The following is a 141,699-nucleotide window of genomic DNA, read 5'->3' on the forward strand; positions in this document are numbered from 1 at the left end:
TATTCAAATGTGTCTTTGCCTTCTGTTTGTAAGCAACCCGATGAAGCCTTGAATACCAACACATGTCCCTCCCATGCAGCTGTTGCGGTATGGCAGTAGGGTGGTGGTGTGGGAGCCAGACCTGTGTCAGGTGTTGGAGGCGGTGGAGAAGAGAGGCCTGAACGAGCTGGGAGAGAACACAACACAGGCCCTGAGACAGCTGCTCACACAGGTACAGTACACAAGACACTGACTGGAACACATACAGCAGCAGAGTAAAACACAAACAGAGAGCACACAGGCAGAGCTCTATGAGACTATGTTGAACGTCACTGAGACACACTCTTTTAATTGTCCCATGTCCAAGCAGCCCCCTGTCACAACCTCTACGCCATTGTGTCACACATGACCGTGGCAGGACACAGGCCCTCATTAGGGTTCATCGAGCTCAGTAATGGAATGTCACTGCACTGAAAAGTCATCACTGTCCCCATTTGTCATGTGATACAGCTGGCCCTGCTGCCTCCCATAGTGACAGAGCTTTGACAAGTGTGTGTTGTGTGTGTGTGTGTGTGTGTGTGTGTGTGTGTGTGTGTGTGTGTGTGTGTGTGTGTGTGTGTGTGTGTGTGTGTGTGTGTGTGTGTGACCCAGTGACTCTTATTCAGGGGTTAGCAGAGCTGAATGTACTCCAGCAGTGTGCGCTTCAGTAGCTTGTCAGATCAGAGTGGGTCTTATGGGAGACTGGCCTGTCACGATATCCGCTGCCTCTTATAATAATAATAGATTTATTTTATATAGCGCTTTTCATTACAAAGAGAATCTCAAATATGCTGTAAATACAAACAAAACAAATGTAGAGATCTGGCAGGTCTTGGTGATGGACTTCCACAGATTCAGATGATAAGGTGTGTTCAGCCAGGCAGTTAAGAAAAGCTGGGCAGTAGCCTAAGCGGATGGACCTTCGATGGCACTGAGAGGGAGCGGCGACAGTCAGTCACTTAGACAGGCCCGGAGCGCTTCATCAGGCACCTCGTTTGTTGTCTTCTCCTCCTCTGTAGGTAGGCTGGATTGTCCACTACTGAAGTGCAGCACCCACCTGGGTGATGCTTCAACAGCTATAAGTGCCAGAAAGACCAGCACACCTCAGCAGTAGTTAGGAAACAGTCCCCTACGAGGCGGATCTCTCCCAACCCCTCACACCGCAGTCCACATCATTCATGCAAAGAGGGCAGGTGGAAAAAAGCCGGTGCTGTATTATAGCTGTTTCCACCAGACTCCTGTCTCTCATCTCTCTTGTAGTCTCTGTCTCTCTGTCTCTCCTTCACCCACTGACTCTTTCTCACCTCTCCCCCTCTCTCTTCCCTCTCTTCCTCAGCTCCAGTGCAGTATATTCCACCCCCCTCCTACAGAGGAGAGCAGACTGAGGGCCAATACTCTGATGGAGTCACTGAACTCCCTGCCTCCCACAGCCAACGACAACCTGCCCACCAGCATTCTGTATCCTACACTGTACCCCGGCGACCCCACACACACACACAGTTATAGCATAAAAGATAGTTAGTGCAAGAGATGCTCCTCGTTTTTTTTTTTAAGTCGACAGAGCAGTACTTATCAGTGTTTATTGATTTTTACAGACCATTGATTAAATCTGTCATACGTGATGCATTTCACTTCATCTCTTGTGCTGTCCTTGCTGTTGCCACGTACTGAGTCTCCACTCATGTTTCAGTACATCTCTGCCAGAGGTGTGGACCAACTTGTTTTAGTCATCAGACACAGACACATGCCATTACAGTGCTCTTTCTAGGAGCTCTCTTTCTCTCGCCTTCCTATCTGTCCTTAACCCCCTTTCTCAGGCGTGTTGGAGAGATGTATCTCTGCCTGTCCGACTTCACTGTGAAGACAGACGGACACATTGGCTCTCAGTTATAGACCTGTTTGTTGTGAGAGGCTACATTATTGTTTGATTTATCTATTTATTTATGGCTGTTTTTGCAACCAAACAGCCTTATTCTGAAGAGGTGTCTGGTACGACTCCTGTCATATTATTACTGATTTACTGTGTCAATAAATAACTAGGGGGAGCATTCCATTAATTTGCCTTTAGGTTTGAGGTCTTTCAATAATATAAGTTTATTATAAAGAATTGTTTGGAAAAGAACAGTTGTCATATGTCATTTCAGTAGAAATATAGGCCAATCTGAGGCCACCGATTTGGATGGTCATGGCTAGATGGGATACAGATGTCAAATTGACGTCAAATGTTTTTGTCTTTTTGCATTTTAGCTAACCATAACTCTTTTCCTAAGATGAACCTAATTCTCCTAACTTGCTACGTTAATTCTCCTGACCTGCTTCTAAAAGTACATTCTGGTCAATTCTGACATAAGCTGTATCCCAGGGGTAGGCAACCCTGTTGCTTGAGTACTGCAGGATTTTGTTCCCAACTAGGTACTTAACACCTGACCAACTGAGCTAATTGATCAGTAAAGTGATTTCCTAAATTCAACACAATTGGTCTTCCTGGTTAAAGCAAAAAATATGAAGTGGCTGCGGCACTCCAGGACCAGGGTTGCCTACCCTTGCTGTATCCCTTCTAGTCGATTTACTGCCAACTGCAGTTATGGACTGTTTGCTCACGAGTATAGTTTATTGGCTGATCCCTCCTGGTGACCTGGATGCAGGTACTGTATGGGATCCTTCATAACCCATAGGAAGTCCCACCCAGTTGACTACTTCAAATGGTGAAAGTCCCCAATGGTGCTGCCCATGCTGAAACGGGCTTTAGGCATTAGAGTCCTCTGTCTATGAGTTTACTTGCTTTCGTGATAAGTGGGAGGGGGAGGGATTTACCGCGTACAACGGCCTGTGTGCCGCTCTAAAATTTCCGTCTGGAAACCACCTCCTTCCATGTAATCGCTGGCTATCATTCGTCCAAGCAGAGCCAGCCGGTGCAATCGTGGCAGTGGCGGAGTGGAGCAAGCGACTTCTGTATGTAAATTAACATTTCAAACGCGATATTGTCACCTGAGTATTGTAGAAAATACTCCGCAACTGATGTCTCCATCTTTACGAGGAAACTGATGCGAGCGAGAAAGAATCGTTGGTTTCGCTATCGTTTTATATCGTGCTGTTTCTTACTACGAGGTGAGTGAACGGCGAGTTAGTGATGATGTCGAAGTCTAGTGTTCACAGCTGTCCAGTAGCAAGCGAAATGCATGCATTGGGATACAGATGGGTTTACATTGCCATTCAAATTCTCGATGACCGGTTTATTCACAAATAGTCCCGTCAGTTAATGAAATGCTGCTATTTCATGTGCCTCGATTGTTTTCAAAGATAGCGAACGTTTTCTAAAAGAATGCAACAGAGATCATTGTGGCTCGAGCCTCTTCCTTGAAAATGGTGTCTGACATACTGATGGGAAACATGAAATGAAAGGATATTTCAAGTCCACTGTATGCTAAACAGCTTCCAAGCGGGGTCAGAAAGGGGTCATTTTGATTGGCAGTATGTTAACCTTTTATCTCAACAAGTTTACATTTTGTATGACATTTCCCTCAAAGTATCAATTATTGCCAACAAAATACTTAAGCAATACCCGGTGCTTCTCTGAAAGCATAACGTTACCAATAACAGCTGTATGTATCACGCAGAGAGCGCAGATATTGTAATGTATCCCACCCTGAACCTCAAACCTCCGACAGATTATATGGTGCAACATACTGTACTAGTTTACATTTCATGTATTAAGAAAATATCTTACAACAGCCTCTCTTACAACTCTGCATACAGAGTTTGATGGCCCATTCTGTAATGATTGACAGCCAGGGGCGTCATGCACCCATTATTTTATGGGGGCACGAATTATGTGTGGACGAATACTTTAGCATGGTCTGGAGCCTCCTCCAGTTTGAAAAATCCTAAATTGTCCAACACCAGAAACGGCTTTTTCTTACAATCTAGAGCCATAGGATTATACCTAATTCCATGTACAAGATATGTATTTTTCTGCATAGGTTATGTAAGCATACCTCTTTTCCTGTTCAATTTTCATTAAAATGCCACACTGGTATATAGTATCATAACCTTAAATATGCTTCTCTGCATCTTTGCTAGCCCAACTGGCTGCATATTGCACTATTATTGCTTTCCATCTTTTGTCATCTGCATCCAACTGGACTCTATGCAGCCGGATATACACTCATGGCCCCCGGCGACTGGCTCTACATAAAATATCCTCCATTCAGGGGCGAGGGCGCCAATTTCTTCCTTGACTAGCTTTAAAAATATGCACACTGTCTTAATAAAACACAATTTTCGACCACCATGGCTAGTGCTACTTCCTGATGTTGCACACGGCGTTCAGCCAGGGGTAAACAGACTGCTGCAGCTTGATTGGCTGAACATCAGAGGTAGCATTAGCCACTCTAGCATGCTGGTGGAGCATTTCATTTTATTAAGACAGTACCCATATTTTTTCCCAGAGGCTCTTCGTTACAACTAGTTGAGGAAATTGAAGCCCTGACAGCCTGAATCGAGGATGTATTATGTGTGAGTGTATAGAGGGGTTGGTTGTTTGGCAACAAAACTGACACGTGCGCAACTATGGGGCAAAACCGACTGGGTTGGCTTAGATTGTTGACAACAGGTAAACTACATTTTGTCTCCAAGTGTTTATTGAAAACATAGACTGAACAAAATTATAAATGCATCATCCAACAATTTCAAATATTTTACTGAGTTACAGTTCGTATAAAGAAATAAGTCAATTGAAATAATGTATTGGGACCTAATCTATGGATTTCACATGACTGGGAATACAGATATGCGTCTGTTGGTCACAGATGCCTTATAAAAATAAAAAAGTAGGGGGGTGGATCAGAAAACCAGTCAGTATCTGGTGTGACCACCGTTTGCCTTATGCAACGCGACACATTTCCTTCAAATAGAGTTGATCAGGCTGTTGATTGTGGCCTGTGGAATGTTGTCCCACTCCTTTTCAATGGCTGTGTGAAGTTGCTGGATATTGTTGGGAACTGGAACACGCTGTCGTACACGTCGATCTAGAGCATCCCAAACATGCTCAATGGGTGACATGTCTTGTGAGTTTGCAGGCCATGGAAGAACTGGGACATTTTCAGCTACCAGGAATTGTGTACAGATCCTTGGGACATGGGGGGGCTTGCATTATCATGCTGAAACATGAGGGGATGGCGGTGGATGAATGGCACTAGAATGGGTCTCAGGATCTCATCACGGTATCTCTGCTTTCAAATTGCCATTGATAAAATGCATTTGTGTTCGTTTGCCATAGCTTATGCCTGCCCATACCAAAACCCCACCCCCCCACCATAGGGCACTTTGTTCACAAAGTTGACATCATCAAACCACTTGCCCACACGATGCCATTTGCCCGGTAGAGTTGAAACCAGGATTCATCTGTGAAGAACAGACTTCTCCACCGTGCCAGTGACCGTCAAAGGTGAGCATTTGCACACTGAAGTTGTTTACGATGCCGAACTGCAATCAGGTCAAGACTGGTGAGGACGCCGAGCACGAAGATGAGCTTCCCTGAGACTGTTTCTGACAGTTTGTGCCGAAATTCTTTGTTTGTGCAAACCTATGGTTTCATCAGTTGTCTCAGACAATCCCGCTGGTGAAGAAGCCGGATGTGAAGGTCCTGGGCTGGCATGGTTACACTTGGTGTGCGGTTGTGAGGCCGGTTGGACAAATTCTCTAAAATTACGTTGGAGGCGGCTTATGGTAGAGAAATGAACATTTAGTTCTCTGGCAACAGCTCTGGTGGACATTCCTGCAGTCAGCATGCCAATGTCATGCTCCCTCAACTTGAGACATCTGTGGCATTGTGACAAAATGACACTTTTTAGTGGCTTTAGTAAGAGTGCACCTGTGTAATGATCATGCTTTTTAATCAGCTTTTTTTGATTTTCTTTTTTAACCCCTTTTTCTCCACAATTTCCTGGTATCCAATTGGTAGTTAGTCTTGTCTCATCGCTGCAACTCCCGTACGGACTTAGGAGAGGCGAAGGTCGAGAGCCGTGCGTCCTCCGAAACACATCCCAGCCAAGCCGCACTGCTTCTTGACACAATATCCACTTAACCCGGAAGCCAGCCGTTACCAATGTGTTGGAGGAAACACCGTACACCTGGCAACCATGTCAGCATGCACTGTGCCCGGCCCACCACAGGAGTCGCTAGTGCGCGATGGGACTAGGATGTCCCTGCCAGCCAAACCCTCCCTTAACCCGGACAGCGCTGTGCCAATTGTGCGCCGCCCCATGGGTCTCCCGGTCGCAGCCGGCTGCGACAAAGCCTGGACTCGAACCCAGAATCTCTAGTGGGACAGCTAGCACTGCGATGGCCCTTAATCAACTTCTTGATATGCTACACTTGTCAGGTGGATGTATTATCTTGGCAAAGAAGAAATGCTCACTAACAGGGATGTAAACAAATTTGTGCACAACATTTGAGAAAAATAACCTTTTTTGTGTGTATGTAACATTTCCAGGATCTTTATTTCAGCTCATGAAACATAGGACCAACTCTTAATATGTTGCGTTTATATTTTTGTCCAGTGTAAATACATTTGCACGATGAGCGCTTGTTGTCTCTCAAATACATTGTTATAGTTGTTGGTTAGCTATCTAGTGAATTTTAGCATTGACATGAAATCATTTAAAATCACCTCAAACAAGACATGATATCAAGAATAACATGAATCTAGCTCAAACAGGTCACTTACCATTCCCCACATGGGAGTTTCTTGTCATTGTTTGTAGCTATCTGGCCATCCAGAATCACAACTCACGGACTTCTGCCCCGTTGAAGCGTGCGCATCGTTTTCGTGACGTTGTCAGCTAACCCATCTATAGCCAGCTGCATAGAGCCCAGTTGGATGCAGATGACAAACTACGTAAAAGGAATAATACGGCCGGTTGGCCTACATCTCTGCTAAAATATTTAAAGGAACGTGCGTCTTATTTAGTAATTGCTTGCTTTTCTAAAGTCTACCGACCTTGCCAGCAGGCATGTCCGATAAGATAGTTAGACAAGCTACTCTTACTTGATCGCCTGCAATGGCTTGGAAGCTAGTTTTCCAGTCGCCCAACCTCATAACTATCTGGGCTAGCTAAAGCCAACTTCATAAAATTGCTAGATGGCTATTATTACAGAGAAACAACTATTTTTAGTTTGTTTTATTAATCAAGAAGGAATCAATAGGCTAAAGCTTCATCAAATGCATTTACAAACATACCTCCTGCAAGTCCTGCCCATCACTGGCATCAAATCAAATCAAACACTGTTTGTCTCTCTCTCTCTCTCTCTCCACTGACGATACTGTCTGCATGCACTAAGGATCCTGAGTGGCGCAGCGGTCTAAGGCACTGCATCGCAGTGCTAGAGGCGTCACTACAGACCCAGATTCGATCCCGGGCTGTATCACAACCGGCTGTGTTCGGGAGTCGCAAAGGGCGGCGCACAATTGGCCCAGTGTCGTCCGGGTTAGGGGAGGGTTTGGCCGGGGTAGGCCGTCATTGTAAATAAGAATTTGTTCTTAACTGACTTGCCTAGTTAAAGATATACTTCTCCTTAATGCAACCGCTGTGTCAGATTTCAAAAAAGCTTTACAGCGAAAGCACACCATGGGATAATCTGAGTACAGCGCTCAGCCACCAAAACAAGCCATACAGATACCCGCCATGTTGTGGAGTCAACAGAAGTCAGAAATAGCATTATAAATATTCACTTACCTTCATCGGAATGCCTCCCAGGAATCCCAGTTCCACAATAAATGTTTGTTTTGTTCGATAAAGTCCATCATTTATGTCCAAATACCTCCTTTTTGTTCACACGTTTAGTTCACAAATCCAAATTCACAAGGCGCAGGCACTTAGTCCAGACAAAGTCATAACAGTTCCATTACAGTTCGTAGAAACATGTCAAATGATGTATAGAATCAATCTTTAGGATGTTTTTATCATAAATCTTCAATAATATTCCAACCGGACAATTCCTTTGTCTTTAGAAAGGAAAAGTAACCGAGCTCGTGCTCACGGCCTGACTAAACTAGCGTGACTAAACTAATGGCATTCTGCCAGACCCCTTAGTCAAACAGTTTTTATTCGCTCCCCCTTCACAGTTGAAGCCTGAAACAAGGTTCTAAAGACAGTTGACATCTAGTGGAAGTGCAATCGGACCAAATTTACACTATCTTGGGTAGGCATATACTTGAAAATCTACAAACCGAAGATTTCCCACTTCCTGGTTGGATTCTTTCTCAGGTTTTTGCCTGCCATATGAGTTCTGTTATACTCAGACATCATTCAAACAGTTTTAGAAATTTCAGTGTTTTCTATCCAAATCTACTAATAATATGCATATCGTAACCTCTGGGCCTGAGTAGCAGGCAGTTTACTCTGGGCATGCTTTTCATCCGAACGTGAAAATAGCGCCCCCAGCCATAAGAAGTTAAATAAAATAAAAATCTAACGTCCTGTCTAGAATATCTTTGCTCCTTGGTGCACCTTGTAAGGAACCACTTACTAGGGAGAATAGGGGGGTTACTTTTTGCCTGGTCCAGTCAGTGTGCTCCCTCTGTAAAGTACCACTGACAAATTATTCTAAAACGTAGGCTTAAATATGAAGTTTAGTCATTAATTTAACATCTGAAAATGTTTAAAACAGGACAAATCTGAGGGGTCACGTGTCCTTGTCTCCCCCTATGGGCATGACACAGCTGATGGGGAGCTTACAGTAAATGGGTGCATTTTGGAGTGTAATTTCTCAAATTCTGTGCTATGCATGATGCCTGTGGGATATGATTGATCTGTCCTAGTCGCTTGCCCCCTCTGCTCCACCTTAATATCCCAGCACTTTGTCTAGTCCGATGGAAACATCAATGCTGGATGCCCATTTGTCCATGGTGTTGACACTAATAAAATCTATGTCCTTATTGGCTATGCTTGTAACATGGATATGGGGCTTCCTACCACTAAGCCTCTTCCCTGGTTGTCCGTCTTAGAAATATTTGACTTGTTGACTTGCATGTTTAGTACAAAAAGCTGGGAGGCAGCCCAAAGATGTTTTCAGAATGCACAAATTGTTCCTAATCGAACACTGTCTGTATTCTGCTGCTCCAACTGTATCATCAGCACCCATTTTTGCACACAGAGCAGATGTTGCAAAGTTTCTCAAAGTATGTCATTGGTGATTCAGGCAAATGCCCTGTCATAGCCTATGTCAAATCACATGGCTTGCATAACCCAATATCTGAATCTTCAGGCAGTATTTTAATGAAATAGTCTAACCATAGGAGGTTAAGTGTCAGAGTAGGGGAATGCAACTGAAGAGTTCAGAATAGAGAACATCTTTTCAGCTGTTTCTCAAAATGTAGTATCAGGTGTCAGTCCTCATTTCTCTTTCACTCACAACCCTGACTCTTTCTCTCTATCAGATCCCTGTCTTTAGGCCTAACCTTGTTGCGATTTGAAAAAGATTAATGAAATATTCAGCAGAAAAGCAGTTGGCTCCCCCAGGGTCTCTCTCATCCCACAGTACTCCTTCCTCATCTTTCTTCTGTCTCTCACAATCCCCCCCTGCCACTTCCCCTTCTCGCTCTCTCTGATAATATTATCGATGGAGACATTGCTGAATTATACATTTGGTGTTCTATCGATGCTGTCTTCTCCTCCCTCTACACTTTTGTTTTCTGCTGATGTTGTTTTAAAAGCCATCAAATATGCATCAGTCCAAGACTCATTTTTATCCTGTTCAAATGTATTAAAATGCTCCAAGGGAGAGGAGGCTGGACCTGAGGGAATGTTGAGGCAGCCCACAGCTTAGAGGATGGAGTGTGTATGACAGGAAGAAAGAGGATGCAAGACAGGGGCTGGCAAGAAGTCAGTGAAAGTTATTTTGGGGTTTAGACAAGTGACATGTCAAGTGACTTTTAGAAGTTGTTTAAATGGGACAGATATAACCTCATTAGAACCTGTGTAATTTATAGTACAGGACCAAAATGGATTTTAAAAAGTAAAAATATGATCATAAATATACACATTGTTTTTGTATTTATAGGTAACCCTCAAAACACCTAGGAAAATACAAGAATATGCTCTCATGTCAACCAGACAGACCTACTGTAAATGTTGGTTTTACAAGTTCAGTAAAAACATTGTAATAAATATTTCCTAATACTGTTTAACTGCATTTTCTCGTCCTCTGTTCTGTGTGCGTTAGAGTGCCTCATCATCGCCGCCTCTTGACCATGCTGAGTGTGTGTACAGTCCTCCTGGTGGTTGCTGCTGCAGCCCTCTCCTCTGCAGACTCCGATACGCACAGACACGACTCCAACCTGGAGATCTGTATCCTACTGTTGGTGTCTGTTTCCTCCTTCAGAATATTAAGAGGTGTCCTCTTGGATGACCCTTGATTAGTGTGTATGTATTGAAATGTCTGTCAGCATTTCTTCCTGAACACCCCCCCCCCCCCCCCCCCCCTCTCAGACAAGCGTCTGTTTGAGACCAAGAGGAAGGACCAGCTAAATGCTCTGAAGAACCTGGTGGAGCTCAATGACATCAACCAGCAGTATAAGATCATAGACATCATGCTGAAGGGCCTGTTTAAGGTACAATGGCTCCACTCCTGTTTAACTTCCCTTCATGCTGCCCATTAGCTAGAAACAGGACGTTGTGGCCTTGGCGGGAAGTAATTGCGGTATTAGTTTCTTAGCATGTTTAGATTATTATGATCTCATGAGTAGGCAAATAAGGCCACTTGCTAAGTAGTATCTAAGTAGCCGGTCACTAATAAGACAAGAGTAACCCGGATTTAGCTTCCAAGTCTTCCTTTTGTGCTTGAAGCCTCACTGTATATACTGTATTCTTCCCAGATATATATATATATATATATACTGTTTGATTCCCAGAGGACATATCTGCTCTCTGGCCAAGGACAACTATGGTAGTCAACCCACAGTAGGCAATCTACATTGTGTGTGTGTGTTCTGTGAAGGTGTTGGAGGACTCGAAGGCCGTCCTTATTGCAGCCAACATGCAGGCTGATGATCCCTTCCCCATGGATGACAAAATCAAAGAAGGTCAGATCATGGACCGTTATACCGTTACTACACTTTGCTCTCTCTCCTCCCTCTTTCTCACTCGATGCTAATCTGATTTGTCTGTCACCATCTTGCTTTTTTCTCCTCCTTTCTCCTTCCCCTTTTCCCTCTCTCTCCGCCTCTTACGTTTTCTTACGCTCTTTTAGTATGTCAGTCTGCAGTGATTTACTCTATAGTTTATTTCCTAAGTATGAAATGTAGACTACTCTCTTTCTCTATCTCGCTCCATAGCCTACTCCCATGTGGTGGAGAACACAGCGTTCTTTGGGGATGTAGCGTTGCGTTTCCCACGTATTGTCCACCACTACTACGACCGTAACCCTGACTGGGGCGGCCTTCTGCGATGGGGGCTCCGCTTCTGCAACCTCACTGGGGTGTTCACCGGGGGCGCACACCAGCATGTTCTCTCACTGGTGAGACGGGGATGGAACTGGGGCATAGAGGAAATGTTTATGCTTTATTGAAAGCCAACAGGTGTAATGTATTATAACCGTATTACTACATTTTATAAGCATATTGTAAGCATACCATTAAGTAACTAATGTTTTCTATGTGCCTTTTTTTCTATGGATTCAAAATGGCGGATAACTCTCACTCTTTGTCTCTCAGATGTCGCAGGAGTTGGGAATAATAGAGAAATCCCCAGACTTCACCAACCCATACCGCACTGAGAGAGACGACGTGAGTAACACACGGTGGCTCTCAGCCTCTGTAACCACATTGTATACTATCACAGTGAAGTCTACCAGACAAACTTGAAAAGCGTGTTCTTTTAAGGCTTGTTTAACAAACAAGTTTGACTATGTTTGAAAGCTTGACTGTTTGAGACCAGCATAACATCAGTAAAACTCATACTGACTGCACCTTTCCCATCCTCTGCTGTTTGATTCTCAACACTCGTACACCTATTATTAAAAATGCCTCTCAAACACGTTCACGCGCTCTGCTTTTCTCTGGTGCAGGTGCTTCACACTGCAGAGGCTTTTCAGAAGATCCTGAGGGAGGAGGAGAAGAGGAGAAGGAAAGAGGACAAGAGGAAAGAGATTAGGAAGGGGCCCCGCATCTCCCGCTCCCGTACTGAGCTATAGTACTTTACCTAAACTCTTGGAAAGAAATGAAGAGGAGAAGGAAAATGTAGGGGGATGTCCTGAGTCCTAGATTCAGTGATGAAGAGGTTGGGTGTTGGAACCGGTGAGTTCTGTCAAAGGGAAAAAGTGGCAGCAGAGAATTTGAGAGGGAACTAGAAGTGTTTGTGGCACAGGAACAAACTGGAGAGAAGGAAAGGAGGTTGAGCTCTATCTGTGGAATCAGACTTACTGTATACAGTTCTGTGCCCAACCTGCAGTTATTATGAAACAAAGAAAATACAGCTAGCACTATGTTGAAGATTTAATAAGGAAAGCTCATTTTCATAACTAGATTACATAACTGTACTTTGGAAGAAACAGCAAATACCCAATATGTTATGTTTTTTGTGAATAGATTGAATACAATTTACTACCGTATAATTGTTTTGATGATGGCATTTGTACGTATGAGTTTACATTCCCATTCAACAAGCTTTAAAATATAAAGCTTGAATATGTTAAATTCTGTTTTGTGTTTAAGTTTCCCTGTCGCCTTCTCCAGAGTTATCAGATTTATATAATGAGATTTTATGAGTTTGTTGTTGAATGGTCCTACTGTAGGTGTATCCTCTTAATTTGCGGTACAAGTGTTGATCGTGAGCGCAGAACCATTTTTCATGATGTCTGCCACTTGCTCTCCTAGAGCCGAATGCTTTCTTAGCTCTGTCTGTGTGTGACTGTCCGCATGAGTGTTAAATGGGGTTTGGTCACTTTTATGATTTTAATTAAACTGTTTTACATATTATTTTGTCTACAATTAGGGAGGGATAATGTCTTAGAGCTGTGTCTTTTGGCAACCACTCATCAGCTTAAACTTCTATATCATGTCACATTTGTTTCTGTCCATCTGATGGCCATAATGAAATGTCAGAACAGCAGTCACCTAGAACAATGCCTTTAAAAAACATCTTTATTTTGGCATATCTAGGGAAGATCTTAATTCCATATTCCTCCTGTCCTGTCTCTTCAAAATCCATTCAACCAGAAATCCCTCCTCTCTGACCACCTCCTATGGGTTTTGAGAAAGAGAGAGGATGTGAGGAGTATACAATTCCCCTAGTGCACAGGTGTCAAACTCATTCCACGGGGGGCCGAGTGTCTGCGGGTTTTCGCTCCTCCCTTGTACTTGATTGATGAATTAACATCACTAATTAGTTAGGAACTCCCCACACCTGGTTGTCTAGGGCTTTATTGAAAGGAAAAACCAAAAACCTGCAGACACTAGGCCCTCCGTGGAATGAGTTTGACACCCCTGCCCTAGTGTTTTGTTGCCTCTTGACATTTTGAGGGAAATTAGCTCATTTTAATGTAAATAAGTTATATTCAATATACAGGGGTGATGACTGATTGATTATGATTTGCTAGAGTTTTGTAAATGGACTGTTATTTATGTATGTTCAGAGCAGTGCAGGCTGGTGGGAGGAGCTAAAGGAGGATGTGCTCATTTTAATGGGTGGAATGGAGTTCACAGGTTTGCTTTATTCCATTCCAGCCATTACAATGAGCATGTCCTCCTATAGCTCATCCCACCAGCCTCCTCTGGTTCAGATTTAGCGTCTCATTACTGAGAATTTACTATCGTGAGTAGATTTATCATACATTTGTTAAGTTTAATAAAAAATTACTATGAATCATACTTGTTAATTTGAAATAATTACAAATAAATCAATCGCCGAAGATTTTAATAAAAGTCAGTGTAATGAAATCAGAATGCATAACATCTGCCACTAGACGGCGCGCAATCGACAGTCATGAAGTCATTTCCCCCCACTGTTTTTGGTTAAAGTCATTGGACTGTTGCCGAACAGAAAGAGTAATCTCCGCCATAAACACTTCACCAACACAACAAGCCCGAATGTAGACTTGAAGCTTAATCAGACAGAGATCATGTCTAATTTCGTGGAATCGGGTAGGCCAAGTTTTGTTTTTTTTCTCCCATATTTGACAGTTTGGAACATAGCATTTAGCTAAGTTAAAACTCATGCAAATCTAGCTAACATTAGCTAGCAGCAAGCTGTCAACAACAGAGATAGCTAGCTAGCTGACGTTAGCTAACCGTAGTCTTATTTATACTTCAAAGAATAGGAAATAGTTAACCAACGTGCTATTTGAAGATTGATCTTTTGGCAATGTTTAGTTAATGATTGTGTGGTCTCTAGTCAACGTTAATAAACAGTGCTGTTTTTCACAAGGGAAAACAAAGCTGAACAATCTGCGGCGTAAATTAGTTGAACATTCCTGACTGTTCTTCACCAGCCTGTCAAAGAATGGTGTGAGGTCAGGCCTACACCAAGTTATGTAATGCACAGTGGATAGATTAGGCTAATTGCTTAACTGTATAAATAGTAGGCATAGTCTCTCAGAACGAGTGTAATTTGCAGACTGTTCAGCTGAATACTTAGGCTAGGTTCATATGTGCAGTTATGTCACAATCAGCTGCTTGTCTGTCAACCAATTATTTATATATAAAATAGATTACTGACGAGTGGTGTTTTGAAGCCATCTTGGCACTTCACCAGCTACAGAAATACGTATATTGTCTACATTTGTTTTTTCCACGATTATTCTATTAGACACATTAATGCATACTTTGAAATTATATTATGTAAGCTAAATATAAAAAATGAACATTAAATATATTAACATTTTCCCTAAAGTCCAGGTAGCAGATAATGGACCCTGTCATGTATTTATTTAGTTGGTGCTGTATATTTAAGCAATAAGGCCCGAGGGCATGTGGTGTATGGCCAATATACCACGGCTGTGGGCTGTTAAGGACGATGCAACGATGAGTGCCTGGATACAGCCCTTTTGCCATGTACCACAAACCCCACAGGTTCTTTACTGGTACAACATAATTAGAACAGTGAACAAGTAATTTTGTGTCATACGTGGTGTACGGTCTGATATACCACGGCTTTCAGCCAATCAACATTCAGTGCTCAAACGACCCTGACTATTATAACCTGGGGGGGGTTCAAGCCCTGAATGCTGATTGGCTAAAAGCTGTGTTACATCAGATCGTATACCACCGGTATGACAAGACATGTATTTTTACTCTCCTAATTACGTTGGTAACCAGTTTATAATAAAAATAAGGCACCTCGGGGGTTTGTGGTATTAGTTGCATGTTTCGTAAAAAAAAGATGACGCATGTTTTGGACTGATGCCCGACTGAGCATTCAACTCAGTGCATCGTCAATGAGCGCTGATGAAGATTTCATCAAAAGTGCGTTACAGTGGCTTGGAAATACAATGCCATTCAAAAGGAGGCAAATAATTAGAAGGAAAACCTTTCGTCATCATTTTGATGTCACCAGATGGACTTCAGATGCAGTATAACTTTTGCTAGCTAAAATTGGGGGAACACACCGGATTTTAACTTTTTTGAACAACTTTCCTAGCTAATGACATCTGTCTAAAGTAAATTTGACGACATGATAATGCTGGCAAAATTGTTTCCTACTAAATATTTTACTACTTTAGCAATTTCATTGTATTTCGAGGCAGTAGAGTGTAGTTTAGAAACAGTAGTTAGTCTTTGTCCAGAATGACTGGGCTTATCACCACTTTAGGGCACCACTATGGTGCCGCCGATGGAGGGGGCTTGAGAATGTTCATAGCAATGACGCGACCGAGTGACGGAGGTGCAACCTATGAATATGGACAATATACCATGCACTCTGCGTTGCATCATGTTTAAGTACAGCCCTTAGCCGTGGTATATTGGCCATATACCACACCCCCTCGAGCCTTATTGCTTACATATAAATGGGTTCTAACTTGAAAAATTCTTTGTTAGTTTATAATTGTACAATTTATGCTCCCTGTATATTAAAACATGAATACTGCCGGGAAGGGCCGAACGCAAGATAGTCATTTTGATGACTCGCAGCCTACTGTACATGGTAAGCTGGTGCGCACCAGGTTGTACCTCATGTTTTAGTAATGGAAAACGGTTGTGAGGATTTTTCTACAATATTCACAACATATTGACATAAATATAATCTTTATTGAGTAAAAAATAATTTGGGCAATTACATGTGGAAAAGTGAACATAGTGTTGAGTGAACATTATCAAGCCAGCAGCAGATTAAACAGAAAGTGAATTTTCTCCTCCCTTTCTCCCTGGTTTTAGCTTGCAGATATCACTGTCTAGCTGGATAGCTTTAGAATATTTTATTAGCCTGTACCAGTGACAAACTTGGCTATCTTATCGACATATGGCAGTACACAAAATCTTATTTTGCCAGCTAGAAAGAAACAGACACAAATTAATTCAGGAATGGAGGAAGAGGATAGTTAGCTATAGCAAGCTAATGTTAGCTGATGCCTCTTTAACAAGAAGTAACTGTGACAACATTGAAGTGTGGTATACTGCAGGGCTGCCGGCTAGGGCCATTATTGTTTTCTGTTTTTACTAATGACCTTCGACTGACCTTGAATAAAGCGTGTGTGTCTTGTCTATGTACGCTGACGACTCAATAGTATACACGTCGGCTGCAACAGTAAAATAAATAAATGACACCCTTAACATAGAGCATTTTTGGGACAAATCACTCGCTCAACACTAAACCTATTTAGATATATTATTGAATAATGTGTCGATTGAGCAAGTTCAGGAGACTAAACTGCTGGTTGTAACCCTAGGTAGAAAGCTATCATGGTCAAAACATATAGACCACAGAAGGTTGGTGGCACCTTAATTGGGGAGGATGGGGTCGTGGTAATGGCTGTAGCGGAATCAGTGGAATGTTATCAAACACATGGTTTGATGCCATTCCATTCGCCGCCATTCCACCCATTATTATGAGCCGTCCTCCCCTCAGCAGCCTCCACTGATATAGACTCAATGGTTGCTAAAATGGGAAGAGGTATATCCATGATAGGACGTTGCTCTGCCTTCTTGACATTTCAGTCCACCAGACAAGTCCTACAGGCCCTAGTTTTGTCGCACCTGGACAACTGCCAAGCTGTGTGGTCATGTACAGCAAAGAGGGACATAGGTAAATTGTAGTTGGTCCAGAACAAAGCAGCACATATCGCACTTAGATGTACACAGAGGGCAAGTGTCAGTAACATGCATGTCAGTCTCTACTGGTTCAAAGTTGAGGAGAGATTGACTGCATCACTGTTGGTCTTTGTGCGAGGTATTGATGTGTTGAAGGTCCTGAACTGTCTGTTCAAGCAGTTGGCACAAAGTTCAGACACTCATCGGTACAACACAAGACATGCAACCAGAAGTCTCTTCACATTCCCTAGGTCCAGAACAGAGGCTGGGAAACACACAGTATTAAATAGAGCCATGACTACATGGCTAGAAATAAAACCAGATAAAATAACACCTTACTGCACACAGGGGACTGTGAAGAGACAGTCATTTGATATACAGTGCCTTCGGAAAGTATTCAGATCCCTTGACTTTTCCACATTTTGTAATGTTACAGCCTTATTTAAAAAAATATATTAAATTGATGAGGGAAAAAAACTATCTACACACAATACCCCATAATGACAAAGCAAAAAATTGTATGTAGACATTTAAGCTCATTTATAATAAATGTTTTTAAAAACATCTAATTTAAGTATTCAGACCCTTTACTCAGTACTTTGTTGAAGCACCTTTAGCAGCGATTACAGCCTTGAGTCTTCTTGGGTATGACGCTACTAGCTTGGCACACCTGTATTTGGGGAGTTTCTTCTATTTCTTCTCTGCAGATAGGTTGGATGGGGAGCGTTGCTTCATAGCTATTTTCAGGTCTCCAGAGATGTTTAATCGGGTTCAAGTCAAGGTTCTGGCTGGGCCACTCAAGGACATTGAGACTTTTCCAGAAGCCACTCCTGTATTGTCTTGGCTGTGTGCATAGGGTCGTTGGCATTCAGGCCAAATAGTTAAATCTTGGTTTCATAAGACCAGAGAATCTTGTTTCTCATGGTCTGAGATTTATTTTGGCCAACTCCAAGCGGTCTGTCATGTGCCTTTTACTGAGGAGTGTCATCCATCTGGCCACTCTACCATAAAGGCCTGATTGGTGGAGTGCTGCAGAGATGGTTGTCCTTCTGGAACGTTCTCCCATCTCCGCAGAGGAACTCTGGACCTCTGTCAGAGTGACCATCGGGTTCTATGGTCACCTGGTCAGGGACCAAGGCCCTTCTCCCCCGATAGCTCAGTTTGGTCGGGCGGCTAACTCTAGGAAGAGTCTTGGTGGTTCCAAACTTCTTCCATTTAAGAATGATGGAGGCCACTGTGTTCTTGTGGTCCTTCAATACTGCAGACCTTTTTTGGTACCCTTCTCCAGATTTGTGCCTCGACACAGTCCTGTCTCGCAGCTCTACGGACAATGTCTTCGACCTCGTGGCTTGGTTTTTGCTCTGACATGCACTGTCAACTGTGGGACCTTATATAGACAGGTGTGTTCATTTCCAAATCATGTCAAATCAATTGAATTTACCACAGGTGGACTCCAATCAAGTTGTAGAAACATCTCAAGGACGATCAATGGAAACAGGATGCACCTGAGCTTAATTTCGAGTCTCATAGCAAAGGGTCTGAGTACTTATTTAGATAAGGTATTTCTGATGTCTAAAAATCTGTTTTCGCTTTCATTATGGGGTATTGTGTGTAGATTGATTAAATTATTTCACTCAATTTTAGAATAAGCCTGTAATGTTACAAAATGTGGAAAAGTGAAGGGGTCTGAATACTTTCCGAATGCACTGAATGTAGGCTATGTGTGATGTTTTAAATGAATGTAGTTCAGTCCTTGACTAATAATGTGCTATATTATGTAATGTTTCCGTTGGACCCCAGGAAGAGCAGTTGCTGATTTTGCAGCGGCTAATGGGGATCCTAATAAATACCAAATCCTAAGATCTAAAACTAAACTTTTCCAATGAGTAAAATTCACAATACACCCCTCCAAAGAAAACCTGGCTCCTTTTTCTGAAATGCCACCATATCCATGATGGAATACATGGCTGAAGTGTTGCGTTTAGCCCGCCATCCACACAGACAGTTTCGGTCCCAGCCACAGGGCTCTATACAGAAACAAACAAATCTTTTCCCATAGTACAAGCCTATCTATAGTATGACAGCAGTTAGCTACCAACAGCTGGCAGACATGTTCATTTGGTTACTTTAGCATTAATCATTTGACTTGAAGCCCTCCTTTCATTGTTGATAGCCATGTAATGTGCCCCGCAGATTAACGAGTAGATGCCAGATTTGCTCCTCTCATTCTCACAAATGTATCCCACTTTTTACGAAGTGTTTAATTTGTTTCGCCATAGAGGCATACTCACATTTGCATAGTAAGTGTTGCTACACCCTGCTACCACACACAGCTTGGCCACCTTGATGAATAGAAATGCAATTGCTAGCTAGCTCCATACCACTAACACACAAGTTATGTTTTTTATTATTTTTACCCACGAGTATATGAAGGCTGAGCATGCATTTTGATTTCCTCACTGTGACGCTGACCGCGGGGAGTTGTGGGATTGTTTCTGAAGTTAGAGCTGATTTTGAGAGAACCTCTTTAACCCAACTTTTAAAACAATATTACAGTATTATAAAAATTGATTTAAGAGTTTGTAATTTGGCAAGGTTTTCTTGGTGGCCTCTAAGTTATTGAGACTATTTCTCAATGACAGAAACACATATAATAGTAACTTAGAGAAATAGCTGCTACATGCCTTTAAAGTTTACTTTATATATATTTTTTAATCTTACTTTCCCCACTAGAACAACAAAAAATGCTTAAATACATGTAATTTTGTCCTAGAAACATTTAATTGAAATACTGTAGAAGTCCATTCATTCCTATGAAGGATTGCCTCTTCTGGGGAGTGCCAATATGGCTGACCGGTGGCTTCAAGGCTTCTCATTGGCCAATACATATCTATATCCCTGGATTGCTAATGATATGTATCTATCATTGATGTCAACATATTGTTTTTATATGATACATGTATTTTCTATTTGTTTGCTAAATCTGCAGCTAATAATACTGTATAGCTGTTTTGTGTCATTAGAAATTAAACTGTTTTTCCATGTCCATCCAGGAAGGAGAATAGGGGAGGGAAAAGACCCAGGTGACTTTTCGGAGAGCAAGGAGGAGGATGTGTCCTTAGCCACAGAGCTCCGTCTTGTCCTGATCGGAAAGACAGGATCAGGGAAGAGTGCCTCTGGGAACACCATCCTGGGCCGCAGGCACTTCCTGTCAGAACTCAGCGCCAGCTCAGTCACCCAAGTCTGTGAACAAGGCAGCGCAGACCTGACTGAGGAGGAGGAGGAAGGACAAGGAGTCAGGAGGAAGAGGACGAGAGTGGTGGTGGTAGACATGCCAGGTTTTGGAGACACACGCTTCGATGCTGAGCAGACTCATTCTGAAATAGCCAAGTGTGTGGCACTGTGTGCCCCAGGCACCCATGCATTCCTCCTGGTGATCCCACTGGGTCGCTACACTGAGGATGAAGACCGAGCCGTGAGGGACATGGTCCATATATTTGGGGAGAGGGCGGTCCATGACCACACACTAGTCCTGTTCACTCGTGGTGATGATCTAGAAGGGCGGGGGATGGAGGGGTACCTTGGAGCCAGCGCACCGGTGGAGCTGAAGGCCCTGATAGAGAGGTGTGGGGGCAGGTACCACGTCCTCAACAACAGAGACCCAAGTGACCTGCACCAGGTTGTAGGGCTGCTGGAGAAGGTGGAGAGGATTGTGGAAGAGAACAATGGAGGCTTCTACACCAACACCATGTTCAGAGAGGCTGAGGCTGCCATCAGGGAGGAGCAGGAGAGGATGGTGAGAGAGAGAGGGGAGGGAGAAGGCAGTGAGATGACGGACAGGGAGAACAAGATAGCTAAAAGGCGGAAGTGTGATCTAGAATGGAGTGGGAGTGGGTGGGGTGAGAGGAGGGGGGCAGCTGTGGGAGGTTCAGGATTAAGGAAGAGAGACCTGGAGAGAGCAGGAGTAAATGAGGAGGGAAGGAAGGTGGAGAGGTGGACAGAAGAGAGGAAAGGAAGTGCCGTTAGCCTCCCGAGGGACAGAGGGGACAGGTGGAGGGAGTTGTTCAGGACCAGGCGGCGGGGCAGCGACAGAGCCTTGAGCAGGAGGCAGTCTTTCCTCTCTGCCCTGGGGCAGTTCAGGAGGGAGGCCGCCCTTTCTGAGAAGGTCCTAGAGAAAGTGAAGATCCTGGTGGCTGCTGGAGCCACTGGCATGGTCGTGGGGGCAGTGTTCGGGGCGGCTGCCCCTCTAGCTGCAGCGGCGGGAGCTGCAGCCATGGGGAACACTGTGGGCTTTGCTGCTGGGCAGCTGGCTGGGATGTCGGTGGCAGGCGGCACAGGGATGGGAAAAGCTGTGGGCGCCATAGTGGCAGCAGCCGCAGGGAAAACAGCCATGGCTCTCGGGGCAGCGACCGGAGGAGTGCTGGGGGGATCTGTGGGCGCCCTAGCTGGGGCAGAAGCTGCCAGTCCTGGGGCAGCTGCCTTGGATGCTCTAGGGCAGGTGAGCCTGATTGGGACTGCAGCAGTGGGAGTTGCAGCAGGGGTGGGGGGTGCCATGGGGGCAGGAGCGGCCCTGGGGGCTGCTCTGGAAGGTGCAGCTGTCAGCACAACTGCCCTTACAGGGGTGGGCACTGCAGCAGGGGCAGTAGGTGTGGCTAATGCTACTACTATTGGCTCAGTAGCAGCTGGGCAGCAAGCAGTGGCCACTGGGGGCAGTGTTGCGGCTGGAGCTGTTCAGTGTGCAGCCGCCGCTGTGGCAGATGGGGTGGCTGTGAGTGGGCCGCTGGTTCAGGCCGGTGGGGTGTGTGGATCTGCAGGGCGGGTTGTTTCTGGTGCCTGGGGCTCCATGGGAGCGACAGCGTGCATTATGACAGCGGTGGCAGAGATAGGCAAGGCTGCAGCGGGAATTGCCCTGGCAGGAGGGCTGGTGGTGAAGGTAGTGAAGGAGAGGGTCAGGAACAGCAACAGCTCAGCAGACGCCAACTACACAGAGAAGAAGTCCTATGAGATCTACTGGAACAAATAAAGGACAGTTAGGCCTGCAACACCACCAGACCACAGAAGAAAAAGATACTCTCAGGACCTTTCAAAATGTGGATTCAGGTTCAATCATTAAGCAACTTATCACAATTATCAATAAAAGCACATGTTGCAAGTCTGTTCTTTTTACTGGCAGTGGATGGTGTGATTTCCTCTTCACTGTTAATAAACTATAGCTCTTCTGCAGTGAAGTATCTTCCCACAATATTACTGAACTATCGTTTTAGCTTTGTTCAAGCACTTATTGTGGTTATTTGAGCTTTTTGGTATGCACTTACACCATTTGTATGATTTCTTGTGATCCTATAGTTAATTTTAATTCATTATAGAATATGGTTTTCTACTGTATTCAATCAAATGAGTAGTTTACTGTTTTAATGAAAGACAGTTATCTATTTCTGCATGCAGATTTTCATAAATCCACAGATTTAATCTACAACCTTTTTAGTCGGGTCCAGTATTACAAAACATATTTTTAGCTCTTCACAACTGAAATGAAGTACTGTACTGTATAACACATTTCACATTATGTATTCAGTTGCAGTGTTTTGGCTTTTTGAAGGGGAAAGAATTGAAATGCATAATAAAATGAAATCTGATAAAAATGTCCTTGTCATTTTCTCTTTTATACAGATCAACATTAATATTGAGTGCACAGAATAAATAAGAAATCACTGGGATTAAGGCAAGGATGTGGACTTTAAGAAATAGTATGTCACCCTCAGCTCAGTTGACAAATCAAGGAATTAGACTTTAAGCACACACACAGAAGTGACTGTGTTTAGTAACAGTACTGAATCAAATCAAATGTTATTTGTCACGTGCCAAATACAACAGGTGTAGACCTTACAGTGAAATGCTTACTTACAAGCCCTTAACCAATAAAGCAGTTTTAAGAAAATAAATAAAAGTAACAAATAATTAAAGAGCAGCAGTAAAATAACAATAGTGAGGCTATATATAGAGGGCAGCGGTACAAGTAAATGTGCGGGGGCACCGGTTACTATTTCATTTATCTTGATATCACACTCGCTGACTTACTAACAGTCATGCAACAAGTAACTTTTTTTTATGAAATAAGGCAGTATTTCTTGACTTTGTTGAAAATCTGTATAAAATGTTTCTTCTGTTTACAAAATGTAACTAATGTATTTATACTTGAGGTCAGTTTCATACTGTCTAACAACTGGATTTTTTTCACACTAACATGAGAATATTAATTTGTAATTAGTGAATTTTTAAATTATTCTTGTGTAATTCATATCCTGATGGTAGGCATAACATCTGGGGATAGCCAGAACATGAATAATGTTGTTCAGATGGGGCGGGCTTACATATAAAGTCAAATCTCATTAAATATTTATTAGGGTGAATCTCTTTGGATAGGCTCTTTTTTAAAAGAAAATTATTGGGCGGAGTCAATGCAAATTTCAAGAAAGCTTCTGATCGTTGACGTACTATCAGGCCACGGTAAAGGTGACATTTCTATTGGACAATGGTGCCTGGTCTCACGACAACAACAGCCAGGATTAAGCCAATCACGAGTCGTCCTGGTTCACAAACGCTGTTTGTAAAATGACGTAAGTAGTGGAAAACAAGATGGCGACGTCTAAATTGTAAATCAGTTTATCTAAGTAGAAATCGGCCTCTCTGGGGCATTGGTGAGGTGTTACCTGTCCTCTGATAGTTTAATAAACTTAGAGCTAAGATAAAGTCACCTTATGCGTTGTTAACGCTTCAAAGATCTCTGGACATCTTGGTTCTTTCCTTCAGCAACCTCCGGTTAAAGCCGGGGAGGCGAAGTTTTGAATTTCATTATGGACAGTAACGTAAGTGGGGAGTATATCTCGACCATGGAAAATATGGATCCGACTTTGTCAGAACTAGGAGACGAATTTACACTGGGAGACATCGATGGTGAGTTACTATTTATGTCATAATTGATAAGAGAATATGGAATTATTGTGTGTGTTTGTCCACGAAAGTTTGTGTCCTATTTCCGCTTTCTGACGGTATTGTGTGTAGTCGTCGCGGTAAGGCCGGGAGTCTGGTGATTTGTATCATGTGTCAAGCAAGCCCGCTTGTACATATAGGTACTGTATTTATAATAGCTAATTATGATGCACCTCACATTTAAAATAGTATATAAATAATTATATACTTTCTGTCTGTGTCAAACATTGGCAGTAGGACAGTGTCGTCAACCATGAAACTATTGTGGATGCCATAGGATTGGAACATGTTTACCCTTTATTTATCGGGGCGTTGCGTAGGATACTTAGATACACTTAGCACTCCACAATTTTACACTTCTAAACAATAGTTTGCTTAAATGATTCTGTGTCACTGATTTAATATTGCAATCTTATTTTACATCAGTGAAGATTCAAGCATATTTTAAAGGGGTGGTTGGCCTACAGCGCAGTGGTCATGCAACAGTTCAGTGTGTGCGTGTGAATAAACAACTCCTCAAATGTAACTGAGTGTGACTCAACTGTGAGCTGTGTCATTCAATTATCTGTAGGCAAAAAGTTCCTTATACTTTCCCAATGGCTTATTAGCCTAGTTTTACTTGCTTCCTATTTATCTATGTTCTTCATTACATTTTGTTCTGAGATGTTTTATTGTCATGCTTGTCTACCTCTTTCCTGGCTGTCATACCATTGAGGGTTTGTTCATCAATATTGGAGAAAAAAGTGACTCAATGTCTATTCATAACTGGCCCATCATTAATACCCCTTCTGTTTTTTGACGGGAAAACATGTCCGCTTCACCCTGCTCATTCATAGGCTCAGCACATTGACTCAATATGGAGATAACATCACTGTTCCCATCTTATCAAAACAGCAGTTTTACCCTTGGCACACTGTGAAAGGATGGAGCTTTGTGATACTGGTATGGTCCCGGCCCTACTATCTAGGCTTTTCTCCCCACTATTCCCAATGCAATAGCTGCTCTGGTTACATAACCTATTTTCTCTGCTCTGAGCAGCCCTAGGAAACTGTCCCCGTTTGACAGTTTTAGTCCTTTGTGTCACAATTGTCTAGGGGCTTGGGGCTCTGTTTTGTTTTGTGCCTCTGAAAGCCAACCCCCTGTGGAGCCCGTGCACATGTACATGTGAGTCTGTCTTTGGTGTGGTCGATGAAGCAGACAATTCCAATGAATGATTAATATTAGACGAGACACTTATTTTTTTTCCCCGAGCCTTTTCGAATGTGAGATGGACCCTATAAGCCATTTCTTCATCAATCGACCCATAGCCTCTACAGTAATGTTATTATTTATTTATTAAACTTACATTTTTTCAGGGGAGCCCAATTTGAGACTAAGGTCTCATTCCCAATGGTGGCCTGAAAACAAACTTCTCACATGATAATTCAATGCTAGCATGCTAGTAGATACCCATAGACTTCAAGTCATTACTACCTCTACCACAATTGGGTGCAACCTGGTATCAGAGCATTTCGTATTATTCTGTATGTAAATCCGAGTGATCACCATTTAGTATTATAGGATAATGCCATAAGGAAGAAATAGGCTATTTCAGTTTAAGGTCTAATCTTTATTCCACACTAATAAATAGTATGATTATTTACAAGGTTATATTACATTAGAATCCCAATGGAATAGTTGTTGTACAATATTGTACATATTGTAGGACGTATAGTATTGCACCAGTATGCCTTTACCGGTTTGGTATCATATATTACTTTCGAATACTGGTATAATGGTTGTACAGTCATACATTTTCAACAACAGATTGGTCGTACAGTATCCAATGTTTTGAAATCACCCGTAAATGCTTTGACGACTCAATATTGCTTCACCTGTTCCTCTGTGACCGAATTTAACATAACAATGCATGATGAGATTTACACAACAATCCAAATAACTTTGTTCAGGGTTTACATTTCACCCGCTAATGGGGTAGATTGTGGGCCAATATGTAATGTATGTTATTTTTACTCTATGTTTTATTTGCATGTAATGTTTTTATGGAGGAGTGAAGATTAGACCTTAAACTGGGGGGACTACCTCTAACTTCCTCTATAGTGGACACAAAGACATGCACATGGTATCCATGAGTTCACCTGACTTTGGGGAAGTAGGTAAAGGTCATCATTGCCAAAATCCTGAAGCATCCCTTTAACAGAAGTGAGATGTTGGAAGCTTGTGCAGAATAGCTTTGTAAACTAAAAGGAGAAATTAATTGAATTATGGGAATTGAGGTCCAGTTTGACCTGATAAAAGATGCAGTGATATTAAACCTGTCACCTGTGATAAAGCGAAGCAGGCTATGGTACACTGCATCCAAGGGTTTTAGAGTAGTGGCTGCTGCGTTCTGATAAATGGTGTCACCATGATCATAAATGGGAGGACGATGCATTTATTGGCCTAGGTGTCTAGCCTTTCTTTATCGCAAGTGTGAGTTCAAGGTTGCAGCCCCTCATTGATAAAAGTGTGAATATTCTTTAACCCCGATTCTTCTAGCATCGTTATCTATACACAGGTCCCTACAGGACACTTTTTCCTCCTGTCACAGTGGAATCTGTAAGACCATTCCAAAGTCCTTTGAAGCCCATGCTCTGGACATGCTTTCTGTATAAGGTGACATGTCTTAGACATTGTCATTAGAGAAGGGATTTTGGTAGTATTGCTAACAGCAGCAGTAAAACTGGACAAAATGATTTTGGCAAATGTAAAGCTGTCATTTGAGTAATGAGAAACTCTTCCCATTGATCACAGGCCTGTTATGCACCCCAGACAATGGTAAACCACATGAGAATATTTAGTCTACCTCTGGATTTGAGAGATGGCATGCCAGCATGGTTGTGACGTTGTGGTCTTAGGATAAATGGATAAGTGTTAAACACACCCTGCAGTAGACGACTTTAGAAACAGTTTCAACATGTAGGCTACTCTCATTTCTTGCAATACCGGTTTGAAACTACTCGTTTTCTTTAGCATATGTAACTCCACAGCTCTTATCAGTACAGCCGTCCTCAATCATGACCTACTCCACCAGTAGCTGAAGTAATGTTCTTACCAGGTTGCTCTTTTACCTCGTTCTCGTGGGCTCTCAGGGTATCTACTAGATTACCATGGCATTTTTCAGGGCTAGTCGTTGGAAGGCTTTCCTATTAGCACTAGCTGGCTGGCGCTCTCTTCCTTGAATCGATGCCGGAACAGTAGCAGTGTATCAAACCAAGGCCACCACTCCATAAACCTCTTAATTCCTTCAGTGACCTTGCCCTGGCAGTAAACAGCATTGTCACTGTTGTAAGTCTCTTCTAGAGGTCACTGTGAATTCTCCTCTTTCCTGTGATCTCTTCACTCAAGGCCAATTTCTAATGCAGGTTAATAATCTGCAGTGCCTTCAGAAAGTATTCACACCCCTTGACTTTTTCCACAGTTTGTTTTATTACAGCCTGAATTTAAAATTGATTAAATTGAGATCTTGTGTCACTGGCCTACACACAATACCCCATAATGTCAAAGTGGAATTATGTATATATTTTTTCAATAAGTCAATAAGTATTCAACCCTTTGTTATGGTAAGACTAAGTTCAGGAGTAAAACATTTGCTTAACACATCACATACGTTTAATGGACTGTGTGCAATGATAGTGTTTAACATGATTTTTTAATGACTACTTCATCTCTGTACACCACACATACAATTATCTGTAAGGTCCCTCAGTTGAGCAGTGAATTTCAAACACCGATTCAACCACAAAGACCAGGGAGGTTTTCCAATGCCTTGCGAAGGACAGCTATTGGTATAAAATGTAAAAGAAGACATTGAATATCCCTTTGAGCATGGTGAAATTCTAATTACACTTTAATTACATGAGGCCAATGGTGACTTTAAAATAGTTACAGAGTTGAATCTCTATGATAGGAGAACACTGAGCATGGATCAACAACAGTAGTTACTTCACAATACCAACCTAAATGACAGTGTGAGAAGTAGGAAGTCTGTACATCACTGAGTACCACTCTTCATATTTTCAAGCATGGTGGTGGCTGCATCATGTTATGGGTATGCTTGTCATCGGCAACGACTAAACACAATAGAGCTAAGCACAGGCAAAATCCTAGAGGAAAAACTGGTTCAGTCTGCTTTCCAACAGACACTAGGAGACAAAGTCACCTTACAGCAGGACAATAACCTGAAACGCAAGGATCACTCACATAAGAGGACAAAACTGAAAAAATGTCAGATGAAACTGCAGGCCCTCACAATAAAATTACAGCTCTTAATAAAGATTGTTACAATTTTTCAAAACTCTATACGACATTAAAACAAATCATTTTGGGCAGTGATAGGAACTCCAGGTCCAATTCATTAAGGCAGGCCTTTGAAGCTGTTAGAAAAGTCCCTAGTTGTGGATCTGCCCTTGTGACAGGTTGTATGGCCCAGTACATCACTGGGGCCAAGCTTCCTGACATCCAGGACCTATATACTAGGCAGTGTCAGAGGAAGGCCCAAAAAATTGTCAGATTCCAGTCACCCAAGTCATAGACTGTTCTCTCTGCTACCGCACGGCAAGTGATACCTGAGCGCGAAGTCTAGGACCAAAAGGCTCCTTAACAACTTCTACCGCCAAGCCATAAGGCTGCTGAACAACTAATCAAATGGCCACCTGGGCTATTTACATTGACCCCTTCCCCCTATTTACACTGTTTTTTTAATTTACATTGTTTTACTTTAGTTTATTTAGTAAATATCTTATTAACTCTATTTCTTGAACTACATTGTTGGTTAAGAGCTTGTAAGTAAGCATTTCACGGTAAGGTCTACACCTGTTCTGTTTGGCGCATATGACAAATAAGATTTGATTTGACTGCAACAATGAAGCCCTACCTAATTAGAGGGCCATATTAACCAATGGATTATGTCTAATAACCAATTTTATGCTAACTATGTAAAGTCAAATTTGTTGTCTATTCAATCAATTGCCATTGCACTCGATTTTATGTCTATGAATAAAGTGCATTTTAGCTCACCCACAACCAGAGACTCATGAACCCCTTGAATTATTCTCTCTCCTCAGAGATGCTCCAGTTTGTCAGCAACCAGGTGGGGGACTTCCCCGACCTCTTTGAGGACCAGATGTCCTCTGCAGGCTCCCTACAGAACGGTGCTGGGGCCACCCCACGCCCACCGCCTCAAGCCCCACAGACACCCCAGACCACTACCACAGTTTACCAGCACAGCAATGTGACCCTCACCCCCACCCAAACACTGGCCCCCCAATCCCTGCCCCTCACCCCACCACAGACCCCAGTCCAGACGTTCTCTTCGGGGCAGCATCAGATCCGCGCCCCTCCCCTGCTCCAGCCCCGGCCCCAGATGCAGGCCATCCAGCCCCAGCCCCAGCAGCAACCCACCATCCAGGTCCACAGCCAGAGCATCCCCATGCAGACGCATAGCTTCCCTGTGCACACCTTGGTCCAGACCCACAACCAGGCTCTGCCCATCCAGTCCCAGGCCCAGACGGTGATGATCACATCCAACGGCGGGCAGTCTCGCTTCATCCAGAACCCTGTCATCTGCCACCAGAGTCCCACTACAAGCTTCCAAGGTTAGAGCAAATTTTTTTTTTACTGAAAAGATTAGGTCACTGGGAAACGGTGGGTATTCATTAGAAATGCACTTAAAGATGTTTATCATGTGAAATTATTCAGTCCTACATGTTTTTCTATATGACCGGTGCTCTTTGACAATGTATCCTTACTACATACCTCTCTTTTTCCCCACAGTCCTCCAACCGCAGATGCAGAGCATAATGACATCATCACAGGTTCAACCCATGACCATCCAGCACCAGAGACTACTGCAGACGGGCCAGACCATCCAGACTCTCTCCACCGCGCCTACAGTCCACACCATGCAACAGCAGGTTCAACAGGTACCCGTGAGTATCAAGCTTCATACTTTACAATGTTTGAGTCCCTTATCAAAACTAGTTGCATCCAATCTTTATAAAGTCTCTCTAAATACGTGCAGATCCTAGCATGTTGTAACCACAGACCTTGTGTTGTGTATGGCATCACTGGTTGTAACTGATCCAGTGTCCCTGGTCTCTCAGCTTCTGGTCCACCAGCCTCAGATTCTGAAGACAGAGAATCTGGTTCTGACCACCCTGAAACCTGATGGGACACAGGTTCTGTCCACCATGCAGAACCCTGGGATCACCACCTTGACCCATCCTATCCAGACACAGACTCTACAGGTACCGGTAGGTCTCTATACTATCTGTCTGCTTCGCTCTCTCCCTTTCTTTTCTCTCTGTTCAGGGTCTAATGTGGATGGTCACAAAGACACAGATTAAACCTGAACTTGGACTGAAAAGTACTTTAGATAGAGATGACCAGAGAATTCCATTGAATATGCTTCTCTGCTCTGTCCCCCTTAGTATCTTAGCTGTGTCATATGTCACCACTGACTTTTACCGTAACTCTTCCCTCAGACTCTGATGGGCAGTAACATCCTGACCACTGTGCCTGTCATGATGGGGGGCGGAGACAAGCTGCCCATCAAACAGCTGTCGGCAGGCACCTCCCACTGTGTAGGTGGGAACAGGCAGGTGATGGACCATGGGATGGGGATGGTGATGGGTCCAGGGGGGGTGATGGAGGGGGAGAGGAGAACCACCCACAACATCATTGAGAAGAGGTACCGCTCCTCCATCAATGACAAGATCCTGGAGCTGAGAGACCTGGTCATGGGCGGTGACACCAAGGTCAGGAAAACCAAGTGATACAATAATCCAATATTGATTATCTTTGACCTTACAGGAACAGTGGGTTTAGTTTTATTTTGTAGTCCAAGTCCGATAGAAACTTAGAGGAGCATGCTAGAACAATTTGAATGTTTCACAGGTGTCAAACTTAATTAGGCTATATGCTAAACCACAGACTCTTGGTATTTCCTAGAGTACATGGAAGTCAGAGGAATGGAGTTGTACGTATAGGGCACTCTCACCAAATGTACACTGACACATTGCTAATGTGTTTGTACGCAGATGCACAAGTCAGGAGTGCTGAGGAAAGCCATCGACTACATCAAATACCTGCAGCAGGTCAACCACAAACTACGGCAGGAGAACCTGGCCCTCAAGATGAACAGCAAGAACAGTAAGTCCCCCATTATTACTAGTTAATCCATCACAACTTCAGTTCATGAACGGGCCATAACACATTGGGCTCTCTCCCACTTCCTCTCTGTCAGAGTCAGTGGTCCTGTCTGACGATGTGGAGATGAAACCAGAGATGCTGATGATGTCACCTCCAGCCTCAGAGTCTGGTTCAGGATCTCCTCGTGAGTTCTCTCCATACTGCATCGACTCCGAGCCTGGCAGTCCCTTACTGGACCATGAGCAGGTACGGTGATGATGATAGCCAAGGAACTGTGATGTTTTTGTTGTTGTGGAAATTGTTTGAATTGAATGTTGCGAAGGTTGAACACTTACATAGTAGTTGAACTATTCTCTCTCTCTCGCTCTCTCCTCTCAGGTGAAGAGTGAGCCTGGCTCACCCTCTTCCGTGGGTGTGATGGATCGCTCTCGTCTCCTCCTCTGCGCCCTCACCTTCTTCTGCCTCTCCCTCAACCCCCTGCCCTCTCTCCTGGGATCTGAGGCCCAGGGCAGCTCTGGCTTGACCTCTGCACACGGAGCCTCCAGGACGCTGTTCTCATTACCCAGCCAGACCCAGAACTTTGGTCAGACCCTTAGTTTACCGTTACACTCACCATACAAGTCCTATTGCATGCATACATTCAAGATAGGCTATTATAGTCAGTCATTATTTTTCTTAACAGTAGTAGTTCCCAGTAAGAATTCCTGTTTGGGAGTTGTTTTGAGGATGTATTGGAGTATATGTATCTTATACTGACTCCTCCCTCTCTTTCCCACAGCGACCTGGCTTTGGTGCCTGTTGCCATGGTTGACGGTATGGATGTTGAGCGGTGTTGGGGCAGTGTGGGGCTGTGTTAGGGTCCTCTACCTCTGGGAGCCTGTCACCCCCCTCCACTCGCCCAAATCTGTCTCTTTCTGGAGGCAACGTAAACAAGCAGACCTACATCTCAACAGAGTGAGTTCACATCCCTTTATGTCTGAAGGATTTTCCCCTATCTTATTGTTTTTCTCTGTACTTGTGTTTGAGTATCTCCTTTAACTGGTGCCCTGATTGTGTAAAACCATCTCTCTGTGTCTATAGGTACATGAATGCCACGTTCCATAAGTATTTTTATAGATTTTCCCACCTCTCCACTCCTACAGGGTGACTATACAGCAGCCATGGCCAGTTTGAAAACCTGCCTGTCAGTCTTGACCAGAGCCCTGCCCACCACCAGTTGGGACCTCCTCTTCTCACTCTCCTGGAACCTGATTCGCTACTGTCTGCATCACCCCACCCCTCTGGGCTGGCTGGTTCGCCAGGTTGGTGGGAAGCACAAGGGGGAGGAGTCCAAGACCAGCTCCCGGGACGCAGCTCTGGTCTACCATAGGCTGAGCCAGCTGCAGCTCACAGGTGACTACACTGAATAGTCTAGAACATTGAGCCTAGGTCAGTATCATTAGTCATTGTAAACACAATAACATAACACAGTAGTACCCCATTCTCTGTCTGGAACTTCTCTCTCTCTGTGTGTAGGGAAGCTTCCCCAGCGCAGTGGCCTGTGGGCTCTGTCTCTGTCTATGAGTGCCGTCAACCTCAGTGAGAGCGCCCAAAGCAAGATGGCCCCTGCCCAGCAGGCCCAGATCTATGTCACCGCGGCAACAGCTCTGCGCACTGTACTGGGCCACCACCTCTCCTGCCTGCCTGTGAGTGTCTCAGGGCATCCCTCCATCCTCCATTAATGCTATGGTAATGATATCTCTGATACTATCCACTCACTGTCATCTTTCCCCACATGTCTGTGTCCCAGGGTTACCTGTTGAGCTGTGCTGAGGGTGTGGCCAGCCAATCAGACTCAAAGCCCATCCCTGACTGTCTGCACTGGCTCTTCACCCCATTGGGCAGGCAGTTCTTCCTCAGCTGTGATTGGTCTGTGAAGTCTGAGAGCAGAGAGGGCGTGTACACTTCCCAGAGAGACCCAGGTATGAACAATAAAGTTGACGGAAGAGCTAATAGTGTATACAGAAATGCCCTCATGCAACATTTAGGCCTTTTAATTATCTTTCCCTCCTTACTCTCTCTTCCTTTAGCTGACCCCATTGCCCAGCTGCATCGTTGTTTTTGTGAGAAGCTGCTGGAGAGAGCTGTCCACTCCCTCATCCAGCCCCACACTGACACGGAGGCAGGCAAGCCTAAGAACGACTCGGGGTAAGGCCAGGGTCCTCAGTGCCCAGTCACTCTCCTGTTTACCTATGCAAATTGTTTACTTTACTTTGTTTACTTTTCTTCACTCTCACTCTCTCTCTGTCTCTCAGGGAGTTCTCCAGTGCCTTGGAGTTTCTCCAGCTATTGAACAGCTGCACAGAGGAGTCCTCTTCTCCTCCCTTCCCAGCCCCACCTAATCACACCACCATGCCAGGTACTGGAATGCACACGTTAGTGTGAACCACACCATGCTCTGTGTGGGACAGATTTCTTTACAGATTTCTCCCATCTTTGTTTCCTACGAGATGATCTGATGCTGTGAATGTGTATATATTTTTTTCTTCTCATATGTATCTTGAACACTAAAGATAAACTCTTTATGATTAACATAATTGACTTATTCAATATAACATGAATTTCTTTTGCTAGACCTCTTGATGCCACAGTTGAAGTCTAATGTTGTCATGTAATCTCTTCTCTGCTTAGTGGCAGACCCAGTGAGTCGCTGGTGGGCATTGGTCCTAAAGGCTGCTGCCCATTGGCTGCAAGGAGATGATGTCGCTGTGAGGTCACTGCTGGCAGAGGCAGAGCGCATGCCCAGAGCGCTCCATACCCTTGAGTCAGTATACTTTGTTTATGTTGTGTGTTTTTTATTAGTCGTATGTACAGGTTATACCTGGTATACACCGTCCAAAGAAATGCTTACTTGCAGGTTCCTTCTGGACAATACAATAAGAAATAAGAAAAGATAAGAACAGGAACAAAGTAAATGGCTCAGTAGAATAGTGTCGTGTCTTTGGCTATGCCGGATTAAGTGATGTGACATGCTATTCTATAAAATCCTTTCTCCGTAATTAATATTACCTGATTGAGCTAATCATGTAAATGTAATTAACTAGAAAGTCGGGGCACCACAAAATAATATTTATAGAGCTGTTATCTTCCAAATAAACTCTTAAAGACCTAGTAATATTTTACATCAATAGCAGTCAATATTAATCGTCACCTTATTTCAATCTCATCTGAAAGTTGTAAATTATTGGTTATCTTCACGAACCCTGGCTAACAAGTTGAATCAGCAATACAAAATTGGGTGTAATTATTTATTTACTAAATATCTAACTAATCACACAGAATTACATATACACAGAATGAGTCATACCTTGATTACAAATTACGTCATAATAGAAAACGTCCCTAGCGGACGGAACAGATATGACAGCTGGTTACACAAAAGGGGTCTGGGTTTGAGTGAAAGAGCAGGAAGACTTGAGGAACAAAGGGAGAAGCGATGTCTCTATCGGGCCGTAGGCAACTACTCTATCGTAAATACAGAATCGTATGCATTCTAAATTACTGCCCATTTGGAAAAGGAAAATGCAATAAATATTTACTCTGAGCTGCGCTTCGGTAGGTTGGTGGTAGATGGAAGGCCGTGTTGCCCAACAGAGTCCTTTGTCCTTTGAAGAATGTCTCTGGTGGTAAGTTGGATACGTTGTAGTAACGTTGTTGTGTGGTAGACTGGATACTCTGTCTGTTCTTTCCTAGCCCACGTTTGCAGCTGCTGTTGCTAACTCAACGGCTAGGAGGTATCACTTCTGTAGTGAATAAGAGTTCAAAGTTCATACCATTCGCAACCAAAGCTCACGCTGAGGTTGGCTTCGTTCTGTAGTTATTATCTGAACCATTCTGACATCGGATCGTCATCCTAATGTACCCGGAACAGCAAGTTATTTGCCCTTTTAACGCAGAGGCTGCAGGCCTCGCGTACTTGGAACAGGAGGTTACATTTTCGTCAAGGCTTTATATAGTGGAGGGAGAAGGGTGTGTCTTCATAGTTTTATAACCCATGTCTCTACACAGGGGCGGGCCACTGATTGAGCAGAGCCCTAACCTTATGAAAACCCAAATCTCTCATTTGGAAGCTAAAATTACATTTAATCTTTTCACCAATAATTTTATATTCAAACATTTAAATTGCCTGAACTCTAACTCTAATTGCCTGATAACTCTAATGTGTAGACTTTCCACTGTAGAGGTTAGGTCCTCCTATCATTGATGAGAATGTCTCAGATGACAACCGAGCTGACATCAAAATCATTAAGTACCAACCCATATGTTCAACTGGTCGGATTACCAAAATATGGTTAATTCCCCCCCCCCAACTTCTGATGTTCCCAGAATCTCTATGTTAACCAAGGGATTTTCAAATGTCACGTCAGTAGGGTAGAGAGAGGAAAAAGGGGGGAGAGGTATTTATGACTGTCATAAACCTACCCCCAGGCCAACGTCATGACATAGAATATATTTTTTTGTATAATATAGGAAGGTACAATTTAGAGTCCAATATTTATACATGTTTTGGGGAAGGGAGGATTGGGGGGCAAGTGTTTAAATTGTGCAGTATTTAGTCATCTTAATAAGAGTCTGGTAACATCAGTTGTGTGCTAAGGTGTGGAGTATAAGAGCAGGTGGCCTCTGAGTCTGTTGGTATCAGACCTCATGCTCTGATACCGTCTGCCTGACAGTAAGGGTGTGAACAGCTCGTGGCTGGAGTATGTGGGGTCCTTGATGATGTTGTGGGCCTTCTTCATGCACCGTTTTCAGTAGATGCCTTGGAAGTGTGGGAGCATGGTCCCAGTGATGTGTATGTAAATGACATTAGAAGCATTGCCATAATCCTATGTTGTTTTCCCTGTCGTCCTGCAGTCATCCGTTGCCCAAGGCTGTGCTGCTGCTGTGTAAGGCGGTGCAGGTGAGCCTGTCTCCTCTGAAGGGAGAGGGGGCGGTGGCCTGTCTGTCTCATTGCGACAGGGCCAGCAGCTACCTGCGCACCAGCATCTCTGTTCCCCTGTCAGCCCAGTCTGGAAACGGGCTCAACAAGGTACTCTCCCAAAATGCGGGTGTTTAGGATGCAAGTGAATATATGTGCTCTCTGTGATTTCTATTTGAACCAACTCTAACCTTTGTGTATATACATGCAGTAAAGGTTGTAATGGAGTTTGGTTAATTCACAGTGTTCTTTGGTCATATTACGCACACAAACATATACTGCACACAGTGATAGTTGCATGGGTGCTCGTTTGACTCACAAAAGCACAGGTACAAGCTGACTCTAGCTAGGTATAGTAGAAGTGTGTGTGTGGTAGGGGGTGGCTGTAGTGCATTGTAGTTGCATTGCATGATCCTGCAGCCCAGTGCAATGTGTCTGCAGTGCAGTACAGAGGCCTCCCAAATCTGCAGGCACCTGCAACACACCATATCCAGGTCGAGACACTGCTTACGGTGCATGTACTGCTTCTACACCTGCATTGCTTGCTGTTTGGGGTTTTAGGCTGGGTTTCTGTACAGCACTTCGAGATATTAGCTGATGTACGAAGGGCTATATAAAATAAACTTGATTTGATATGCCTCTATTAGTTTCCATAACTCATTGTGTAGTCATTTATTACGTAGTTCAACAGTTTATTTTTTTTAATGTCTGCCTTACTGTTGTCTTTCCTATACCAAGGGGGTGGAGCTCCTGGTCTGTGACCTCTTGCTGACCCTCAGGACCAGCCTATGGCAAAGAGGAAGCAGCAGCAATGGGGAGTCAGGCCCCGCCCCTGGCTCTCAATTGGCTGGATTCCAGCGGGACCTGAGTTCATTGCGAAGGCTGGGCCAATGCTACAGACAGGCACAACACAAGGTAACTAGGGCTTCAGACCTGCTGGATTATTCATGCCTTATTCATGGATTATTCATGGCTATCTGTTGTGTAATAATGTGTGTTCCCTCTCTTGTCCTCCCCCAGGTGTTCCTGCATGAGACCACAGTGAGGCTGATGGCTGGTGCCAGTCCCACCCGCACACACCAGCTACTGGAGCACAGCCTCCGACGCAGGACCAACAACCCTGGATACACCACAGGTAAGGACACCCACACTTCAATTATTATCGTGAATGATACCATTTGAAGTTGATATCAAATGTGTTTTTGATGTCAAATTAACACACATTTAGTGCTTTCCACCCAACTGTACTGACCTTCTCTCTTTACTTCTTCCTCCTCCCCTCTTCTCCTCCTCTGCCCTGCAGCAGAGGGTGACTGTGTTCTGGGTGAGCGTGAAAGGGCTCATGCCATCCTGCTGGCGTGCCGCCACCTACCCTTACCCCTGCTGACCCCACCAGGGCACCGTGCCCGCCTGCTGGCCGAGGCCAAGCGCACCCTTGAGCGGGTGGGCGACCGCCGCTCCCTACAGGACTGTCAGCAGATCCTGCTCCGCCTCAGCGGGGGCACCACCATCGCGGCCTCCTGATAATTCCCCCTCAGACAGATCTCAGATCAGTTAGACCCACACACATTAACGCTGACTTGTGGTCTACTCACTCAGAGTACTGATCAGTGGTCAGTGATGAGTTATTCTCCACCACATATTAAAAATTAGCTCACTCATACAGATCCCAGAACAGTCACCTAGCCCCTACAGACATAGCACTGATAAATTACTAGTCAGCCATTTCCACACAGCATCTAATAGTCAACTACGCCAACAGTCGTATCTCATGGACATATCACAGTACAGGAGAGACACCAAAAGGGACCTTCAATCTTTACACTGCCAGCCTGAACATTGACTACTGTTAACATTCTGGCAGTGTCATATTTACTGTCACACACGCCTAACACACCCTCATATCCTCACAGAAGGAGATTGTATATAATGCAGCCCATACACTGGACCACTGCACATGGTTTCTCACATGCTCATTGGTATAATGCTAACACTGTAACGTTGCTAACACTGCTTAGCGTGGAGAGAATCTGCTTATAGGCCCCAAAGGGCCAAAATGGCTGCCATTGGGTCTCATCCACATACAATTCAGTCTCTCTCGTTGCTTGGCTAATTAGCCAACAGCTATTTTGTGTTGCGCCCCGCGATGAATAGACCTTCATCCACAAGAGGTTGTGCTCGTCGTGTCTAAAGCTTTATTACAGAGCTGTAATGTCACAGGTAGATGACGGGCTGCACATGCACTGGCATTCCACAAGTTCTAGATGCTAAATGCTAAAATGTCATGTACGTTCAAGCTTCACAATGATACATTTAAAATGTATGTATTTTTGACAGCCCAATACAATAGTTCAATGCAAGGAGACCGACTGTGGCTTCAGTGCATTCTAGCTTTGATAGTCACCCTCTAGCCTCTACTGTACAATGCAAAATAACTTGCTTCTCACAGTACAGTGCAGAGTAGTATCTATTTATATCTACCTCATTGACTGTACAATGCCAGTGTACTCAAGCGCAATATACTGTAGTACCACACCAGTTGGCATGGTGACAGTTGACAGTAGTCGTACAGTACACAGAGCAGCTTTATTTAGACTCAGCAGTGCAGTGCAATATTAATGGGCCAGCACTGTAAAAGTGCCATTCATTTTTCAATAAGAAAAAATGTCCATGGATTGGAGAGTCACCCCAAATGGAAAATCAAAGCCCAATTCTTTATACAGGTTTTATATATACATACATTCAGTCAGTCAGTCGCATACACAGTATCACAGTCGGGATTGTATATAGATTGTACATTCTGTAGCCATGTAGATACAGCAGTCTTGAATAGAATGAAGCAGGATGTTCTTATGTATGCGAGAGGGGAAAATAATGGGTAGAAAGAAGGTACCATCAACTCTGTAGGAAGGTTAAATGGTTTGTGTATTGGCCACCAGCCAGTGGCCGGAGTGAGTTGACTATGTTATTGACCAAACAGTTTGGTCACTGTCACTAAGGTTGATTCTGACCAATCTGATTGGGAAGCTCTCGAGCATAATGGCCTTGATGTAGGTAAATTAATTGTTATGTTTTCAGTGTCAGAGCTATCATTGTGGAATCTGTCCAATTGCTTTTAATTGTATTGTCTGTTGGCTAGACTTTGTCACTTTCGTCATTCTCATCTTTGTGTTCTGATTTTCTTATTTAATGGCTGTAATATTATACATGCTCTTTTTTTTTTTTTGCAATCTTGTTTTATATTGTCAAGGCAACCTAGGGATATAAACTGTTGGAGTGTGAAGGAGTGACTTTTTTAAAAATGAGGATAATGGAGTTATCCTAATATTTTATGCAGGAAGTACTGTTGTCCATCAAGTCATTAGTATGGCAGTTTTCTAGGGCATCATTATTTGGCACATTGTAGTGTTTTTGACATGAACTCCAATGCACAGAAATGTGTTAATACACTTTCTCATATTAGGGTAAAGACCTACTGTATGTCTTCCAGTTCAAACCAGCCGTATTCACCACAAGAAGCTGTATGATGTCAATTTACCCAACCATGTCCCTTGTATCTGTGCCGTTTTTCAGATTGAATTCATCAGACTGGTTAGTGTGGTCTAGTAAGTGCTGCACAACCAACTATTTGCAGTGAATGGACTTACTACCATTTTATAATGTTACAAAATATCTAATCTGTTTTCCCCTCTGTATGTATTGTTTTCTGGATTTCTATGTATGATTTTGTTTTAATAAAAGATGACCGTGGACAGCATGTGTGTGTTTGTTCGTGTCTTATTTTTAAGTTGCTATAAATGCCAAGCAGTAGGGATGCTACAGTGAAAATGTTTCCAAAACAATATTTATTAGACAGAACACTGTTAAAGCAATGTTAGTGTCCTGCATTACACTCATCTTGATCCTTGTTAGGTGTTTCACTGGAACTAGTGACTGGGCTGGTCAACAAAACTACACTGGTACTGTTTATCCACCTGAAGGCGGGGGAAGAAGACCACCCACACTTTATTATACTAGTCTCTATTCCTGCTTTCTTGGCTAGTTGCTGGTTCTTTCTCTGCCCCTCGGCTCTCTTCCTCAGTCCCTGATCTTATTATTGAGCTCATGATGTATGTCCCTCCTTTTCTGTCTCCATCTCCCCTTGCTGAAATCTTTTCTTTGACTTGGGCTGAATAGTGGTGTCGTACAGCCACTCCCCACAGTAGAAATAACAATTGTGTCTCCAGACTCGCTCTATGTATTAATCTGTAGGAATGTCCTAGCAGACTGTGGCTCACAGTATTTGACTACCCGGTTTCATGTTCAGAGTGGAATGTGGTCTCTATTTGAAACTCGCACAGCTACATACATTATCAAATTTGGGTTGGGCACACTGCTCTGGGGTAGGCAGTGTCCACCAAACAGATTATTCCATCCTCGTAGGCATTGGTTTCAACAGTGCTACATTTTTGATACGGCCAATTGCTTTATGTATTTTCAACAAATTGTCCTTAAATATGTTGGCAATATTAAAGTCGTACACTTATCAATGTTTAATGTAGGCATGGCAATGTTATTTTACTTGCATCAGAATTCTGAATAACTAACATTTAATTTCAATGCACTTTTTTCAATTACTCTTCTAGAACTGGGCATTGGAGAGAATGGCCACAATTTCAAAGAACCAAAGTGCTTGGGAGGTTGTCCCAGTCGGACCACATTGTATGATGCACACAAAGCAGGGACTTTTGAAGCAAAACGTCAGCTGAAAAACAAGCTCACGTGTTCTCAAAATGAAAAACATGAAGAACTGGAACAAAAAGGAAAAGGGGAAGCATGATAAATTTAAACCTGGATCTAAGAAAAGAGAGAAATGTGTGGTCATGTTCAACGATAACGAGCGACAGTGAGTTTGGCACATAAACAGCACAGGAGTCCCTCAACGCATAGCAAGCTAACGTTAGCTAACTGTAGAGCATCTCTGGCTAAACTAGCTAGATTGCTAGGTAGGTCTCATTTACATGGTCAGCTTGTTTGATATGCCATCATTGTTGATCGAGAATCATAAGCCACATCATCCTGCCTCTCTGTCTTTGAGAAATGTGTTTAGTGGACCTCATTGGTTTGCTAAGTTCCCATTAATCCTATCAGTAGTTAAGTATTGGTGAATGCAAGAAATTGACCACGAGTGACTTGTCATGAATGTACTCATCTGTTTGACTTATCGTATCTCCTGCAGGGAGTATCTGACAGGATTCCACAAAAGAAAGGTGGAGAGGAGGAAAGCGGCAGTGGTGGAAATCCAGACCAAGATAAAGGAGGAGCAGAAGAGAGTCAAAGAAGAGGTAAACACCGGGCTAAGAGAAAGCACAAGATTTAAACCCAAGTGTTAATTAAATAGACATGGTGTGTAAAACTTGTCCCTTAAAGTAGAGTTTTTGATGAGGGGAATACTAACAATGTGGACAGAAGGGGGCACAAATCATATATACTCTTTAATTCCAGAGACACAAGGAGTATTTGAAGTTGCTGCAGGAAAGAAAAGAGGCTCTCGGTGAGTTTGAGCGAAATAATTATATATGTCAGCTAGGCTTGACAGAATATTGTTGGCTATCTTCACTTGCCCTTATCTGTGTTTTCAGGTTTAACCAGAAGTTAACATGTAGTGGGAATCCATTTCATCTGCTTACGTACTCTTATTGTTATGGTTAACTCTCCACAGATGAGGATGATGATGAAGAAGATGAATTGGAGGATGTGATAACGGGCACTACCGAGTCTGTACAGTACGATCACCCCAACCATACTGTTACCGTAACAACCATCAGTGACCTTGACCTCACGGGGGCCAGCCTCTTTGCTCCAGCAACCAATCAGGTAAAGAATTTGTTGCTGATTTCCACGTCCCATGTTCTTATGTTTTTAAATTGTTTTTCTGAAAGGTATTCAAACTGTACATTTTCTTTTGAAGGTTACTGAGGACGGTGAGGAGGGCGAGGAGGTGGAGGAGCAGGAGAAAATGAGTGCAATGCCAAAGAAATCTGGGAATCCCATCCTCAATAAAAAGTCAGTTGTGTTTATCCTCACTCACATTTAATGAAAATCACTTGTACTCTTTCCCTGTGTTTTTGATAATGGTCAAATTCACTGGAGGATTTAAAAAACGGGTAATAATTTATGCAAATGTCATTATTCCTCAACACTGTGTTATACACCCTGCTAATGAATAGTAATGCGCCCTCAATTCCTGTTCTATTCTCATTCTGTATTCAGTTCTGACAGCTAATTTAGTCTAATATGATGCCTATATAACAATATGAGCACTGTGGTGGCAAGTTATTCTCACAGGTTATTATCTCTCTGCAGAATCTGCTCACTGAACGCCTCGCTCCACGCTCACCAGACGCAGCGGAAGGGAAGCAGGAAAGGGAAGCAGGAAGGCAAAGGACGAGGCCGGCCAACAGACAAGAAGCCAGGTGCCACAGACAAGAAGGGCAGACTTGAAAAGAACAGAGTTGGGAGGACCAGCAAGAAGCAAAGACGCAGACTGACTGGGAAGAGGGTACATCACAAGGACTGAGAGTTATGAAAAAATAGATTTGCAGTGTAAGGGTCTGTCTGGCCTCTTTGTTTGATCAAGATCCTAAGCAGCTATGATGGACATTTAGAGTTTTTATGGTACCAGTTGGGAAAGTCTACGGAGCAAATAAAATCACCAATACACAAACTGCACATATTCATTCTCATTGAAAGCCAATGTCTGCTCGATCCAGAGCAGCCGTTTCAAACACTGTTTTGTTTTAACCAATTGGACACGACCTGTCTGTTGTTTCCTTTGTTAAGCTCTCCTTTCTACATGTTTGTTTATATGCTAACTGCTTTGGTATGTTGTATTTCATACAATGTGTATATGCTCAAAGTTTGATTAAAAGAAAAGAATATATACGAATCACTTCCTTTATTATTATATCCTTGTATAAACCAATAGTCTGTGAATCCCTCTAGTTCTATAGCCTATTGTTTGATAGGAAACCTGACTCCTCAGTCAACATCCTTTTCAGAGCATCAGAGAAGAGATCTTTACGTGTGTATTTCTAGACATTATAGTACCCCATGCCCTCATTTGTTTAGATTTCAAGAGATGTTGTATAGTCAAGGATCTTAGTGTATGCTAATCTCATACCTTAGCAGTGTTTATTTATTTACACTAACCTGAGCTAACGCGTGCCATCTGTCACAAGCAGTTCATTTTGCTTTCTAAAGCTCATGATATCTAATACAACCTTCAATAGAGTAACTGTCATGCAATTGACTCCATATTGGTTCTAGGTCTGGCAGACTGATAGGTTCTCTGTAATGTTAAGCAGAGCCAACATGGCAGTCAGAAGTGCATCAGTTTCATCCATTGTCGGAACAGCCAATCGGATCCATGTAAGAGTAAGAGCCTCAGGGGGATTGTGAGCAGGGGAAGAGGCATGTGCCGGGGGTCTGATGGACAGTATATTATCTTTCTCTAAATGGCATATTCTCAGTTTAACTGACGGCTGAGAACTCTTCTGTCAGGTATCGTTGAAAACCTCTTCCTCTCAAATTCAAAAGAGAATAATTAAATGGAAAATAATACACATTAAGAAATGTAGCAATTAATTCTTCAATACTTTGACTTGTATTTAGATTTTCATTGCTGAAATGTTTTTAAATGGGATGTTACCAAGTGCTCTCAGTGACGTTTAGTAATGATATTAATGATATGCTGGAAAGAGTTCTATCATCTTCCTTTCTGTATTGTGTTTCACTATATCCTCTTGTGTGATTAGTTTTCACTTAGCTTAACTGTTCCGTTTTATCGCACTAACCATGAAATAATGACCCTTGTGGATCAAATATGCTACAGCATTGCTTCCAGCTCTGCTACATCGTCCTACTACAACTACGCTGTAATAATATCCCATCAATGTCTTACACTGTGTACATTTCACATAAATGTTGAAAGGATTTTAGCTGTTTTTTTCTCCTCATGGACTACTGTATATTCTTTGAAATTCACAATTTTCCCTGAAGTACTACTGGTATTACTGTTTTACCACAACCACTTTTTCTACTTTGTGGTGTTTTAGGCTCATTAAATACTGTGTTTGGTTTTATCTGCCTTTACAGCCTTTGTTCCTCAGTATTCTCCGAGGGGTGCGATGAGTGAGCGCCTGCCACCTCCGGACTCGCCATGCCCCTCTCCGGTGATGACCTTATCTGTCCCAAGTTCCAGCCCAACATCTTCGACTCCTCCCGCTGCCACGACTGCCTGCGCCAGAAGCACCTGCACTCGGGCACGAGTACAGGCACGGGTACAGCCGAAACACCACAGCTGAGCCTCACAGCGAAGAAGGAGCCAGGGCAAGCCACTGGACCTCCACCAACACTACTACCAGCACCACAGGCAGTGGAGAGGGATGCCAGTGCCAAGACAGAGGGAGAGGGGATTAGAAGAGTGGTGAGTGATAGGATTATATGGGCCTATACAGACAGGTGGAAGGTAAGATATGGGGTCAGGGAAATGGTCAGATAGACATTGAGGTCAGACAGTCACAGATCAATACACAAGAGGAAGTAAGGGAGATGGCTGAGTGGTAATGTTGACTTTGAGTCTACTTAAACTTTGGCTAGCAGACTATTGTTTCGGAAGGGGAAGCTACTATATTTAACCAGTAACACTCAGTGCTGAAGATGGACTACAAAGTGCTCAGTAACAGACGTTGGTGAGGTATGACCCTGTGTTGCGTGTTGAGTGTAGTGAATAAGGAGGAACGTATGAGGAAAAAGATATGAAGAGGGCGGTGAAGAGAATGCTCCCATTACAAATTAATGAAGGGAGATCATTTACTGCCCTTTTGGGAATCACTGGTAACATTATACATGAAGGCAGGTTACAGAAAGCACCGGCCGGCCCACATCTACACATAGTATGTCATTGCAAAGGCACATTCATTTATGAGGACACGACTGTTTATTGGTAGCATAGCACTCTCCTTGTTTTGCCTTTGATTGCCACAAATTAGGCAAATATACATTTTGTGGAAGTCAGATCTTATCTCATTGTTTTTCATTGCTGTATCACATTGCAATACCTTTTGTATACCTACCTAGTACTATGATATTATAAAGTTGTTGTTGATATTGCCATTAATTCAAGTCAAACTGAAGATGAGAATATGTATTTTAAGACAACCCAGAAGGGTTGTATATGTCAAGAAAAAAACTGCTATGAAATAATAATGAGGAGAACTACAATCTAGGTAGAGTTACAACGGTGTAACTCTAATCGAGCGACAGACAGAACTTGTGAGTATGAGAGAGACGTCTTGAGGAACAGAGGAGTGAGACAGAGGGGAGACACTGTTCATGAACTTCCCCATATGGGCATGGATCTATAAAGAGAGACTTGGAGGTGTTGCGTTCAGGTTTGATAACGATGACTGTGTTAAACCTGTGTTCATTGTTAATATGTATCTGTAAATGAATGAGGCATTGTAGGCCTAGTGAGTTCAATTGTGCTAGTTCCAACAAAATGTTTAGTTTCTATGGCTGCTCACTGTCTTATCTTGTCAGTGTTTGCTTTCCTCTCATAGTACAAACAGTATTTGGCAGTGTCTGGTATTTGTTTTTTGTGAAAATGGACATTGAATTTTGTTTAACCAGAATTACTGACAATTGCAGAAAGTGCTAGTTAACATGGTATTACACTTCAATACATTAAGTAATCTGTAGCCCCATTGGCTGATGTTCTGTTTTTGTTTGCTGTACGTTGTGATTGGTCTGTGTGTTCTCGATGCCCTATCAGGAGGACTCTGATGGCCTGTCAGTGGTGACCAGCTTCTGTGATGTCAGCGGAGATCAGCTGGGTTATGAGGAGAGCTCCTTGTGCATCCTGAGCCCTGACTGTGACCTCTACATCTGTGACGGAGACGACGACGACAGCACTGACAGGTTCTCTTAACAATCTATTGGCTCTAGTGTGTGTCTGAGATAGAAGCTCCACTAAGGAGAAATGTTTAGTACAAAATAATGTTTGTTTACTCTTTGCACTTGTGTTGAGATATCTTTGGAGACTTGGCATTTCATTGGGCTTTATATTTAGGTATTTTGCAGGGGGGAAATTTTATTTACGAACTAGGTACAAAGAACTTCAAACAAGAAACTCATTGAGCATGCTTTGTAAACCAAGTAGTCAATGAGCCTCATATTGCGATTCTAGGGGGACAATATATACAGTTGAAGTCGGAAGTTTACATACACCTGAGCCAAATACATTTAAACTCAGTTTTTCACAATTCCTGTTAATTTAATCCTAGTAAAAACTCCCTGTCTTAGGTCAGTTAGGATCACCACTTTATTTTAAGAATGTGAAATGTCAGAATAATAGTAGAGGGAATTATTTATTTCAGCTTTTATTTCTTTCATCACATTCCCAGTGGGTCAGAAGTGTACATACACTCAATTAGTATTTGGTAGCATTGCCTTTAAATTGTTTAACTTGGGTCAAACGTTTCGGGTAGCCTTCCACAAGCTTCCCACAATAAGTTGTGTGAATTTTGGCCCATTCCTCCTGACAGAGCTGGTGTAACTGATTCAGGTTCGTAGGCCTCCTTGCTCGCACACACTTTTTCAGTTCTGCCCACAAATTTTTTATAGGATTTAGGTCAGGGCTTTGTGTTGGCCACTCCAATACCTTGACTTTGTTGTCCTTAAGCCATTTTGCCACAACTTTGGAGGTATGCTTGGGGTCATTGTTCATTTGGAAGGTCCATTTGTGACCAAGCTTTAACTTCCTGACTGATGTCTTGAGATGTTGCTTCAATATATCCACATCATTTTCTTGCCTCATGATGCCATCTATTTTGTGAAGTGCACCAGTCCCTCCTGCAGCAAAGCACCCCCACAACATGATGCTGCCACCCCCGTGCTTCACGGTTGGGATGGTGTTCTTTGGCTTGCAAGCATCCCACTTTTTCCTCCAAACATAACGATGGTCATTATGGCCAAACAGTTCTATTTTTGTTTCATCAGACCAGAGGACATTTCTTCAAAAAGTACGATCTTTGTCCCCATGTGCAGTTGCAAACCATAGTCTGGCTTTTTTATGGCGGTTTTGAAGCAGTGGCTTCTTCCTTGCTGAGCGGCCTTTCAGGTTATGTCAATATAGGTCTCGTTTAACTGTGGATATAGATACTTTTGTACCCATTTCCTCCAGCATCTTCACAAGGTCCTTTCCTGTTGTTCTGGGATTGATTTGCACTATTCGCACCAAAGTACGTTCATCTCTAGGAGACAGAACGCATCTCCTTCCTGAGCGGTATGACGGCTGCGTGGTCCCATGGTGTTTATATTTGCGTACTATTGTTTGTACAGATGAACATGGTACCTTCAGGCGTTTGGAAATTGCTCCCAAGGATGAACCAGACTTGTGGAGGTCTAACATTCTTTTTCTGAGGTCTTGGCTGATTTCTTTAGATTTTCCCATGATGTCAAGCAAAGAGGCACTGAGTTTGAAAGTAGGCCTTGAAATACAGCCACAGGTACACCTCCAATTAACTCAAATGATGTCAATTAGCCTATCAGAAGCTTCTAAAGACATGACATCATTTTCTGGAATTTTCCAAGCTGTATAAAGGCACAGTCAACTTTGTGTATGTAAACTTCTGACCCACTGGAATTGTGATACAGTGAATTATAAGTGAAATAATCTGTCTGTAAACAATTGTTGGAAAAATGACTTGTGTCATTGTAAGGGGTGCGTGTTGGTGGCAGGGAAGTCAGGTGCAGAAGAACGAACTTGGTATAAACAAAGTTCTTTAATAAATTCTGACCAAACTCCAAAACAACCAAAATGTACAAAATATCAATGTGGGTACAAAACCTGTCGCACATCAACACTAAAATGCACATCACATACAAACAAAACAATCTCCGACAAGGACATGAGGGGAAACAGAGGGTTAAATACACAACATGTAATTGATGGGATTGGAACCAGGTGTGAAGGAAGACAAGACAAAACCAATGGAATATGAAAAATTCATGCACAAAGTAGATGTCCTAACCGACTTGCCAAAACTATAGTTTGTTAACAAGACATTTGTGGAGTGGTTGAAAAATTAGTTTTAATGACTTCCGACTTCAACTGTATACTTTCTCACTCCCTCATTCTCTCCCTCTCTCCACCATTATATCACCATCTCCTCTTCACACTATCTCCTCTTCCAGCTGTCGGGACCAGAGTGTCTACGCTGATCTCAGTGGCTCCATCAGTGCAGAGGACAACTACCTGCCTCTCCGGCACCGCTCAACCCACCTCACCATGACCCACCTGGACCCACCACCCCACCGAACCAACCCCAAAGCCTGGATGGAGGAGGACAACAGCAGGGGCATGATTGGCAGACACTCAAGTGAGGACTGCACTTAACCACATGTATCCTATTACAGCCATAGGTGTTATTTACATGATGATGTTGTCAGGTACCTGTGTTCAGGTTGAGGTGGGACTTATTGATAGTAGTGTGGAAGTATCTTGTAGAACTGTGTTGTGGACGTCCTTAGAACTCTTTGGAATGTAACAATAATTACAGTTTAGTATACCATGTGATGGAGTGTTTTTCTTTTTTAGGGTTAAAAGAAGAAAGGAATCGTGAAAGTGGCTACTTCTCTCTGGGGAGGGCGGGAGGAGCCCGTTCTCTCAGGGATCAGAGCCCCCCTCCCGTTTACCGCCATTCAGAGAGGGGACACCCCCTCTACAGCAACCGGAGCCCTGAACCCAAAGCTACCATCCCTTTCAGGAACCCTAACCTGGGGCTGGCCTCGGAGAGGTTAAACCCAGAGATACTAAACCCAGACCTGCCTCTGGAAATCCCTGAACCTCCTGACGCATTTGATCTCACCATCGAGGTTGAGGCTCAGGTGGGCCCTCGCTCCCCAAGCCCCACCCCTTTTAAGATAGCAGAATCCCTGGCCTCCACTAACCGGAGGGGTGTCAACAGCTCATACAATAGAAGAAACTCCCCTTCCTATCAGGAGTCTGGGAAGTTCAATTCATCGAGACAAAGCTCCTTTCTGTCCCGCTCCTCTTCACCCTTACGAAACACCTCCCCATTCAAACAAAGTGAATGTACCACCTCCCTCAACAGGCGGGGCTTAGACTCTGAGGGCTGGTCTCAGACTTCTAGAGGTCCCCCCCAGAGCTCTTATGGACGAGGTGTTGATATTAGAGGCTTGAATAAAAACGTAATATCGATGGCCAGTTCAGTTGGTTCCATATCACAGGTCAACTCTGTTGCATATTTTAAAAGTGCATTGCGCAAGAATGAGACAGACAACTCCGTAAATGGTCGTGGATGTGACACTCAAAGCTCCGCCCCTTCAAAGAGGGGTTACGAAAGCCCCAGACAATCTCTGGTCCGCAAATCTGAAACAAGTAAGTCCCTAAATGGCCGTGACAGCAGAAGCTCATCTCCTTCGAGGAGGGCTTATGACACCTCCAGCCAAACCCTGCCTCGCAAATCTGATGGGAACAGCTTGATAAATGGTCATGGTCGTGAAAGTCGCAATTCTTCTCCTTCAAGGAGGAGTTACGATGCCACCAGCCAGTCCCTCCTTTGCAAATCTGAAACAAACAGTTCTCTCAATGGTCATAGTCAACACGGCGGCCGGTGTGGCTCTCCCATTAGGGAGGGTTATGATGCCGAAAGACAATCTCTGCGGAAATCAGCTTCTAGGAATGACTTAAATGTTCATGCCTATGAAAGTGGTAGCTCTTCCCCTTCTAGACGTGGCTTTGACACTCCTTGTCAATTCCTGCTATGCAAAAGTGAGACAAGTGGCTATGGAAATGGTCGAGGTCGTGACAGTGGAAGCTCCTCTCCCTCTAGGAAAGGCTTTAATGCCCCGAGCCAGTCACCTCTGCGCAAAAGTGAATCCAACAGCTACCTGAATAGTCAAATTCGAGACAGTCGAAGCTCCTCCCCTTCGAGAAAGGGATATGATCCCCCTGGCCAATCCCTGCTTCGTAGATCTGAGACGAACAGCTCTGTCAGAAGTCAAAGTCGTGATCGTCCTACCTCCTCTCCCTCTAGGAGAGACTATGATACCCCGAGCCAGTCATCACTGCGCAAAAGTGAATCCAAAAACTACCTGAATAGTCAAAGTCAAGACATTCGGAGCTCCTCCCCTTCGAGAAAGGACTATGATGCCCCTGGCCAATCACTGCTTTGTAAATCAGAGACGAACAGCTCTGTCAGATGTCAAAGTTGCGGTAGTCGTAGCTCCTCCCCTTCAAGGAGGGGCCATAACACCCCCGGTCAATCACTACTGCACAAATCTGAGAAGAGTGGGGTCCTCAATGGTCGGAGCCATGACAGTCGCAACTCCACTCCATCCAAAAGACGCAATGACCCACCAGGTCAGTCACTCCTCAGGAAAACCACCAGTGGTGGTGACTCCAGCCTCTCTTACCAGAGAAAAAACACTTACGATGATGCTCGGCCTGACTCTAACCCCTCCCCTGGCGCCTGGCGAGGCTCCACCCACTTCCTACATAGCATCTCCCCATCCAGAGAAGGCAGAGAGAACAAAACATCTGCCCCCTCTCAGAGGGCCTCTGCTGTTACCTGGGAAACCACTAGGAGTAACAGTAGTAAGCAGGGTCTGGAGACTCGTAGCTCCTCCCCAAACACAAAAGGATTGACCAACCGCAACCTAAGTCCCTCCCCTCAGATGCAAAGGCACACCTCGTCCCAGAGTTCCATGGAGTCCTCGGAGTCTGGCCAGTTGTCGGGGGAGTCAACGGAGAGGAATAGGGAAGAGTACGCCATGATGGCCGATCTACCAAAGGTCAAGCCTGTCCTCCAAAGGGAGCGGCTTGGTCATGTGGGACAGACTCCAAATCTACCCTCAGGGAGACAGGAGCTCTTCAAACCAGCAAGGTTAGGGTTTTCCATTGTTGACCGCAAGGTAATGCTGTAAGAGGAAGTTATAAGTGGTTTCTCCCTCTGTATTTCAGATGCGATATCAGTATTGTGTCACTGACAGTTTTTTAAGTATTAATATGTTGTATCTAAAGTCACGTGTCTGATGTTTCAGCCACTCCCTCTCCAAGCATCCCTCCAGAGAGTGGCTAGATGACTCAGGGGACCTAGAGAGAAACCACATAGAATGGGAAAATGGCAGCAGCGGTAGACTGTCTCGGGTACACTCGTCCACCTCTTTGCACATGCAGGTGAGTCGTTCCGCCAAATTAGTGCCTTTTGAGAAGTGTACTGTAACTTGGTCAAAATAAGCGTTTTATTTCACCTAATTTTAACATTCTGTCATAAAGAGCACATGTTCAACTTCATGAAAAACTAGTTTTCCCATCTCAAGAGGTTAAATAAAAAACTATAGTAAGTGCCGATTAAGTGCCAAATAAAGTAACAGGGTTGACCTTAACCGGGTTGACGATTTCATCTTAAATCAGCCATAAATCCCCTTGTGACAGGGGGAATGGAAGCTTGTTGTGTGCAACACGGAGTGACAATTGAATGCAAACTTCACAAAAAATGACATTGTTAAAAATGTGTAGCTTGTCTCTCTATGGGTTACAGGGTTGACGTGTTATGCTCAACCCACTCAGTTTTACACCACAAAACACCAGAAACATTTACACTAATAATTACAATCTCATCCTTTACAGAGGCCCAGCAGCCCCACTATAGAGGAGGAGGCCAGTCCATGGAGGGCACAACACAGCTCTTCCTTGGAACAAATGCAGGTACAGGTGTACTTGTGTGTGCCTCTATCAAATTGTACATTGTTTTATGGAGGTTGTCTAATTTAATGCAGAAGGTGTCCCATGTACACAGGTCATCAGACTACTTTTCCTTCAGTTTACATAAACTAAACTTCCTCTACTAAGGGACATGGCATATATATGCCTTTTCTCATTTGGGTAAAAGTCTGTCCTCTATCCTCTCTCCTCCGTGATCCGGAAACCGTTGTGATTGAGGAGATGTCAATTCGTTAGTAGGCGAACGGAAGAGTGTCCTTCCCTCCTCGATAGCCACCTTTCATTGGGGATAGTCATGTGTATCCTACCAGAGTCCTTCACAGAGGAGTTTAGAAATCTGACACACCCCCTTTGAACCAGCTTCGTTATGTCAGAGGATAAAAGCATGCACATGTTTAAAAACAATATACTACATATCGTTTTATCTATACATTCTACACGTTCCTTCTCTTCACTGCCTCTCCTCGGTTACCTTTTACCTTTTTCAAAAGGAGGAGAGAGAGGATGGAGGAGAGAGGATGCAGAAGTTGAGCAAATCCAATTGAGAAAAGGCCAGAGTGCACATTCACCTGCCCACATCCAAACTTCCTTCTCCGATCCTATTATCGGTCTATTTATTCAGGTTATGAATTCAAGAAGTTGTGATAAACTGCTTTTATAAACTGGTATAGGCCTGCTCTATCAATTCAAATGCAGTGTGACTTCAATGCTTTCTTTTAACATTACTAAATTTAATTCAGACTTTGAAGTATGCTGGTGGGTTGTAGGTCTGTTTCTTTCACCTGAACCCTACTGGGATTTCATAGAGTGAGCTTTGTCTACAGTGGGCTGCTGGGTGTTTCAAATTCTTGGCCTGGGGTGTAATCATTAGTCCAAACCGTTGGGAACGTTTTGCAACTTAAACAAGAGTTTCTATTGGACAAATGCAGGTAAGTCCCTCCCGTGTGATACCTTTTGCTACCGTTTAAACGTTTTGCATGAGAATCGGCGTAAAATAGCCTCCTAAACCTCCCAAGATTTTACGTGGTCAGCATAAAGAATCTAGCTACTCAACTAAGGAATGTCATAAATGCTTTGATGTGTATTTTAGTAGAAGCTATGTGGTCTGGAAGTAGGTGTCATTGGTTGCTTTTTTTGGCAGTGTACGGTCTATATTTCAATATTCAAGTGTTCTGAGAAGCCTACTGATCACTTGATTGGTTAGCTTGTTTGCTCAAACGATTCTTACAGATCCGCCCAGGAAGTGGTAAACAGGGCGAGAGTGTAGAACGAAAAACATCGTAACAAACTGCAGGAAAGTTGTGAAATTGTGGCCTTCAAGAGTTGTATGTGTCAACGATGTATATGATCTTCAGTTTCTGTTGAAATAGTCCATGGGAAATACATTTGATCGATAAGATACGATTCACCGACCAAGATGGGTAGAAATGGCGGGGTTTGTTTTATTTTTTAGCCTTCCTGCTAGGCAGACAAGTTTTTAAGCGAACGGGTCAGCATGTATAAAACTGAAGCAATAATTATTCAACCCCGATCACATTGGTACCAAATAAACTTGTTGGACGAGTAGGCTATTGCAACAATATTTTTTATTTTAAGTGTTTACTTGTTTTTCTCTCAACTGCCTCCTGGGTCCTACGAACATGACGGTACGTTTGCTCTTGTGCCTTGATGCCACTACTTGAATTACATTTCATTTTTTTTGTGCCTATAACTGAACCGTGTTCCAAGACATTGTTGCCATAATGTTTAATTGTTCGCCGCAACCACTAGGCAACATGGAACATTGGGGTTAAAATGGTTACATTTTTATTCGAGGAATGGGTGTGTCATATTCTTGTGCTTCGTGGCCTTTAATTCTTTGTTTTATAATTTGTTTTCTATACATCACGTTATGTTTTTTTGCGTACCTGTGGCTGTAATTTATGCCATTGGCAAAATGTATCAGGGCTGATCAAAAATGTATGCGTATTGTATTTATGTAAGCGCATTAGGGTTATCCAGTTTACAGTTCTAAGTGTCAATTGAATTGGAGCAACGTTGAACTCCATATGTTGACTGTTTGCATGTGCAAACGAACACCACCTCTGAACAGCTTGTCAACGATGTTTCCTGTTGCCAACTATTAGTTTATTTAATCTAATCTCAAAACAATTTTAAAGAATTTGTAGGCTAAATGTTTTGACACACATACACACACCAGTATGCTCATAGTTACCACGATGACACATTTTATTATCATTAGTCATCTCATGGTAAGGTCGTTCTAAGTCTACCTCATGCTGTAACCATACATCTTTCTGCCTGTTAATGCTCCTCAGACCTTGTAATGGTTTGGCTGGAACAAAGCACCGTGGTGGTTACAATGTGACAACTTATGAGTTCCAGTGAGAACAGGCAGTGATGGAGGGTTGAAGGCGATAAAGACCCAAACTGAGGAATGTAGATGGAAAAAGTTTCCTAATTTTGATCCAGGATCACCTCCTCTGTAACGTACCTCACAGGTTTTCCCCTGTTCCCATCACCCTCAAACTGAAAAGATTCCTAGAAATAGTTGAGGCTGCAGTGGTTAAATGTCAGTAACATATTAGTCTGATTTTTAAATGTATAATCCATGTTTGAACCCTAGAAGCTGTTAGTATTAGTGATGTAGATGGTGAAACCTCTGGTCTCATTCTGACTGTAGATTTAATGACCTTGCAAATCTCTCTACATAGTATTCTGCTCTAGTTCCCCATGTCTATGTTGATTATATTACTGTTACATTAGCAATGTTTTTTTCTGTCTTCTCATCGCTCAAAGGTGTGCTTTTTTTGTTTCCTGTTGCCTTTAACACTTCTAAAACCCTCTAAACTTCCATGTCCTCACACATTTGAATGTACACGCAGGTGTTTGCCATGGTGCACTAACTGCATGGAACGCCTGTTGGTCTTTGTATTGTGAACATCCTACACTGGCATCCTTTGTTCTACTTTTGTGTTTGTCTCACTTCTTCAAAACGGTTCCGTTAACCTGACACTTTGTCTTCTTTCCTTGTAGCCCGACCTCCTTAACTTCAAGAAGGGATGGATGTCAAAACTGGATGAGAATGGAGAGGTGAAGTCATGTTTTTCTTCATTTCTTATGACTTTCTTTCTTGTCTTATCTAGTTAGGAGTCATGTATCACTTATCTGTTTTCTTCTTTCTTTCTAGCTCTCCTCCCTTCTGGTTTCTTGTTTGATTCCTCTCCTCCTTTCTCTCTCCCTCTTTCCCCCTCTCCTAATGAGAAAGCTTGTGCGTAAGGCGATAGCTGCAGGCTATCCATGTGTTATCCCAGTAATAGCTTGGTGTGCCCAGGCAGGCACAACCGGTATGTTCTAGCAGGATAAGACTGAGTATGAAACGTCCTCATATGAGCTTATGGCTCATTGTATCATCTATGTGCTAGGTTTGTATGTTATGTGTTTGAACTCATTTTGAATTCACAGTACAAACACTCAGATGACCCATACATCACTTTAGGCACTCTTATTATACTTGTCATAATGTCTGGAGAACACTGTACTCCGTAGGTTTCATTGGTCCATGTTAACTTGATTTGAATGATGTCTTGCTGTGAACTGTCAGCTGCTTGTGTGCATTAATGCATCGGATTGGTCAAATAGTGCTGGTTTAACTGGTGGCTTGTGTGTGTCTGCAGTGGAAGAAGCACTGGTTTGTGTTGACCGATGCTGGTCTGAGGTACTACAGAGACTCTGGGGCGGAGGAGGTACGTTTTCAATGGCGTCAAAGTTATTTTGACTATTGCAATAATTGTCTTAGGGATACATTGTGAGTTATTGATATGTGTCTGTAGTCTTACTTGTTTGTTTCTAACTGTGTCTTACAGAAGGATGATCTGGACGGGGAGGTTGACCTGAAGTCTTGTGTAAAAGTGTCTGAGTTTGATGTAGAGAAGAACTATGGATTTCAAATACAGGTGAGTGTGTTTTTCACTGTTCCAATACTTTTCTATGTTATGTGAGGATGAGTGACAGGTATTTGGATGATCTCGTTCTCCTTCTCTTTCCCTCACCACACCCTTTCCATTTCTTACTCTACTCTTCTCTCCTCTCTGTCGGTCAGACGAGGGAGGAAGTTGTGACACTGTCAGCGATGACTGCAGGGATCAGGAGGAACTGGATTGAGGTTCTGAGGAAGAGTGTTCGGCCCAGCAGCTCTCCAGACCTTACACAGTGAGTTCCTCCTCCCTCTGTGTCCCAGCTGGCAAATACACAAGTCACATAAGGAGGCCTATTGTTTTCTTCTACTGGTATACAGGTGGGCTACTAAGTCCTTGGGCAGTTGTGGATTACTTCAAGTCTCAATCATTTGTAATGTTATGTTGCTTACATAGTGATTCACCAGGGATTTATTTTATGTAGTGATATTGTGTGATAGGGCTGTTGCGGTGACCATATTACCGCCACACCGGCAGTCGTGAGTCATGACCGCAGTAAAATTCCACGTGACAGTTGAGTCGTGGTAATCTCCTCTTATGCACTTGGGACATGCTTTGGTAGTACCCAAGTTGCTAACAACCATCAGGTCCTAATGACCTGGTACTCAGGGCTCTATTGTCCCTCTAACCACTCTGACAGCAATGCAAACGCAGTCAAAAATCACATCAAACACTTATGATCAAAACAGTCTCATGCTTTTAAAACTCACCTCACTGTGATCAATTTGAAGAAAGAAGTTCAACAGCAGGTTGAAACAGAGTAAAACATGGTCGTTGTGGATGTTGGTTCAAAGCCTAACACAAGGAAATGGACAGCGCTTTCTAAGATTCATTCACAACACCCATACTCATATTTTAGCTTATGCATAGGCCTATATGAGCCCATGCCGGAACAAAAACCCTGAATTAAAATTGATTGAGCTGTTATACAATACAGTATTTGGTACCTAATTGGTCTAGCCTACAGAATACTCACTTGATGAGACAACGGTTGTGCAGCCTGAGGCAAGGAGCAGACTGCAAACTTCTTCTGGTACTTTCTCAAATCCTCAGTAGCCTGTAGTCTCATCATGCAGTCCATATATGTTTTGATTTCTAAGACATTCTAAGGTTTGTATCATTCACAACTAAAGTTGCCAAATAACTTTTAAATCTAGTCTATAGGACCTGTTTCAAATTATCGCTTTTAAGCTCATATGCGCACTCGTTCCAAATGGGGAAAAATATACTTTCTATTTTATTCAGCAAAGTTAAATTATATTCTTCGAACTATAAAATGATGGCACGGGACTTATAAGCATATCTTGTCAGCTAAATGAACAAGTCTATGGCATGGAGCATAGACAGATAACATGCAGTAGGCCAACTCATATTCTGTTCTCCTGAAATACATGTTATCTTGTTTCTTTAGACCTGACTAAAATAAATAATGGATTATTGTGATGGTGTATGTTGATTCATTACTTTATTTTTATCTAGATGTTCCAAAGGTCTGCATCAGTGGCTTGTATGTGTGGAGGCCTGGAGATGCTAAATGTGTTTGTTAATTAACGGTCAATTACCGTGAGACAGGCAGTCTTTTGCATGACAATAACTGTCTGACAAAATGTAATGACGGCCACAGCCCTATTATACTGTCACTTTATCAATCTGCGCTCTCTCTGTCTGACTTGGTCTCTCCCTGTCCTCCCTCTCCTCCAGACTGCCTGAGGGTAGTAGTGACAAGGAGAACTCTCGCTCCCTGGCCTCCACTCATCGACCACCTTCTCGCCACGGTGATGCTGGATCAGAAACCACCACCACCTCTGTACGACGATTTGACTGTGTTGAGCTGTCACCAGTGGCCGTCCCCTCCAGCCCTCTGCCAGCCACTCAGAGAGAGGCAGGGGAGGGGCAGGGCAGGGAGCACGCCCAATGGCAGGAGGAGAGGAGCAGAGATGTGACCAGTAGCACATGGGAGCAGGTGCTGTCGAGGAAAGGGCCGGGTGTAGGCTCAGATCCCAGGATAAGAGCAGAGGAGGAAATTGAGAAAAAGTGGGCAGAGTTTGAGCGGCTGCCACTAAAGGAGATGAGGTCACTACTGCCAACGGGCTCACGGTCCAGCCATCCAGCCAATGAGGCGCTGCAGAGGGAGGTAGTGCGTGGAGATGTTTTTCAATTTGCAAACAATAAATAAATGCAAATTTACTCTTCATCTAGATGATTCATCTACAGATGAAGTTTAACTCTTTAACACTAGGCTTGCTCTATTATGCATGCGGGATGGTAATCAGGCCCTCTGCAGTAATACTGACCCTGTCAGTCTTCAAAATACCAAGGAGGAGGGTGTAATAGGGGCTTAGTTAGCAATACCGGTTTGCCCAGGAAAAATTTAGTAAGACGACATTTCTCTGGTTCGAGAACTGTGAGTTTATCAGATGTCGATAGTGGAAACACTGCTGAAAGTCTCATTCCATCTTTGAGTGATGTGTCATGTGATAACATTGTATAGTGTGCTGTTGACTACTGTGTCTTCACAGGGGTAGTTTTAGGACTCGTGCAGACCATTCAATCATATCATGGGGTTGAGGGAATCTTATCCAGATGAATGTACTCCTTGCACTGTCCCTTTGTCTATGATCCATACAGTCCCTAACATTCCCTTTGAGACACATGACCTGCCTGATGTGTGGGATTGATATGACTGCATGGAATATGGCATTCAAATGCCCCATCACGACTCGCATGTCAGTTCGGTTCAACCCAGTAATTACATACCCCGCCGCCTCTCTTTTTCTTTCAGTGAGCTTTACCGCCTCTCTACCTTTGTGACACTCAGGTGGCGTCTCTGAGGCAGCAGCTGGAGCGTTTGCAGGGAGGAGGATGGGGTGGGGGGAGGGTGGGGGGAGGTAGCTGTGGTCGGGAGGCTACGTGCGGCCGCAGCCTTCAGGCCATGGAGCGGGCCCACAAACAGGCCCTGGAGGAGCTGCAGAAGCAACATGCCCGTGAGACCAGAGAGCTGGAGAGGGACAGGGACCGGGTGCTGAGGGAGGAGACCCAGGACACAGCACAAGGTCAGGGGTCACAGGATCATGGGGTCAAGGGTCAAAATTGTACATGGATGTCATTAGCACCCCAATTCAAGGACTTTTGTTGTTTGAGGCGTGTGACGTCAGAATGGAACAGTCAACATCACAGCATTTCATGGGGTAATACAGTTTGTTTGATTTGATTTCCCCTTTCTCTCTGTGGTTTAGTTATGGAGACACTGAAGAAGGCCCACAGGGAGGAGCTGGAGAGAGAGGTGGAGAAGGCAAAGAGGCTTGGTGGAGGGAGTGCCAACACACAGACTCTACGCACACAGCAGCAGTGAGTGCTCAAAACACAACCCGTTCCTAACACACACCTTTACATACATAGTACACCCTTTCTTTGTACCATCATTTAGTCACAAGCACTTTCTTTCCATTCTGCATGGTCAGATGGATGCAAGAAAATGTTGGAGATGATGTTGCTTTCCCAAAAAAATAAAATATATTTGCATAATCTCTCAAGGAACTACACTGGACCTTGTGCAAACTGGAAAACGCATATCCCAAGTCCACATTTATTATAGCTGGGACTTTAATAAAGAAAATCTGAGGAAAACGCCACCGAAGTTCTATCAACACATCGCCTGCAGTACTCGCACTTTAAAAACTCGACCGTTGTTACTATCCCTTCCGGTAAGGCTACAAGCCCTCCCCCCGACCTCCCTTAGGTAAATCGGATCACGACTCCATTTTGCTACTCCCTATAGGCAGAAACTCAAACAGGAAGTACCCGTGCTAAGGTCTATTCACTGCTGATCTGACCAATCGGAATCCTTGCTTAAAGACTGTTATGATCACGTGAACTGGGACATGTTCCGGGTTGCCTCTGAGAAGAACATTGACAAAAGGCACCTAAAGGACTCTCAGACCATGAGAAACAAGATTCTCTGGTCTGATTAAACCAAGATTCAACTCTTTGGCATGAATGCCAAGCGTCACGTCTGGAGGAAACCTGGCACCATCCCAACATTTAAAAAAAAAAAAAAACTGTTTTTGCTTTGCCGTTACGGGCTAATGTGTGCAGTTTGAGGGATAAAAAAAATAAAAAATAGAATAAGGTAATGTAACAAAATGTGAAAAAAGTAAAGGTGTCTGAATACTTTCCGAATGCACTGTATATACTCCGGACTTCAACATCGCTCATCCTAATATTTCTTACTTTTTAGATTTGTGTATTGTTAGATATTACTGCACTGTTGGAACTAGGAACACAAACATTTTACAGGTTACTGAATTTAGCTCTGCCTGAAGTATCCCCTCCTATGCATTTTACCACTAAGCCCGTGGTCCGGGATGGACAAAATACAATTACAAAATACTATAAAGGTCAATATATCAAAATAAACTACAACGTACTTTTATTTTTGTAATGTATGTCATTAAAATACATGTATTTTAAAATACAAAAATGTATTTGCAGTTAGCCGACCCGAACAGCAACAACGTTCTCAGTAAGGGTTACAAAAACATTTTACTTGCCATGACTGTGATGCTAGTTGAGCAAGTCACTCTGGATAAGAGTGTCTGTTAAATTACCAAAATGTGAAAATGAACATACCAAAATAAACTGCAAAGCACACTGGGTATTATTATTGGACTTGTTTTGGGGTGGAGCTCAATAGAATAATACTCGGCATGCTTTGCAATTGTTAATTTGTATATACATTTCTATTTAGTTAATTTATCGTATGCTCTGATCATGCTATAGTCAAATAACATTTTGTCACATGCGCTGAATACAACCTGTGTAGACCTTACTGTGAAATGCTTACTTATAAGCCCTTAACCATCAATGCAGAAATATTTACTAAATAAACTGAAGTAAATAATAAAATAACCATAACAAGGCTATATACAGGGGGTACCGGTACCTAGTCAACGTGTGGGGGTAAAGCTTAGTCGAGGTAATTTGTACATGTATAGTGCCTTCGGAAAGTATTCAAACCCATTTACTTTTTCCACATTTTGTTACGTTAAAGCCTTCTAAAATGGATGAAAAAATAATAATAATGTTTCTCAGCACTCTTCACAAACTACCCCATTGTGACTAAGCGAAAACAGGTTTTTAGACATTTTAGCATTTTTTTACAAAAGTATTCAGACCCTTTGCTATAAGACTTGAAATTAAGCTCAGGTGCATCCTGTTTCCATTGATCACCCTTGAGATGTACAGGCTTCATTCTGTCATTTAGGTTAGTATTGTGGAGTAACTAAAAATGTTGATTCATCCTCAGTTTTCTCCCATCACAGCCATTAAACTCTGTTTTAAAGTCACCATTGGTCTCATGGTGAATTCCCTGAGAGGTATCCTTCCTCTCCGGCAACTGAGTTAGGAAGGATGCCTGTATCTTTTGTAGTGACTGGGTGTATTGTTACACCATCCAAATTGAGCATGGTGAAGTTATTAATTACAAAGGGATATTCAATGTTTTTTTTTTACCCATCTACCAATAGGTGCCCTTTACGAGGCATTGGAAAACCTCCCTGGTCTTTGTAGTTGAATCTGTTTGAAATTCACTGCTCGACTGAGGGACCTTACAGATAATAGTATTTGAGGTAGTCATTCAAAAACCATATTAAACACTGAGTCCATGCAACTTACTATGTGACTTGTTAAGCACATTTTTACACCTGAATGTATTTAGGCATGCCATAAAAAAGGGGTTGAATACTTAGTGACTTAAAACATTTCAGATTTTCATATTTGATTAATTTGTTAAATTCTAAAAACATAATTCTACTTTGACATTATGTGGTATTGTGTGTAAGCCAGTGACACAATTTAATCTATTTCAAATTCCGTCTGTAACGATGTGCAAAAAGTCAAGGGATTTGTTGTGCATACAATGTTAATGAACATTACATTTACGTGTGTGTGTGTCAATTATGATTTTCTTTTTGCATTTGTGGTTGATGGGTGTGGGCAGAGGTTTCCATCTAAACCACTGTTGTACCAAAATGTCTGTACCAAACCACTGTTGTACCAAAATGAAAACAGATTTACTCAGAACAAAGCACACCCACCCTCACCACCATTTTCACGGTTAGATTTTTTGAAAGACTGTTATTCATGTAATGGTCTGCCATGTAAACACAACATGGCTGCTACTGTTTTGACTGTGCACAGCCAGTGCAGTGTCAAGTTTTCTACAGAATACCAGTAGTGTCTCCAGTTTTGCTTTTAATCTCTGGCATAATATAGTATTTACTGTAATATACAGTTTATATAAATTAAATGTTTGTACTCTCTCTCGTCCGCCTCAGGTTAGAGACCCAGGCCCTGCAGAGGGAGCTGTCCGGCCTGTCTGAGAGGTACTCCCAGAAGTGTCTGGAGCTGAACAGGGCTGAGCAGAGCAACGGGGAGAGGGAGAAAGACATCACTCGCAAGGAGAGCGAGCTGGAGCAGCTGAGGAAAGAGAACCAGGTGAGCCAGGAGTCTGGAGGTCTTTATCAGCTGGTCCTGTGCATTTAGCCTACTCTACCCTAACACTTTTGTTATAGACAAGCAATGCCTATCTATATGACACATTCAGCGGTTTGTCAGTATGCTCAATACTGTCAATGTTTTCACCTTTCAGGACCTACAGGCCCGTTTGACAGAGGAGATCACCCGCATGCGCTCCATCGTCACGGGCCAGGGGTCGGAGGGCGTTTCCCACGACAACCAGGACAGGCCGTCCTGTGAGCTGGAGGTGGGTCAGGAAGAGGGGAGGAGATGAGATGTAGAGCCCCTCAACCATAACAAGCCTCTCTACCTACAACAATGACATAGGGGGCACTTGTCTCATGTTTGAATAGAAAGGGAAGGGATTATGAAAGGCAGCGTGCAGTTGGTTACTATGTAGGGCAATGCCTTGAATGTGTGTGGTGTGAATTTTTACGTAAATGCATCATTGACTGCACACTGAAACACACTGCCCCAAGGAGACACCAAAGGTGTTTTTAACACACAAGTGAATTTGTTAAAGGGTGACTGCACTTCCTGATTTGGCCTAGTTTTTAGATTTGGGTCATTAAGAAACGCTAGCGGCCATGACTTAATTCAACCGAGAGTTGTTTTGGGGGGGGGGGGTGTTTGATGTGTGTGTGTATTCGCAGGTGGGAAGAGTTATTTATTTTGGCATTTAGCTTCAGTCGGCTATTGTGCGACCGTGGCAAAATTGATTTGACTTTGGATAGCCTACCTCCGGGGATAGTTGAATTAATAAAATGTATATTTGGAGGTTAAGTCACTGAAATTTGGAGCTATTGGACTTTTAACATATTTTTCCATGTGCATTGTGTAATTTACCGGTGGTCCCTAACTAGTCAACCCAAAGTTACCACAGGCATTACGATCGGGTTGCGTGCTACTGTACTCTGAATTGATGATTACCAGATGTGGGCAGGTTTGAAACAAACCCGACCTTAATTTACGCTGAGTTGCGGTTACGACGACAAGTCTCACAAAACTCTATTTTGGAAGAGACTGACTTTATGACCAATCATCCTATTTACACTTTGTAGTCAATTTTGACAGAGTAAATGTTTCTTCTAAATAATGTTTTTAGGGACAGTTGCTCTTTGTCTGCTCAGTGTCTTAGATGTTGGGTTGATCACTCTTGTTAGCTTGTAATAATATTATATTTTGTTTTGTCACAGGTTCTTCTCAGGGTGAAGGAGAATGAGGTGCAGTACTTGCACAAGGAGATCAGCTGTCTGAGGAACGAACTTCAGTTCCTGAACACGGTACTGGTTCACTGTGTATTTGTGTGCAGGCATAAAGGTCTAATGTTTTCATCTGTAGACGGGTTGGCTGACAACGTCACAAATGATGCGTGTGTATCGATGTGGCCGGAAGACATGCATTATAATTCTGACTGGTCAGATAACTCTGGGCATGTCCATGTAAAAGGACCCATAAGCACCAACGTGAAGTTCATAGGCGCATATCAAATTGGGTGTCAAATGAAAGATAAGAATCTATATTTTTTGGAAATGAATGCATAAACCAGATTTCCAGCCAACCTTTTTATGTGAGTAAAAAAACAAAAACATTCACGACAGGCCTGATGGGAAAACAACATTTTTTTGGTAAACTTTCCAAATGTCGACACAACAAAATACACTAGACAAGCTGGCCTCTTTTTGTGTCGGTAAAATGACGCTAGAAACGTCAGTGGAAAAGCTTTTTTGCGCGAATATTGCTATAATATGTAAGTAAACCTGGAGTCGTGATGACGTTGTGTGGTCTTCCTACTACTACTACTGCTGTTTAGTAGGAAAGCACGCTGTTTAGTAGATTACAGATTAAATAAATAATGTACTTCAAAGGGTGGTGAAAATGCAAGGTGTTGAGCTTTATGCTTGTTTCCAATATTGAGGGTCTTGTTCTGGTGACATGATCATCGATGCTTGGCTGTTGTTTGACAAATAGACATTCTCACTCTTTTGTCCATAATAATCTCATATTTAGGGTAATCTGTGAGCTATTGGTTTGAGCACATTTGCCAATACCAGAGTGGGTACACTCACGATATAACGCAAAAACCTTTAGTGAGAACCATCAGTAGAGTTGAAAATGTGATGGAAACTCATTTAACTTGTATTTTTTTTATTCGGTACCGCAAAATATATTTTTATGTGCATTACGTCATCACGCACACACAGCCTTTTATCCGCAACGGTTTGGTAAGTAAATTTGATGGAAACACCTCTTTGATGGGAAAATGTGCATACTCTTTTTATGCATATTTTTGAATATTCACATGACAATCTGTCGCCAATTTGATGGAAACCTAGCAATTGATACATTTTCAACCGTTTTCCAATTTAAAAATGTGCCATAAGTGAAGGCTTTGATTTGTGGATAAACAGATGAAAAATGAGTCTTAGAAAACATCTACCAGAAAAAGTATTCAAAGGTATTCGAAATACATCATCAAAACACCGAATGTTGAAGTAAAGACCCCTGCCAACTAATATCAGCACTTTGTTTCATTTTGGAGAAATTGTTTACCTGCTGTAAGTCTAGGAATTATTGCTTTGTAGTTTCATTACCAAAAACTAAGATATTTTCTAATTTCTCTCCCTCATGAGCAGGGAAGATAATTGAAAGTTCATACAGTGCATTTAGAAAGTATTCCGACCGCTTGACTTTTCCCACATTTTGTTACCTGACAGCCTTATTCTAAAATTGATAACAATTTAAAAATCCTCATCAATCTACACACAATACCCCCATAATTGTATGCCGTCATTGTAAATAAGAGTTTGTTCTTAACTGACTTATAAAGGTTCAATAAATAATGACAAAGCAAAAACTTTTTTTTTTGCAAGTTATAAAAAAAATGCATAAACGGATTTACTTAAGTATTCAGACCCTTTGTTATGAGACTCGAAATTGAGCTCAGGTGCATCTTGTTTCCATTGATCATCCTTGAGACGTTTCTACAACTTGATTGGAGTCCACCTGTGGTAAATTAAATTGATTGGACATGATTTTAAAAGGCACACACCTGTCTATCTAAGGTCCCACAGTTAACAGTACATGTCAGAGCAAAAACCAAGCCACGAGTTCGAAGGAATTGTCCGTAGAGTACCGAGACAGGATTGTGTCGCGGCACAGATCTGGGTTAGGGTACCAAAAAATGTCTGCAGCATTGAAGGTCCCCAAGAACATTGGCCTCCATCATTCTTATATGGAAGAAGTTTGGAACCACCAAGACTCTTCCTAGAGCTGGCTGCCCGGCAAAACTGAGCAATCGGGGGAGAAGGGCCTTGGTTAGGGAGGTGACCAAGAACCTGATGGTCACTCTGACAGAGCTCCAGAGTTCCTCTGTGGAGATGGGAGAAACTTCCAGAAGGACAACCATCTCTGCAGCACTCCACCAATCAGGCCTTTATGGTAGAGTGGCCAGACAGAAGTCACTCCTCAGTAAAAGGCACATGACAGCCCTCTTGGAGTTTGCCAAAAGGTACCTAAAGGACTCTGACCATGAGAAACAAGATTCTCTGATGAAACCAAAATTGGGCTCTTTGGCTGAACGCCAAGTGTCAATTCTGGAGGAAATTGGGCACCATCCCTACGGTGAAGCATGGTGGTGGCAGCATCATGCAGTGGGGATGTTTTTCAGCAGCATGGACTGGGAGACTAGTCAGGATCGAGGGAAAGATTAACGGCGCAAAGTACAGAGAGATTCTTGATGAAAAGCTGCTCCAGAGCACTCAGGACCCCAGACTGGAGCAAAGGTTCACCTTCCAACAGGACAACGACCCTAAGCGCACAGCCAAGACAACCAGGAGTGGCTTTGGGAGAAGTCTCTGAATGTCCTTGAGTGGCCCGCCCAGACTTGAACCCGATCGAACATCTCTGGAGAGACCTGAAAATAGCTGTGCAGCGACGCTCCCCATCCAACCTGACTGAGCTTAAGAGGATCTGCAGAGAAGAATGGGAGAAACTCCCCAAATACAGGTGTGCCAAGCTTGTAGCGTCATACCCAAGAAGACTTGAGGCTGTAATCACTGCCAAAGGTGCTTCAACAAAGTACTGAGTAAAGGGTCTGAATACTTATGGAAATGTGATATTTCAGTTTTATATTTTTTATATACATTCGCAAAAAAATTCTAAACCTGTTTTTGCTATGTCATTCTGGGGTATTGTGGGTAGATTGAGGAAAATGCATTTTAAAATAAGGTTGTAATGTAACAATGTCGGAGAAGTCACGGGATTTGAATACTTTCTGAATGCACTGTAAGGAACAAGTAATGGTAGACCTGTCAATTAGTTATAGTGATTTTTACTGATATCAATTTTGTTTTGAATTATTAAGTGGTTAAATCTCGTTATTACAAAAAAAAATTAACTGAATTTGGTATAATGGACAATCAGAAGTCACAAATAGGGCTGTTGCGGTGACCGTTTTACCGCCACACCTGCAGTCATGACCGCAATAAAATTCCACGTGACCGTTGATTCACGATCTTCTCCTGATATGCAATCTAGACGTGCTTTGGTAGTACCCAACTTGCTAGCAACCATCAGGTCCTAATGGCCTGGTGCTCAGGGCTCTATTGTCCCTCTAACCACTAACATCAATGCAAATGCAGTCAAAAATAACAAACACTTATGATCAAAACATTAGGCCTATTATACTTTTATAACTCACATCACTGTGATGATCAAGTTCAACTGCAGGTTGAAACCGTGTAGAACATGGTCATTGTGGATGTTGATTCAAAGCCTAACACAACGAAATGGACAGCTCTCTAAGGTGATGATAAATTCAAAACACCCATATGCATATTAGAGCTTATGCATACGCATAGGCTGAATTATAATTATGATTGTGTCATTATACAATACATAGCCTACTGCATATTACGCATGGCAGAAGAAAAAAAACATAAAACAAAACAGATGTCCCAAAGACATTGCTCTAGCCAATACTCCAAAATTAAACACATTTGAGTGTGGACTGTTATTATACATACTGGTTACCTTATGCTGTTCTCCAACATTTCTATCCATGAGTCTGGGAGAGAATGACTAGCCCTAGGCAATGCAGTTGGTTCATTGATTGTGCAGGGCTATTTTGAATAGCCTAGTAATGGAGATTTAAAAATATATATATATTATCATAATTAATTGGGTGAAACACAACCTTTTTAGCTATACAGAATCTCACCCCCATGCGTTTCCATCTCCTACGCTCTCTCCTTTTATTCCTTTCTCGAGCGCGCAGAGGGACTGTCAACAGTTTAATCAAATATGTTTTGTTTGCGAAAACATGTTACTATCGATGTTCCCGAACAGATTTCACTTGGTTTCCCAAATGTAAGCACTGGGTAGCTGCAGGAACAGGGTTGGGGAGCCCATGGCATACAGAGTACTGGGTCGCTGCAGAAACAGGGTTGGAGAGCCCATGGCATACAGAGTACTGGGTAGCTGCAGGAACAAGGTTGGAGAGCCCATGGCATACAGAGTACTGGGTAGCTGCAGGAACAAGGTTGGAGAGCCCATGGCATACAGAGTACTGGGTTGCTGCAGGAACAGGGTTGGGGAGCCCATGGCATACAGAGTACTGGGTCGCTGCAGGAACAGGGTTGGGGAGCCCATGGCATACAGAGTACTGGGTAGCTGCAGGAACAGGCTTCCCATTTTGATAATGTGCCGTTCTAAATTAAACGAATTATACATATTAGTAAAGACGAGCTTCAATTTAGAATAGTCTGATGGGTGAAATTATGATCACTTGAGGGAACAGCTGTGCAGACTGAGGCCAGGAACAGAGCACAAGCTTTTATTGCTACTTTCTCAAATCCTCAATAGCCCGAAGTCACATCATGCTGCCCATATATGTTTTGATTTCTAAGACATTCTAAAGTTTGTATCATTCACAACTAACATTGCCAAATAACTCTAAATCTAGTGTAATAGCCAGATAACATGCAGTAGGCCAACTCGTATTCTGTTCTTCTGAAATACATTTTCTTCATATCATGTTTCTTTAGACCTGACTAAAATAAGTTATGGATTTATTGTGATAGAGTATGTTCAATTTATTTATTAGATGGAGATTTTGCAAAGGTGCGTATCAGCGGCTTGTATGCAGCTTGGAGGCCTGGAGATACTAATCGTGCGTGACAATAACCTGCTGACAAAATGTCATGACCGCCACAGCTCTGATCACAAACCAGTTGGGTCACTTGCTACTGTCTTCCCTTCCACTGGCATTCTATGTTCAGCTCATAACTGTTTTACTTTGTCTTTCTGTTGTCTGGTGGTCAAACCAAGCGTGTTAAAAATGTCTGTCTGGACAAGCCCTCTCTCGTGCGCTCTCTCTCTCGTTAATGTCACCTCTCCCAGCTCTTACTTACACCTACCCATGAGCCCCCTCTCTTTCCATTAACTGTAACTAGCATCCTCACACACTGAGCACCGACTGACACGGGATGTCGAAATTTGGTCAGTCCACCCTAGCCTTGAAGTTAATGTCCGCAGATAGGTTCAGATTTGGTCCGGCCCATCATAGACATATGTTTCACAAGTTTGGATAGTACAGTGAGTAGAACACAGCGTGCAGTCAAATACAATACATTTATTTACATTTTTTTATTTAACTAGGCAAGTCAGTTAAGAACAAATTCTTATTTACAATGACGGCCAACACCGGCCAAACCCGGACGACGCTGGGCCAGGGACCCATGATGTAATTTCGTTATCGTAATTCAGTTACCAGGTGTAAATCCACTTCACTTACTGTAGTTCAATAACCAAAATAAACTCAAGGTGCCGTGTCATAGCTGATTCTTTCATTCTTTCTGCAGACATCTTTGAATCTTAATTCGGAGAAGATATTTAAGAGTTTTGAAAGAGTGGGGGGAAAAAACGGAATACCGTTACCGTGTAATTAGCAACAACAAGCTGCCATGTGGGGAATCACAGGTGGCTCGTTTCTGCTCGTTATATATTATTGATACCATGTTTTGACTGATGTCATATCTATGCTAATATGGCTAGAATTCACTAGCTAGCCAACAACTGTAACAATGCATTTGAGAGACATTTTGAGACAAAAGAGTTTACATGTTGTCAACAGTCTAAGCCAGGGGTAGGCAACCCTGTTCCTGGAGTGCCGCAGGTACTGCAGGATTGTGTTCCAACTAAGCACCACATCTGACCAACTGAGCTAATTGATCAGCTCGGTGATTGCCTAAATTCAACACACCTGGTCTTCAGGTCAGTTCAATCAAAAACATTAAGTGCCTGTGGCACTCCAGGACCAGGGTTGCCCACCCCTTCTGTTTTTCCCCATAGCTGCACACGTGGCGGTTTTGTTTCTAAACCATGTGTAGGTGGAGACTCCTTTAACTCTACACACAAACTGGAATGTTAATCTACAAGTTAGCAAAGCTGTCTTGTGATTAACTTGGAGCCATCAACCACACAAGAGCAAAGAAACAAGTCCTCAGGCTATTCTGTTCATCTCAACATTGTATGTCTGCCCAGAGTGGAAAAGGTATAATTTGTCCATCTGATAAACCTCTGTCTGTATGCCCTTACCCCTATAGGAGAAGCAGTCGGCCTGTGAGCGGTATAAAGAGGTGCACGGGGAGCTGAGTGGTATGAAGAGCAGGAGCGAGCGGGAGATCAAGAGCCTTAGGGAGCACCTGCGATTGGCCATGGTTGCCCTGCAGGAGGGCCAGAAACTAGGCAACAGCCTGGAACACTGAGACACCGCCTCAAGGGCTCTGCTCAGAGATACAGAGGTATAGACGTAGCTCATTATTAAGAGCTACAAAGTCATGCTCACAGCTTTTAAATAGTTGATTACATCGATCTTCTATGATGAAACTGTAATTGCCTAATATATATTATTTTTTTCTAGTTGTGTGGGCACAATGGTGACTGAAATAGGAGAGGAGCAGAAGTCTTCGCACCAGAAGATGCCGGCTCGGGGACCACAATAGTGCCTTAGCTTTCAATCATTCAGCCGATGAGCGGCATAGACTAGTATCAGCTGATTGGTCATATTACACTGGGTTGCGCAAATTTTAATCTGCACTTTTTAAACTTTTTTCTATTGTTGATGTGCGAGTGAGTGAATGAATGAAAATATTGGTCTGAGAAACTGGATTATTTGTGGAAAGACTGTTGCTGTGATGTATTTGTGACCTGAAACAGCACTGGATTACCTTTCTCTGCATACCTACCTACATGTAGACCTACTATTTACATGTTGACAGTAGCCAACATATAAACAGTTGGTCTACATGTTGGCTACTGTCAAAAGCTGAATAAAGAAGCAGGATATAATTCTCGCCAAAACCAAAACTATTTTCATTTGAGCATGGATTTGTACAGACTGAGTCATTCCATGCCATTTCAGCAAGCCATGAAACCCACCATCTCAGATTGTTCCGAAATAGTTTCTGTAATTGGCAACGGGTAAGATTGACATTCCTGAGACATTATTTTGTTAACTTAATTTGATCTCTGAGAAAGGTAAGTGATTGCACCCAAATTGGCATTTATTTATTTATAGGATTCAAATAATATTCAATAAATATAGTTCCCAACATTTGATTTGGACCAAATTTCTTCCTACTAATGAGTAAGACATGAGGAATCTCATAACATTGTCAAAAGCCACCCGCGGACCCACCACACCACATGCCAATCCAACCCTAACAACCAGTAGACAGTATCAGTCCTCTATGTTTTAACAAGTAGTATGAAGCTGCTGCTTGGAGTACTGCTTCTCCATACTATGTAATGTATTCCCTATGAATCTGGTGATGTTTTTTTTCTTATCCCCCTGTTCAGAGAAATTAGTAATTGAAGTTACTTGCATTAATTACCATAAAGTAGTGTGAAAGTACTAGGTTTTGACCACTAGATGCCGTGGTCCTGCTATACTGCCGCACTCATCAATTTTGCTTGTGTTTATTAAATAGATCACAACATTTCCTTTGCAACTTTGTAAACAAAACCAATAGATTTGGCTCATTATGAAAATACATTGTGTGGTCATCCTCGATTTCAAGCCAGTCCTCTATGAAAGCAATTGAGTTTGTCATTTTATGCTTAATATTTGTCCAGGAAACTGCCCCCTTGTGTGTGGTTTATTCCCTTCAAAAAAGGTCTGGATTAGTTCCTGTTAGACCATTCCCGGTGAACAAGAAAACCATTTAAGCTATAGCAGTTCTAATGGTTTCAATATTATGGTCTTCAATGGTATAAGTCTCAAACATACACTGTATAGTGTTTTGTAATGGTATTGGGTTGGATTTAATGCTAAATTTCACTAATCGCAATGCTGTTTCCTAATAATTTTATTGAAAAACATGACTGCAATGTATTTTATTAGGGTTGTCACATTTTAGTCCCTAGCCCATTTCTCCATCAAAGTTTTGGACTTGTAGAAAAAGTATTCATATGAGAATTGCACCATAGGGATAGCCATCTCAAAGCTGCCACTTGTTGGAATATTCAAGGAACTTGTTGAACATAACTGAAACTGTATACTGGTTGTGGGGGTGGCTTTTGACATTTTTTGGGGGTCTTACTCATTGGTAGGAAGAAGTTTAGTCCAATTTGGGTGCAATCAATTAGCTTAATTTATGAGATAAAATTATATTTAAACAAAATGTTTCAGGAATGCTAATCGTATATCTTACAAACTACAGAAACAATTTTAGAACAATTTGAGACCGTGGGTTTCAAGCCTTTTTCTTGTGCTTTTTGAGGTGGAACGACCTTAATGCTGTATGTCAACAATGGTTGCTCAGTGATTGTCATTGTACGCATTTTACTTCGCAAACCTATTTGTCGCTTTATTCAGTGTAATATCATCTTACAATGTGGGTCTCCATTGTGAAGTTAAACTTTATAACTATTTACCATTGGGCTTGATACAGAGAAAGTGGTTTGGTACTGTAAATTCCTGGGAAGCCAAATTGGATATCAGTCATTCCTCTAGTGTGTAGAGTCATCTGAATGTGTGCTTTTTGTTTTATATAGTGACTGGAGAATTGCTTGTAGAAGTGAAATGTCGTCTCGCAAGGATTCTTGATTTTTGATGAGGCTAAGAAGATGCATGTTGCGATCCTCTCCCAACATTGTGTAGGCATGATTGATTGTGCCACAAAAATGTCTAGTGTTGCGTCAATGAGCCAATGTTTTTTTTTTTGTATCATGTATTTTGTGAGATGATAAAGTAGACAACTGTCTTTTGACAGTGTTTTTAATATTTAATGTAGGGCATGCGATATCTTTGTAAAGTACCCTCGTTTTACAAGCAATAAAATGCATGTTTATACAGCCGTGTGAATCATCCATATTCAGCTGGTTTACACTAGTCTCAGAACTCTGTACTAGGCCTAACTCGTAATGGTTTATAGGCTAGTCTAATGGCATGAGTGAGGTCGGGCGCTGATGTTGGGTGATTAGTTCTGGCGCGCAGTCGGTTTTCCAATTCATCCCAAAGGTGTTCGATGGGGTTTAGATAGCGAGCCCACATGAAGCAGATAAATGTCCCCTTATACGCTAGGTGGCAGCACTAATACATGTTTCAAATCAGAATTATAAACGATGTTAACCAGAGAAGAAGATAAAAGAAACAAACATGGCGTCCAGTGCGGCGACCCGGACTGCTGCTGGTGCTGCTAAAGTTGTCAAGCCGATTTTCAGCAGGGATCTGGATGAAGCCAAGCGCCGAGTTCGGGAACTGTATCGTGCCTGGTACAGAGAGGTTCCAAACACAGGTAAAACAAGCTCTCCCTTTGTATTAGATCCACACGAGCTGGATCCCAGCGTCAAGGTCGTGCTAATACAGCTAGCTAACGTTAACTAGCTGTAAGGCACTCTCTAACTACATATTTATTTAGCTCATTGGCTACATCTCTTTGTCTTTTTAAGTGAGCTAACCTAGCTTTCAATCTAGGGCCAGACTTAACTAACGCGATGCAACCACACCGAACAAAAATATAAATTGCAACATGTAAGTGTTGGTCCCATGTTTCATGAACTGAAATAAGATCCCAGAAATGTTCCACAAATTTGCTTACATCCCTGTTCGTGAGCATTTCTCCTTTGCCAAGATAATCCATCCACCTGACAGGTCAAGAAGGTGATTAAACAGCATGATCATTACACAGGTTCACCTTGTGCTGGGGACAGCACAAAAACTAAAATGTTTTGTCACGCAACACAATGCCACAGATGTCTCATTTTGAGGAGTGTGCAATTGGCATGCTGACTACAGAGCTGTTGTCAGAGAGTTTAATGTTTATTTCTCTACCATAAGTCGCCTCAAATATTATTTTAGAGAATTTGGCTGTACGTCCAACTGGCCTCACAACCGCAGTCCACGTGTAACCACACCAGACCAGGACCTCCACATCCGGCTTCTTCAACTGCAGGATCTGAGACCAGCCACCCGGACAGCTGAGGAAACTGGGTTTGCACAACCGAAGTTTGTTCCGAAATTCTACCAGAAACTATCTCAGGGAAGCTCATCTGTGTGCTTGTTGTCCTCACCAGGGTCTTGAGTTGTAACCGACTAAAGTGGGCAAATGCTCACCTTTGATGGCCACTGGCACGCTGGAGAAGTGTGCTCTTCACGGATAAATCCCAGTTTCCACTGTACCGGGCAGATGGCAGACAGTGTGCGTGTATGGCGTCGTGTGGGAGAGCAGTTTGCTGATGTCACCAATGTGAACAGAGTGCCTCTTGGTGGGGTTATGGTGTGGGCAGGCATAAGCTACGGACACTGAACACAAATGCATTTTATCAATGGCAATTTGAATGGACCGTGATGAGATCCTGTGGCCCACTGTTGTGCCGTTCATCCACTGCCATCACCTCATGTTTCCGCATGATAATGCACGGCCCCATGTCGCAAGGATCTGTACACAATTCCTGAAAATGTCCCAGTTCTTCCATGGTCTACATACTCACCAGACATATCACCCATTGAGCATGTTTGGGATGCTCTGGTGTACAACAGCGTGTTCCAGTTTTCACCAATATCCAGCAACTTCGCAAAGCCATTGAAGAGGAGTGGGACAACATTCCAAAAGCCACAATCAACAGCCTGATCAACTCTGTGAAGATGTCATGCTGCATGAGGCAAATGGTAGTCACTCCAGATACTCACTGGTTTCTGATCCACGTGCCTACTTTATTTTAATTTTGTATTTATTTTTAAGGTATCTGTGACCAACAGATGCATGTCTGTATTCCCAGTCATGTGAAATCCATAGATTAGGGCCTAATTAATTTCAATTGACTGATTTCCTTATGAAAAATCTTTGAAATTGTGGCATGTTGCGGTTTATACTTTTGTTCAGCGTACTAGCTCAAGCTACATTGATAGTCGATGAGCTAGCTAGCTATTTTATCCTCATTAACCACTTTTACATTTTTTTTGTGAATTGACAGTAAAATACACTTCCTACATTTGCAGATAGGTTACATGATTAGCAATTTGATAAGTAGGGAGTGTGATAAGTAAATGCATTAATATGCGTATTTCTTTGAGCTTGTTGTGGGAATTTTATAGGACGACATCTTGTCTTATGTTTTGTCCCACAGTGACTACCTTCCAGCTGGACATCACAGCTCGCCAGGGAACAGACAAAGTGAGGGAGATGTTTGACAGGAACAAGCACGTCAATGACCCCCGTGTGATTGACATGCTTGTCATTAAGGTTAGTCTGCTCTGCTCCCCAATCAGTCAATTTGCGCTCATGCAGTTAGCCTAGTTTCTTAGTGGCACAGTGGGTACTGCTAGACCGAGATAACTGGGCTGTCATGCTCTACATCATTTTACATTTGACGCATCCAAATCGTTCAAAGAAAACAACTTTGACGGGAATATTTACAAAGCTCAATGGTCACGTATAAAGTGTAGTGAGTGATGTTTTCTTTGCATACTTTTGGTTACAATAGGGTAAGATGGAGCTGCAGGAGACCATCAATGTCTGGAAGCAGAAGACCCACATTATGCGCTATTTCCATGAGACGGAGGTACCACGCCCTGCAGACTTTCTGTCCAGATTTTATGTTGGACATGACAATTGAGCTGTACTTTCCACCCTGTTTTGTCCAGTGTAACAGAGGCTTCCCCTTATTGAACTGTAAATATACACATGATACCCAATCTTGTCAAGTCCTCATTGTACAAATGTTTTCATTTTGTGAAAACAGTCATGGGACTGTTACTTCCCACTTGAAGTTGGAAGGCTCTCCTTGTGCATTGCAAAGCTATTCCTCTGCGTTGCCACAGTAGAGATGCTTTAATGTGATATAGAAGTGTTTGTGCAAACTAGCCCTTATGATCACCAAGTTCAGAAGATGGATGCTGAGACCATGGCTCATACCAAGGAATATCAGTATGGTTGTCATGGACCCTGTGTTTACCCTGTACCCACTCCAATGCAATAAGCCAGTTATTAGTTGATAAGCCTCTGAATAGTTTGTGAATTGTCGTGAATGACATGCCACTGACGGACATTACATATAGGTCGACTTTATTAGATCAGTTCATCAAAAACAAATGCAACAGGTTGGAATAAAAAGCACCAAAGGTTCTTGATAACCTATATCAGAAACCAAATAAATAGGGACACCTATGCAGGCCTGTCACCTCCCCAAATAATTCAATATCCCTAGAATGATTGAAAACAGAACAAGTATTTCCGGCAATGTAGAAGATATCACTGGCTAAATCAAAAGCAACTTCAACTGATCCAAGGGTTTCCTCTTGCACATCAATTTATTTTATTTAGTAAGACTTATCTGTGCATGTAAACGTTATCACTAGGGAGGAATTAGTCCTATCACTTCTCTAAAACAGCTCTGTATCCAGGCAGGCACACATCACAATGGATGGGGAGAGAAGAACCAGAAAGGCTTTGAGTTTAAGATCCTCAAGTCTTTTCAGCTGTCACACGTCTTCCCATTGTCTGAGTGGCGACACATTACGCTCTGTTGAGGGAGAACACAGAACACAGTAATAGGCCTCACCTTCCCTGAGGTCAAATGTCATCTTTATTGCTTATGTTAAGAGATACATTTTCTAAAGTTGATTTCATTGATCATTATACATACATACCCAGGTCATATGTTGGAGCATACAGACCATTCAGTCATCATCGTCATCATCCTCAGGGACGAAGATGTCATGCTCTTCCAGCAGCGCAGCAAAGTTCTTGCTGATCAGAGTTCCGACATACAGGAAGGGGATCACAACCACAGCAATCCGGAAAAGGCCAAATGAGGTCTGGATAATTGTCAAGATTCCATCACAAAAACATATCTATGTTAGCCTGCAAAGTTGTGTGATTTTATACACAATAACAACCAGTCAAAAAAATAAAAATGTCAAATAATTTACATGATGCATGCTTTACACATTTAAACATGCATGTATTTATAACACTTCCAGTGAAATGGAGGCTCACAGCGATCCTACCTGAGATTAAAAATTCCTATTAAATTATAAGATATAATTACAAATTATGCTTGGCCATACACAAATACCTTTCAGGCACCTTCACTAAATCCCCCCCTTTCATTTCATAAATAACCTGCCCATATTTTCACAAGAGAGCACTCACCTTCTTGGGTTTTGGCAAAATACCACCTGATGCTGAGTACACAACTGTTCGGTACTGAGATAGTGCCTCTCCGAAACCATTAGCATAAAACCCAGAAAATGTTGGTACACGACTGTTTTTCAACACCGAGAGTCCTGCCTGACGAACCAAGACCGACGCCATCTTCCAAGCCTTTGACGCTCGTAGCAATGCGGAGAGATCATTTTGGATGCACCCAAGCACCGCCCCTGAGCCTGCGCCCTCCTTTCACTCGAATATTTCTCATGATTAATTAACAAACAGTGTTTTTATGATAATTTATTGCGAACGGAGCTGAATCCATAGTACAGCTGTATTACAAAACACTAAATTTGTAGCAGCAAGAATTGCAGCAGTACATTTATTTATTAATGTGATCTGTAAATGTTTTCTAGTATTTCAGCAATATTAATATTTACAAGTACCAATAGCAATAAGATGCACAGTTACCACACATGGCACTCAGTAATAATGTATCATCACTACAATAGTTATTGATTAAAGAAATGTAAACCTTTCAGTAAGTAGCATGTCAATAAATACTGTAGGGGAGTGGGGTAAATTGAGCCATAAGGTTAGATTAGCCACCCCTTGTTTCTAAGAAACCATACAACAACATTAATCATGTGACCAAGTAGCAGAGGCACACAAGGTCTTATCTGATGTCAGTCTGAGCTTGCAAAACATATCAAGAATCTCGCAGACCAGTTTCATGGGCTTAGTACACAATTATTTATATATTCTTTTGCATTCATGGGCTATGTAGTCTCATGCAGAGAACTTGCCTATGAATTGGCACATCGAAACGACATCCCTGTCCCTGACAACTGATGAAGAAATGGAAGGGTTAATAATATTGAATAGACTGATCTATATCTGAATGTAGACATACATTTCAGATATACAATATACCACACCCCCATTCCATGAATTAAACTTTGACCTACCAGCACCAGCACCCACTTACCCCAGGGCAGCTCAACCTACCCTGTCCTTATGCATACCCAGGGTAAATTGTGCCAAGAAACCACTTTTTTTTAATGAGCTGTTTTCAAAACTTAAATGTTTACATGAATTCTGATTATTTTCAGGGATACACAACATCCAAATATATGTAGATATCAATGTTGGAACGAATACTGTATTTTTCTTGATGTAGTGATGCTGAATGTAAAACAATGGCTCAACGTACCACACTCTCCCCCACAGCCAAAATATGTACAGACCCCCTTTACATAACTGGGTAATTCTGCTTGAACAGAAACCTCAATTACCTAATTCAAAAAGTGCATATGAGAGGGGAATGAATGTATTTAGAGGAATGAACTGGGTAATTGCCTCTCATTCTGTAGATTAAAAATATACTAAATGCGTGAGGTGCCAATGGACACCTTACACCTACACCCCTACCTTTCAAATCATTGTGCTTGATCTCCAGAAGTTTCTTCTATGTACTTACTTACATATTTTGATTTCCATTCACCCCAAACAAGGTAGATAGTCATTGATATATTAAATTCAATATTCAATAAAAAGGACTGGTCATAAATAAATAAGTCAACTCATAATATATACACATATAATACAAATACAGCAAAATAAATATTTTTCAGCAAGTGAGATGAGTAATAACAGAAATGAAAATCGTACTTTGGACAAAAGTGGAAATGTAAACAGCTTGAGATAAATCTCCTTCACTTGTTGTGTATCATGGTGTTTCCACAGGTTTGGTCCTGCCAGTGGTTTCCCTCTGATCATGTAGAACCAGCAACTCCTCTCTACACAGGAAAACAAAATGATGTGTTTCGTCATCCGAAACTACAGACACCACAAACATCATGTCATATAAAGCATATTCTGGACATACTTAGCTATGTTCCCTCCCCTTTTTACCTAATGGTTTTTGAAGGTGAGACGCCTGAAGAACTTGTTTATCTCAAATACTCCAGGTCTGACTGGTACCCCTGCGGTGCTGCTCTCTCCCAGCCTCACAATCTTTCCAGCAGTGATTGCTGCCCTGAGGCTCATGCTCTTCACCACCCGAGACCCAGGCCCCAGGCCAGAGGTAGGCCGGGAGGACACAGTAATGTAGGAGGCATCCTTCTGCGGTTCCTGGTAACTCACTAAGACAGAGAAAAGGGGAGAAACAGTTGATCAGCAGTGCTACTAACAACAGCCATAATCATATGCACAATTATAAAATAATAAATACAGCACAGCACGCATCACCTGCAGCAGTAAGAATGGTGTCTGTGGTGCTGGCGAGCTCCAGAAGGATTGTGGGATATGCAGGATGTAACATGTAGAGCTTTCGGATGACTGGCATGGCTTGAACCGCCCCTGGTGCCACCTGTTAACAGAGCAAGACTTAAAATAGATTTCAACTACTGATCTCCATAGTACGATAGGCACAAATAAGTAATCCTTTACCTATCGTGTTGGGGTTAATTCCACAAATTACAGGAGAGACACCAAAAGGGACTTTCTATCTTCCGACTGCCAACCTGAACATTGACTATTGTTAACATTCTGGGAGCAGGGTTTTGGTTAATTCCACTAATTCAATTCTCTCTTCCTGTAAATTCAATTTAATTCAATAAAAATTTAATTTTTGTCAATTATCCAAAGCGTCTGCGAAATGACTACGGTCAGTCTTTGAATTCAGAGATAATTCAATTCCTCTCAATTCCAATGCTAGGTAAATTCCAAGAATTGAATTCCCAATTGAATATTATCCCAACAATTCCACAAATTAAATTTAGAAATTAAATTCCCTCAGGATTTCAGGCTCATCACATCCATGTTCACACAGCCTAGTTATACTGGAAATACAGAAATACAAGTTTAAATGATTTTAAACAAATCCTCCAGTACATTTTTCAATAATAACTGCATTAATTCCATTAACTGGAAAATGTACAAATATTAAATTCCAAAACATTTTTACAATTCCAATTCAAACAGTTCAAACAGTCTAATTCCAATTCCATAACTTGATGATTGTTGAAATTCGAATTGAATTCAACATAAATTCTCCACTTCATGAGTGAATTCAAATATTTAATTGGAATTTCTAATTAAATTGGAATTGACCCCAACCCTTGTACCTATACCACTGAAGGATGAAGCAACATAACACGCTCTCATAGAACATCTATTCCTGCTCCCAATAAGGATTCAACAAGGGACTCACAGTTGTCTTGGTGAGGTTCTTTGGTGGTCTGACAGGGTCACCGGCCCAGAAAAGGAAAGCTGATTGAGCAGATGTCATGATTGAGGTACCTTCCAGGTCAAGGCGTGGACAAATAAACTCTGTCTCCCACAGACTACGCCCATTGGCTCCATCAACCACCTGAACCTGAGATCACAGAGAGATGGATGGTCATCTTTGTAAATATGTATAACTGTCTGAAAAGTATAATAGCTATAGGTGTAAGTGTTTGTAGAAGGAGATGATACTTTTCTCATTCTAGGGGCCCCAGACTTCTGTATGAGGAGATCTGGGATTCCATCCTCGTTGAATTGGCCTGGTGCTGGACGACTGAGACAATGATAAATGATTCAGGTTATTTTAGCTCTATAACTTTATAGGGCAGTGGTTTTCAAACCTCTCCTTCGGGGATCCCCAGTCGCTCCATATATTTGAACTATTCTAGAGCTAGCACACCCGATTCAACTTGTCAGCTAATTACCAAGCCCTTGATTAGGTCAAGTAGTTGAGCTAGTTCAGGGCTACAACTAAATTGTGAAACTTCTGGTGGTCCCCGAGGAGAGGTTTGAAAACCACTGTTATAGGGTATTACTTTATAGTTTTATATATTGATATTGATTTCTGTATTGTTGGGAAAAGTGTTGCAAGAAAGGTACTTCACTGCACTTGTGCACATGACAATAACACTTGAAGCTATCCCTTTTATGTTTAGTCATATACACCCTAATGATAAACTTCTCCATATATCATGGTGACCATATTTCCTACCTGTGTATGGCTGAGGAGGTAAGAGTCCACTCGGTGTGTGCGTCCTTCTCTCTCAGCACAGAGAGCTTGCTGGAGAGCTTGCCACACACCAGCACCCAGTCACTGCGGCTGGAGTTGAGGTTGGAGATGGAGTCCAGGCTGTTGTGGTTGTTACACAAGCCAGCCACTAGGGGGACCAAGAACTCCACTTGCTCAGTTCCACTGGACAGAGAAAGTCAAACAGTCGTTCAAACAGGCACTCTATTGTAATTGTGTAACCGAGCACTTTCTTATCCTTACCTGGAGATGTGTATGAGGGAGGAGTTGGTTTTCCTAAGCTTCTCCCAGCCGGGGTCCTTCAGTCTCAGACCAGGGGATATGGGTGTTTTTCCAGTAGCCCGAGTGTAAATATCTCCCAGGGATACAGCCTCTACAGTGCCTGAGTTAGTATAGCAGATACATTATCAGACATTTATTCATTTCAGATGAGAAACAGATTTGTCACTGTGCTTGATATAAAATTAATCCCTTACCTAGTCCAAATAGAATGTAATATGCCCCCAGCTGTGTCTCATGAAACAGGGGACCAATCAGCTTTCCAGAGATATTAAAGGTCGTGAGGTTAAAGGTCACGGGATGTCCAAGCAGAGCTCCAGTCAGCCCAGACAGCAGGAGCAGTGAGAGGTCAGACACCTGAAAATAAGTTTGAGACAGTTTGATGGGAGCATTCTAGACTGACTGGAAAATGACTGTTGTTAACACAGTGACTCTGAAGATTTGGGAGTATGGTCTATATTGTAATAATAATATGATTTATATAGTAACAATTGTCTTATTATAGCAATATATATGTATCGGTGCCAAGCCAGAGATTGTCATACCTGGTCAGCAGGTAAAGTGGCAATCAGCAAGTCAGGAACAGAGTCACCTTGGAGATCTGGCAGGGAAACTGCCTGGGACTGGATCTCCCCTGGGGCTACCGACCACAGCTTCTTCCCTGAGGAGGAAAATACAATACTGAACATAAAACTATTAACTACAACACATTATTAATACATCTACACAACTGCTACAATGTTCATGCTTGTAGCTGTGAAACTGAACCATTCAAAGCCATGATTTCTGTGGTTGTTGTCTGACCTGTGGTGCCGTTGACAGCAGTGAGGTGTGCAGACTCGATGAGCAGACACACGGGGCCGCTAGCTCTGTCTCTCTGGCCAGATAGGGGAATGGCGCTGTTGGGGAGGGCTCTGAGGGCAGCGCCCCCTGCTGGCAGTGGTGATGGGTGGGCTTCGTACTGCAGCCCACACTGGATGGACTCCACAGGTTCCCTGAGGACCCTCCTCCAGAGCACCTCACCACTGAATGCAGATAGGGCCACCACACTGTACTCTGGGAGAGACAGAGAGGGAGAAAGAGAAGGGGGTAAAGGTGGATGGGGTTTATTACATGTGGCAAATTGTGTGTTCTCAGCAGTTTACTGGGGCTAGCAGGATTAGATTAATATTACATAATCACTGGTAGATTTCTATGGTGTACAGTGAGGAGGTGGGCTTGAGAGGGAATAACGCCTAAAAATGAGGGTTGAAAATATCCTCTTCGTTCCTACGACAATGTCCCTTGCTGTTTCCATAGATACCTTTGTTGTTCCCCACAGAACGGGAGAGATGGGTATTGTTGCTCTTTTGAGTGACTCCTATTAGCACATCCTCAACTGAGTCATTGTCAACATCCCACAGTGCAAGAGGAGGTGGGGTAACACCTAAAGAAGAAGAAAACCACTGTTACAGACAGGAACGGTTTGTAACTACTATTTACTAAACTAGACCTGCGGTTGCTTTGCTAACATGCTATTATAATAATCACGGTAATGTGTAATCATAGTAATCCAGACTGTGTAATATCCACCCCCTGACAAAGACAGTCAGATAAATCTGAGTTTTGTGTTCTCAACTGCTTTCTCATACAGTTGACTTTATTGTGATGTTGACTGTGTGCTTATCTTAATCTAAAGCACTAGTCTACTCAGAGTCTGACCAGTCGGACCTGACCTGTAGTTTTCTCTTTCTCTGCTGTGAGAGAGAGGTGTATTGGTATCAGCAACATGCGGGTAAACTGTAGTGTTTTCATGTGTATTGTTTATACATTAGACTCCTTACTCACCTCCCACATGATCACCCAGCTCTTTCTCCCACTGCGGCCGTTTGTCCAGTTCCCCATGCTGACAAGGCACCAAAAAGGCACACAGCAGCACCACCAGCATGGCACAGACCAGAGGCACCAGGAAAAACGCTGCCCGGATGGCTCCCCTCACCTTAGCCTTCCCGTCCGGGTCAGCACTGGCACTGACACCCAATCCAGGGCCACCAGAGGCCCCAAGCCCCCCTCCATCCTCTACTCCCTCATCCCTGTTTGTCTCCCTCTGGCTCCAGTACTGCATGCCCTTCTCCTCTCTCTCCTGCCTCTTTTTTCCCGGGAGCCGTTCTCTCCACTCATCGTCGTCCTCCTCTTCCTCCTCTGCCTCATCTTCATTCCCTACGAGCCTCCCTGTTCTGCTCCCTCTCAGCTCTGAGGTACCTGTACCCATGCAGTTGCCCCTCCCCAGGCCATTGCGGGGGTAGTTGAGGACCAGGTCGTCCTCCTCGCTCTCGTCCTCACTGTCGGCCTGAGTGAGGGGGTCATACTCTCCAAGCTCCGAGCCCTTCTTCCCTGTGAGGGACATACACACAAAGACACACACGGTTAACCTTTTACTGCAGTGGGCTAAATCAGGGTCACACAGAGTGTTTCTTGGTAGTCTTAAACAAATCTATGTTGAAACCAAAGTATACACCTCACACACATGGTTATGGGCTTTAAAAAAAAAAATGAAGACACCTGCACATGTCAGATATAGAGTTGAAATGTATTACATTTTGAGTTTGCATCCCCATATTACACTTAATATACATCACAGAAGACTGAAATATAACAAAACCATATGACATAGAAACACCGGATAATGTTTATTAATTATGACATTCTGAAAAATATTAACAACATTCCACCCTTGAGGCCACTAGCGCTCGATTTGGTCATTTGACTGCAGGACAGAGGTCTACGGATCTGTTCGGGAAACAAGGCCCAGGTGAAAACTGAACGATCTGATAGAGCATGGTGGTGCATAATAGAACGACAAGCATCCCAAAAGGACAGGGAAGTTACTCAAATATTGTTTATTTTAACACCAAATGAATTATGGTCCTACCCTGGTCCCAGAACTGTTTGTACTCTTGCCGACTCTATTGCTCATTGTTTGGCATGACAATGATTGCCAAGTTAAATGAATGACCCCCATTACATGGCCTTATTTGTAGTTATTTGCTGAACACGAGATTTAAGCAAGTAGCTAAATCAGTTATGACATTATTATGACAGTGAGCACTGAGCAATCAAGCGACTTCGATGTGGCACCTTACTGTACTGTACAGTAGCTAGCTAGTGCGCCACATAGGATTGTGAATGATGCAATGTTTTTCTATTAAAGCTTGAAAAGAAACGAAATATCAAACATTGAAAATAAGTATCGTATTTCACCTCTCAATTCTGGACTGTCATTAAACAAATAAAAACATTATTTTGTGTTATTGCAATCAACATTACTGTAACGTTAGCCACAGCTGGCTGGCTGTTATAGCTAGCTCACATGAGCTAACAGAATGACACCAAAACAACATTGAGACACGACTGGTACAAAGACTACACAACATCCTTTTCACCTAATCAACCCTTATATCTATTTCCCAAATCATTGCAACGCGTCTCTTACCAGGCAATTTGAGAGCACGGGACAAAGCTGCAGCCATTGCAAATTGTAACGGCGCTGTGCTGCAGAATTGACCCTCTCATCCGAAAGAGGCGCTAAAGAACTGCTATGTGTGTGTGTGTGTGTGTGTGTGTGTGTGTGGACGTTTCGGGACTGTAGCGAGTGCATTCTGGGACACAACGTTTTTTCTTACCAACATGAGGAAGAGGCTAAGTCAGTAGATGCTATTTAGCAGTGGGGTGTATTCGTGAATGCCAAGGGAAGCCAGAAAATACCCCCAAAATGTACCAATACATTTTTTAATGTATTTTTCGTCTCTGCGTTTTCATAATTTTCCTTCAATGCGCAAGAGGCTGAATGTATCTCACCAGAGAAAGTATCCAAGAGAGCAAAACAGTAGCTCTCTTTCTCTGTATGTGTAGACCATCTATCTCATGGTCTATAGTCTGGTCAATGACATTTCTGCCGCCCGTAGTATTGAATAGAATGGAAGCCAGCGAGCAGGCATTTGGTCCCCCTTCATAAAAAAAAAGATAAATAAAATAATAGCCAATCAGAGCTGAGATAAACTCCAAAAAAGTGTCAAGGGAAGCCAGTTTGGATTTGGCTTCACCCCTGTCACAGAGAAATATGTTATTGATCAATTGCAGCAACTTGAATTGTTGCATCTCATTGTGTTGTTGTACGCCGGTGTCTAGCTAGCTAAAATTGTCCATGGATGAAGATAGGGATTTGGACTTGTGGTTTTACTTAATTCTCCATATGATTATAACGGCGATTCTGATCCAATCATAAAATACATTGTGCCCCTGGACTGAGAGGATGGAAGTTCAATATGTAGGTTGTAACTAGATATAGAAGGCTAATGTTAACTAGCAAACATTGCCCATGAAAGGAAGTTAGGCTAGCAAGCAAGCATTTTAGCCATGTAGCTTAGGGCAACAAAAAATACAAGTGTCAACATGAAAGAGAGCAGGATGACATTGGCGTTTCTCTACAAGTAGGGTGCGTCAACATGTTTTTTCTACTTGCATGAACGCACATACACACACACAAATCAGAACCATTGACAGCCACATCCTATTTAACTTACATTGATTGGACTAAATTGTTTTTGGTATATTTTAGTTGTCCCTGTATTAGACTAAGCATAGGAGATTTGATGGTTTTGAAATGTCGAAGATGAAATGGTGCTGAAATAGTGGAGGCAGCTCCTGTTTTCATTGCGACTTGCAGTAACTGTCAATGTTTCTAAATCAATAGTTGTTTAGTAGTCCGAAAATGTCGGAAACGTGAACTTTCTTCACCATGCTGTAGGTCATGAAATTGTTTGTTACATGCAATATGCTTTGTGGACTTTACCGGACAGAGATTACTCTCCGGTTTTGTGATGGAACAAAGGAGTGGTTGAATTTATTCTGCCACTGTGTCTTCTTATTGTCTCTGCCTTAGGTATACATCCCAGCACAAGGCATATGAACTTATAGAACAAACAACGCAATTATCACAACGCATACACTATATATACAAAAGTATGTGGACACCCCTTCAAATTAGTGGATTCGGCTATTTCAGCCACACCCGTTGCTGACAGGTGTATAAAATTGAGCACACCGCCATGCAATCTCCATAAACAAACATTGGCAGTGGTGGCCTTACTGAAGAGCTCAATGACTTTCAACGTGGCACCGTCATGGGATGCCACCTTTTCAACAAGTCAGTTTGTGAAATTTCTGCCCTGCCAGAGCTGCCCGGTCAACTGTAAATGCTGTTATTGTGAAGTGGAAACGTCTAGGAGCAACAGCGGCTCAGCTGCGAAGTGGTAGGTCACACAAGCTCACAGAACGGGATCGCAGAGTGCTGAAGCGCATAGAGTGTAAAAATCATCTGTCCTCGATTGCAACACTCACTACCAAGTTCCAAACTGCCTCTGGAAGCAATATCAGCACAAGAACTGTTCTCTGGGAGTTTCATGAAATGGGTTTCCATGGCCGAGCAACCGCACACAAGCCTAAGGGCCAAGCGTCGGCTGGAGTGGTGTAAAGCTCGCCGCCGTTGGACTCTGGAGCAGTGGAAAAGCATTCTCTGAAGTGATGAATCACACTTCACCATCTGGCAGTCTGACGGACGAATCTGGATTTGGTGGATGTCAGGAGAACACTACCTGCCCCAATGCATAGTGACAACTGTAAAGTTTGGATGAGGAGGAATAATGGTCTGGGGCTGTTTTTCATGGTTCGGGCTAGGCCCCTTGGTTCCAGTGGAGGGAAATCTTAATACTACAGCATACAATGACATTCTAGATGATTCTGTGCTTCCAACTTTGTGGTAACAGTTTTGTGATGGTCCTTTCCTGTTTCAGCATGACTGTGCCCCTGTGCACAAAGCGAGGTCCATACAGATGGTTTGTTGAGATTGGTGTGGAAGAACTTGACTGGCCTGCACAGAGCCCTGACCTGAATACCATCGAACACCTTTGGGATGAATTGGAACATCGACTAAGAGCCAGGCCTAATGCTCTGGTGGCTGAATGGAAGCAAGTCCCCGCAGCAATGTTCTAACATCTAGTGGCAAGCCTTCTCTGAACAGTGGAGGCTGTTATTTATTTATTTAATTTATTTAACCTTTATTTAACTAGGCAAGTCAGTTAAGAACAAATTCTTATTTACAATGACGGCCTACACCGGCCAAACCCGGATGACGCTGGGCCAATTGTGCGCCGCCCTATGGGACTCCCAATCACAGCCGGTTGTGATACAGCCTGAAATCGAACCAGGGTGTCTGTAGTGACACCTCAAGCACTGAGATGCAGTGCCTTAGACCGCTGCGCCACTAGCAGCAAAGGGGGGACCAACTCCATATTAATGCCCATGATTTTGGAATGATATGTTCGACGAGCAGGTGTCCACATACGTTTGGTCATTGGTGTATGTTGTCGTTTTTTCTGGCTTGGCTTTTCCAGTGATTTTAGCCACGCACCGCTACTGCTCTTTAGTGGTTATTACTACCAGAGATGGTTAGAATCTATACCGCTTCTGGTTATTACCTCTCCACGAAATGACTGAGAAGCATAATTAACCGTTTTACTGACTTTTATGGTGAATTAATGGAACCTTGTATCATTACGGACTGGAAAGGAGGCTACAAAATACAATTTTGTGGTTGAAATTATATTTCACCACATGAGAGACCTTTCACATTGATTCATCAGATTTTTCCTGTGTCCAGCTCTGCATGGGAAGGTGTTTTACCACTTAGCTGTGGTAGGTCTGGTAGTGACAGTAGGATGGATGAGGGAGGCATGCATTGAGAAAATACAGATATGGGACACTAATACAAGGCATCATACTTAGTCATGCTCACACATGGTCAGGAAGGAAATGATATGACAAATAATGATCAGTTAAAAATCATCTACTCATCTACTCATGCCCTTAACACACACACACACACACACACACACACACACACACACACACACACACACACACACACACACACACACACACACACACACACACACACACACACACACGGAGATTCACTCTGCTCTGTATGCCTCTATAACCTTATAGTGACATTTTGGTTTCAGTGTTCCTACCTTTTTGTTTGGCCTACCATGTTTTGTAAATATATATACAATACTGCCACCTCGTGGCACAAAGTTAAATGCACTCGGGTTTTGGTGGAAATTCCGGAAACAATTTATGGTCAATAACTACCGGTAGGTTTCCATCGACAACAGATTTTCATTTGAATATTTAAAAATCCGTATAAAGAAAATATGCACATTTTCTCACCAGTGGTGTTTCCAAGAAACGGACAAAAATCTGGGCGTGATGACATATTTTAATATTTATTGGAAAGAAGCATCAACATCACCGTGCACTTTCACCACCCTGTGAAATTCATCATAAATTATTTAATCTGTAGCCTAATAAACTGCATGGTTTCCCGAGTCGTAGTGGGAGGAGCACCCACCATGTTGACTTTGTGTCACTCCCAAGTTTAGTTTGATATGATGGTTATTAGATCAATATTTGCGCATAAAGGCGTTTCCACCGCCATTTTACCCATAATTAATTTTTACCAACAAAAAAAGATCCTACCATGTAGAAAGGAACAAATTACCTGTCTGCATTTATACAATTGTACCGAAACTTCCTGTTTCCATCACAGCTTTCGGATTTTTTTCATATTTTTTTTTCATAGGAATTTGGTTTTTATACTCATATAAAAACTGTGGAGGGAAACGTAGTTATTACTAGGTTTCCATCCAATTGGCAACAGGTGTATATATTCCCAAATCAGCATAAGTGGGTATGTTTCCACCACCACTGACTTGTTGAACATTAAAATCAGAGCGTGATGACGTAGTGCACACAACATTAACTTTGTCTGTACCAAATAAAAATCTGAAGTTCAATGTGTTTTCATCGCATTTTCAACTACAAATAATTTTGTCATAAAAACTGTTTGTTAAATAGCAAATGTGCCTACTCTGTCTTAATTTTTTTTAAATACAGTATGACATTACCCGCATAAAAACTGCTGATGGAACGTGGTTAGAGAAATAGAAGGCAGAGATGTTCTTTATGTTGAAAAAGGTTTTGGAGAAGTGCAGTAAGTACTATTATAGATGCCTGACGTTCTATTTTTATGTAATAGTACGTTACAATCATGGAACATATAATTCCATTCTGGTTCTGTGTAACCTTGTGTCAGTATCCCGAAAGAGGTTTATATTTTACATGAGAGGTCAGGGCAGATCCATGTCCCGCAAGGCATCTCACAAAGTAGGTGAGTCACCTAAACAGGAGGACCTGTACCCGTTCAAAAATTGATCTCGCAAATCTAGGCGAGGACACGGGCGTCACCCCGCGTCGTTATTTTCCTTACTCATCAGTTTAAGGCATAACCAATCGATGGTCGAGGGCAGTACTTACCTCTGTATGCAGACTATTACACTCATGGTGTTTACCATTGGTGTTCACTTCAAAAAGTATAAACCTACAGTTGCATTTTATTTTCTGAGCTCATTATGTGATACATAATTGTACGTTTTCAATCCTCAATTTAATCAGGTAAAATATAGCTTTTCTACGAGACTTTACTTATTTACACTGGTTTCAAGCGATTTGGAGCGCAAAGGTTGATGGGAAAGTTAAAACGTTTATTTTACCCTCGGCAGTTTTTTTTTTTACTTTGTGAAGAGCAATCGATACCAGAGGTCTCTAAGGCTGTGCAATTTATTTATATTTGTTTATGTTTTATGTTAAAAGTATCATGTTTTGTTAATTGATAATGACCAATGGCATTGATGTGATCATTGACACTTCACATAACCTAATAGGCCTTTAAAACCATATAAAATATGATTTTCTCTTAAAATAATACACTCTGGTTTTTAGATCTTGCTAAACAAATGTAAGAGTAAAATAGATCTGTATTGGTATTTCAAACAACATAGATATATTTAAATTGTATACGTAATTATATTATGGTGTCAACAATGTAGTTTTTCAAGGAGCTATTATTTTATTGAGTTCGCCATTTTTGATCCAACTTGGCTTCCATAGTCTCTTCTCGTTTTTCTCTGTCCAGTTACGATCACTCACGCTTTTGAGTCAAAGAAGATGGAAGATATTTCTTTAGACGAAGTGATACGTCGACGCGGTTTCAACAACAAAGAAACAATTAAAAGGTATTAATTTAGCAATTTATGAGTTTGAATGCAATTTATGAACGTTATACATTGAGTTGTATCATTCAACGTAATGAAGAAATTCAATTTCCAGAAAGCCTCGGCTATTTCAGTTCATCAGCGGTCCTTTTTCAAGGCCTGTACTCGCAGTTGGATTAGCTACAGTCATGTAGCTAACGTTAATATCTATCGCTACACTGCAGACACTGATTTCCCTGATATCAATGAGCCAAATACGCGCAGCTAGCTATTTATCAGGGCTCCGTTTAACTAGTTAGCTAACTAGGTAAAAACATTTTTTATCAGCATTTGATAATCGACCAAAAAATAACCGAATAAGGTAAACAGTTCGCTGGAATGTACGTTAGGTAGTTAGTTATAAACTAACAATGGTTACAAACGCAACAACGTACAGCTAACGTAGCTAGTTAGTATACCTATAGATATGGTATAGAGCGCGAGGCAGTCTTGTAGATCCTCTACCTAGAGCCATATGTAGTCAACTAGTTGTAGCCTAGTCCTCCATGATCTAATATTCACAATTTGGAAAACACAAGGAGCGCATATCAGAACCGCTAACGTTATAGTGTTTGATTTTGTATATCGTTTTGAGTACGTATACCTAGAGAACCATACTGAATGTAGGGCAAAATCAAATACTATAGCTGGTCTTATACGCGCTCCATGTGTGTTTTGCTAAATGTGGATATTAGATCATGGAGGATTAGGCTACAACTAATTGACTACCAATGTCGACCTCTTCCTCTTGTCTTTCAGGCCTATGTTCGGCAGGGGTGCTGGAGGGGTCGGGAGGACCTTTGATGCCCGACAGAAAATTGGGATGACAGATGTCAGACAGAGACTTGGTGGAGGAGGAGGAACTGGTAACCAAAAACCAGACCTGGCCTGCAGGGCAAATAGCTTTTCAGTAGTATCAAATGTTCAACAGAATGACTTTGTTGGAACTCAAAAAATTATTTAATTCTGAACAGCTTTTGGAACAATGCTCAAGGTAATGGGTGAAATAATACATTCCCCAGCCTTTGCCAGAGTTAAAGCAGGTATTTTGTGTGAGGACCTGCCTGTTGCCCTATTGAGAAGTAGAGGGATGTATTCCATTTGACGGATTGATTTTGTGTGAAGTGGACATGAAAAATGCTTATTGAGACTTCAAGAGATCTGACCTGAGCCCCATTTACAAAATAATATTTTGTTTCAAACTACACATTTTACTGTTGGACTACATTATGTTCTGTTAAGCATTCTTGCAAGTCAGATCAAACATTGGAATGTTTTTTTGCCTTCTGCTCACTCTTGTCCTGCTTTCGCTTCCTCCAGCTTTTCAAGTGAAGGATGCCAGAGAGAAACTTGGCCAGAAAGATGCCCGCTTCCGAATCCGTGGCGGAGGAGGAGCAGGTGGGGTCCAGGATGCCCGACAGATGATCAACTCACGGAAAGGAGGACCGAATACATTTAATGTTACCCCACAGAGTTTACAGCAGATACCAGCAGCACAGCTACAGACACATGTGCAGCAGATACAGATACACACTACCAACGACATTGCCAGTGCAAATGCCAGGCAGTTTACCCCCAACCTACAAGGAATGAACATTAGAGCTGGGGTTACGCCACAGCTGGGGGGTGCACCTAAGAGGATGATGGATGCTCGTGATAGGCTGAGCCTCAAGAGGAGCATTGGAGCTCCACCAAGCCAAGGAATGGTAGCACCCATGAAGATCACCAAAACCATCCAGGTAAGTGATCAGGCTGACAGTTGGCTCCAAAGTGATAGTAACCACAGGATCTGCTCTAATATTATCCAGGCTTAGCTACTAGACAGAATTGACCCACTTGTCGCTCAAGATGTGCACGGATAAGAGAAAATGCTAGTTCTTGCATTGTTTATAGTGGTAAAGCATAGCCTCACTCCAAACATAGTTGCTAGCTGAAGTTAATTAGAAATTAGTTTAAAATTCAACTAGGCTTATTTGCTATTTAGTTATTGGTTGCATGCTTTTAGAGTCAAATATATTAATTCACCTTCTGAATAATGATTTTATTTAACTTTTTTTTTTAGCAGCAAAGGCCGGTAGGGATGTCAAGTGGGATCCGTATGAACATGCCAAGCAGGGGTTCCCAGGTAAGAGACATATTTTTAGGTTTTTGAAAAGATAAGAATCAGAAGGTTAGATGGCAGAATTTATTCAAATTTTCTTTAGAGTATATCAACTGAATTTGGTTGATTTCTGCTGGTCATACGCCACTGTAATGCATATGTGAGTGAGTAACGTACCATCTCTCCCTCAGTCTTTCTCAGGTGATGATGATATCCCTAGCAAACCGATGAAGACCACTACTGGCAACCATATGCTGCAGTCACGGGTGCGAAGACTACGCTAGATATTCTTAACTTTTCTCTCTTTCTGTTGCTTTTCCCTAAATGATCTGTATCTGTAATTCTTTATTATTCAATATAACTCGAATATCCCTTTAATACTGCCACACTGGCTGTATTGGTGTCTCACTCTCAACTTTCCATTCATTCACTGAAAAGTTTCAATGCTTTCTCTCTTTCTCCAACAGCCTGGCACCCTGGGCTGCCCTTTCTCAATGTCAGCCCCCATCACTAAAGTAGTCAAAAACGATGCGTACACCGCTCCTCGTCCCCCAGTGCCTGTGGCACCCACAAGGCCCAACCCTAGTGTGGGGGCCTCCCGCTCCTCTGCTCCCGCCTTACAGCCCATCTCCAGGACCCTCCGGCAGGCAGGGCCCACAGCGGAGCCCAACTCCCAGCCTCCTCCACCCCCACAGGTCAGTCTCCACATGTCCCTTCACTCAGCTACTGGAGCAATGGATTACATAAGGTCATCTCTATAGGAATGTGTTGGTAGGGATGCTAGCAAATACCTATAGACTTCCAGTCATTGTGCTAATGCTAGTTATCATTGGCTCGCAAAACTACATCTAACTTCATACTGGACAGAAACATACAAATGGTATCCACAAGTTTATCTGATTCTGGGGAAGTAGATAAATGGCCTCCTTGTCAAAATCTCGAAGTATCTCTCTAACGCAGCGGTGGGCAATTCCAGTTCTCGGGGTCCTGATTGGTGTCAGTTTTGCCCCAGCCCCAGCTAACACAGCTGACTCCAATAATCACCTAATCATGATCTTCAGTTTAGAATGCAGTTTGATTAATCAGCAGTGTTTGCTAGGGATGGAGAAAAAGTGTGACACCAATGCCCACCCCTGCTCTAACCAGTTAACAAGCGGTTAAATTAGTTCCAAACAGTAAAATTATGTGACCAACAGAAAATGCTTTGCATGCGTAAAAGGAATTGACATTTTTTCATATGAAGGAAAGCGTCCAGGTTTCAAACAATTAAGTGTTCAACATGTAACTGCCACCAGCTCAGATTGCAAGGTGGATGAATGGAGAGGATGTGCACTTGTTTTTTTTAACCATGCCAGATCGGCTACTCTGGTTGGAAAGAAGTGCAGTTTGCTTCATATTAGGAGTTAAGAAATACAAATAGTAGTAAAAGAAAGCTGGAATCATCCTCTTTTGAGTAGACACACACCAACACGCGATTGCATTTAGAATTGTTCCGCAATGACTGGGCTTATAAGAACATGTCTCACTCCAAGCAGATAGCAACCAGCTGTTTGAGGAGCTGCGAGTGCTCAATGCCCGACAGGGGATATTCTGCTCAAACTAGGCTCTGTATGCGGTGCGCATTTAATAAATAAGATGCATAACGAACTAATGAAAACACACGGCAATTTAATTCCATTAAGTTATGCAAATGAAACTATAGACTGATAAGCATGACCGTTCAAATATATTGATGGCGGCTAACCGACTAACGGTCAATTGCATCCGTTTTTTAAATCTCAATATCAAATCATTTCTGGGTAACAATTAAGTGCCTAGTGTGAAAACAAACATTTATTCTTAGCAAATAGCAATTTCTCAAGCAAGAATTTTGCCAGGACTATCTGGGAGAGCTCTGAGTGAGGAGGGGAAAACTGAAAACTAGCTGTTATAGGCAGAGAGGTTTGGAACTCTTTGTCTATTGACTAATTTACTGCATAGTGAGGTCACATTGCAGGCCAAAACTCCATCCCACCTCAACAGGCTGAAATTTCAAGCGGTCTTTTCAAACGGCTCCTACACTAAAAAGGCATTATAATTTTCACAGTATTATTCCAACTTCATAGTGTTGAAATGTATATAAACCACAGGAAAGTCACATTTTGGACTGCACTGGGCCTTTAACATCACCAGTTGGCAGCATAGCTAGCCTTGGGGTCAGTAATCAACCTACTTCTCTCTTGTTGATGATAGATTAACGTAAAGCCTAGCATTGGCTTGTTGTGTTGGTGTGAGCTGTATATGTATTTGACTGTAAAATGTTTTGGTGCACCCCTTCCAGCCTACCTTCAGTCCTCTGGAGGGGACTAAAATAACAGTGAATAATCTGCACCCCCGTGTCACTGAAGAGGACATAGTGGTAAGTACCTCACGATGTTCAGTTCTCTGCTGTTTTAGATTCTCTCTTTAGCTGTGTGTGTAAATTGCAGACCTGCTTACGATGCAGCCATGACTCATTAAGCACATTCAACTGACCTTTTTCCTGTGTTCTTGTGACGGTCCACAGGAGCTGTTCTGTGTGTGCGGTGCCTTGAAGCGAGCGAGGCTGGTGAAGGTGGGGATGGCTGAAGTGGTGTTTGTGAGGAAGGAGGACGCTGTGAGCGCCTACAGGAAATACAACAACCGCTGTCTGGATGGTACGGGCCTTCAGCAAGGGCAACATTTATTTTAAGGTTGATTGAGTTTTTTGGGAACCAGCCTCGATGATGCATGATAATGATGCAGGTGATGATGAATAGTTATCTGAAAAGGCATTGGTTTTACTTTCTTAAATCTTTATTCATTTTCTTCCCAAGGCCAGCCCATGAAGTGCAATCTTCACATACAGGGGAATATCATCACTTCAGACCAGCCCATTCTTTTGTAAGTCTCTGTCTGTCTCTGTTATATTCATATTTCTCACTGCCCCCTTGGTTGCGTTGCAATCAAATCAAACTTTCCAGTATTAAATTGTAGTCCACGATGTGCATGATTTCTTCCTTTCCAATTGCAATGCACGTTGTCTTTCAGCATCACATAAAATCCCCTATTTATCTCTCACAGGAGGCTCAGTGACACTCCAGGCAGTGGAAGGAAAGAGGGTCTGCCCCTCTCTTTGTCTCGCCCCGGGGGTCGTCCAGCCTCCTCTCAGCCCACACCTGAGGTGGATCCCCAGACCATCCTCAGGGCCCTGTTCAAATCTACTGTCCAGACCCCCTCTACCACAGAGTCTCCCGGTTCACAGTGCACAGCCTTCCGCATTAAGATATAACTTTCTAGTACATCCACACACATACGTGTCACACAACACATAATACATCCACCCTCCTGTTTGACAGAGACATCTACTGAGATGATCAAATAGCATGATACTGTATTTGTATAAATTTGACAGATCATTGGCAGGTTGTAACATCTAAAATTAACACACTGTTGCCGTCGTCCAGATTTTTAGGAAAGAAAACCATTTGTAGCCGTGGCGTACTACATAGATGCATGTCTCATAACGGACCAATGTGAGGCAGTCTGATTTGTTCATTTATTGTTTTAATCAAATTTGGTGGGGGGATAAACTGGACAGTTGTAGGTATTCTTTTTTTTGTATCACATGGTTCACTTTTACAACTGTTCAAATAGTTCACATTGAACACCCCTCTTGGAATCGAGATGTTTTGTGCTGGTTGGAGTCGCGCCCCCCCAACCGATGGTCTCACTATGACCTGATGCACGAACTCATGAAGATACTTGTACTGTGAACTACAGGCAACAGTGGTTCTTGTACTGGACATGATGTAAAGTTTGATTTCAGAATGACTTGTACACATGCTCGTATTCCATTGTGGTTTTTGGTTTGCCGTTCTCCTTTTTGTGGCATTCAGGTTGTTCTATGCTTATTTGTGGCTGTTATTTGACTCTATTGCTTTGTCGCAGCTTAGAGAAGTTATGCTAATTTGCTCAATTTATGTTCAACTGTCTGTAAATTGCTTTTTACAGCTGCCTTTTATGTCAGTCATGAAGATATGGTAGTGAGGTCAGATCTATGTACAAGTTAATTACTGCCAATAAATATGTTGCTTTATAAAGATGTGTTCATATTGATGTGTGTGTATATAAATGATTGGTTCATATCCTTATTTCTCAATAGAATTTTGATAATTTTGCATTAGTGTCTTTATGTTTGTCTGCTAGACCGGGGTTCACAAAACCTTTTGGGGCCGGAGATCCCTTTTGTGATAGCAAATTCATCAGGGACCCCCTCATAAACAGATTACAACACGAGTGCAATTAAAAAAAAAAAAAAGGGCTTACAAGGAGTTTTACATTGTCTGCTGTGCATTGCTGGGCGAACCAAGTCCCAGGCCCTGGGAAGGAGCATTTAAAAGACCCTGCTTTTGGCATCTGAGGGAAAATGTAGCAGTTTTAATTTTGTCATGGGGCAGACATGTTTTGTTGTTCCAGCTTTAAAGATATTCTGCAATTCTACACATTTTGCCATGAGGCAGAGAGCAAACTGCTGTTTTAAAGCTTTAATTGGGGAATAGTATTGAGTTTAAAAATGTATAAATGGTGGCGTACTGTGAATACCAATATCCTTGAGCCTCCCTTGGCCCATGTTGCCCAGGGCTAAGGACATCTATTGTAGATAAATACTATTACATAGTGATCTATTACATACTTTACATTTATTCCACGGATCCCTTGGCCAAAAGTCGTATAATCTGTTAGTAATATCCATTTTTTTTTTAATGAAATGTTAAATATATATGTTGAGATCTGGCCGCGGAACCCTGCAGTACACCTGGACCCCATTTTGAGAACCCCTGTGAGACAGCTAGATCCTCTAAAAAGTAGGATTAACATTTTTGGTGGGGGGATTTGTATTAAGCATATTTAGACTACAACCAATCCATTTCTACTTCCTGTGTGAAAGGTCGCAAAGAAGATGGCGCCGTCCAGGACGAAACATGCCAACCAGGCTTGTGTTATTCCAGGTGGTTTTACAGGTAACCATTGCTAAAATAACACACGTAAACGGAGAATGTGATTTAAAATATATAATTTTGTGTTTGTTAGTTCGATCATGATCTCATTCTGTTTCAACCACACTAGCTTGCTTCTAGCTAGCTAACTCCACAACGTATGTCGAACACTCAATTTAAGCTTGCTTCAAGACCAAACTTTGTAAACACATGAGTATTGATGTTGTTGGTGCCTTATGGTGTTTAACGATTAAAATCGGTCAACTTGATGTCTGTATATTATTTGGACTGCATTCCCTAATACTACATAATGTAGCTTAAGCAACGATTGTCTACTATGTTTTACTCTCAGGCTGAAGCCATTAGTAACCTCTGGGTCTCCCTGGAGTTGTAGACAATGTATTAGGACCTGCCTAGACAGATGTTTGTCTGTTTTGACTGTATTTTGACTGAACCACTCTTCTCAGTGCTTTCTCTACAGTTCAGTACTGACAGTGTTGCTCAGCACAAAATATGTGTAAAAGAGCACCGGGTGCGAGCAGAGAAAACCACACAAAGACCCCTCGACAGAACACTGTTTGTCCTTAACATTCCCCCATATTGCTCTGAGGTACGTTTATTTTGTAAAGACTGCCAATTACCAATCAGTGTGCATGTGATTGTTGTACTATTAGCAAGTCTACAGAAAAATTAAATGTTTGTGCTACAGCTGTGTGGCCAAATAAGGTATAAAAGTACTAATCTCTTTCTGCTGTCTTTCAGGGTGTCATAAAGGAGCTCTTCTCTCAGTTTGGTCCTGTTCAGTCTGTGGAGCTGAGGGAGAAGCCAGGTTCCTTTGAGCACTCAGGACCCAAGCTGGCTAAGTATTTCACACCAGCACAAAAACAGGTATGCCATGAATCCGGACAACGAAGCTCGGTGTTTAGATCAGATTGATTATTGAAGTGCCTATGGACACCTTTTCAGTATTGAGCCTTTTCTGTTTCCATTCCCTACAGGGGTTCAGAGTGGGTTACATCGTGTTTCAGAAGGCCATCAGTATTACAGCAGTGAAGTCCCATCCCCATGATGTCCCATTGGTTGTTTCCACAGAGCAGCGACCTGTGTGGACAGGTCTACAGAGTGAGTGAGCTTTAAAGTGCTCTTCTAGATGCTTGGTCTTTTCTAAATATCGGCAGAATGTATAAAATTGGAAAGACATTTCACCCATATTGAATACAGTATTAAACATGCCTTTCACTTGTCTCGCTTTGTTTCTTTGTCTTTAGAATGGATTCATCAGTACAAGCAGTCATTTGCTCAGCCAGACAAACTACAGGAGGCAGTTGACACCTTCATGCAGGATTACGATAAGAGAAAAGAAGAGGTCAAATTCTCCCCCTGTATCTCAATCTCAACTCATTTAGGTACCGTATTTCTGTTAACAATTTTTTTTTTTTCTTACCCAGGAGGCAGAGCGACAAAAGGAGGAGGCTGAGGAGCAGCTGGAGGATGAGGAGGGCTGGGTAAAAGTTACCAGGGGTAAAAGCGGGACCAAGACCCGCCCCCACAGTGAGGTATCCAATCAGAAAGCTCTGCAGAAGGAGAGCAGAAAGAGGAAGCGAAAGGAGCTCATGAACTTCTACACCTGGCAGCACAGAAACACACAGAAAGAACGTAAGTTATGGTTCTAGTCATTTGATCACAACAGAAGCACAATGTGTGGTGAAATCCTTTTATTCTTTAGTGCAAAACTTTAACTTTTTTGTTCAGTCATTCTGGCTTCACTGCTAACTTTGTTCATATTACTGTCACTCTGCATTTTGAAAAGGGTTATTCTCTCTTTCAGACATCGCTGAACTGAGGAAAAAGTTTGAAGAGGACAAACAGCGAATTGCTTTGCTAAGAGCACAGAGGAAGTTCCGACCTTACTGAATCAAGTTTTCTGAGATTCTCCCCACCTTCCTGTTTTTTAAACCACCTAATCACACCATTGATGACAATAAATATCAATTTACTCTGTATAGTCTTGTTTGTCACTGATACAGTAATTTATGGAGTCTTCAAGTTTGATTGGTATTTGATTCAAAAGTTGTGAATCAATACCTTAGGATCACTTCTCGTTTTCCAACAGACACCCTTGTATTCTGCTATTTCTGGGGCTGTAGGATAGGAGGCTTTAATATCTGATATTTTACTTTCAGTTGTAGCGCTATGTACTCAGTTTGTGACCTTTACCAAAGTGTCAAAGGCAAACTGGCTGCATAATACATGTGATGTACATTTGTTATGCATTGGAATGCACATGGCCAGTGAAGGTATTTAATGGTAGTTGAAATGAATACCAATTGTAAAGTGTTCATAGAGGTGCTTTATTGGGCTTGTTCAACCTGTAGGCCAGTCTCATTGTTTCTGGTTTCCATTTCCACGTCATTTTCTGCCACTTGACAACTCATCGACCATGAAGAGAACAGGAGGAAGAACAGGATGGAGGTACAGATGACCGTGACAGAATACATTGACACCTGAAATGCTGAGGGCCGCCAGCAAGAGAAAATGTTAGTGTCAGTTTCATTCCACTCATACAGGAGCTGTGGGGTAAGTTTAGACATTTTGGGTATGGTTTCCTAGAAACTAGGAAGATGTAATTTCATGGAGTCTGAAGGAAGAAACCACATGGAAAAAGAGGTAAGCAAGTTATGTCCAAAAAAGTATTGTATGATGCTTGGATCTAAACCAAAATAGATCATTAAATACTGTTCTATACATCAGTTGGAGTCTATAAGCTTCAATATGTGGTCCTAAGCCTAGCATGAAAGTGCATTGTTGTAGTTGTGTGGGTTAATATAGTAAAAGTGTTTGCCTTGGAGTAAGTTGAGCCAAAGGCAAGTGAGAAAATGTAAGAGTTCTTCCCAGGCATAATGCAAGGCATTATCGCTGGTATGTGTAAAAAAGTACAACGTTAGGTGTTAAGCCTGTGTTGAAATATGCTTAAATTGATTAAAAGACAAAGAGTGATTGTGTTTGGGAAAAATATACAGGATTTTAAAAAGATGGTGGTATTTAATTCAGTACAGAAATGTGTAGGTGGCTCAACTACTCGGGGTCAAGCTATGTTTTAAAAACTAACGCTTAAATTAATTCAGATTATTTCCAGGGATACACATCCTAAAATAAGTAGATATCTTTGTTAGAAAGAATACTACATTTCCCTTGACAGAGTGATGTTGAATGTAAAAAGAAAAATGGCTCAACTTACCCCACTCTCCCCTATTTGGAATGTGCTTACCTATATTCAGATCACTATGATTCCCTTCCTGTTCAGAACTGTTCTGACCCAACAACACAGGACCAAATGAGACTAACTGGGCGACTCGATCTGAGCCAGACTCCCTCGCCCTCACCATCAGGTGCTGGATGGAGGAGGATGAGACCGCATGACTATTGGATGAAATAACCCAATTCACAGTGTTAGGGTGAATGTAGAACATAGGGACCTGAAACACTCACAGGTGATGGAGCAATGTTGTTTACACTCTTCCTCTGTGCAGATTTCCACCCAGCAGTAAAAGTACACCTGAGAGGCAAGATTCAGTAATCAGTGTTTTTCCCAACCCTGGTCCTCCAGTACCCCAACAGTACAGATTTCCGTTGTAGTCCTGGACAAAACACACCTCATTCAACTCATTGAGGGCTTGATGATTAGTTGAATCAGGTGTGCTTGTCAGGGCTACAATGAAAATGTGTACTGTTGGCATCATCAATGACCAGGGTTGGGAAACACTGCAGCAGATGGAGGACCAAGAGATCTTTGTTTTGACAATTTATACTAAACTAAACATAACACGCAATAATTTCAACAATTTCACAGTTCATATAAGGAAATCAGTCAATTGAAATAAATAAATTAGGCCCTAATCTATGGATTTCATATGATTGGGCAAGGGCGCAGCCATGGGTGGGCCTGGGAGGACATAGGCCCAAACACTTCGGAGCAATGCCCAGCCAATCAGAATTAGTTTTTCCCCACAGAAGAGCTTTATTACAGACAGAAATACTCCTCAATTTCATCAGCTGTCCGGGTGGCTGGTCTCAGACAATCCCGCAGGTGAAGAAGCCGGATGTGGAGGTCCTGGGCTGGTGTGGTTACACGTGGTCTGTGGTTGTGTGACTGGTTGGACATACTGCCAAATTCTCTAATACGACGGAGGCGGCTTATGGTGGAGAAATAAACCTTACATTTTCTGGCAACAACTCTGGTGGATCTTCCTGCAGTCAGAATGTCAATTGCACACTCAAAACCTGAGACATCTGTGACATTGTGTTGTGACAAAACTGCACATTTTAGAGTGGCCTTTTCTTGTCCCCAGAACAAGGTGCACCTCTGTAATGATCATGCCGTTTAATCCGTTTCTTGATATGCCACACCTTTCAGGTGGATGGATTATCTTGGCAAATGAGAAATGCTCACTAACGGGGGATGTAAACAAATTTGTGCACAACATTTGAGAGAAATATGCTTTGTGTGTGTATGGAAGAGTTCTGGGATCTTTAATTTCAGCTCATGAAACATGGGACCAACACTTTACATGTTGCGTTTATATTTTTGTTCAGTATATATTAGAAAAATGTTCAGATACTTCAGATAAATAGGATAGACCTTACCTCCTCCACACTGGGATTGCCTGTCTCAGGGTCCACGAAGGAAAAGGTCTTGACATCAAACCTCCTGACCTGGGAGTGAGAGGTTGTCTTCCCCTGACTGTCCACTGGGACAGAACTCCTCATGTTGTCCAGAGGGTTAGGACAGCTGTCAGGGAGAAGGATGGGAGTGAGACTACTAAACCAATGTATATTGACAGTCTTCATATTCACAGTGATTAATCTTGAGTCAGTATAGGAAAACTTTTGTCTCCCTCCCTCTCACCCATCATAGAGTAGTGTCCATACGGAGTGTCTGGAGGCAGGGTAGGTGAAGCAGTCACGCACACGCAGGGAGAGACTGGGGTCAGGGGAGGGTGGAGCGATTGACACCTCCACATACACAGGCTTACGCAGATAGAGGTTCAGGGGCAGCTGGTCCTCAGGGAGGAAAGAGGTAAAGGACTCATCTGGAAAAGGGCCAGGATGATTGAGGTCTACCAGTGTAACAGTGTGTGAAGTGACAACTCTTGATGCCATATACTTGCAGTGTTTGGATTTGGCATTCCTTGCTTGGTCTGTGGAAACCATATTGTTTTACTACAGTACCTGTGGCTATTCTCATCTGCACTCGGACAGTCCCCAGTGCAGTCACAGGTGGAGGGTTAGTTGGGTTTAAGGACCACAGATCAGTGTGGAGGAGAGCGGACCCCTCGTATTGACACTGGACCTGCAGACTACAAGTCTCATTCAAAACATTTACTCCATAATAGTTTCAAGCAATTAGGTTCTGGCTAAAGCCACAATATGGTAAAGTAGTCCAAATTGTAGTGCACTGTCCACAGGCAGGAAGAGAAATAAGCAGCTACCTGAAGGGAGAATGTTTGCCTGTAATCTTTGGATGCAGTTCCTCTACCTCCACCTCATAGCTTACAACATCCCCATTCACCTGTAAATATAAGAGGGGGAACAAGGTATTTTAGCATACCTAAGAGTATTCAACACTGCAAGAAAAAGCAGCATTATATTACTACCAGAGGCATTCTGGACAGAAGTATACTACTGTAGATTAGGGCAGAAGGTAAACTAGACCTACTGACTCACCATCATCTTTGTGCCACACTCCCTCACCCCGATTTTAAAGACAGCTGTATCTGCAGAGGTAGCTACAGGAGAGCACTGTGGCTGACCCTTGACGGCAAGGTTGTTGGGGTTGAGTGGGGGGTCAGTGTCTGTCGCCTTCACAGAGAACACAAAATGGCCATCCAGAGAACAGGCTGAGAGCAAGAGGAGGAGACAGAAACAAGGAGTTATTCTTGACATTTAATCTCTGATATCACTATGCGCCAATCTCACCACGACAGTCACTATCCCTCTGCTGATACTTTCTTTCAGAAGCATGTTCTCCATTGTACAAAATACACACAAAACTAATTCCATTACTGTTCATTCTGTAATAGCAAGCTGAGTCATGATCATCATAGCAGCATCCCAGTTTGAGACAGCCATCATTGGAGACATCCTGGGGCCCACAGTCCACACGCAAAGCTCTATGGATGCTGCATTTTCCTGATCGTGCTGAAGGAAAGTAAATTGGAAGAATGACTTTTACAGAGGTGGTACTAAATGGCACTGCAATCACTATGTGGGATAAATCATCTAAAATTCACTCCCTATGAAATTATATGAACTCACAGGTACGACCGATGATGGGTTTCTGGGCCATCATCTTGAGTAGGGGGCAGCTAATATTGACCCTGTACCATTGATCCCCTGCATCCAGCTGGACTCTCAAAGACACAACCACTGTGTCACCCTAAAGATAAACCAAAGTGGTTTGATATGGCAATCAGTAGGTTTACACACAGACCAAGACCTCTCAATGCAATGAACATCAAAAATACATTACCATACCTCAACCTGTGTGTAGCAACTGTCATATCGACTCTGGAAAGAAAGGGTACCATTCTTCTCTCCCCTTCTCACTCCACAATATTCTTTGGCTTTTGGCACAGGCACACTGACTCCAGACCTGTCTGGGGAAAATGAGATCAACCAGCATACCATACTTTCTAATTAAACAAACAAAATCTGCAGATATAGAGGGCTAAACTATAACGGCTATTTACCTTTTACGCGCAGGTTATGAATAACCGCTTGACCGAAAACTGCGCGTATTCGTCGGGCGGTGCAGGTGACTCGAGGCAGGGCATCTTGTGCTCTAGTTTGAGCGGTTTTCTGCTGCACGAGAGTTGAAAGGCATCGGTAATATGGCGCAAAGAATGCAAAAATTACACAAATCATAAGTAGCATTGTTAGGCTACAGGTTATGCTATGTTTTAATTAGTTAAATGATTCACAATTGAACAATATAATTGTGACAAAAGTAATATTTTGCGCGGTATTTGTGTGGTTTCTTTGTGTAGTGAAGAAACGTGTCTTGCAAGACCAGTAATTGGAGTGATGAGGCAGGACATTGCGTCAGGCTTTGTTAGCCTACAGGTGATTAAGTCAATTATCACAGTCTACTGTATGTAGGCCTGCTGTATGTAACACATCCGGGACTGAATGAATGATAACATTTCATTTTATGAATACATTTGATTTATTATTAAGGGATCCTTCCAACTTTTACCCCATTGTTTTCTTTAATAGCCTACTGTGGGGAAAAGTTATGCTATATTGTGGACTTTCATTGTAATTCTATGTTGAATCCTAAGGAAAATAAGGACATATCACCCTTGATTAAAAGGTCAAAGTAAAGTGAAGGTAATGTATGCCACATTTGCACTCTGCATACAATACTAGGCAATTCATTTTCACCTCAGGGTCAGTAAATGCAATTATTACGTAACAACCTCAATCCCCTTCTCTTTTCTCACAGTCGCCATGCTCATTTCTCAGTCCCCATGGTAATGCTTGTACCGATGGCTTGTACCCACCCATTCTATGCTATGAGGCTTTTTAACATGGGCACTTATATTCATTGATGATGTGCTGCTTTTAATGTCAGTGTGTCCTTTGTTGTGTTTTATTGTGAATTTATTAGTGGTGTTATGTATTGGCTGGTTCAATCAAATGTACCCTTTTGGGGGTTAATAAAGAACTATCTTATTTTATTACATAACCAGGCCCATCTTCTTGCTACATATTGGAAGCCACAAAATTAAATAGAATGTTGTATCTTTATACTAAACACTGTGTTCAGTAGGCCTACTGTCACTGTGCCCATGCATGGCATTGTCCCCCATGTAATGCAGACACAGAACAGGATGCAAATAGCTATATAGGACAACGTTTGGAAGTCTACTTTTTGCATGTAGCAATTTGAGGAAGATCATAGAGCAAGATTACTTGTAAATTCATGTGGTCCACATAATTGCAGCTAAATTAAAAGTTGTCCCACTGAGACGAGACATGCCTCATGTCAGTTAAAAGTGGAATGGACATGATATACACATAGTTAAACTAAGTGATGAGAAAATGTATTCACATTTAGTTTTTTTTCCTGTATTCCATCCTTTTTTTTGGACCATACATAAGTCATGACTCATAAACTGATTACACAATTGGCCTACTAGCTTTTCCATTACATGTGTTGGTTATACAAGCAGAATTATATAACCCAATTTGGAATATATAGCCACCCATTAGATGTTCTAGTATTGGACTATGACTGAGAGGCAAACTTGAAGCACATTCTATAAAAACATAAAATAACGGATGATATTTAAGCAATAATTAAGCATATATGAAAAGCATTTACACTCCTTAGGCCTACTCAGCTCTCTTCACAACCACAATTCTGTATTATTTCATCCAAACCAATCTCAAATATCCCACCTAACCTCAACACACCAGAATTATATGACAATCTCAATTTAAAGGCTTGTTGACAATATGGGAAACAATGTTGGCAAACAAACATTGCAGTCACAGCACATGAAACAGCTGATCCTGTGACGTAACACTGAAGTTTTTGGGGCATTCCTCTAATTTCAAGTGTGTAGCTGTACCTGACGAAGAGTACATTAGACTATCTGAACATGGCTTTGAATCGAAATCATTCTCAAAACGGAGGAGTTTTGATAAACAACGACGAGAGGTTAGTGAATCATTAATCGCCACGAAACTCACTTTCTAAAGGTAGCTTAGTTAGCTGTTATGGTAATGTTAGCTAGCTAGCAAGATAGCTCCCGTACATAGTGTTAATTAAATCTAGCCAATGTCAGTTAGCTTCTTGGGTTGCTTTTTTCATTCAGCAAGAGCAATTTTGTAGTGCTAACGTCGTTAGCTAGCTAGTTTAATTATTTTTAGCTAACTGTTAGCTATCTATCAGTCAGCAACGTCGTTGTTGTTGGCCTTGCTGGCAGGAAAAGCTACCTAAGTACCAAGTCAGTCAGTCATCATTACGCCTTAGACACGTATTAAAGCTAACGTTAGCTAGATATATTTTCTTACTTTAGTAAAACTAGGTGTAAGTGTAAGCTAGCTAAATAAGTTTGTTTTCCAGGGAGGTAGACACAGCAAAGTCAACCAAGAGAGTGAGCCCGCCCGCCTCTACTACCACCTGAGTCTAAAGTAAACGGTGTGACAGTTTTTTGGAAGTTGATAAAGTAACAGGAAATTAGAAAATATACGAATAAAGAACTTTTCATACTAGTTCGATTTGACACATTCTGGAAGTATTAGATTTAACCAACCAACCAGTATGTGAAATGCCAATAGTAGGCCTATGTGAAATGATGTAGACCATACAGAATCCCACTATGTCCCTTGACGCTCGATTCTGCTAGGATTCTACGACAGTATTTGACCTATGGAGGACCTATCATACATACATTGTCTGTAAATTCACTACACATGCCTAAACGGAACATGTATCCTCCACTAGTGTGTTGAGGGAATGCAAGAATGTGGAGCTGTCCTTCAGTGATGTCACCAGCAAGACAGACCTGCTGAGGGGGACCAAGAAAGGGACTGTTTACCTCACTTCATACAGGGTATGTTTATTATCTGACCATGCTGGTCCACGGTAATCCTTTTTCTTCTATGAGGTTTAATAGCGGTTGGCATCCAATAAATGTTGCATTACCGTCACCTACTAGACTGGAGTATAACTCCCTTTGCTTAAAAAAATATATACAAACAAATCTACAAATACCCTACCATCTAACCCTGCACTCACTAAAAACCCACCACCCTGCTCCACTATTTAAATCTATTTAGTCCTACCTCAGGTCAACAGCCTGAAAAGATGGGAAACCACCACTTAACACACCCTGTAACTCTTCTGACGTCAAGTCTCACACACCCAAATACATCTCTGCAGCTACCACCACAATCTCAATTTTATGTGACTTACGTTCCATCCCTGCAGTACAGTTGGTAACCATTGCTATAAATGCTAAAAATCCAATCTTACTGAAACATATCACTTTTTAGCCTATCCCTCTGTACTGGTACAGTTCTACTACTCACACCACTCCTCTCAGGATCCCTCCCCCTTGACCCATCTTCCTCTACTTTCTTCAGTGCCTTAGCATACGACAACTTCTGCACTACTCTAACCCTGGAAACCTCAACCTGCCTCTCGCACCGAACATTTCTGATCTCCAGCCCCCCTACAATTAACACATACCACTACTTTCCCCAATGCTACACATTCCTTTGTCTCATGCCCTTCTGCACACTTCTCACACCTAGGAACCTCCCTCCTACACACTGCTGCCACATGCCCATAAGCTTGACACCTGTAACAACGTAATGTATTCGGCACAAAAGCTTTTATGGGCTAACTTATATATCCTAACATCACTTTGTTGGGAAAAGACTCTACATCAAAACTCAAAATGGGGCCTCCCGAGTGGCGCGGCGGTCTAAGGCACTGCATCGCAGTGCTAGAGGCGTCACTACAGACCCTGGGTTCAATCCCAGGCTGTGACGCAGCTGGTCGCGACCCGGTGACCCATGAGGCGGCGCACAATTGGCCTAGCGTCAGTTAGGGAGGGTTTGGCCGGCCGGAATGCCCTTGTCCCATCGCGCTTCAGTGACTCCTTGTGGCGGGCCGGTCGCCTGCTGGATGGTGTTTCCTCCGACACATTGGTTCGGCTGGCTTCCGGGTTAAGTGAGCAGTGTGTCAAGAAGTAGTGTGGCTTGGCAGGGTCGTGTTTCAGAGAACGCATGGCTCTCGAACTTCGCCTCTCCTGAGTCCTTAGGGTAGTTGCAGCGATGGGACAAGACTTTAACCACCAAGTGGATATTGAGAAAGAGGGGTAAAAAGTTTTTTAAAAATACAAATAAAAACTCACAAGGACATATGACTCTTCTGTTTCACCACTCACGCCATCCTGTCTGCGTCGCATCAAACGACGAGTATCACAAACTGGAAGACTACCATTGCTCTGCATCCCATCTCATTGCCCTCTTTCTCTCTGTTTGTCCTCGTTTCAGTTGGTGTTTGTGTCCAGTAATGTCAAGGACAGCCTGGGGTCTGTGATGTTCCCGTACTACCTGATGAAGGGCTGCAGCATCGAGCAGCCAGTCTTCGCTGCCAATTACATCAGGGGCACAGTGTCTGCTGAGGCTGGGGGTAGGCAGCAGTTTGTTGTCCTCCCATAGCATTCAACACCATCATGAGGAAATAACTGTAGAGCAGGCAAAGTGTTTATGGCCTCCAGTCCCAGGTATGGCCTGATGTGTCCTAGGAATACATGCAGAAGTGGATCAATTACGCAAGGGTGATTTGCCAAGGCCAGAGATTTTCTGAGGCTGACATCAGTCTGTAAACCACAATCTCATTTTACTTTACAATGTCTATGTGTCAAAGTTTTTACCAGCAGCAGTAGTAGTTTTTAGCAGCAGTAGTAATTTTTAGCAGCAGTCGTAGAAATTGAAGTGTGACATCTCCTCCAAAGCACTGATTATAATTCAATATCAGACGTGTAATTTAATGCAAAGACAAGTACACATCAATGTTTTGACACTACTTTCTTTGGATTCAGGAGGCTGGGAAGGCCAGGCTAGCTTCAAGATGTCTTTTTCCAGTGGGGGAGCCATCGAGTTAGGTCAGCACCTCTTCAAACTGGCAACAAATGGTAAGTAATTTCATGACTGCCATGTTTGTCAGTACAGAGCCTATTTGTCATTCAACATACAGTATCTGCTTTACTCAGTTTATATCGTACAATTAAATAATTCATTAAACATGTACATCACTAAAGCATTTCCTAGTAATGCTGTCAAAGTTTGTTATATTTGTTAGGCTACATATTTGTTATACATGTTACTCTTTTAGTCCAGTCTGTATTTTAGGATTAACCCTCAACTTTGTTTTAGCACCTCGTGCCCCTCCTGCTCAAAACGGAGGTGCCTCCTTTGGCTATCCCTCTCCTGGAGTGATGAATGGCTACGGCCCACCACCTGTTCCTCAGAACTACCCGTATGAACCCCCACCCCAGCAGAATGGTTTCTACCAGGCTCCCCCAGGCAACATGGGCTATCCCTACCCTATGGCAGCCGCAGGTGTGTTATTAAAGAACTTTATCATCACTATAAAACTGTTTGTATGTTATGCAAACAGTATAATAATTGAGAATCAAATGCTGTGATGCTAGGAGATTTAAGTTTACATTAGAGATTGCCTAGCACTTAAATACGGAATAATTTTGGATAATGCCTCGATTGTTATGAGTGTATGAATTTTATTGATTGGTGTCAATATTTATAACTACTTCAAGTAAAGATGTGTCCCCAAGGCTGTTATGAGTATTTTGGGTATTCTCTCTTGTGTTGCAGGAATGTACCCATCTGCCCCTGCCTACATGGCCCCACCTCCCCCCTATCCTGGGCCCCCCCAAAACTGGGCTGCTCCCCCTGCAGGTTTGTCTCCCTGTCTCTCTCTGTATGTCTGCATCGCTGCATCTGTCTGATCCCATCAGTCTGCCTCAATATGAAGCACATGACGCATGGCACTGAGAAAGGAGTGCTGATGTCGTAAACGGTACACATCATATTAAAAAGGAGAAACAAACAAAATACCTCTCACCCCTAGTCTCCCTTACCCCATGAAACAACCCAGTTGGCCTAAACTCAGTACGCCTCATTTACATGTCAGTTGTGTGTCTATTTGTGGGTTTTGGAGAATTTAAATAGAGTTGGAAGTGTGCATCATTCTGTCCGGAAGATGTCTTGTCACGAGTATCCTGCTGCAATATACTGTGTTAAGTGTGCTCCATTGTCTCTCCTACTCTACAGTTACAGTAGCATGTGCTTCTGTATCAGTTACTGTACATGTGCATTATTCTCCCCTCATTTCTCTGTCGCTCCCTGATCCTCAGGTAATGCCAAGGCAGCAGAGGCAGCAGGCAGCGCCTATTTCAACCCCAACAACCCCCACAATGTCTACATGCCCATGGTAAGGGACCTGTTATTCTCTCCATGTCCATTCAGTGCATGCACTTTATGCTGTGTTGATGTTTTTAAGATATTCTATCGCTGTTTATTCCCACATAGGAACAGCCTCCTCCCTATGCACCTTCTGCCCCTCCTGCTCCTTACCCAGGCTATCCAGAGAAGAAGAACAACTAAAGCTCAATAACCATCATCCCCTAATAAATGCAACAGCAAATTATTAAGGGGATGATAATTATTAGACTGGAAAGGAAAGTATAAAGTACTACATTGACAAAAAGGCAAGATTATTTTTCTGGCAATTCACACAAGTAATTTTGAGGCACAACAATGTTGGGACATTTTCAAATGATGAATGTTTCCTTTTAATCATGAGTAAAGCTTTATTTCACCCCCTCCCACTCAGTTTATTTTATTTTGTCAATTGCCAAGTAAATGGTTATTCACTTAACAGATAATTATTCAATCTTTTCAGTTATCATGGTCGGCTCTCTCTCCTTCAGTCTGTTAGAATGTGGAACTGTCCTGTACTTAGGGTATCTAACTGCCCTGTTGAGTTGAATTACATGTGATGGGCAGTATGGGGAATGTATAGGCATTAAATATTTACAGCATTTTTTAAATCCAGAGGTTTATTACCAAAATACATTTTATAACAATTTTCGATTAAAATGATGATGCTTATTAACAAAACGATAATTTCTATTCCTACTAGTGTTGTAAAGTATTTTTACATTCACGTTCACAGTAAGTGTTTCCATTGTGTTGGTGCGTGGTTTAAGTTTGTTCCAGAGAGCCTTGAATGAAAGATGAAGTTCCCAGTGCTCTCAATGTACACCATAACTTTCTAGATTATTTCTGGCTTGTTATTGAAGGAAGGAGGTGCATGTTGTTTGAATATGGCAATTGGATGGAGTACTGACATGTACCACTACATATGTGAGATTATTGGTAATGTGCAATGTTCCTAGATCTCACAAATAACTTGTGTTGAGCCTAGAGATGATAACTGGTCACATGAATAACCCATGTCCTAGTCGAACCCTGTATATTGTATTGATGAATGCAAAGCCCGGCTGAAACCAAAACCCTACTCTGTGCAATTACACAAGTGTGGGGTTACTAGGCCATGTATTTATTTAGCCGCTAGCCCACTACACAGTGCTTTCTTGCAGTTGTGACGAATTAACCTGTGAAAACCACTAATTTATTCCTGATTAAACTGAGTTGTAGTGACTAATATATTGACCATATAATTGCTATTTTCTCAGAGTGCATAGAGAGGACATTTTGTACTAGTTTTAGGTTAGAGGTTTGGTTGGTTTTAATTATCTGCTTAAATTAATCAAATGTCTGAAATATCTTGTTTGTAAACCATATTCCTTATTTTGAGTTCTTCATATTGATTCAAAATCTAATAATAAATAAATGTTTATGTAAAACTTATCCAAAACAGTGGTGTACCAGTATTTTAAGCATTCTTTTGTTTGTATAGAACTAAAAAAAGGAAATGTCAGTATTGCACAAAAAATCGTATTAGTAATATCTTGAATAACATATTATGATACGAAACGCTATCAAATCCTGACGATATCGTCACTCCATATTTTCACAGAAAATCACACACTATACAGAGGTATTTCAAAATACAGTTTCAAGAATCATAAGTAACATTACAATTCAAAGACTCCAAATACAAGCACACCAAAACATTCATTACACACAACTGCTGTCTTGAAAGGTTTTCATGTCATCATCACAGAAGGATTAGACATCTCAAATGATAACACTTAAGGAATGACTAATACATTTCTCCTTCATACCCTCCCCACCAACTAATTCATACTAAGGAAAACATTTGACTATCACTACTTTATGTCTCAATTCCTAGTTTATTTCAAATTCCCTCCCTTGGGAAAAGGAATTGTGCTTTTTAAAACTTAATTTACTTATTGAATACTTAACTGTCATTTTGTTTTTATGGTGTATGAAGTGAAGCATCATTTAATTAGACTGCTGAATAGTGATGTGTACAGCCTGATTTAATGTGCTTTTCTTCAAAGCACTATGAAGCCTGTTTTAAGGGGAGTGTCAACCCCTGGGTGTACAAAATAAGAACTTGAGTTAATGATGTACCACCTATAACACACAGCGGTACTTTGTGGTTATCTTCTCCTACCCCTAGGCCACTTAATATCCAGTTACTGATAATGGTTCTGTACTATTGCACTACTTTGGACCAGTAACTATGTAGCCCGCTGCCCATCCCTCCCCTTTATGACCTTTCAATAGTCTAATACTCTTCTTTGCATCACCTCTCCTTCATTTGCACTGATTTGAAAACAAATCCCCTGTTGAGTTGCCATATTATTTTCACATATCCTATTTTTGGGGGGATAAAGATGTGGAGTGATCAGTGAAGACGAAGGAGAGGAAGTGACTATAGTTTATTATTAAGAGTCGGTCTTAATGCTTCCCTTATGGCTCCTCCTGTAGGAACCACACCTCGTTGCGTCGGCCGTAGGGTTTCATTGGCGGGTCGTAGGTGCAGCAGAAGTACTGTTTCCGCTGAAAGGGGGCAGTCTCACCAAGAGTTTTGGTTAGGCGAGAGGCCTCTGCTCGGTACTCAGTCTCCCCTGCGAAGCCTCCAAACTGCCTGTGAAAAGAAAGAGTAGGTGGAAAGGAAAGATAAAGAGGATATGTGATCAAATTTTTGAATATTAAATAAAAAAATTATTGTAAAGAATTAAAGAACAAAGTGAGGTGAAGACTGCATGGAGACACCCACAGTGAGTAGACAGTCATGCCGGGTCGATCCTCGATTCTGATGGCACTGTCGATGGGCACAGGGGGACTGACTTGGTAGTTTGTGGGAATCCTGAGGCTAACCACCAAACGGCGTGACATCACACCATCGTCCCTGGGATATACTGTGATGATAACCGGTGCTGTCGTCCCCATTGCCTCCCCTTGGAAAACAAAGATACAGAGGACAGATAGAGGGGATAGCAGACAACTTATTGCAACAGTCTTATTATGTGTGCATCGAGTTCATTGCATCCTCATAGGCCCAGTTTCAAACTGACCTCTAGCATCAAACAGAGTAGACACTTCTTCAGTCACCCTTGAAGATCTGAAAGTACTGAATAGGTGCCAGTAACATGGTAATAACACTATCAAATCCTCTGGTAGACTAGGAAGAGTTTTCACCATATTACTTGCTTACATCAATGCAATACTTTCAGATATGCACATTACATCGGTGGCTCAATTCAATCCGTAGCGCTTAAGACCTGCGCTACAGCGGTTAGTTAGAGGCAATGTTTCCGCATTCACGGTAAGCGCTGCATATGTCAGCTCAATCAGGAAATTTCCTTCAAATGTCAATCGCGCTATAGCGCTGAACTTCAGCGATATGGATTGAGTCGAGCCCCTAGATCTTTATGAGCTTAGGGCTCATTAAAGATGTGTCCACATGTGAAGTCCACTGACTGACAGGCCCTGCTCTCTGATTGGCTCACCTTGGTCGTTGCTTCCCCCATTGTACACGAGAAGCTTCCTCACTAGCTCCCCTGTCACCTGGTCAAACGTCCGCCCCTCTGAGCTCACTGAGGCATACTTTGCACCATCGTACCTCCGCACCTCGTAGCTGACCCCCTCCTGGGGAAGAGAGCGGGAGGCAAAACGTGATTCACCAATGACACACATGTTGACAAACTGTTCAGAGGGAAGGACGCCACACACTACTTGGGGGTTAGAGGGGGGTGGGGCTGGGGGTGCTGTGATTGGCGATATGCAATGGGCAGAATCTGTGCTCACTGATTCCGGTGAAACACTTGGAGTGGAAACTAACAGAGGACAGCCAAATACCCCCAGAAAAGGATCGAGATCAAAAATATTACGCTGATTTGATTCCAGTCCATTCCGGCTCTGCTCTCAGGGCCCCGCAGTGTTTAATGAAGCCTAAAGAGAATAATGGGACAGAGATGCCTGTTCTTACATAAGACCAAACCATAGGCGCCGCACACACACACACACGGCAGAGTGGGGTTAATGCGGTGTGTACACACACTCACTGACTTGCTGCCTGTTCTTATACATGTTATGATGTACTTGTCCTAAGAGGAAGGCTTATGCTGAGAAATATCAACCATTAAATAACAGAGGAACGTTACGTTTCACAATAATCACTCATTCCATAACCAGTCTTGAGTAAATCTGTTCCACTGAAAGGGACCTGAATGAAGGCCACATTTTTGAAAGCACCAATTTTTTTGTTCAGATCCATTCCACTAAGTTATCCCTTGTTTTAAATCACTCACGCTGAATACGAATGCCTGCTACATGACTAGACATATAATGCAATGTAAATACTACATTATGCACTGAAAACACTATTTAAAAGTAGGACTGGATGACAACATAATGATGTTTGTTTCCAATATTAGGGTTGTTTTCCTAAAGAAGTTAAATCTGCTTCGTGTTTTGTTTCCTTGCCACGACACTACAGCTGGTCTAATTGGGATGTCAAGAACTCGTTCATAGTGCTTCTGACTAGTGTTTGGTGTTCATATTGATGAAGGCGTTGTGGCTGCAACCCATCCTTGAGACTGTGGAGTAAATGTAAATGTAAAGCTCATAAGAAATAACTACAGTCAAGATGGGATGACAGTAATGCCATATCTTTAACACGTTTTCTTACTTCACTGCAATTATGCTATGATGTGTCACTGGTGTCAACTGGCCCACTGCATAGTCATTCCCATTGTGTTGTTCCACAATTTTTGTTATTTTGGCTCTGTACTCCAGCACTTTGGATTTGAAATGATACACTGACTATGAGGTTAAAGTGCAGATAGTCCGCTTGAGGGTATTTTCATCCATGTTGGTTGAACCATTTAGATACAGCACTTTTTGTACATAGTCCACAAATTTTAGGGGACCAAAAGAATTGGGACAAATTCACTGATATGTGTATTAAAGTATTAAAAAGTTAAGTATTTGGAAACATTCTATTCTTATTTACAATAAAATTATCCAAAAGTGCTGGAGTACAGAGCCAAAACAACAACAAAATTCACTGTCCCAATAGTTTGGAGCCCACGGTATATGTCACTGTGACCAACATTAACAAGACATGTAGGTGACATGTTCCAACAGCAATAATTGAAGCTTTGTTCCTGAGTTCAGTCTAAAGGTGCAATTAGCGTGTGTGCTTAGCTGGAATCCTGCAACCTTCGTATATAATTAATCTGTGTCTCAGCTGGGTAGACATGGGCCATAATTATTGTGGATGTGCTAATATTAGCAATTCATTTCATATTCAACCCGCTCTCTTTCTTTTTCTAACTTTTAAACAAATGGTTTTAATTGGTTTGAATGTCATGTGAAGTTTGTAAACCTCTCACACAGAGAAGTTGACATTTCAATCTTACATGACAACTATGGCCTCTATAACCATTCAGTTGGCTTGGAGTATGAGCCTGTCTTGTGTATCAAGAAATAGACAATGTGCTGTCATTATATAATAAGCATATTGTGCTGTCAACTTGTCCATCTAATCAAATGTCTTGTCATTACTAAACAATGCATGGTGCCAAGTAAGATCATTTCAGAGGAATTAAAACATTGCGTAAATGATAAATGTAACCGCTCTCAAATGCACAGACAGAGAAAGGACACAAGGACTGACCATCCATGATACCAAAATTATAGTTTTAACCATGTTTTGAGGCTATACAGTGTTTGTTTACATTTACGTTGTTTACAAACATTGGGTTGATGGGGTACGACAGTTGAGGATATGACAGTTGAGGATATGACAGTTGAACCAAGCTCATGAGACATTTATTTTATATTCTTCAAGAATCAGTGTGTACATATCATTAATTTATAAGTCCAAAAATGGATGTAACTACTAAGGATTCTAGCTTTAAAGCCATCTCCTTCCATTTCTAAGCCATTTGTAATATGAGGGCACACCAAGCTCTGTGTGTGTGTGTGTGTGTGTGTGTGTGTGTGTGTGTGTGTGTGTGTGTGTGTGTGTGTGTGTGTGTGTGTGTGTGTGTGTGTGTGTGTGTGTGTGTGTGTGTCTGAGCATGTGCAGACAGTTCATCTGTATTCAGTTTTAATTAAGAGTGAATGATGTCAGACTCCTCTCAGATTTCCTATGAGCGTGTGTCTGTGTGAGATTTCAGTGTGATCATTTAGTCTCGAGTGAAGTTAACAGATTTAGCACTGACTGACTTCAAAACTGCTAATAGCCTGTCTATCGCCTATTTAATGGCCACATGTGCCTATTGATACAGTGTCTTTTTCCTATTCCTCATACAGTCTTTTTGGTCGTCTGGTTGCATGTTATAGATTGAAGTAGTTCCAGATTCATGATCAGTCTTTTTGTCAGGCCAATGTCTGTAGATGTGTCTGTCAGCTGTATGGTCAGTGTAGCAGTATACACAGTGGTGCCACTACTGAGGTCATAGGGAACACACAGAGATCTGCCCCCACCCTCTACTGCGAGCTCACAGGTGCCAGGAGGTAAGGTGTAATTAATAATGGTTGGTTTCAAAAGGTTAAACACTTTAAAGGTATTGGCATTACATAACCCTTAAAATCCATAATACACAGGCCTACTGATAATCAAAATAGATTTTTCTTCAGAATCATGGTAGGCTGGGGCCAATAGGCTAGTTTCACTGCAACCAAAGTGAGTAACAAACTAAAAATGTCTTAGAATAAAAAAAGATTTGAATATACTGAAGAGATCTGTCTGTAATGACCAGACAGTTGTTTTATGCACCAAACAAGACGGAGGTGTATAGTGGCGCGCGCGATCAAGTGATGCAATGCTTGACTGACAGACACACACACACACACTCTAAAGTTGAAACTGACAGGTCAAGGTGTATCCTACCTTGGTCTCGCTGCTGAGCAATTTGTAGTCCGTTTCTTCGGTGTTCCCGAAAATTGAATTCTTTATCATTCCAAACATCGCGCTCTGGCCAGGTCACCACTCTGCTGCGCGCGTTGTCCCTTTATACAATGTTATGTTGCCGCCTGTGTTTCCTTTGTGAAACAACTTGTTCTTATTTCATAATCTAGCCTACCTTCTTATTTTTGTCCAACTTTTAAAATCACATAAGGAGATTCACTTTTGTACACTCCTTTACTTGATCCTCGGCCTTATTGGATAAGTCAAATCAGAACCTATATCTATTCACGTATTTATATAATATTGTTACCTAGTAGTGCAACTAGGTTGAAATAGTGAATCTAGCTTCCAGCTCACTAGACGAGTTGACGAATTACAGCCATGAATATAAACAACTGTCTCCGCCCTCCCTTCCACGCCTCCACTCCTTTTTTATTTATTAACCATTTCCACTTAATATCTAGCCTACTTTTCATTCACTTAACATGAATGATTCCCACCGATTATCATGCACATTATTGCAGGCGGTAACATGATCTAGTTTATTTCATTTGTATTTAGATCTCCACTGCGTAAGATTATACTCGCATTAAACATTCATACACTGAATACTTAATGCAGAGGTGTAGCCTACTATATTTAGTAATACAGAATCGTGATTGAAATGAGAACCTGTCATTCGCTTTTCACATACCACCTCAAAACATACACATAGCAGTGACACGCTTGTGCAACATTATGTTCTCTCTCGCCAGCTGTGTGTCAAAGTAATTCTATGTCTTGGTATGAATGGAGTAGTGGGATGTAGAGACGCGTGTTATTTTGCGACTTTATAACAATATAATTTGACGCTATCTGTTGGTGTGCCACTATGCATTACATTCCCACAACATGCATGTGGACGCTGGGTGCTGCCGCGCATGTGCAAGCATATTTCTTGTCCCTATGTGTCACAGTGCTGCGTAGCTCTAGGGTCAATCTATTTAAACCCACACAGAAGACAATCTTAGTCACCGTGTAACAAATGGAATGGGGAGAGTTACGCAGCTACATAGATTTAACTATGAAAAGGGGATGGAGGAATAGAAGAGAATGAATAGTCCAATAGGGTCACAGTTAACGACGAGGCTTTCTTTTTGAACGATAATCCAGGATGAAAACATAGCAGCAAAGGTCAAAGAACGAAAAAACAGTTCCCAGAAGGTAATACATGTTTCTCGTATAAAAAAAAAATGGCAAAAGACTGCAGAGAAAAATGTAGTGGAGTTGGTAGAAATGCCAGTTGCCATGGACACAATGAAACAAATTAATCTGCCAGTACAAAGCAATACAACTCCTATCTGCTGTTTTCCATTGTGCTGGTAATACTCTTCTTATAAAACGCCCACGAGACAAAATGCATATAGTTATACTTCTCTTATGCATGTTGCATGCCCTAGCATTATCTAAGACCTTTCCTTTATTTCACTGTTGGCTGGTCTTCACACTGTTTAAACCACTGGCCAAAGGGTAGTGAAGAACAAAACATGTAAAATATCAAAGGCCACGCAATGATCCATCCATCTGATTTATCATACCCTCTTTGTAATGCTTAATATTTTAATTAACCAGGAATTTTAATTGCCTGATGTCCTTTAAAATATAAATATGACTGAATTAGTTCTCATCAGTTTTATCTGCCGAGTATGAGTGCTTTACCTGAACATCATACATTGCTCCAAGTAAACCTTACTGAATTGAGGTCAAAAGGGATATCATTATTTAATTGCTTATGTTTTATTAGCAGATTATTAACAGGCACTAGCAGCATACGGATTGCAAGAAAAGTGTGATGTCATGGTGACCCGATAAAAGTGATTAATACCTTTATTTGGCTAAATTTGTCCCATTGTATTTACAAAGATTTTAATTACAGCCATTGTCTTGAGACAGACATAGAAAGTGAGGAGTGGTAGGGAGAGCTGGGAATCTCATATTTCTAATAGCTTTGATCCTCCCTTGTATAAAATCACAATTCACAGTCCTTCATCTCTTCCTCTGTTTTGTAAAAGAGCAAAATAGCATTAGGTCCAGCGTGATGATTTACAACCCTCTGGTGTTGTACGAGAGTCTTCTCCCATCCCTTCTCTCACTTCTCCCAGCCCTTCCCTCCAGGCTGAGTGGGCAGCCTGAGCCCCACAATTCCTGCCATCTCCTCTGTGTCACGCTGCCCTTTCCCATGGTACATGTCGTAGAGAGCCATGTGTTGCCGGGTGGAGGTGAGCAGACAGAGGTAGCTGTGCGAAGCATGGAGGGCCTCCTCCTGAGCACGACAATATCTCTCCCCAGTGATCTAAAAGAACGGGCAGAATTAAGATAAAAAGCATGTATAAACCATGCATAACAATGACACTAACGTCACCATCTTGAAGGTGAATTTATGCAGCAATTACACTTGCAAATAGATATGATACATTTACTAAAGAAATATAAAGTGCCTAGTGAAAGTAAACACCCCCCTTGTCTTCACATTTTGCTGCCTTAAAATAAAATCTAAAAGGGATTAAATTAGATTTTTCCCCCTACAGAGCTACACAACCTACAATACTGTACAATTTCAAAGTGAAAGAAAGTTATAGAACATTTTCCAAATTAATAAACAAATACAAGATGTCTTGATTGTGTGTCTTCACACCCCAGAGTTAACCTCTCTGCGAGTAAGGCTAGTTTCCTGAATTTCCGCCTGTCTGACGTGCCCAAAGTAAACTGCATGTTACTCAGGCCCAGAAGCTAGGATATGCATATAATTGGTAGAATTGGATAGAAAACTAATCATGTCTGAGTATAACAGAAGTGATACAGCAGGTGAAAACCCAAGGAAAATCGATCCGGAAAATTTGTTTTTGGAGCTCCGAATGCCTTCCAATGCAATGCTATTGAAAGATCTAATTTTCACCTCCCAAATTGCAGTTCCTATGGCTTCCAGTAGATATCAGTCTTTATACAAGGTTTTAGGCTTGTTTTTTTGAAAAATGAAGAAGTATTTGTAGTCTTTCCAAGTTGAGCGTCAGGGCAAAAGTAGACTTTTTGTGCCGTGAACGTGGGTGCGCTCTTCGTTCTTTTCCTTTGCCATTAAACATAGTAATCTCCATCTGAAATATTATCGTTTATTTAGATATTAGACAACCTGAGGATTAATAAAAACATCGTTTGACTCGTTTGGACGAACTTTGCTGGTAACTTTTTGGAATCCTTTGTATGCATGTTGAAGGACTGGATTATTGAATTCAATGGCGCCAACTAAACTGCGTTTTTGGGATATAAAGAAGAACTTTATCGAACAAAACGACCATTCATTGTGTAGCTGGGACCCTTGGAATTGCAAACAGAGGAAGATCTTCAAAAGTAAGTGATTTATTTTATCGCTATTTGCTATTTCGTGACACCTGTGCTGGTTTGGAAAATATGCCAATGTGAGGCACGGTCCTCAGACAATCGAATGCTATGCTTTCGCCGTAAAGCCTTTTTGAAATCTGACAACACAGTTCGATTACCAAGATTCTAAGCTAAAGAATCATGTATGAGACTTGTATTTTCATGAATGTTTAATATTACGATTTTGTATTTTGAATGTGGCGCGCTCTGATTTCACCGGATGTTGTCGAATTTGATCCCGCTAGCAGGATCTCCGCACTAAGAGGTTTAATACTTGGTGGAAGCATCTTTGGCAACCATTACAGCTGTAAATAACTTTCATTAAGATTCTACCAACTTCACACAACTCTTAAAGGTAAAAATACTGCATAGCTATAGTTTTTAAATCAACATTTCTCAAGCTCAGTAAATTTGGTTGTGAATCATTGATGGACAGCAATATGTAAAATCTTAAATCTGCTTAAAAATAATTTAAAAAATACAATTATATAAAAACAAATCTAAATCTGAGACAAGTCAGGACTGAGACTGGGCCATTCAGGAACATCAACCACTTTTAAAAGCCATTCTGGTGTGTCTTTTGCATTAAAATGTTTATTTGTCCCACTGAAAAATAAAACTCTACTCCAGGGTTAGGTTTTCAGAAGACTGAGGTGGGTTTTTCTGTAGCTTTTTGCCTGGGCTGTGCTCCTTTCATATGTCTTTTGATCCTAACAAACTTCCCAGTCCCTGCCGGTGACAAGCATACCCATAGCATGATGCTGCCACCACAATACTTGAAAATAGAGATGGTTTCACTCGTGACGCAACAAGAACCGGGATTGGTCGGACCAGGCAATGTTTTACCACTCCCCAATTGTCCAGTATTGGTGATCACGTGCCCACTGGAGCCGCTTCTTCTTGTTTTAAGCTGATAGGAGTGGAACCCGGTGTGGTCGTCTGCTGCAATAGCCCATCCGTGAAAATTAGGAGTATGTTGTGTAGACCTGTTGTGAGTTCCGAAATGCCGTTCTGCACACCACCGTTATTTCCCTGTTTGTGGCCCACATGCTAGCTTGCACGATTCTTGCCATTTTCCTTCAACCTCTCTCATCAACGAGCTGTTTTTGCCCACAGGACTGCCGCTGACTGGATGTTTGTCGCTCCATTCTTGGTAAACCCTAGACACTGTCATGCGTGAAAAGCCCAGGAGGCCGGTCGCTTCTGAGATACTGGAACCGGTGTGCTTGGCACCGACGATTATACCATGTTCAAAGTAGCTTAGGTCACTCGTTTGGCCAATTCTAACGTTCAATCAAACATTAAAATGAATGCCTTGATGCCTGTCTGCCTGCTTTATATAGCAACCCATGGCCACGTGACTCACTGTCTCTAGGAGCTAACCATTTTCTTGAACAGGGTGGTGTACCTAATAAACTAGCAACTGAGTGCATGTAACCTGAAGAGTTGGAAAAAGTTGGTAGAATCTTATTCCAAATGATTCACAGCTGCCCAAGGTGATTCCACCAAGTATTAACTCAGGGGGTTGGAGACTTGTCCAACTTATGTTTTTTTCATTCTTTCAATTTTAAAATGAGGAGTAGGTTGCTAGATCTGTAGAAAAAAATATTTAATCCATTGTTAGATTGAATTTTAAGGCAGTAAAATGTGAAAAAAGTTCAAGGAGGTGTAGACTTTCTAAAGGAAAGGGGATACCTAGTCAGTTGCACAAATGAACGCATTCAACTGAAATGTGTCTCCCGCATTTAACCCAACCACTGAATCAGAGAGGTGCGGGCGGCTGCCTTAATCGATGTCATCGGCGCCCGGGGAGCAGATGTTGTTGGACTATATAATAACAGAGTTTGGAATCAACAGGATCCTGAACAGCTTCTACCGCCAAGCCATAAGATTGCTGTTGTGTTTTTACTCTGAGAATTAGAACCTAACGTACACTATGATGAACTCACACCAAGTTTATTCTTCCCAGAGGATCAATACAGCTGCCTTAGACAAAGACATTGTATACACAAGCACTGATATTTAACCCTTTCTCTTACGCTGAGTCTCCTCCTACACATCTGAACAAACATTGCATCTATATTGCTAGGCAGGAAACTAAGTGATACGTGCCAGAAACTTTTCTTTCTCCCGTAACGTGACCTGACCTCGACCTCCTTCATCACTAATCCATGGCGCTCTCCCCTTATCAATGCCTACCATGTGATCGCTTTCCCTACACTCAGAACATTCCAAGCTTAATTGCACCCACTATATACTTTCCTCCTACAGATAACCATTAACCTCTGGTGTAGCCCCTCGGCTATGGCACCCCTCCGGTCTCTACTACAGCTAATGATGAATAACATTTGAAGTTCAGAAATCCAAACATATCACTGCTAAATAGCTAATCAAATGGCTACCCGGACTACCTGCATTGACCCTTCTTTGCACCAACTCTCTTACACTGACGATGCACACACTGGACTCTACCCAGACACACTTTACATCCCAACACACACGCACACTGACAGCGCACACTGACTTTCATACTCTCCACATAGCTGATGCTACTGTCTATTACCCATCGTATTGCTTAGTCACTTTACCCCTACCTATACGCAAGCTACCTCAATTGCCTCTTACTCCTGCACATCGACTCGCTGGTACTACTTCCTGTATATAGCCATGTTATTATTTTTATTCACAGTGTATTTATTCCTCGTGTTAAAATGTCATTTACGCCTCCCGGGTGGCACAGTGGTCTAGGGCACTGCATCGCAGCGCTAGCTGCGCCACCAGAGTCTCTGGGTTCGCGCCCAGGCTCTGTCGCAGCCGGCCGCGACCGGGAGGTCCGTGGGGCGACGCACAATTGGCCTAGCGTCGTCCGGGTTAGGGAGGGTTTGGCCGGTAGGGATATCCTTGTCTCATTGCGCTCCAGCGACTCCTGTGGCAGGCCGGGCGCGCTAACCGAGGGGGCCAGGTGCACGGTGTTTCCTCCGACACAGTGGTGCGGCTGGCTTCCGGGTTGGAGGCGCGCTGTGTTAAGAAGCAGTGCGGCTTGGTTGGGTTGTGCTTCGGAGGACGCATGGCTTTCGACCTTCGTCTCTCCCGAGCCCGTACGGGAGTTGTAGCGATGAGACAAGATAGTAATTACTAGCGATTGGATACCACGAAAATTGGGGAGAAAAGGGGGTAAAATGTATTTAAAAAATAAAAAAAATATTTAAAAAATGTCATTTACATTTTTAAAAATCATCGTTCTCTCTGCATTGTTGGAAAATGACCTGTTGTTCACAAAGCATGAGAAATAACATTTATTGGGAAAAAATGGCTAACTTTACATTGTATACTACATCACATCTACTAACTAAAGAGGATGTAGTCAGTGGGGTCAGGGTGAATATATAGCCTACTGCATGAAGAGAGGATCGTGTCCCATCTCATGGTTGGGCTATGGTCTTACCATTTTGCCTAGTATTCTTGGTCAATGTTTGAATGAAGCCTACATTTGTTAAGTTTATGAGTTTGAATGGTTGGTAACACATTTGCCAAGAAGAAAGGAATGCTATGATTGGCTAGCTATATCAATCTAATCTTTTTTCCCCCAGGCCCACGGTCGCAAAGAAATCCACCAACCGCCCCAACATCAGACCATATTCAATGACACTCACAATATGTCAATGCCTGTGTAGGAGTAAGTGACATATGTAGGTAGATATCACACTATTAAACAATAGACAGGTAAATAGTATAAGAAGGCAGATGTGAGTGCATTTGCCATTCTGGTAAATACAGGAAACCAAAGATTAGCAGATGGTGTAATAGTGTAGTAGTAACATAAGATACATGGATAACATATGAAGACATAAGACAGCTGAACATTAAAGTAATGGACTACATGTTTACATTGATTATGAGACTGTGGTAATGGAAATCTCCTAAGGGACGTTCTGGCTCTTGTATTTTCTCCATTGTGCTGACAGACTGACTAGACATGTCAGCGCCTGGGCACTTGGACACACTAGATTTATAGTCTACCCATTACACTAAACAAAACATACATGTCAGACAGATAGGCGCTTAAAGAAATTGGACACTAGACACATAGTCTGCTGATTCTTTAAAGAGATACACCTGTCAGAGAAATATGTGTTTAGGGCACTTAGACCCACTAGACATATAGTCTGACCAGTCCATTACGTACATACATGTCAGACACATAGGCACATGAAGAAAGTTGAGACACTGGGATAGAGGGTCTGGCCACCATGATAATTTAACTGAAAGCAGATGATGGGTGTTAGTATGCGTGAACAAGCAGGAAGCCTGAACTAAAAAGATAATGATGTTGAAGAATTAGGGGAAGTATGTTTATTTGCATATGGGGTGGACTCATATGCTATTTGGGTATAAAGAGCGAACCAGTGCTCTGGGAGTGGGTGTGTTCCGTGGGACATTCGAGATGGTTATACTATTGTAAATAAAAGCATGTTTTTGATTTCACAAGTTCTGATAAAGCGTTATATTTCTGAGATGATTTTCCACGACATATTTGGCGAGCTGAGCCAGGAGGGACAGGGACTGAGGAATGGCGTCCAGGGCTGGAGATAGTTTCTTTGGACAATCTTGCAAACACTATGGCCACAACTATAAAAAGGTAAGCTTGTTCTTACATAGTTGAAATGTTTGTATGGATTGCTTCAGAGATCCTGTCTCAGCGAGAGGGGCGCCATGTAAGTCTCTCTTTCAAATTTCCTAAAAAGAAACCAGTAAAAACGAAAGAACTTTTGAATTCAAATGAATTTGCATGTATGTGTAATTTGGGGAATTGTATTAAATATAAATGCATGCGCATGTATAGAGAATGAGTGAATAGGCGATGTGAACTTTGTTTGTGTTAGGTGTTTAGTGGAGCATGCGCTCGTTCTGATTAGACCGTTCGAATGTGTAGCTTAAATGATGTGCTTGTTTGCGCCATCTGGCTGAGATGGCTGGCTATAATGTGGGACAGCCCATACGGTAAAAACAGATAATGTAGGTAGAAAATCCTGTGATACCTCTTCAATAAAATTAGTAGAAGGAATGCTTGGACAGGTTACTTATGAATAACGGCTCTAAAAAATAACAGAGAACTGCATAAATAAGTAGTTAGGAAGCCACGATACCGCTCTTTAAAAAAAGGAACATTTTTAAAGAGGTCTGCTTGGGTGGGATATTCGCGGCAGAAGGGTCTGTTGGTGAATATTTAGAAGGCAGAAAGAACGTTAGCCCGATTGTGCGGCGTTCAACTGCAAAAGTAGCTTATATGGTCAAAGCATAAATCAGTAGTTAAATAAATATTTCATGGTTAACGCTCTGAAAGGAGGACTGTACGGGTGAAATATTAGGTTGCAGGAAAACGTTGGCCCGATTGTGCGGCGTTCAACTGCAAAATTAGTTTATACGGTCAAAACATAAATCAGTAGTTAAATAAATATTCATGGTTACCGCCCCGAAAGGGGGACTGTACGGATGAATATTTAGGACGTTTGCCCGATTGTGCGGCGTTCAAATGCAAAAGAAATCCTGCGAATAAAAAACCGCTCTGTCTAGCTAACAGGGTTTTGTAATTCAGTAGGTCACGCCACAATACTACTCTAATAATAGAAGTAAAGATCAGTATTGGGGGGGTGAATAGAATATGAAGACAAGCTGATCCGATTAGACAGTAGTCTCGTCATATTGTAGAAATCCTAGAAGTCTAGGCTTATGTAGGAGGAAGTGAATTAAGTCAATAAAGAAAGACTAAGTTGTTTTGAGGTAAAAACAAAGGGATTGAATGAACAGATGAAACATAAAAGGATGAATGATAATGTTGTAAGAAATGAGTAGATCTGTGTAGAGATAGAACATTAGGAAGAAAGGAAGGATGGGTTGTGTGTGTGTGTGTCTGTGACCAACTGCTGGTAGGAAGAGGCATGCGCAAGCCTCTCTGACAGTTAACTGAGTGTAATTTGAGAAGGAGAGTGCATTTAACTCTCACAGGGAAGAGGAACGAAATTAAGGAACATCGAAGTAAAATAAGTTATAATCAAGGATAAAAACACTGATGTGATAAAGTAATAAGCGACCATAGTAAAATACTAAAAAAGGTGTTAAAATAAATAGTGATAAATAGTGAAATTCAGGACAGATTAAGGATTCACGAACGGTGTAACAAAGGAAGAGGAAAAAAACAGGCCGTCTATCACTCTGTACCCACAGAGACTGCGGTCTAAAAATAGCCTGAAGGACAGAGACCAGAATATGAGAGGTTTGTTTCACTAAAACCGTGAATCGGGAATTAAACAGTAAAATGGGATAAAAGACAATGAAATAATAAGAATATAGAGAATAGGTAAGAAAGTATAGACAAAATAAATTAATAAAGGTAAAAGTAAGACGTTAGATAGAGATCTTAACGGAGCGGGCAGTGGACTGGTGTGACTCAGTTGGTAGAGCATGGTGCTTGCAACGCCAGGGTTGAGGGTTAAATTCCCACGGGGGACCAGGATGAATATGTATGAACTTTCCAATTTGTAAGTCGCTCTGGATAAGAGCATTTGCTAAATGACTTAAATGTAATGTAAATGTAATCATAAAATTGATTAGAATTATAAAATTAATAAATAATGATATCTGTAAAGGGAAAAACACAGTGATATTTGAAGTATTGTACTAGAATAAGACATTAAGTCATCTGTAGTATTCAGAAATAATGTCTGTACTATATAGAGCGTGGTTTGAGAAGAGAAATTAAGTGATGTGACAAATGAATTTTTAATTGGAAAGGGGATTCGCTCTACCTTGGAAAAATAGTAAATAAAAGGTGTATAATACATGGGAGTATTTAGGAAAAATAAATAAATAATTAGTGGCATGACAACAAAATGACTGTTTCCATAGAATAGGGAGAGAAGGACACTATTACCTGATAAACAGGATAAATAGGACAAGGGAATTAAACAGTCACATGGGACCAAAATGTGAAGCTCGATTTGCAGGCATTCTGATGTCAACATTCTATCATCAGAAAATACATTGCGATGGGGTTGTGTGTGTGGTTCCTCTAGTCCTCGCAGACGTGCGGGTGATTGGCAGAACTATTGACAAGATCTAAGAACCAATAAGAAAATAGCTCTCTGTTCTGGATATAGGTATATCGGGTATGGGAAAATTAGTGTAATGTGACATTAGAACTTAGTGCGGTAGTAGGAAATGCCGCTATACAAGAGTTTATATCCTTGTCAAAATAACAAACAACTAATCGGTTTGAGGTTAGTGAGAATGGAATTTTTTACTTGTCGGTGTATAGTCTCTGAGCGAACAATGAGTGTTTCATAGAGATTACAGTTTATATGTGGTCAAGAAGAAGTATTAGATCACGTTTGACTTGACATCTAGTAGAGTAACGATGGAATTTTAATTGTTAGACATTCTATACCACAATTCTCTGGAACTGTTAAAGACGCTTTAGAATAAAATCTATGGATAAGTAAAATTATTGGTTTGCTGACTAAAAGGTAACATTGTGAATATTAACGATATGTACACTTTCTTTTCCAGAAAGAATAAGGAAAAAAAAAAAAAGGTTTTTTTTAATCTTCTCTGGTCAACAATGTCATTGGAGACTGCATTACTGTGGAAAGCAGTTAATTAAAGTCAGCCGCTTTAAAAATAAAAATATCTGGATAAGGCTAAAACATGGAGTTCTGGATGAGTGAGTCCAGTTCCTTTGCTATTATTAGCTTATGGTTCACTAGTGAGTACACCATGTACTGGGAATGAATATGCATTAGTAGATATATTGGAAGGGTTTTTTCCAATTCAGTTTCAAATTGGGTATGCAAAAGGATGAACATGTTTTTGAAAAATGTATTTAAGTTGCTCCTAAAGAAAGGGGGAGTGGAAACATATTAATGGTGTCAAAATGCCCTGAATCCTAGGAATTTCCTGTGAAAGACTGATCACCTTTTACTAGAAATTGTTGGAACAGGTGGGATTTACTTATAAAATGTTTAAGACACCAGACTCTATTCAAACTGTATAATTACTTTGAAAATCTATTATGTCTCTGGGAAAATTATGAAGAGTTGTACCCTTAAATTGAATAAGTTATTCGAATAGGTTTATTTTATTTTATTTTTGATATAACATGGGTTCATAGGTAAAACTATCAGTTCCTTGGGGTTATGGTCTTTGGGTAAATACACAAATGTGTTTTGTTCATTATGCATATAAAAAGTGTTGAAAGTTATTCCAACGGGTTTATTGGAGTGTGGGTTTGTGAGGGTTTTTGTTGATAAATACATCATCTGTAATTCATCTGAGAGAACACTGGTGGAATAAGGGAGTTATCATAAGAAGGTGACGTCAGAATGCTTTAAGGCATGGGAGAGAATATCACCACAAGTGGGTGTGGAGATCAAACCCACCCTAACCGACTGAACAGTGAGGGACAACTGTGTCTGATGACCTGTGAACTGTATCTAAAAAAAGACATGCTGAAATGACATTATATTTGTTGGGAGAATAATGACTTAAAGTTTTTGGGGTACTGATTTTTTTATTATCAGGCCATTCATGAGAGAAACTGAGACAAAAGGGCTATTGGGAAAATAGATGGTACTGGTAATAAAAGGGTTTAGTATAAATGTTAATTATTAAAGGGATGTTGTGTATTGAATAGATAAGGTCAAATTTGAGTTAAAGTAAACACTAAGGACTGTTATCCTGAATATTGGGTTGGAAAATGTATTTAAGAAATAACTGTTTAGTTATTTAGATATAGAACTGTTTAAATTTAATAGGCCTAGGGAAGCTCTGGAAACTAATCCTGAGACAAGGTGGTTGACAAAACTTACAGAATATTAGATTAAAGGTTTTTTTTTTTTTTTGTTTGTTTTATAATGTCATTGGAATTGGAATGATAAAATCTAATGTTTAATTGAATAAAAAGATAGTCTGTTGTGCGATGATACCCAAGAATGAAGAAGAAAGAGACCAATAATAACATGGGCATAAAATGAAACAGATGGACGTTTTCTCCAGGTTTAATTACATTACGAATAGTGGAAATTTATTGCAAATGTGTAATTATTATAATTTTTTTTTCTCTTTTTCTCGTTTGGTCAATTTATTTTTGTTTTGAGGAACATAAGGTTGTGTATATGTTCCTGAGGAGGGACTGATACTGATATAAATGATATATAAATTGACTTAAGGATGTTTTAAGTATGTATCAAACAATGGCTGTTATGGGTTAGGGGACTCATAAATGAAGGTAATGGTAGTGAAGGGGTGTTATTTCTAGAAACTATGTATAATAATAGAGATAATTCACAGAAAAGGAAAGACAGCTGGCTGTGTAAAATATAGGGACAATTCTAAAGTAAATAGAACAATTCACATATCTAAAGATATGGTAAAAAGAATAAGTGGTGGCATTTTGAACACTAGAGCAAAAGTTTAAGAAACTTATTACTTAGTTTTGATAGGATTGGATATTAATCCAACTGGAAGACATTTGACTGATTACATGTTATTGTACAGCAGTTGATGTAGGGAACATCATTTGACTATCATTGAATATTTCTGTGGCAGGAGGCCAGGTATTTGAGGCAGAATGGTTACATAGGGCTGTTATTAAAAATTAAGATTTAGTGATCTTGCTAATGTTGTCAGGAAATAACCCATGTGTTAGTGTGTATGTCCTCAGGAAAAAACAGCCAGAAATGGAAGGGCTTGGGCTGCATTCTGGAGATTGAGTGTACATCAAGATACACCAGGCTGGTGGTATACTTCTTACAACACTGCAGTGGTAAAGTTCTTCATGTCTCTCTTTGGTGGGTGCATAAGTCTCACGAGAAGTAAGGTCCAGCTGAATAATGGGTGAGCTTGAAAACACCATGACAGAGGATGTGAAATTAGAGAGAGAAAGAGAGAGAGACTAGATTCCACTATAGACATACTGGGTTGAGTTTGGAGGCTACTTGTTTTATTTTTAATACATCATGTGAAAGAGAATGGATGATAGGATATTATACTCTAAACAAACATGTTAAAGGGATTGATATGAAAGCATATACAGTGTTGAATTAATTCAAGAAGAGATAATGTTAATTGTAGGTTATGCACATGATTATCAGTTGAAATGGAGCAGATGGGAAACTAAGTAAAAATGACATGATTTGGGAACACCTCTCAGAACCTGTGGCCGAAAGGGGAAGACTGGGTGGAAGCATGAGGAAGCTTTTTAGGGCTTTTATTTTTGTGGAGTCCAGCAGAAAAGTATCCTGGAGGCATAGAGTCAGGTAAAGAGAGAGTGGGAATTGTCATGGTCTCAGATTTCAGTTTGCATGAATATATTTATGCATAACACATAACATTGTCAATGCTGTTATGTTTTGTCTGTTGTTTTCCAAGTCTTATGTTTAGGAAACCAGAAGGAGAGGGGTTCGCCAGCTTCAGCTGGAATGTCTGTTTGTTGTGTGATGAGTGATGGAAGTAAGAGGATGTATGGTGCAATCATAGAACAGAGGCCATAAGTCTCTAAGTATGAATGCTTCACAGAAAGTAGGCAGAAACCTGAACCAGGATGAGAGGTTCTGCGTCTGATGATCCAAGGGGACCAGAAGGACCTCTCCCAGTGATACCAGGAGATCTAGTCCACGTTCGAGGGTTCCGGAGGAAGTGGGATCCACCGAGGAGAGAAGGACCCTACGAGGTGGCAACAGCCACAAAAACAGCAGTCCAAGTGAAAGGAAGCCAGACGTGGTACCATCTGAACCACTGCAGCTGAGTCCTAACAGAGAGAAGGATACAACCACATAGAGATGAGGACACAGAGGATGCTGATTCACCAGGAGGGAGCCTGGAGGGAGCAGGAGCAGCGGAAACGATTGAGACGCCAGGGAGGAGCCAAGAAAACAGCAAATCAAGTGAAAGCCAAAATATGACACGTGCACCGACTAATGCACCCAGAAGAGGAGGAGAGGCCTCACAAGGAACAGAATAAGAACAGAATAAGAACGTTTCTTCCCTAAAATTGAAACCCTTCCAGATGGAAGCTAAGTCCGGCCTGAGGAGGGAGCCTCAGGTGAAGAAAGAGGAGGAAAAGTCCCGCAAGCTGAAGAAAATGGGGATTACCCTACAATTGACTTTTAAAACTTTTGAATGGCCTCCTTTACAGACAATTGATGTTAGAACAACAAAAGAATAATGACATTGACATAACAGAAGTAACAGTGAATGCTAGTATAGAAACAACAGACTAATGCACAATCAAGATGTATGGTGGGAGCAGGAAGAGAAGAATGGAATCAGCCGAACAATCCAAAAAGACTGACAAGGTTAGAATCTATGTTCCACCTCAATTTATAACAGAAGCAGGAGAACTGAAGTCTATCTCAATCATAAGGATCAAACCCTTATCGGAGATGGCACTCTGTGGATGGACATATCACCAAACAAAGGGACAAGTCGTTTGGGATCCGAAAGGATGTGATCTGACATTAATCAAAGAAAAAGACGAGAGGGTGCTCATCATGAATCAGATTGAACCAGTTGAAGGTGAAGAATTAATAGTTGAAATAACAAGAACAACAGTGACCGAAGGGAGTAGCACCACTAGATGACATCGACTGCCCTTACCAAGCAGACCACCGTGCCAACAAAGCAACCTGAGACATCAGTCAGGAGAGTTTTTACTGATATTTGAAACTTTCTGATAAACTCTAATGATCTACCTCAAGATAAGAACATTGAAAAAGCAACAGAATTAGATATATCAGAATCAGAAGCACTCAAGGACACCACACGAGAAGAAGTAGTGAAGAAGAAGTGATATGAATGGGCTAAGTATATGGCAAACAGACACAGAATGGACAATTGTATTTTGTGAAGAAAATCACCTTTGTCTGATCTTTTAATAGTCTCTGAACCAGCATCATTTAAAAACTGTGTAAGTTGGAAAAATGACTATTGTACCAATAGAAAGTATTCTATTCCCTTGTGTGACATAAAATGTAGGATTGCTCTGGGTAAGCACTAGGGGTAAAACTATGTTAAATGAGACCATGCTGGGAGACAATGATTGTGTTGCCTATAATATTAGAACTGAATTAAATGTACCTCAATTAGACAGAGGTACCGTGGTTAAAGGAAAATATGAATGTTTTTACAGACACCACACCGAAGGAATTGATGTAGGAAACACCACTGTAGAATGTGATACTATTTGGGTGTTAGAGAATGCGGGAGTTCGTAAAAATAATGATAAAGGGTTGATTATGAATAGAAAAGGGTTGTGTAGTTACATAACTCAGGTTGCGCCATCTCTTACTATGTTGAAAATTCAAGACAGAGGTATTGCTGATAGTTTCTGGATGTGTGGAAAAAACTAACTGTTGAATGTATTGCCTGATGGATGGATTGGTCTTTGTGCCTTAGAGCAATTAAATAGGTTACGATTATTAAATCACCCCATGATGACTATGTAAAACCTAGAGTTAAAAGGGCTTATGAGAAGGATCCTGAGATATACCTTAATGCAATTGGACTGCTTAGAGGTCTACCTAGGGATTTCAAGGCCAGAGATGAGGTTAAATCAGGATTTGAATCTATATTTTTGTGGATAACACCAAATATGAACTTAGAATGGATTAATTATATATGCTATAATCAGGCAGGGATTCATACTACATGCTCATTGCTTCATCAAAATATAATGGTTGATTATTAGTGTTTTTTATTTTAACTAGATCTTTCATTCCTATTTTATGTTATTAATTGGAGATGTTTGATCTAGTTGGGTTTTGTAAGTATATTATGTTTCAATTGGATCTTTTCTTCCTGTCTGTGTTTATGTATTGGAGATGTTTGGTACAAGTGATTTGTAAGCTTTATTTTGATAATGTTTTAGTCAATTGTTGGTATTGATATCTACTCTCTATATGTCATTTTTAGTATGGTTTTTGAGGTTAATTACCCTCAAGAGGAGGGATTATGTAGGAGTAAGTGACATATGTAGGTAGATATCACACTATTAAACAATAGACAGGTAAATAGTATAAGAAGGCAGATGTGAGTGCATTTGCCATTCTGGTAAATACAGGAAACCAAAGATTAGCAGATGGTGTAATAGTGTAGTAGTAACATAAGATACATGGATAACATATGAAGACATAAGACAGCTGAACATTAAAGTAATGGACTACATGTTTACATTGATTATGAGACTGTGGTAATGGAAATCTCCTAAGGGACGTTCTGGCTCTTGTATTTTCTCCATTGTGCTGACAGACTGACTAGACATGTCAGCGCCTGGGCACTTGGACACACTAGATTTATAGTCTACCCATTACACTAAACAAAACATACATGTCAGACAGATAGGCGCTTAAAGAAATTGGACACTAGACACATAGTCTGCTGATTCTTTAAAGAGATACACCTGTCAGAGAAATATGTGTTTAGGGCACTTAGACCCACTAGACATATAGTCTGACCAGTCCATTACGTACATACATGTCAGACACATAGGCACATGAAGAAAGTTGAGACACTGGGATAGAGGGTCTGGCCACCATGATAATTTAACTGAAAGCAGATGATGGGCGTTAGTATGCGTGAACAAGCAGGAAGCCTGAACTAAAAAGATAATGATGTTGAAGAATTAGGGGAAGTATGTTTATTTGCATATGGGGTGGACTCATATGCTATTTGGGTATAAAGAGCGAACCAGTGCTCTGGGAGTGGGTGTGTTCCGTGGGACATTCGAGATGGTTATACTATTGTAAATAAAAGCATGTTTTTGATTTCACAAGTTCTGATAAAGCGTTATATTTCTGAGATGATTTTCCACGACACTGTCTAAGTGGACCACTCTGCATTCACAGCACACAGACCTGGCCCGGTACGTTGGCTCCTATTATATTCCAGTTGCTGAGCAAGTGAACCTGCTCATAAAGCCATAATAATGCAGAATACTTTTGGAATCTAATGGAAGTGAATCTAGATAAGATATGCCCTTGAGATATACCTCGTCGGTTATATAAGCTAATACTGAACACATGAGGAAACAGTTTGCTTCATGTAAAGCATTCAAAGGCCCCCTACACACTTAGATTGTACAACTTATTTACAACGCATTTGACACAATGGTTGTGATACAACAGATATTTTTCTGATACAATGGACAGTTTTGTCTGTTGCTTGTGTTGTTATTTTTGTACAGAAGAACTCTCTGTTGTATCACAACGATTGTGCCAAATGCATTTGGCATTCCTTGTACAACATGAGTGTGTACGGGGACAAGAAGACTAATATTTGATCCCTTATGAGAACATGACTGTAGCAGACAACTTATCACTATGCACAATGACAGTCTTTGTTGGTACACTCTAAAAATTAGGGGTTCAACAAGGGTTCTTCTAAGATCCTCAAAGTTCTTTGAAGAACATTAGTCTTCTTGGCACTGCAAATGGCCCACAAAAGGTTCTTCCAAGAACCCCATATGAGGTGGGGTTCATCGAGGAACCTTCTTAGTTGGTGGGGGTTCTTGCAGGAACCAAACTGCCCAACTGAAACATTTGAATTTGAATTTGAAAGGACAGCAGGTGGAGGCACTTAACTGAAAAATGTAAAGATCTCCTCAATTTAAGGTAATATTTGTCCCTTATATGATCTAAATGTATATTGTTTAATGATGATACCATCTATCTTTTCATATTTGTGAAAATCTTTCTAAAACAAAGACTGGACACAATTCAATGGATATCAATCAACAAAGAGGTAAGAATATGTAGGTTATAAGAATATGTTGAAGGCTAGCTGTATTGGGTGCAGATGACTGAACTGCTCACTTTTGTGTCTGTGTCTGCAGGTATACAGACAAGGAGGCATACAAAGGTATGTCAATTGGTATGTTATGCAAATCACATTTGCCATCCTCTTCCCTTACGTCTTCAATGAATAGCCCATAGGCCTCTATGGACAAGGTATGTATATGAAAACCATCATCAAAACGGGTTTTTTCATTCACATTCACCACAAAAACCAAGGTATTAATACTGTCGTGTGTTTTGTTAATCTTATGTATAATTACATTTTTTGGGATTCACAGATTTCACCCTCCCTACACCTCTGATGAATATAACAGGAAACCTGTTCGATCACCATGCACTGCAAAATCATTCTGGCTGTGGATACAGGGAACATCAACACACTAACATCAACACACCAGAGGAAAGACCCATTGGACATGGGTCTCTGCTGGGAGTTTACCTCATAATATAATTTTTTTTATTCTACTTTGCCACTAAAATCATAATAAACTGAGAACAAAAATATTGTGTTATTGTTATGCATATTATTATCATCAACAATAATAATACCAGGGGGGGGGGTATTTAAAACATGAACCCCAAAAAGTTATTCAAAAGTTTATTTGATGATTCATTAAAAGGGGTTCTTTTAAAGGGTTCTTCGAAGAACTTCTAGAGGTTCCCCCACAGTTTCAATTTGAAGAACCCCTAAAGGGTACTCCAGGAACATTTTCTTTTTAGAGTGTATGTGTTCCTTATGTTTACAGAGATTTAAAAGTAATGTCCGATTGAGCTGACATATGAAGTGTTTACCGTCAATGAAGTCTCCGTGAACACGGGAACATTGCCTTTAAATTTAAATCGAGCTGTAACATGGATTTTCTGCGATACTTCTGCCATACTCATTGAATCCAGCCCAAAGCATTCTCTCTCATCTGTCTTTCGTTCATGTCAGGAGCTGGCCTTGGTGCTGAAGTCCCAGGGGCCCGGGAATGTTTCTAGACAAGACAGAATAAAGGCACAGTGATTATGATGCCTTTGTATCAGCTGTTTTGCTGCGGCTTATTTTGTATTTTTCCACTGGTGAGAAGTTATTTTCTGCTCACTCTATCAGAAATGTGTGACATGTTTTCACAAAATAATATTTTTAGGATACTTTGAGGAATTGCACATTTGGGCCATAAATAACATATCAATACGATCTCTCAGGCAATCTAGGGAAATCCAGAGGTAGACTTTATCATTATTGATGATGTCAAAAGGTTGTAAATATACAGTAAGCCATATGTGCATCTATCATTGGTGACTGAACACCTTTAGGGGGTGAGATTGACGGCACCTTTCTGGGAAAAAGTGTAAGACTGTATGTAACCTGATGAAATAGTTTGTTTTGGTTCGTGCTCTCCCTCTCTCTCTCTCTCTCTTGTAGCCTCCGCATTCAGCATTCCGCGCAGCGTGGTGATGATATCAATCACCATGGCACAAAGCGTCTGAGTTGAGCTGAAGCATCTGAGTTGAGCTGAGCAGGACAGCTACGTGCTGGTGCGGTCTGCGGATATGTCCGTCGTCAGTAGTGAGTGAGCGAGGTCGCCTGCTAAATCCGAAGAGCTCTGGAGGAAGCGCACCTTCATGCCAAGAAGCGAGTGGCTCCGTCCGTCTTGTCTGTTTACCCAGCGGCGCTCCAACACTTTTTGTTACTGTCTGTGAGGGGTGCAGATGAAGACACACATAGGAGGGAGAACTACTGAGAGAGAACCCAGACTCATCCTACGCACACAGATTTGAGGTACGCAATCTGATGTAATACCGACTTTATTTGGTCCGGTAAGGAATTTAAATTGGACGTTTTTTCCCCCAATGAGTTGCGTTTTGTATGACCTTCGCATTTTAATTTAAGAGGGGATATTTGGATTGAATCGGCAGTTAAAATTGATATCTATAGTCACAGTAAATTGTTTGAATGAAGATGAGTGATTAGACCCCAATGTAAGAAACATGTTTTCGTACTACAGCGTAGGGCACTTTGCCTCTGTTTTTCCCCCCGTAATTTCAGGTCCATGGATAGTTCCCATACATGCAGCGGTCTCTCCAGTTCAAAGAAATTTCACTTCACTACACCATTCAACTTGTAGCTGTAATACAAAGTGACGTGAACAATAGTTATCTCTGCAAATTATTTATTTTATCTCACCAAAGAGCTAGATTGGACAATTTATTGGTCTGTTTTCTTTCATCATTGTTTCTGATCGATATCTTTTCGCGGATCAGAGCAATGGAAAGTTGTTTTCGTTCGGGCACACTTTCCCTCTCTCTCTCTCTCCCTGTCTCTCTCTCTCTCTCTCCATCTCTCTGTGTCTATCAGAGAAAGAGAGAGAGAAAGAGATAATGGGTCTGGGCGGGAAATTATAGAGAATCGCGCGCTACTGTCACCTTTGAATCAACTGCACAATAGAGCGCCGATGAAATGACGGTGTCGCCGCAGACAATCAGTTTATAGACTACCTGCAATGTCCTCTGCAAGTCGACAACACCGAAATGACAAATGCCATCCTCTAAAGTTTGTAAGTTTGAATCCTCGAGCCGACAAGGTGAACAATCTGTCGCGACCTTGAGCTAGGCACCTAACTCTAATTGCACCTGTAAACTGCTCTAGATAAGAGCATCTGCTAAAATGATTATTGAAAACGAATTCAACCCTGATTGAAAGGATCAGTGGTGTCCATATAGCATATTAGTGTGATGGAATCTGTATTGAGAAAATGTGTCCACATCTTTGGTAAATTATTTAAAATACTTCATTTTAATTTATATTTTACCCATTTAGCTAATTAATTAAGTCTGGATTGCACAGATATGTTTTGGGAGACTGCCAATAAAATTATTCAAATATGCCAAGAGAGACAAAGATAATAAGCACATGCGTGTGTGTGTGCGTGTGTGTGCGTGTGTGCGTGCGTGTAAGTTTGTGTGCGTGGATGTGTGTGCATAAACAGTACCAGTCAAAAATTTTGACACACCTACTCATTCAAGGGTTTTCTTAATTTTTTCTATTTTCTACATATAATAATAGTGAAGACATCAAAATGATGAAATAACGCATATGGAATCATGTAGTAACCAAAAAAGTGTTAAACAAATCAAAATATATTTTTATTTCAGATTCTTCAAGGTAGCCACCCTTTGCCTTGATGACAGCTTTGCACACTCTTGGCATTCTCTCAACCAGCTTCATAGCGTAGTCACCAGAAATCCATTTCAATTAACAGTTGTGTCTTGTTAAAAGTTAGTTTGTGGAATTTCTTTCCTTCTTAATACATTTGAGCCAATCAGTTGTGTTGTGACAAGGAATGGTATACAGAAGATAGCCCAATTTGGTAAAGACATAGTCCATATTATGGCAAGAACAGCTCAAATAAGCAAAGAGAAATGACAGTCCATCATTACTTTAAGACATGAAGGTGTCACGCCCTGGCCATAGAGAGCTTTTTATTCTCTATGTTGGTTAGGTCGGGGTGTGACTAGGATGGGTCATCTAGGTGATTATGTTTCTATGTTGGCCAGGTATGGTCCCCAATCAGATGCAGCTGTTTGTCGTTGTCTCTGATTGGGGATCATATTTAGGCAGCCATTTCCCCTTTGTGCTTTGTGGGATCTTGACTATGTATAGTTGCCTGTGAGCACTATAGCAGCTTCACGTTTCGTTTTCTATTTATTGTTTTGTTTTGCTGTGAGTTTCACCTAGTAATAAAAAGATGTGGAACCCAGATCACGCTGCGCTTTGGTCCAGTTATTCTAACGATCGTGACAGAAGGTCAGTCAATCTGGAAAATATCAAGAACTTTGATAGTTTCTTCAAGTGCAGGCGCAAAAACCATCAAGCGCTATGATGAAACTGTCTCTCATGAGGACCGCCACAGGAAAGGAAGACCCAGAGTTACTTCTGCTGCAGAGGATAAGTTCATTAGAGTTACCAGCCTCAGAAATTGCAGCCCAAAAAAATACTTCACGGAGTTCAAGTAACAGACACATCTCAACATCAACTTTTCAGAGGAGACTGTGTGAATCAGGCCTTCATGGTTGAATTGCTGCGAAGAAACCACTACTAAAGGACACCAATAAGAAGAAGAGACTTGCTTGGGCCAAGAAACACGAGCATTGAACATTAGACCGGAGTCAAAATTTGTGATTTTTGGTTCCAACCGCTGTGTCTTTGTGAGACGCAGAATAGGTGAACGGATGATCACCGCATGTGTAGTTCCCACCGTGAAGCATAGAGGAGTAGGAGGTGTGATGGTGTGCGGGTGCTTTACCGGTGACACTGTCAGTGATTTATTTAGAATTCAAGGCACACTTAACTAGCATGGCTAACACAGCATTCTGCATTGATACGCCATCCCATCTGGTTTGCGCTTAGTGGAACAATCATTTGTTTTTCAAAAGGATGATGACCCAACACACACCTCCAGGCTGTGTAAAGGCTATTTGACCAAGAAGGAGAGTGATGGAGTGCTGCATCAGATAACCCGACCTCCACAATCCCCCAACCTTAACCCAAATGAGATGGTTTGGGATGAATTGGACCGCAGAGTGATGGAAAAGCAGCCAACAAGTGCTCAGCATATGTGGGAACTCCTTCAAGACTGTTGGAAAAGCATTCCAGGTGAAGCTGGTTGAGAGAATGCCAAGAGTGTGCAAAGCTGTCATCAAGGCAAAGGGTGGCTACTTTGAAGAATCTTAAATATAAAATATATTAACACTTTTTTGGTTACTACATGATTCCATATCTGTTATTTCATAGTTTTGATGTCTTCACTATTATTCTACAATGTAGAAAATAGAAAAAATTAAGAAAAACCCTTGAATGAGTAGGTGTGTCCAAACTTTTAACTGCTACTGTACATGCATCTGTATATCTGTGTGCAGTAGGTGTGTGCATGCTTACATGTGATCTAACTTAAAACCGTTCCCATCCAATCATCCAAGACATTCAAGTCCTTAATTGAAGATAAATTCAAGCCATGCTGAGAGACATCATCGTGCTTTAGATTGGCAAACTTGAACATCCAGCTGACTGATTTTTGCATTTTGCTGGGATTTAGCTGTGATGCCATCAAAATGAGACAATAGATTGATTTGTAGCACTTTGACATTTCATGATGGCTAGGTTTTAGACTCCTAATCTCCCTGTTCGGGGTGGAATTGTTTGAACAGCGCAGTGAGCACACCCAGAAACATGAATCAGAGACAGGAAACAGGGATGAGAGAGAGAGAGAGAGGGGGGGGGGGGGAGAGAGGGGGAGAGAGAGAGAGAGAGAGAGAGAGAGAGAGAGAGAGAGAGAGAGAGAGAGAGAGAGAGAGAGAGAGAGAGAGAGAGAGAGAGAGAGAGAGAGAGAGAGAGAGAGAGAGAGAGAGAGAGAGAGAGAGAGAGAGAGAGATTTAAACAAACCTCATCATAAGGAATTGGCTATCCAAAATGGGGATATGTGGAGAAATCACTTTGCAAACCTCTACAGCAATATAACAAAGAGCCCAGAACAAAAAGATATACAAGAAAA

At 41.9% G+C, this 141,699-nt stretch overlaps 12 protein-coding genes and 1 non-coding gene across 18 annotated transcripts; 9 read left to right on the forward strand and 4 right to left on the reverse strand.

Annotated features, from left to right (window-relative positions):
- Positions 1-2,897: 2,897 nt before the first annotated feature.
- On the forward strand, positions 2,898-12,994 carry LOC120033902 (coiled-coil domain-containing protein 134-like). Of its 2 annotated transcripts, none has more exons than XM_038980282.1 (7): positions 2,898-3,126; positions 10,243-10,367; positions 10,509-10,630; positions 11,017-11,101; positions 11,354-11,535; positions 11,732-11,803; positions 12,085-12,994. In XM_038980282.1, exons 2-7 carry the CDS (start codon positions 10,271-10,273, stop codon positions 12,208-12,210), a joined length of 684 nt encoding a protein of 227 aa, XP_038836210.1. In that variant the 5' UTR covers positions 2,898-3,126; positions 10,243-10,270; the 3' UTR covers positions 12,211-12,994. The 2 variants fall into 2 exon arrangements, with proteins under 2 accessions (XP_038836210.1, XP_038836211.1); XM_038980283.1 differs by having other exon boundaries at positions 2,950-2,970.
- A 1,022-nt stretch (positions 12,995-14,016) lies between these two features.
- Positions 14,017-22,902, forward strand: LOC120033901. The gene is made up of 2 exons (XM_038980281.1): positions 14,017-14,158; positions 20,314-22,902. The coding sequence occupies exons 1-2, from the start codon at positions 14,137-14,139 to the stop codon at positions 22,281-22,283; spliced, it is 1,992 nt and encodes a 663-aa protein (XP_038836209.1). The 5' UTR covers positions 14,017-14,136; the 3' UTR covers positions 22,284-22,902.
- A 977-nt stretch (positions 22,903-23,879) lies between these two features.
- LOC120033893 (sterol regulatory element-binding protein 2-like) lies at positions 23,880-40,155 on the forward strand. Of its 4 annotated transcripts, none has more exons than XM_038980264.1 (19): positions 23,880-24,214; positions 29,356-29,886; positions 30,065-30,219; positions 30,394-30,543; positions 30,775-31,047; positions 31,330-31,441; positions 31,536-31,687; positions 31,820-32,024; positions 32,220-32,395; positions 32,584-32,833; positions 32,957-33,126; positions 33,231-33,402; positions 33,511-33,628; positions 33,736-33,839; positions 34,112-34,244; positions 36,335-36,509; positions 37,137-37,313; positions 37,419-37,533; positions 37,705-40,155. In XM_038980264.1, the coding sequence occupies exons 1-19, from the start codon at positions 24,115-24,117 to the stop codon at positions 37,920-37,922; spliced, it is 3,486 nt and encodes a 1,161-aa protein (XP_038836192.1). In that variant the 5' UTR covers positions 23,880-24,114; the 3' UTR covers positions 37,923-40,155. The 4 variants fall into 4 exon arrangements, with proteins under 4 accessions (XP_038836192.1, XP_038836194.1, XP_038836191.1 ...); XM_038980266.1 differs by having other exon boundaries at positions 30,065-30,213; positions 37,702-40,155; XM_038980263.1 differs by having other exon boundaries at positions 23,881-24,214; positions 37,702-40,155.
- A 953-nt stretch (positions 40,156-41,108) lies between these two features.
- LOC120034247 (nucleolar protein 12-like) lies at positions 41,109-43,326 on the forward strand. The gene is made up of 6 exons (XM_038980742.1): positions 41,109-41,283; positions 41,617-41,722; positions 41,883-41,931; positions 42,100-42,254; positions 42,349-42,443; positions 42,744-43,326. Exons 1-6 carry the CDS (start codon positions 41,171-41,173, stop codon positions 42,955-42,957), a joined length of 732 nt encoding a protein of 243 aa, XP_038836670.1. The 5' UTR covers positions 41,109-41,170; the 3' UTR covers positions 42,958-43,326.
- A 10,111-nt stretch (positions 43,327-53,437) lies between these two features.
- Positions 53,438-73,042, forward strand: LOC120034220 (TRIO and F-actin-binding protein-like). The gene is made up of 13 exons (XM_038980697.1): positions 53,438-53,834; positions 55,225-55,281; positions 55,866-55,934; positions 56,055-56,144; positions 56,291-56,400; positions 57,867-58,299; positions 58,984-59,218; positions 59,402-59,513; positions 62,501-62,660; positions 62,815-62,928; positions 63,878-63,964; positions 70,289-70,486; positions 70,606-73,042. The coding sequence occupies exons 1-12, from the start codon at positions 53,829-53,831 to the stop codon at positions 70,448-70,450; spliced, it is 1,635 nt and encodes a 544-aa protein (XP_038836625.1). The 5' UTR covers positions 53,438-53,828; the 3' UTR covers positions 70,451-70,486; positions 70,606-73,042.
- Positions 73,043-73,325: 283 nt separating this feature from the next.
- LOC120034195 (NADH dehydrogenase [ubiquinone] 1 alpha subcomplex subunit 6-like) lies at positions 73,326-75,882 on the forward strand. The gene is made up of 3 exons (XM_038980664.1): positions 73,326-73,483; positions 75,315-75,430; positions 75,672-75,882. Exons 1-3 carry the CDS (start codon positions 73,345-73,347, stop codon positions 75,801-75,803), a joined length of 387 nt encoding a protein of 128 aa, XP_038836592.1. The 5' UTR covers positions 73,326-73,344; the 3' UTR covers positions 75,804-75,882.
- A 349-nt stretch (positions 75,883-76,231) lies between these two features.
- smdt1b (single-pass membrane protein with aspartate-rich tail 1b) lies at positions 76,232-77,558 on the reverse strand. The gene is made up of 2 exons (XM_038980665.1): positions 77,342-77,558; positions 76,232-77,004 (listed from the first exon to the last, which is right to left on the reverse strand). Exons 1-2 carry the CDS (start codon positions 77,501-77,503, stop codon positions 76,867-76,869), a joined length of 300 nt encoding a protein of 99 aa, XP_038836593.1. The 5' UTR covers positions 77,504-77,558; the 3' UTR covers positions 76,232-76,866.
- Positions 77,559-78,072: 514 nt separating this feature from the next.
- Positions 78,073-85,229, reverse strand: LOC120034194 (protein FAM234B-like). The gene is made up of 13 exons (XM_038980663.1): positions 85,126-85,229; positions 83,481-84,026; positions 82,957-83,079; positions 82,458-82,709; positions 82,199-82,314; positions 81,851-82,010; positions 81,618-81,756; positions 81,339-81,539; positions 80,819-80,900; positions 80,553-80,717; positions 79,589-79,709; positions 79,253-79,482; positions 78,073-79,137 (listed from the first exon to the last, which is right to left on the reverse strand). Exons 1-12 carry the CDS (start codon positions 85,160-85,162, stop codon positions 79,253-79,255), a joined length of 2,172 nt encoding a protein of 723 aa, XP_038836591.1. The 5' UTR covers positions 85,163-85,229; the 3' UTR covers positions 78,073-79,137.
- Positions 85,230-89,883: 4,654 nt separating this feature from the next.
- LOC120034628 lies at positions 89,884-90,038 on the reverse strand. The gene has a single exon (XR_005474068.1). It is a non-coding gene; the product is annotated as a U12 minor spliceosomal RNA (small nuclear RNA).
- Positions 90,039-90,705: 667 nt separating this feature from the next.
- Positions 90,706-97,049, forward strand: LOC120034255 (polymerase delta-interacting protein 3-like). 2 transcript variants are annotated; one of them, XM_038980758.1, is made up of 10 exons: positions 90,706-90,826; positions 91,604-91,710; positions 92,165-92,583; positions 92,907-92,969; positions 93,137-93,211; positions 93,413-93,640; positions 95,266-95,343; positions 95,491-95,620; positions 95,780-95,846; positions 96,027-97,049. In XM_038980758.1, exons 1-10 carry the CDS (start codon positions 90,759-90,761, stop codon positions 96,232-96,234), a joined length of 1,443 nt encoding a protein of 480 aa, XP_038836686.1. In that variant the 5' UTR covers positions 90,706-90,758; the 3' UTR covers positions 96,235-97,049. The 2 variants fall into 2 exon arrangements, with proteins under 2 accessions (XP_038836686.1, XP_038836687.1); XM_038980759.1 differs by having other exon boundaries at positions 92,910-92,969.
- An 829-nt stretch (positions 97,050-97,878) lies between these two features.
- LOC120034356 (ribosomal RNA-processing protein 7 homolog A-like) lies at positions 97,879-99,943 on the forward strand. The gene is made up of 7 exons (XM_038980877.1): positions 97,879-97,966; positions 98,410-98,552; positions 98,705-98,830; positions 98,941-99,064; positions 99,211-99,308; positions 99,391-99,598; positions 99,771-99,943. The coding sequence occupies exons 1-7, from the start codon at positions 97,906-97,908 to the stop codon at positions 99,854-99,856; spliced, it is 846 nt and encodes a 281-aa protein (XP_038836805.1). The 5' UTR covers positions 97,879-97,905; the 3' UTR covers positions 99,857-99,943.
- Positions 99,944-106,513: 6,570 nt separating this feature from the next.
- On the forward strand, positions 106,514-112,420 carry LOC120034222 (WW domain-binding protein 2-like). The gene is made up of 8 exons (XM_038980701.1): positions 106,514-106,667; positions 107,457-107,565; positions 109,016-109,154; positions 109,567-109,659; positions 109,901-110,086; positions 110,360-110,443; positions 110,902-110,978; positions 111,077-112,420. Exons 1-8 carry the CDS (start codon positions 106,609-106,611, stop codon positions 111,149-111,151), a joined length of 822 nt encoding a protein of 273 aa, XP_038836629.1. The 5' UTR covers positions 106,514-106,608; the 3' UTR covers positions 111,152-112,420.
- A 799-nt stretch (positions 112,421-113,219) lies between these two features.
- Positions 113,220-118,208, reverse strand: LOC120034223 (heme-binding protein 1-like). Its single transcript, XM_038980702.1, has 4 exons — positions 117,888-118,208; positions 114,496-114,634; positions 113,763-113,943; positions 113,220-113,630 (listed from the first exon to the last, which is right to left on the reverse strand). The coding sequence occupies exons 1-4, from the start codon at positions 117,963-117,965 to the stop codon at positions 113,453-113,455; spliced, it is 576 nt and encodes a 191-aa protein (XP_038836630.1). The 5' UTR covers positions 117,966-118,208; the 3' UTR covers positions 113,220-113,452.
- Between the last annotated feature and the right edge of the window lie 23,491 nt (positions 118,209-141,699).

Source organism: Salvelinus namaycush, chromosome 41 (genome assembly GCF_016432855.1).
Source record: "Salvelinus namaycush isolate Seneca chromosome 41, SaNama_1.0, whole genome shotgun sequence".
NCBI classification, from domain to species: Eukaryota; Metazoa; Chordata; class Actinopteri; order Salmoniformes; family Salmonidae; genus Salvelinus; species Salvelinus namaycush.

Coding starts and splice junctions, on each gene's coding strand:
- LOC120033902 (XM_038980282.1), top strand. CDS start 10,271: ATGCTGAGTGTGTGTACAGTCCTCCTGGTGGTTGCTGCTGCAGCCCTC. Junction 10,368..10,508: donor CGACTCCAACCTGGAGATCT/GTATCCTACTGT, acceptor CCCCCCTCTCAG/ACAAGCGTCTGTTTGAGACC. Junction 11,804..12,084: donor ACCGCACTGAGAGAGACGAC/GTGAGTAACACA, acceptor TCTCTGGTGCAG/GTGCTTCACACTGCAGAGGC.
- LOC120033901 (XM_038980281.1), top strand. CDS start 14,137: ATGTCTAATTTCGTGGAATCGG. Junction 14,159..20,313: donor GTCTAATTTCGTGGAATCGG/GTAGGCCAAGTT, acceptor ATGTCCATCCAG/GAAGGAGAATAGGGGAGGGA.
- LOC120033893 (XM_038980263.1), top strand. CDS start 24,115: ATGGACAGTAACGTAAGTGGGGAGTATATCTCGACCATGGAAAATATG. Junction 30,220..30,393: donor AGCAGGTTCAACAGGTACCC/GTGAGTATCAAG, acceptor CTGGTCTCTCAG/CTTCTGGTCCACCAGCCTCA. Junction 37,314..37,418: donor ACAGACAGGCACAACACAAG/GTAACTAGGGCT, acceptor GTCCTCCCCCAG/GTGTTCCTGCATGAGACCAC.
- LOC120034247 (XM_038980742.1), top strand. CDS start 41,171: ATGAAAAACATGAAGAACTGGAACAAAAAGGAAAAGGGGAAGCATGAT. Junction 42,255..42,348: donor TTGCTCCAGCAACCAATCAG/GTAAAGAATTTG, acceptor TTTCTTTTGAAG/GTTACTGAGGACGGTGAGGA. Junction 42,444..42,743: donor AATCCCATCCTCAATAAAAA/GTCAGTTGTGTT, acceptor ATCTCTCTGCAG/AATCTGCTCACTGAACGCCT.
- LOC120034220 (XM_038980697.1), top strand. Junction 58,300..58,983: donor ATGAGGCGCTGCAGAGGGAG/GTAGTGCGTGGA, acceptor TGTGACACTCAG/GTGGCGTCTCTGAGGCAGCA. Junction 59,514..62,500: donor ACTCTACGCACACAGCAGCA/GTGAGTGCTCAA, acceptor CGTCCGCCTCAG/GTTAGAGACCCAGGCCCTGC.
- LOC120034195 (XM_038980664.1), top strand. CDS start 73,345: ATGGCGTCCAGTGCGGCGACCCGGACTGCTGCTGGTGCTGCTAAAGTT. Junction 73,484..75,314: donor CAGAGAGGTTCCAAACACAG/GTAAAACAAGCT, acceptor TTTGTCCCACAG/TGACTACCTTCCAGCTGGAC. Junction 75,431..75,671: donor TTGACATGCTTGTCATTAAG/GTTAGTCTGCTC, acceptor TGGTTACAATAG/GGTAAGATGGAGCTGCAGGA.
- smdt1b (XM_038980665.1), bottom strand. CDS start 77,503: ATGGCGTCGGTCTTGGTTCGTCAGGCAGGACTCTCGGTGTTGAAAAAC. Junction 77,005..77,341: donor TTTTGCCAAAACCCAAGAAG/GTGAGTGCTCTC, acceptor ACAATTATCCAG/ACCTCATTTGGCCTTTTCCG.
- LOC120034194 (XM_038980663.1), bottom strand. CDS start 85,162: ATGGCTGCAGCTTTGTCCCGTGCTCTCAAATTGCCTG. Junction 83,080..83,480: donor GCTGGGTGATCATGTGGGAG/GTGAGTAAGGAG, acceptor CTTCTTCTTTAG/GTGTTACCCCACCTCCTCTT. Junction 81,540..81,617: donor TCCCTCATACACATCTCCAG/GTAAGGATAAGA, acceptor TTCTCTGTCCAG/TGGAACTGAGCAAGTGGAGT.
- LOC120034255 (XM_038980758.1), top strand. CDS start 90,759: ATGGAAGATATTTCTTTAGACGAAGTGATACGTCGACGCGGTTTCAAC. Junction 95,344..95,490: donor TCACTGAAGAGGACATAGTG/GTAAGTACCTCA, acceptor GACGGTCCACAG/GAGCTGTTCTGTGTGTGCGG. Junction 95,621..95,779: donor CAACAACCGCTGTCTGGATG/GTACGGGCCTTC, acceptor TTTCTTCCCAAG/GCCAGCCCATGAAGTGCAAT.
- LOC120034356 (XM_038980877.1), top strand. CDS start 97,906: ATGGCGCCGTCCAGGACGAAACATGCCAACCAGGCTTGTGTTATTCCA. Junction 99,065..99,210: donor TGTGTGGACAGGTCTACAGA/GTGAGTGAGCTT, acceptor CTTTGTCTTTAG/AATGGATTCATCAGTACAAG. Junction 99,309..99,390: donor ACGATAAGAGAAAAGAAGAG/GTCAAATTCTCC, acceptor TTTCTTACCCAG/GAGGCAGAGCGACAAAAGGA.
- LOC120034222 (XM_038980701.1), top strand. CDS start 106,609: ATGGCTTTGAATCGAAATCATTCTCAAAACGGAGGAGTTTTGATAAAC. Junction 109,660..109,900: donor CTTCAAACTGGCAACAAATG/GTAAGTAATTTC, acceptor ACTTTGTTTTAG/CACCTCGTGCCCCTCCTGCT. Junction 110,087..110,359: donor CTACCCTATGGCAGCCGCAG/GTGTGTTATTAA, acceptor CTTGTGTTGCAG/GAATGTACCCATCTGCCCCT.
- LOC120034223 (XM_038980702.1), bottom strand. CDS start 117,965: ATGTTTGGAATGATAAAGAATTCAATTTTCGGGAACACCGAAGAAACG. Junction 114,635..117,887: donor TGCTCAGCAGCGAGACCAAG/GTAGGATACACC, acceptor TCTCTTCCCCAG/GAGGGGGTCAGCTACGAGGT. Junction 113,944..114,495: donor TGGGGGAAGCAACGACCAAG/GTGAGCCAATCA, acceptor TTGTTTTCCAAG/GGGAGGCAATGGGGACGACA.